The following is a 144,179-nucleotide window of genomic DNA, read 5'->3' as shown; positions in this document are numbered from 1 at the left end:
CTGGAAGCTTCTGGGGTGCTGCAAGCTCTGCCACTGACACTGTTTCTCCCCCTGTTGCCTCTTTTTCCTCTAGTTATGTAGTTGTTCTACCAGCTACCTTCACCATAGCCTCAGGGCATACCTCATCTTTGTCAGGACTGGACACAGCCTCTGGCTGAACTGGACAGAGGCCCCCAGTGTTATAGCTAATGGAAGCTAATGAGAATAACAAACCACAGTGACACGGTGTTGCTCTGCTATTAGAGAGGGCAGAGAGATGAAAGACTGTAAGGTAAATGAGTCCAAAAGCCTGATACATTTAGATCATGGGGATTTAGCTGTGACCTCTCTTGCCCTAGGGTCAGGTAGGGCACGTGAGTTATCCATGAGCTCTGTCCCTGCAAATGGGACTGAACTGGACTGGAAGCCATGTTTAGCTTTGCACCGAAGGCACCCAAATCACAGCCAGGGCTGTGATGCTGTACTCCACCAGGCACCACAGCCAGGCTCTGGCATCTTTAAGGTGTTTCTAAAATTTGGCTGAGTGGCTTAGTTCAGTTGTTGCTTTGACCAGGTTGAAAAGCAAACAAACCCCAGTACGAACACAGGCTCAGGGCAGATCTTAGCTCAACAAGTAGCTTGGATTGAGAAAATCGTTTGTAGTTCCTCATTTTCTTACAATAGAGATCAGCTTGTTCAGAAAATCAACACCACGGTTTACTAGACATTAAAACAATTAAAACACAAATCACATCTTGAATCTGTTAACTTTCAGATAAGTATAATTAGACCCCAAAATGCTTTAAGTAGTGTTTACGCATTTATTTACCAAAAGACAATTATTTAAACAAAGAAACATTTCCAGTTAATTGATAGAAAGATATGAGAAAATGTAATTAATCATCATTAGAGTATTCAGCCCTTTACTGTTCAATGGCACATAGCTGTGGGAACTGCTGGCTGTGCCACCACTCCTCTCTCTATTAGTTGGTCTAGGGAGGACAAAGGAGGTGGTGGCAATGCAGTGCTGTGGATTTATGGTAGGGGTGTTGGATGTTTCCCATCCAGCATGGTCTAAAAAAGGATGGCTGCTGCCCAGGAGAGGCCAGGGAGAAGACTGCTGTTGGGGAGCACGGTTTATCAGCAGAGCTGTGTGCAAGGGAAGGGTCTCCTCTCCTCTGGTCCAGCTCCAGTGGACAACGCAGCGCTGCAGACAGCTCCTGCCTGAAACTGTCAGCTGCACAACCAAGGTATTTTACTCAGCTCCATACTGACAAACAGAAGAAACCAAAATGATGCAGTGCAAATAGATCTGGTGGAAAGCAGAAGAAATTACAGATGTCAACAGAATTACACCAGCAAGGGAAGAAGAAAGAAGCCCTATATCCTTAAGCTATTTGACTCTCCAAAGCACAATACATCACCTTTTGTATGATAAGAGAGATTTTTATTCCAATATGATGTGAAATAGCTTTGCTTGAAAGATTTTTTTTTTTGTGTTTTCAAAAATCCTTCTGGTTTTCCCGAGGGAAAATGGGGATTACACCAATAAACCCTGAGCAAGCATGCCCATTGCTTATTCAGTACAGAATCAACACTGGTGATTTCCTTTATTGCAGCATCTTGGACAATTCCTTTTCTTTTCTCAGAATGCCTTTTGAGGTGGATGATCTGTCTCCTGTAAGACAGGAACCTTTGTAAGGTTGGGCTTTTATCCTTCAAACTACTTGTAAAGGTTCACCACAACTTCCTCCGCTATTCAGAAACGGCTTGCAAGAAAACTCACACTCTGAAATCCAAAGCTATTATGATTTAACTATTATAAACCTACTTTATTCTCAATTGAGTTGAATTCCAAAAGTAGAAAATTCAAAATCTTTACAAATTTCAGCTGTTTTCATCATCGTGGCTAAATTTCATCAACCACAATACCCAAATCTGAAATGCCTTGTTCCTTGTTCACCTGCAGATGTACAGGCCTTGCCAAATACATTAAACTATCCAAAACAAGGCCATGAAACTTCTATATGGATGGTTACAAACCTTTCTACTTCTCTAAACTTCTGTTGGATTAGAACAGGATTCCTCCCCAAACTTAAAGACAATTGTGGTCTCTGAGATACTCTTCTACTTTGTGCAAGGACAAGAATGATATGAATCAGTGATTTCTGGCAAGCTTTTATCCCAAAGGATTACATCTAATTTACTTAGATTTCTGCTTTCACCCCTGCCACCAGTCCCACTCCTCTTTACCATGGGAGTAAATCCTATGTGTTATTGTGCTATGGCTACTACAGATGCTGTTGTGCAGGGGAAAGCTCCAGAATTGATACAGAGAAAAGCAGTTCTCTCCACAAGGGCAGAGAATGCAGAAAGCATTTGAGCTGGTGAGCCCTTCTGGAGGTTATAAGTCTCCAGGACACTTCAGTGGTTTTAGGAAACACAAAGCTCTTCACGATGGTAACAAGAGGTAAGAGAAACGTTTCCCACTAACACTGAAGAATCCATTCTTGCAGGAACCAGCTACTATATATCAGCACAACTGTGCCCAATACTGATGTGTGAAAGCAGCACTCACAGAGTGATCTGCGCATTGCACTAGGGGACCCATATATAGTATTTTATACCTGGAGACACAAAAATGACTGTCATGTTTCAGTAGATTCTAAGTGGTACATGGATAGCTTCATTTCTGGAAATAGATTTCATTTCCTAATTATTTTTTTCTTTCCTTATTTTCTTCTCAAGATCTAGTCTTTAGTCTTACATCTCCTGACACACATCTTAGTGTTAGTCTCGCATCTCCAACAAAAGCCTCCTTATGATATAGATGATACATAAATCACACTTGGGATGCAGCAGCACCCAACAACTGTCAGACAACTGACATAGTTTTATAGAAAGCTTTTTCCTTCAGGAAAACCCCTTTGTGATTCTTTTGTCTGAGAGACAAAATGGATCTCTAAGTCCTTAGTTGAAAAACAGATATCTGGTATGGCAGTAAAAGGTTTACTAATTCTCTGGAAGGAATACAACCAGTTTACCTAGTTGATAAATTGAAACAAAATCTCAGTAACAGAGACAACCACTTGAGCAGCCAGAGCAGGGTACCAGGGTCTGCACAGGATGAAGTTCTCACTGTGATCATTTCCACTCAACACCGATGCTGTAGTAATGACAAAAAGAAACCACAGATAAAAAATTTGACCTGTCCTCCCAACTGAATAGTTAAACAGAAAAGGAGGAGGAACTGAAATGCATTAGTAGTATTTGATGTAAAAAGTTTGATATAATAAAAAAAAATATACTTTTTGTCATACAAATGCAGTTTTCCATAAACAGCCCCAAGAATAGGAAGTACATTGATTGGATGTCCTGCTTTTCCTGGGCTTAGATGATCTGGTTTTGCTTTTTATTAAAGCAAAAGATGATTCTTAGGAGTACAAGCTATTTTCACGCATAAGCAGTAAAGAAAGAGGAGTTGCATTAAAACATGAACTACATTAATTCTAAACACTGCTTCAAAATTATTGATGTTACATTTTGACTTACTTGAACATCTTAGTCACCAAACTGAGGACTTAAGTCCTTCCCGTTTCTTTAGTGCTTTCATCCTCAAGAAGCACATTTCTATTCTGTGGGTCAGTCAGGCCTGAGCTTTTCATTAGCTACATCACTTGTGGAGTCTACGTTTCTTTTATAGTTCATATTCTTCTTTTTCTTTTAAAGTCAGACCATCTCTGCTCGTTTCTCTTTAGGTTTTTTTTAATTTCCTTTTCCTGACTTGGAATAAAAAGCATCCAAAAAAGCCCCTAGACAGTGCTGTAACATCACCATTGCGAAAAACAAAGAAAAGCAAAATATGATATGATCCAAGCAGCGTTTAGAACCTGTAATGAGGGGCATTTGTTAAGTGAGGAGAAAGATACAGAAACACATGATTGAAAATACTTTGAATGTACAGTCCTATATTCTAGCAGACTACACTGTTAAGTTACTAAACATGAATATTTTCCTATCTAGCTCCTGCTTAGTCTTAACGAGACCAGGAGCTATCACTTTCCCCTTTGTTTTATCACACTCGACAACATTATATACATGCAGGGACTACCTACTAAAATTGAGGGAAGTATTTGAATTCTATCATCCTTGAAAACTCATACTGTAGTCCAGTTTGTTCTCTTGTATACCAAAGGGCTCAGCTGACTTCAGATGCTCAAGACAGAGGCCAGTATCAGAACCAGCTTCTACTACACTTGTCTGGAAAACACAAGTTGTTCTTCATGAAAACTCATCAGAAAGATACAGGGAGGGCATTGCCCCTAGGATGACTGCTGTTTGTGAAGGGACTATCAAAAAAGCAAAGTGAACACCTTCAGCACCTTATCCCTCAAAACAGTCTTAGTTCACAGTGTTCTGTGCCATGCCTATATGTATGCATGTAGAGAGAGTCCATGTTTCAAACCTCCCAGGTAAAATCAGATTTTAAAATGGGGAGATGAATTAGGCAACCCTGTTTTTTTTCATTAAAATATGCATAATTTTAACAAAAGGAAAAACAAGGATCATTAAGCTACATTCTAGTTAAAAAGAACATTTCGGTGGAAACGTTTTTGACAATCCTAGTCCCAGGTGGCTATTTAATCAGAGACAAAACAACGAATTGCTCCTTCTCTCTGAAACAGAAAATAGCATTGTAGATTTGTGGCATGTCTCTTACAAGCTAGGTCCAGGACTGTGTAAATCAACACTCACCCTGAGACCCTTAATTTATACCTGCCATAGCATTCACTTACAGACCTAGCACCCAAATAGCTACTCTCATCCCCTACACAATACTTTCTTCCAAAAGATAACTAGCTTTTTCAGTGGTTTGTGTGATATATAATACCCACTGCAATGTGCTAGTGGAGGCAAGAAACTGTTCATTTGATGACTGGGGGCAGAGCTGGATCCGGTCTCCCTTCCAGGCACTGTAATATAACAGGTCATTTCACAAGTGTTAAAGACTCCACATTTACCATCCCAGCACCACCACCCAGGGAACCTGCAGTCTCTCCCTTGTAGCGCGCTGACCAAGTTCTGCCTGCCTGGAGATTTCAGGGACCACACAGCCCCACTCCTCTTCTATAAAGCATTAACCTAAGCAGTTGGGGGAGACAGTTGCATACGGCACTTCTTGCAAAGGAAGAGCTGTTGCAAGTTGTGTAGGGCAGGTTCCTCTGCTGTCAGGACTGGAGCAATGCTGCTCACTGTCACCCACCTCCTAGAAGAGTATGACCTGTTAAGCACAGCTCTCCCTTTACATACCTTGAAGCTTCTAGACAAAATCTGCCTTGCATGAAAACGAAAACCTTTGTACCCATTTTCTTAGCCATGTGATAACCTATCAGTTAACTGAACTCCATGACAGAACTAAAATATACTCAGGCTCCCCCACTATTTGTATTTTTCCTTTCTGTTTTCACTCAGATTTTTTTCCTCCCCTGGTAGAAATAAGATTTCCTCACAATTCTGGGCCTCAGGGCTGCCTGAGCAGAATAGGAGTTGTGACTAAACTGTAGGTACCTGGGGATCTCTATCTAGGCCATGGCACATGTACAGATCTGTTTCCAGCTAACATTCATGTCCACCTCACCCAGGATGCCTGCGCAGGTGGCTGGTGCTCACTATACAGTTCTGCTCTTCCCAGGACACAAAGTACCTTTTCCATCTTCCTACCACAGCTAGTCACATACGCTCAATCAACCCCAATACTAAGGATGGTGCCCCTTACCATCCATGGACCAACCTGTGGGCTGAATGTATTCACTGTTGTCCAAGAAACCTCAAAGAACCATACGGCAATACAAAGCTAGCAGGGGCTCCAGAGGTAACACAGTAGTGGTGACAGGCTTTTCAGAGCACATGTGCACCCTTGCAAAAGCATTCTCCTGCCACATTTCTAGTAGCTTGTCCAGTAGCACAGAAATATTATTGATTTCCATGCATGGGATTTACATCATTTTCCACAGCCTGGTATATTGATACTAGCATGCTTCCTGGCACTCAGCCTGAATTTTTGGCACTGCATCCCAGCTATGTGCTGGTGCGCAGCAGACATGCCCGCAGAATTCCACTGCTGGAGATGCTATTCGTAACCTCCAGCGGGGATATATAAACTGTTATACACGATGAGCTGAGCTTGGACAGAAATGGGGTAAGAATGTAAATAAATAACAGCTAAACACAGAGCTAAACGGAGAGTGAGGCATGTCAGGGAACTGAATTCCAGCCGCTGCTGCAGAGAAGATACCATTCAGCATGAGCATTGAGTCTGAAGCAGTAAGCCTGGCTGATCTCCACTGGCTTTGAATACAAGTACAGTTACAACTGGAAAAGCACCTGAATAGTTGGGCTGTCACACAGAGAGATTTGGAGTACACTCCAGAAAGTAGCCGCTTTAGGATTTTACTGAGATGTCCAGGGTGAGCTGGGAAGAGAGGATTTTTGTCTGGCTAGAGAAAAATACTATCTATAAGCCCTGTTTGGATGAGCAAGTAATTATTATTTCTGTAAAGCTCACCTGACAGCTGGATTCTCTCAGTGCTGGGAACTACACACCAGCGAGCAACACCTGCCTTGAAAGACTCCTTGCAGAAACACACAAGAGAGAATAGTAAGCCTTACTATCTTGTTTACATATGGGAAGCAGAAACATGCCTTCAGCAGTGGGTGAGCCTCTGAATGTACCTACAAGCATATTTGCTAAGATTTCTTATAAAGAGAGACCTCTTACATCCTTCCAGCTGCAGCCCTGAAACCACAACATGATGGACATGCATACAATGAGGCAGTCAGCAGAAATACAGAGGCCATGCAGACATGATGCATTGCCACTGTCAGGAAGACACCTATGTGTGGTACCGGTGCAGCTTCAGACTGACTGCTCATTAGATTTGTGACAGAAGGATGAAAATACATCAGAAAATAAGTTGCCAGATCTACACTGTACACCAGCTACCCTGTCCAGAGGGCAGCCCCAAGCACAAGGTCACCTGAGAGCCAGCAATGGTATCTATGTTGTCTTTGAACATTTATTCCAGGTCAGTCTGCTCTACAAACTGCATCCTGCCCTGCATGGGTGATGCTGATGTCTTCATAAGGAAGAGATGAGCACTTTTGTCTGCCCAGTGTATTTTCTTTGATGTCACGACAAAGGCAGATGAGGCAGACAAATATTTCTGGGATAGACAGAGAATTCTGGAGCTAGTCTGTCCTACATACCACACTTAATATTTGAAAGCACACAAATTATCCACCCCTTGGAAATACTGATTGCTGCCACCAAAGGCAGACCCAAGGATGTTGCAATGAGCAAACATCTGGCAAACGCAGCCTTCAGGCATGGGACTGGTCCTATGATGCACGCAGACACAGAGGGTAACTCCAAGTCAACCTACTTTTACAGGGCAAGAGAAGCACAAGCCTTAATGACTTTCTTAGAATAAGAATATTGCCTGTAAGCCAACCTTCAATTCAGATCACGCTGGAAAGGGAGGAAGAAAACAGCAAAAGTAAAAGCAACCTGCAGGTGCCTATGAGATGAGCTAGGGAACAGGCACTATTTTAATACAATGGACTTCATTCAATAATTCTATTTCTTAGTGAGAAGCAAAAAGCAGCATACTGGCCCTTAGGGCAGGGCTTTCTTTTTGCATTGTTTTTGCCACAGATCATTAACAATATAGCTCTTACCAGGCCATTTTCAAACCCACAACGTATTCTTATGCATCACAACATATCCCTACTCTTTCCTCCCCTCTGTGACAGGTATTTAATTGAGATAAAACTTTGTTTCTACTAAGATGCAAATTTGGAAAAACAACATCACGGTTGCCTCAGGCTGGGTTAGCTGCAGATAAAAAAGCAACACCTGTTTTAGGTATGGCCACATTGAAATGCAGGTATTCCTCGGGCAACATACCCATGGTAACCAACCACTAAACTTGTCCTTCTTGTTTCCTTCTTGGAGACTGCAGCACAGATACGGGTTGAGAAGCCTGTGTGTAACGTGGTCTGGGGTGGTTTTTTTGTAACAATATTGCCTTGTGAAATGTTGCTCATTATCATTTTTAATGTGACATAGAAGACAGCTTTCCATTTACGTTGCCCGTTAGTCTGATTAATAACTTATTTTTATTTTACATTTTGTGGTTTATGCTGCCTGCAAGGCAAATATTATCAGTGTTTTCCTACATGAAGTAAGACAATTCACAGAACATACTTTATGCCCTGAGATCAGAGAAATAAGTTGAGATTTATAATACCCAAGGATGGTGGCTCTTTATGAAGTGTAAAAAGAGGGCATGTTTAATTACGTTTTGTTTATATCAGTGCTTTGTCTGCAAAAATAACATGAATTACCATATTTTCCTATCATTGGCTGTTATTTCTAATGATTGATTAAATTTCTTAAGTGCAGAATGGATTAAATTGCAATTTCTTTCAAATAATTTGGGAGAGAACAGATAGAACTAACCACCCAATTAAAGCTGGAAAGATCAGACTCTGGCCGCTCGAGGCAAAGTCCTGTCCATCTTTTATAGTGACAACAATGAAAAAAAAAGCAAAATGCTTATTTGAAACTGAAGTACTAAGTGTGAGGAGCTACATCTTAAAAGCTGTAGTTTGCAATGTCTACATGCATTCCCAAGGGCAGCCTGACCTGAATCATTCATCATTTTGCCACAGTATCAGGGCTGTCATATTTGTGTTGTCAACCTCTTTTCCATGGGTTCAGGGCTGCACATTCTCCTGCATGCACTCCTCAATCATAGAGTCATAGGGTGCTTTGAGTTGGAAGGGACCTTAAAGCTCACTCAGTTCCGACCCCTGCCATGGGCAGGGACACCTTCTACTAGAGCAGCTTGGTCCAAGCCCCTGTGTCCAACCTGGCCTTGAACACTGCCAGGGATGGGGCAGCCACAGCTTCTCTGGGCACCCTGTGCCAGCGCCTCAGCACCCTCATAGGGAAGAGCTTCTGCCTAAGAGCTCATCTCAGTCTCCCCTCTGGCAGGTTAAAGCCATTCCCCTTGGCCTGTCCCTACAGGCCCTTGTCCAAAGCCCCTCTCTAGAGCTGTTGTAGGCCCTGAGTTATGCTCGCAGCCATAACAGCTTTTTAAAAACTCAAGGCATCGAATATTCAGAAGTGCTGGATGCCTTACACCAGCAGATAGATGGTATGAGTGAGCTTCCCACCTTGAAAAGAAAGGACACTCCGAAGTATCCTGGTGGGAAAATATGGCATAGTACCAGCAATGCTGAGGGGAAGGTGCTTGGTGGAGCGCGTGTTGTCAGCTCACAAGGTCAAGAACTGCAGCATCCGGAACCCTCTGGTTTGTGTTATCAGGTCAGCACAACAGCAGCTTTCTTCACCTGCATGTTATCACTGTAAAAATATAATAAAGAATTATTGAAGGAATTTTGTTAGTAGCAGGGAGAAAGTGTTGGGGGTTCTTTTAGGCAGTAAAAGGCTTTTTAAGGGCAGTGAACAGAAGTGGTTGTCAAATACCATCTAGTGGTGGTGAGGGAAAGTGCATTGCTGGGAGGAAAGTCCAATCTAAAACTGGCAGCCCTAAAGGCTAGGTTGTCTCCTCGCATCCAGCAACTGCCCAGAGTTGCTCCTTTACCAACACGGGTATAAGTGTGGAGAGCTGAACACACAAAGCGCCCGTCCTGCGCACAGGGAAGGACTCACTCCTGAGGGTGGCTGCAGGACGTTCTCGGTGCCAGCATTTTATGCAGAAAGCCCAAGGATTTATTAAGCCAACACTCTTCTTTTGTTTTCCCTGCAAATCTTTTTATATTGGGAAAGAAGGGAGTGACAGGAGAAAGAATGCTAGCCATTAGCTAAATTGCTATTGCAGCTCAGTTTTACTTGATCAACAATTCGACAAAGAGGCTCCCAAATTCTGGCTTACCCTGCCTGTGAATCAACCTTCCTAGAGCCCAAGAACGAGTCAAGATGCACCCATGGGTCCTGTGCAAAAGGGACAGCCTGAGCAAGCTGGGCTGTGTGTTTATGAACAGCCTGTGTCTGATGGCTGATGGCAGCTCTCAGCTTTAATGCACCAGCTCAGAGGAGCGCTGACTTCTGCCAGTCACTGCACTCACATGGACGTCAGGACTCATATACCTGCTGGGAGCACAAGTAGGCCACATTATCAGAATCACTCGATGTATTTTTCAGCCCACTCAGACTCTCTCCTAAACCAACACATTGTTCTCCTGTAGGCTAAGACACATCCAGCCAAGTTCTCAGCTAAACTACATGCCTGAAGCCATCCTCCATCACATTTACTCTCATACATCCTATCCCACTATTCATAAATATAGGTCCTGATCTTGCAGCTAGCTGGACCCCTGTGGACAGACCCCTGAGCCTGAGCAGAACTCCACTGACATTAATGAGGTCTTGCTGTGCAGAGCCGGTAGCAGCATTACATCAATAATCCATAACAAAGTCTAATCAACATTAAAGCTGAGTGGCCATCTGGCCAGAGCAAAGTGTTTGGCCATCCACCTGCATGAAGTGCTGCCGTGCCAAGAATGTTCCAGGGGGAGTATCTTTCCAATGGGAGACATAACCTGGGGATGTGAACAGGGGTTATAAGCTTAGATCAGCAGAACAGACTCTGTCACACACTGAAGTTTCAAAGATCTTAGCTACATACAAATCCTATGTAGTGACAGCAACTGTAGGACTTCAGACTTAGTACTGACACATCAACATCCAGTGTTCAACTTGCCTTTTGCCCTGAGAGTGGTGGTTTCCTGGGTTTAGGCCAGAATTTCTCATTTTAGTTTGTATATTATTTTTACTATGATAATTTTGGTCTAAGAAACCACTTCTGTTCAAAACAAATTAGATAAACCCACTCAGGGCAGAGTGTCCTTGCTGTTTAGCTGCTCTTGTTTTGGCTTCCTATTAAATGCTCCCCCTGGATATTGTGATTCCCACACATCTCAGAAGTGCAAAAGGAATGCAGAAGTCAGGCTGTTTATATGAACTTGAAACACTGATGTGATCACAGACCTTTGCAGGAGCTCAGATACCACAATGACAGGTGCTGTATAAAAACCACCTGTGTAGATTACTTCAGACTCACTCACTGTATGCTGAATTCCTCATGTTTTGCATTCAGAAGGAACTCTTGGGCTGTAATCCAGTATTCAGTTGCAAAGTTGATAATTAGGGCATAGTTAGGGAAAGGAGTTATTCAATATAAGTGCAAGGTCACCACTTCAAATCTGGGTATCTTCAATGCCAACAGAGCAAGATAAGTGGCCTCAGCAATAGGACCAAGCAGTGCACCTGCTAACAGGAGCTGAAGACACACGTAGCGTGGGAGAGCACAGACAAGGTTTTTATGGAGTATTTTGTATTGAATATCTTTTCCACAAATAAGCCAAGATCTCTCTATTTTAGGATCACATTTATGCAAAGGAAATCTGGTGGGAAAATAATCTACAAACAAAAATGGGTATTAAAAACACCTTTAATTTGCTCATTTATGTTCAATTCCTTGCAATACTTTGGTTCGGAATCTCTAAAAGGCACATTAAACCATACCTCACAGTCTGCAAATCGAGTGCTAATTAAAACTGCATTAACCCTAATGGATGGGAAAGAAGAAATCTAATTGCAAAAACTTCTGTTTACCTAAGGCACGCTGGAAGAACAAACCATCCCATATTTCCCTTCAGTCTGTTTTGCATGCACACACAGAATTGCCTCCTCTTACTCTACAATTTACTAGATCAGCCTTTTGGAGGACTCTCTCACAGCACTTTGCAACCAACCCTGTGCTATGACAACTTCAAAATACATGCTGCCACTCTCAAAATCATGCCTGAAATGGGCTTGTGATGCTCAGAGTCACAGGTGCTTAATGCTCTCTATCCAATTACTTCATTATTTTCTTCAACTCCAAAGACCATTCTGTATTTCCTGTACTGGGTATGGCTATTGCTCTCACTTACTGGGACCAGTATGGCCATTCCATAAATTCTTTCTCTAGGTTAGGACTTGTCTTCCCTGATTTCCCACATGGATGCAGCAGAAGCATCACTGTGGAATCTACTTAATGACAAGAGATCCTAGAAGCACTAGTGATAAATGACCTGTTGTTTGGGGTAGGAGGAACCAACCATGTTGTTTTTGGTGCCCTTATTTCTGTGTTTTCCTTCTAGGTCCTCATACCCACCTCCGCGTGATGGAGACATATCTAAAATCAAAATTCTAAAGCTCTGCACCCATCCTTAAAATTAACAGATTCTGGAGTTGCAAAGTGATAGGGAAGGGGGAGCTAAGCTGTAAGTAGCCTTCTGAGGCTTGTTGTCCTAATGAATAGCAGGCCACAAATTAATGAAGGAGGTCTTAGGAAAACATGGTGATTTTTAGTTCTTCAAGCATCAGCAAATCTGCAGAAGTCCAGACAGCTCTTGATAGCTTGTTAAGATGTTGATAGTTTACAAATTAGATTTCTCTTTGAAACCCCTGCACCCATCATCCTGCAAGTGTCACTCATTGATAAAGCAAGGGTGCTTTCCCTGCCAAAGAAGAAAGGCTGATGTTAGGTGGTCTAGTCTGTAGTGAGCTTTTTTGGGTTTACCTCCTACCATCACAAATACTCAGTATTTTTCTAACCTCCCCATTTCAGATGGTTTTTGCCCTGGATTTTCTTTGGCATTCACAAATTCATTTGTTTGCACTTGTTCCTAACTGAAACTGTTTTGATAAGGAGCACAAGTATTGCCTTTGCATTTCGGATATGCAAAATACTTTTTGGCTTTTCTCTAGAAACAAAGGCTGGTGTTTGGGTGAAACAAGAAAGGTGTAGGATATGCAAGAGGAGTTTCTGTATGAGAAGATTTGTTTTCTCACTGACAGCTGTACAGCCCCACAGGCACCACAAATTGGCCAGGGTGTAAAGTCAAGGCCAGTGCCTACAGCATTCGGCAGCTTCCTGTGTCTTAATCTTCTGTTTGGGGAGTGAACTGCAATTTGTTTTCATTGACCCATAGCTTCAGTTGCTGGGTGTAAGATTACCTTAATGGACCAAAACTTGCGAGACATCAACTTTCTCTTTAGTCCTTCCAGTGCTCTATCTTTTCTTGTGCCATTCATCCCCCTGGGTCTCAGCAGAGCATTCTGTGCTTGCGGTCTGCCCTGTGGCTCCAGAGACAGGGGATGCTGTGGGTCAGTCTGCATGCATTCATACAGGGCTGGCCAAAGCCCCCACAATTCTCCTGCACCTCTTGCTCTTGAGCACAGTCCCCCAGGCCCAGTACATCTCAGGAGTCTGTTTCCATAACAGGAATCCTAGCTCAATTAAAGGGCACCATAAATCAAACCATGAGCCCCCAGCAAGACCAATTTCCTGGCTGCATGTGAATGTGCTCCGTAATTTTCTGTGCACCATTTGGAACTGACATTTAGCAAAGGCTGCACATCTTTCTTTTTCATCAGGAAGTGCTACTGTGCATCCCTTTATACCATATCACTGTGTGTTTACTCTGAACATGGGCAACAGATATCCTTGGGGGTTATCCAGCTGACTCTCAAAGCAGTGTTATTCCACAATAAGAAAGATGCTCTTCTAAAATAAAGATAAAACTTTCTTTTTTTTTTCGATTAGATTAGCATCTTCAGGGCATAGATTGTATACTCAGCATCTGCTAAATGGGCCATAATCTCTGGAGGCTCTAAATGCTACAGTATCCCACCAAAAATGATACCTTTTCAAAGACTGGCATGTGTTGCACAGAATAAGGGAAAGAAGTAGAATATGTTTCTCACTTTGGAAGCTCAAAGTAGTATCAGGACCTGTAACATCATGGGGTACAATGACAAACCCTTAATTTTTTTCCTTAGGATACAATTTCTAGCCCTGGATCTCCATTGCGATTAAACAGCAGCTAGACAGACCTGATGCAGCTTCTTGATGTCCTGGCAAGGGGTGCTTAGATTTTCAAAGGGCTTTTGATACCTACAGGTACCAATAGATTCTGTAGAAAAACACGGAGGAATCTGAAATCTTCTGAGTCCTTTCCAGAAGCTTATGAAACTCCAACAAGTCAACAAGCAGACTCAGGGGAAGCTGCTATGCAACACTGAAACTAGGCCTGAAGCTTTTTGAAGGCATCCATGAGTCACTAGACTTGCACTAACTGTTTCATGCTCAATACAAAACAGGAAAGTAATTAACGAGTAAATCAAAGTCTTCATCCAGGCATTTTAAATCACTTTAAGTTTGGAGTCCCTTGTAACTGTGCTTGTCAGTTATACGGGGCTTTTCAAAGAAACACACAAAAATGAACTAACTGTTTCCCAGGTCCTTTACCCATCTGCCATTCAAATGATTGTGGCACTGGTCCAGCAGTCAGTAGGAATTTGTATTGCTTTACTCCAAAAATTCAGGAGCCAAAAGAAACAATAATGAGTTCTTCTGGGAAGTTATCAACTCTTCTCACCTGAAGAGAATTTTCTGTCTTGCATGGGAAGCTCCTCTGGCATAAGGAGAGCCAACTCTTCTGCCATACTGGAGTGGAGTCCAAATGATAAACTGTTTTATTAATGCAATTAGCAGATCAACATGCAAATCCCTATTGAAAAATGCACTGTTGACAAAACAGCTAGAAGGCAGCTCATGACAGTACCAAAAATGGACCAGCGACTTGTATCCAGCCAGTCACTGTGTTGGAGAGAGACCACAGAGGCCAAGATCCACAGGGTTTTGGACATTCCTCAGTCAGAATTGCAAAACAAAAATCAAGGGTGACAGGAACCAGATGATCTTGGATATAAACCATTATAATAGTTCCCAATTTCTGTCCATTTCTTAACATTATCATGTTTAATGGCACATTTAAGCAGCACACATAGCTTAAGCCAATTCACATCTTTCAAACACTTACTTAAACAAAGCCCCTCTCAAGAAATTATGGCAGTGGGCAGTCACTTCAATAAAAGAAACAATAATCAAGATACCCTTGTTTGCTGCCTATATTCAAAACCAGAAATGTTCACACTGGTTTCCAGCTTTTTCTCTTGCTACGCAAGCCAATTCAAGAACCGATGTCACATAGTTAAATAGCTCTGAGATTAGCAGCTGTAAGAGAAACCCAGAAAACCCAGTGCTTGTCAGCAAGAAACATTTATTTCAGATCCACAGTCTGTTATTTACAAAGGGAGAATAGGTTGTTCTTTTGCTTGTTACACAACAGAAGAAAGTGTTCTGTATTTAGTTCCTTCCATTAGGTTGTTCCCATACAGTCAGTATAGTGGAGGAAACAACCTTTCCCAAAGCGGGCAGTGATTTCAGATGTCTCTAACTGCTCCTGCTTGGAAGCACTGGACAGTGAGTCAGAATGAAATACCCACTAAGACTGCTAGCAGACCTCCCCTCATTCAAACTACTTGAATATGCTTTCAGGGAAAGAAAGAGTTAATGGAGTTACCTTACATTTAGTATTCATCTTTTTTTTTTCAGCTTTGACAGGTAGCAGACAACAAGCCCAGACTTGACTTGGAGCATCAGCTCTGTACTGGCACAGTCTTGTGGGTAGCCTAATGTAATATTAATTGAATCAACATCTTTGTTGAGATCAGTTACACATGTAGGATTGAAGTTATTTAACAGTTTGTGCAACTGTATTTGAATTTTGATCATAAAGACACCAGCTGGGCTAACAGGGCCAGAGGCAGAGCCAGGATCATGTAGAGCAGAAGTGACCTGGGAAGCATATTTTTAAGGCATGATTTGTACAGGGGAGAAAAGAGACTATTCCCATACATTCCTGAATGGATAATGCATTATAGTGATAAGCATGTTACATAGTCAACATTTGCTCTTAAACTGACCCTAATTTGAGTCTTTAAAGGCCAGGGAGTGTGAAGAGCAAAGAAGCATATTTGGTGTCTTCTACCAGCTGACCTAACTGTGTCTTCTCCACAGAAAGAGATCTGGACAGCGGACAGATTTGGACAGGTTGGAAGTCTTTGGAAGAGAAAAGAGATGAGGATGACAGTCAAAGTTGTTGTACAGTACAAAGCTCCAGAGCCTGAATCTCTTGAGAATTCACTGGAAAATGGATTTTGTTTCTGTCTGAAATGAGTTGCTTCAAATATTCCCAAATTTTGCCCAATGCACATAGCCAGAATTGAACATTCTTGTCTGAAAGGTGAACAACCATTCCTTTCTTGGTAAAACATAAAATGCAACCCTCCACATTCCTCATGGAAATTTCAGTTTCAATAGGAACCTCCCCCCTCTAATTTCCCTTCGGTTGTATTTTTACCCAAATATGTTGAGAACCATTTTTGGCCCTGGGTTTCACTAGGCCCTCTGCTCTTTACCCCTATAAATTGGTCTCTGGAAGAGGTTTCCACTATCAGCTGAGGTTTAGCACTCCTGAACTGCTCAGAACCCCCATCCTTATTCATAGAGAGAAAACTTACCTCAGAATCTGTTTGTTGTGTAAGTAAAAGTGCATTATGCGAACAAAATTATGAAATTCAGCCTGCAGACTTAGGGAATAGGTCATTTTTACCTATACTGGTTCACCCTGATAAGAAACTTTGCCGTATAGGGTTTGTTTTAAAGGAAATCCTTAAGAAACTCTGAACAAAACTGAATTAAACCCACTTGCTCAAAGTGGGTGCAGTCAAAAAATGTGGCAGAGCAAAACAGAACATGAGCACTAAAAAATTAATTCCCTGTACTGCTTGCTTCCCTGCTTTTTGTGCCTTATGCCAAAACCCCATGCATTTCAAATCCAATCCACTGCAATTACACCAGTCCCCAGTCACACACCATGCATCTGTAGGAGCATAGTGAGCAAGAAATGGATTTCCCTCAGTTAAGGCGTCAAGGGAACGGCCAGCAGGCTGGAATTGTATCCAGCCATTTGCTCAGATATACAGTAGTGAAATTAAAAATGCTTTCTGCCCTTCACCAAGATCCAGCTCACAAAGCTTCTGTGATGTGTTATCCTCATGCCATTAAAACACTTAAAGTTTCAAAGAGATAGTGTGCTGCTACACAAACTCACATTTACTTGTAAGAGTGCCTTTTTGCTGAAGTTAAAAACTCCACACAACCACGTTGCTACACCTTGGTGAGATGTGTCTCATGCTGAGGTGAGCCCTTACAGTGTAGGGAAGCATGAAAGCTTTTGAAGTTGCATCTTCAGGCCACAGGCAAGCAAACCTCTTGGAGACCCCACCAGCAAAGTCATCTCAATAGATTTAGACACAGTGTTTGCTTACAGCTGGCTGGTTCTCACTGAAATCACAGAGTAGGGCCTCCAAACAGTCTGGTATCAAACCAAGATAGTCTAGTGCTGGCCCCCAGGAGTCTGAGCAGCTCAGCCCCCCCAGGCAGAGAGCAGCTGGCAGCAGCAGGTAAATCACTGTCAAACTGCTGCAGCGGATGTTGCAGCCATCATGTCTGCCAATGAGTAAATAATTGTGGGGGAACACCTGGTTTTCATAGCACCTATCATACCTGCCATTGGCGCTCAGGGCACAGAGGCACATATGGAAAGCAGAGCAAAGGTTTATTTAAAATCACTGCAGAAAACATGAACATATCTGGGGACAGGAGAGCCTATGGTGCACAGAGAGCTGAAGGTAGCTATTTATTTTATGAACTAAAATGCCTCTGCACAGGAGAGAATGGAATAGAAGCAGGTGGTCTGGCAAGGCAAGAATCCAAAAGCCTGATTTCTAATCATTAGTTTCAGATTGAAATATAATGATCCATTTCAGTCAGCTGGCTCTAGCTACCCTATGCATGTGCATAAGGGATAAACAACAACCTACTATGTCCAAAATCCCTCATTTAAAAGACTTAGAATCGCAGAATCCTAGAACAGTTTAGGTCGGAAGCTTAAAGCTCATCCAGTTCCAACCCCCTGCCACAGGCAGGGACACCTTCCACTAGAGCAGGTTGCCCCAGGCCCCTGTGTCCAACCTGGCCTTGAACACTGCCAGGGATGGGGCAGCCACAGCTTCTCTGGGCACCCTGTGCCAGCACCTCACCACACTCATTCAAGTCCCAATACCTAAATACTGTGGTTAGGTGTACATTGGGAATGCAGAGTCATGCTACTGAGTCTGTGTTACAGATTTCTGTCATTTGTTTCACAGCATCTCTAGATGTACCAATGAAATCATATCTGTGCCAGCCAACCACACCAGAAAAGTCGGACACACATACACACAGAGGTACAGCACTTGTCATCTTGTCACACCACAGCATGCCTGCACTTTTTGCACAGTGATATCCTTTCTACATTTTACTCTTGCAGTACGCAACTTCTCGTCAGAGAGCTTGGATGCTCAGGCCACTGCTGGCTGAAAGGGCTTGTTAGCCCCACCAGGGAACTGGCATTATCATAGCAGTTCTCAAGTTGAGAATTGTAATTATCCAAACTGTCATCCACTGAAGAAATCTGTAACCTTTTAGAAGAGAAATGTGGCAGGAATATTTCATTTTGTTTGTAGCTAAAAGAAAAGGGAAATATTTCTGGTATTACAAGCCCAAACTGACTTGCATCTGCTGCCAGCACGCATCTCTATAAGCTACGAAGATACTTTTTCCCCGTCAGGATTCAGTGGAAATATATTGATAGACAGCACAGTATTATATTGATACATGGCATAGTATTATATAGCTTTTGTTATTGTAGCCCCTCACAGTAAAAGCGCTAAGGTCATCCTGCAAACATCTTCAGTATTATCTTGATGTACTTTTCTTCTATGGAAACAAGAATGAGAAATTTTGGGCAAACAACTGGCTTCTTTGGTTCACAGTACCACTAAATAAATACCACTAAATGTGGTATCTTTACTGAGAAGCATATTGTCATACAATATACTCATAATGTACTTCAATAAGATCTTGCTACTCAAACAGAGAATGCAACTTGTTTTACAGGTAGCTTGCCACCCCGATCTTCAAGCCCACACAACCTGGTGTAGCTCCACTGACTTCTATGGGCTGACAACCTTTCACATGTGGCAAAAACATAAAGCAGGACCTTTCATTAAAGGGTTTAGGCACTGGTTGAACCCAGGAGTTAAACACTTACGTGCCTTTAAACATATGACCACCAGAACCACTCTTAACATCTTCTGATAAGCAAACCTAACTTGAGACAACAAACTAAATCACAGTTATTTCCAGATACGCAAACTATACCAGCAAAATTGTATATCATCCTTCACCCAACTGACAACTGTTGTTTGGAAGTTATTAGCAGCTCTGCCGCAGGGAAGGTATCTCAGTCAGGGATCATCTTGGGTTACGGACAAATTAGGGAGTAAAGATGCCAAAGCAGTCTGTGGCTTAACTTTTCAAAGAAGGCTATCACAAGAGCAGAGTTGAAGGAAAACTCAACAAGTGAAGGTATAGGCATTAATGTACTTTAATGTGGATGACACATATTCTTTCATATGACCCAGATAAAAATCACACTCAGTTCTCCCTGTATCTCTTTTTCTAGTGCTCACAAACAGGGCTTTTACAGTGCTTTGAATTAGATCTGTGATTTGTGAGCGACATGTATAATAATTAGACTGTGAAGATGTACAGTTAATCCATTTAAAGGTGTAAAGAAGTCCATTTAATGAACATTATAGTCACATTAGACTTGGAAACATCTAACTCTTTTGTTGAATAAAAAGAAGTTCAATGAGATTAACTTCTCTTAGTTGGTTTTAAAGAATACTCAAACATGTCCTAGTCTGATAGTGTACTATTCCTTGGTGCATGGTTTCTGCATACCAATGTCTTCAGTGTAGAAGAGCAAGAATAAGACTGGGAGACATTCTATTTCAGTTAAATAATTACAAATTAAAGAGGATCACTTCTACTTTCTATACTTACAGTAGTATGATAAGAAGCTGAACTCCTTGAACTTGTAATTATATAACAGAAATGTTAATCTGCTGGTTCGGTATTCAGTTCTACTGCATTAAATGTATTCTTACAATTATCAAGTTTACTACATGGCACATAGGCATTTCTATTGGGAAACCTATTATTTGATCATATCAGATTTTGACCATAAATACTGTAATGGAATTCTGTTTTCAAATCTCTCCCTGCCACAAAATGACTAATGAGGGTTAATACACCTGTGTAGCTTGAGAAGCTGAGAAAAACAGTTGTATAATTTCTGATTTTCAATTTGTAATGCTGAGCTTCCCATTAATTTCCACAGCTTTGTGCAATTAAAAAAAGGGAAAGATTTAAGCTAGAGAACATATAAGTCCAAAATACACTGAGTAACTTGTAATAAAGAAATTTAATTCTAAATATATGTACTTTAAGCAGCTGTTCTCCTCTTAGGAGAAACTCATTTAGGCTTAAGAGTTACCGGCCAAAGCTATCTTCTTTTCACAGCATATTATAATGTGTGCTGTTGGCTTTAATAGTTTGGGAGTACAATTTATATCCTCGTTCATTTAAATATATCAAACTATTTCAAGGGGTAGGGTAGCCAGTTAGAAAACTACATCATTCTCTGACTTTCACTTTTTAATGAAGACAAACTTATCTTGCCAGCAAAATTCTGGTTCCCAAAGCTTTAATGAACCTCTCTTAAAAACTGAAAATAAATTCTGTAGATCAGCACTTCAGAGAGATTTTAGCCACTGAAATGCTTGTTACCAGTGGAGATACCTGGCTTGTTGCATACATCAGGCTACATTCTTTTGTAGTTTGCACAGCAAAGCCTGATAAGATCAAGAGACAACATAATCCTGGCTAATGCAGAGTGACTTTTTATGTACTGTATGGGATGCAGCTGAATATTAGAAAGATGATCTTTCCACCTGGGGAGGCTCGGGCAGGAGAAATCCCCTCTTGAGGGCTAACCCTACACTTAAAGGGCATACACAGGTTTTGCCTTCTGAGTGTATTGAGCCTTATAGGCTTTGCCTAAAAAGAGGCATTTTAGCCGTGTGCAGTGGCATCTTACAGCTCCCACCATCATCTGCTACACCAAATTCTCACTGCAGCAATTGCAAAGCTCACTGTAATGAACACAAACACACACACAAATTTTACTTCCCAAATGTGTCAGTTCGAGTTTTATTAGTCAGATACTTCAGCACAGGCTTCTACAGCCAAAAAAGATAGGAGGAAAGAAGCACAAAAGAAAAGCAACCCATTCAAGACAAGATTTTTTGCTACGGATCTCTGAAGTTAATGCTGCTTTTGATGTATCTTGGGTGTTAAATTAGGTCCTCACTCTAAAGGTCAAGCTTAGGGTGCCTGTGCAGTGCCCAGATTCTTAGACTTACTGAGGAACATGCACCCACCAGACACAGGGACGGGGCTCTGCTAACCCTGGCAACCTTTAGACCTCAGGTTTCTCAGCAACTATTCTCTCCTCAGGCATTTGATGCTCACTGGAGCAAACAACTGAGATAAGGATAAAATCAACTTTGATTGTGCTGCATAGAAAATATACTTCCCTTTAAATTTCCTGCCTGCCTAAGTCATTGGATACACACACAATACCAAGTCTAATGACTCAATCATGCAAGCTGAGAGCTACCCAGCCTGACCCGCAGAGCCTCTTGCCACAGCCTGACCTGCCTTCTGATGGAGAGGGGCATGCAATGGTACAGCTCACTGTATCCTCTTAAAGAGAATAACCATCGTCTAAAACATTATATGAGATTCTAAACCACTGTGAGTTTGAAGTTCTCTTATTGTTTTTCCATCCTAGCTAGACACCTTAGTCCAGTAGTCATTATCCTCTCATTATTAGCACGTTTCAACTACTCTTTAAACTAAATTGTCCCAGTTACAGCCAGATGAAACATCTTTGTCACATATACTATGGTCCTGCAGGATACTTAATACCTATCTCTTTACACACACATAACTCTGTATTTCACACTCATGCTCACATAAGGTGCCATGTCTGCCTTCTAACACAGGCTAACGAGAACCTTTCCCTTGTCTTCAGTATTACTCCTTTAGTTGTTTTTCCTGGATCATCCATGCTCCTTCTCTCTCTCCCCTCCTGTTGTAAAGTGTGGTCTTTCTGAACATTCTACTTTAGCTGAGGTTTTATGCCCTTTGCACACACCTGAAGGATTACTTCTTGTGTCCTGCTGCCTCTTTTTCTGATTAGTAAACCAGCAATAGGGGTTGGCATTTCCACAAGGCATTTTTACTTCGTTTTAGCATGTAAGCTGAGGAGCACCAGATCTTTTTCTGAAAGGTATTGAATAATTTTAATAGCTAGTTAAGATCAGTATCCAGTGTCATGAGTTGTAGATTTCAGTCTGTTTCATCACCAAACATACATTTATGATCTACTCCTGTTTGTGGCATCTTCTAGCACCCTCCCTTGTTCTGAATACATTTGAGAAACCCACTGACTTTTATTCCAGGAAAGGTCTTCTCAGTATCCCAGCTGGTCTGAGTCACACCATTGAGCCAGCTTGGGAAACTTGTCCCTTTGCTACTGGGTCTGTCCATTTTACAAGTAGCACACTCAGTTCTTTGCGACAAGTGAATTCACAGGTCTGAGCAGGCCACTGTGAGTCAGAGAGACCACAGGGACAGGAACATGCTGGGGTAGCTGAGACACTGCTGCGGCCATGAGTAAGAATAAAAAGTGTTCTGGCAGTGACTAGGGATGATTCAACTTCACAGTGAAAGTGCAGAGGTTCCCACTGAGTTCCCAAGATGAAGTCAGAGCCTGTCCCGTAAAGAGGTTGCCAAGGGAGAAAGGGCAGGGAGCAGATCCTTCCCTACCTGGTCAACAGGGACACATCAGGAGACAGAGAAAATGTCAGCACTCTAGGTTAGCAGAGTCATGTCTGCCTACAGTGCTGTGAGACTGCGTTCCCTCTGTGACAGCGGAGCCCCACACACTGAACAAAGAGCAGCAAGCAGGCAGGAACAGTGAAGCAGCAGATATTGTTTGTTTTTAAAGTACAGCTAGAAAATACTTGGGAAAAGTATTCCAGTCTTATCATCTTGTAATAGAGTTCATATTTCCCTCATATATAAGGTCTTACTGTAACATCAGTGTATCTAGATTAGGTTATAAAACTGTTCAGATAATTAAGTGGTATACATAAATGTGAATTGGCACATTGGGAAATATACTGCACTGCTGCTTAAATACAGCAGATAAAGCCATGGGAACGAGGCAACAGAATGTAGTGCTGTAAGATTACAGAGATATAAATTCAAGGGCTCTGCCCTGGTGCCACTAGAATGTGGGGAGAAAGTTATTAGAAACAAAATGAATTCAGTAGCGCCTTGAACTCACTATCATAGTCTGGGGCAAGTTAATCACTTCATCCTCATCCACTAACACATTTATCCACCTACTAATTCTCCACCTAATTAGAGAGAAATTCAGAGCTCTACTGGTCAGGGAGGCAGGGATTAGGGTTAAGAAAACACTTGTATTTGAAACCCCCTACCTCTGCTGGTTAGTGTGAAAGATCCTATAAGAAACTCCCACCCTAGCTAATCCATGACCCTCAGCAGGGAGGAGTGTTAACAATTTGGTTTAAAACTCACACTCTCAGACAAATGCATCAAAAACGGCTTTTCTTCTTTGATTTATAGGTATTACTTGTTTTTCCAAGCTCCATTAAGGACTCTTCATCATGTACTGCAAGGGGCATTAAGCGCTGAAAGTTGTTCCCAGCTCTGTATTATTCAAAGGCAATTTACACTAATTATTGGAGTCCATGGTGTTACCCATACTCATAGAATGATCTATCTCAGCAGGCTAAAGTACTTTTGAAATGTTAATTTATTACTGAGTTATAAAAACGTCCTTACATTAAAGCACAATTCTTTCTTAAATGCCAAGGGTTTTCTATTACTGATATATTACATGCTTACTGTTTATCTTCAATACAAGAATAAAGATATAATTTCACTTACTATATAATAGAGCCTGTAAAAGCCACTATTAACACAAATTGCACTGCATTTTAGCACATTGATATTACGCTTGTTTTTCTTGTTTAGTGATTTTCTCAGCACAATGCAAACAGAGCATGCAGAGCTACTTCATGGAGCCAAACAGCTGAGTGGTAAAGTGAGTGAAAAAAGTGTTTCACTGGTAAGTGTTTCATCCCTTCCAAAATAATCTCCTTCACGTTAAGGATATTAGTGCTGCTGATATCACTGCTGATATCACCGGGATCACTGCTCTGAGGACAGACAGGGAAAACGCATTCATAAACTGGCATGAGAGTGTACCTCTGTATCAGACACCACCAAACAAATCTCCACTCAAAGTACCCAGTATTCACTTAAATTCTGGCACCAAAGACACTGATTTTACCAAGAATAGTCTGGCCAGTGCTGAGCACCCCAGCTCTTACAGGTTTTGTTCTTCTTGGTTGCAATGTGTAAAAATAGAGTGATGCCAACAAAAAAGTACTAAATCTATTTGACCTTGTGTTGACAAAAGATTGTGAACAGTCAAGGGGATTATTTCTTACCCAGTTCAACCAACAACTTTTCCTTCCCTTGAGAAGCCACCGGATTGCACTCAGCAATAGGAGGAAACCCTGCCTTGGAAAGAGAGACTCAGGATACATAAGAAGTTTGTGACAAATGAATAAAAGGCCCCTCTGCTTTCCAAGGTCCCATGAAATGTACACTGTTGTGAATTAAGACCATCTGCTTTATAGCTGAAAACTCTAAATATAACATCACATAAACAAAGCTTGCCATGATAGGCTCAAACCTTTTTTTATCCAAAAAATTTTGGCAACTTAGAATTTGTTTGTGTAGCTGAAATACAAAACACAGCTTTGGAATAGCAATACTTATTCCCAAACTCTGTCAAGTTTTCATAGAAAATCATAAACCTTGCCCCAGATTTCATTTACCTCTCCAGGTCTCTCTCTGACCACTGGAGATACCCTTCCTTGCATACAGTAGTTCCTGAAATGAAAGAACTTATGAAATTAAGTGTTATGCCAACATAAAACTTGACTGCCACTCAAAATCCAAATACCAGAGTGATGGTTTGGCTTCCTAAGCTGCCCAGTCCATTGCAGGTACTCAGGAGTCAGACGGTCTGCAGAGGAGTTGGGCAATTACACGTGGGAAGTATTGTGCTCACTCACATGCCTAAATTCCACACACAGGACTCTGATTTGCATGCACAATGGTTTGCATACATTAAGGATGCTTTTTGCATAAAAAGCCTGGTAGGTGCTAAAGCAATGACTTGTGTACAAAACCCTGCTAATCCTACCTGCAAGTCAGACCTTCAGATAAACAAGCTTGACTTACAAAAAGCAACTTTAAACTATGAAAATCTGCTTGAGAGGAGCATATGCTCTCACAAAGCATGTAACTGATCATGACAATCCACATCACAAAACACAATACCCTCCCCAGATTTCTCCTGTAAAAATTTATGGCATGAATTAGAAGTGAGACTTATCATTATTTTGCAGCAATCAGGAAAAAAATGACACTGATCAGTTATATGTGATCTTAAAATGCACAGGCTATGTGTTACCTATGGTACCTCTTTTACTTTAGGAATAGGTGGGCGCTCCAGCTAATCCTGGATTACTGAGGCCTGGTTCACCATAAATTCTTTGGAAAGAAGCTATCCTCATATAAACACCCATTTTACAGAATAATCCCATCCATCCATCACACACCGACTTCTTGGGATGCAAATAAACCCGTAGGGTTTTCAAATTTCTATTTTATTCCCCACTGAAAGCCAGACTTTGACAACTTAGACCAACAGTTGTCTCCATGTAGAAGTTGCTCCCAAATGGGAAAATGACAACCTAATTTCTCTTTTGCCAATCTAGCCAAGTCCCTGATGGCTGGGAGATGCATGGGTGATGCTGATGAGCAGGGACTCGGATGCACAGCAGCAGCACGTGGCAGTTTCAGTTTTAGCTGAAGTCCAACTGAAAAGAAGCACACTAAAGCAGAGAATGTACTCTTCTTGCCTAAAAATCCTACCATATCACAAACTGGTTTGTGTCTGCAGTTTAGTCTGAGCAAATGTAGGAATCCCATGTCTCACAGAAACCTAGTCAATTCTTTTCAACAAAGGAATGGTTTGGGAGATAAATATAGCTCAGGTGTCATCTGGGGCAATGAAGTAAATTCCGCACTGCTCCAGACTCACCTTTATCCAGATGGAAGTCGAGAAAAAGAATCATCTGAAGTTTTGCACTCTTTCAGTAGTCACTGATAGTGGTTACTCAAGCACAAAAGGGCAAATTGATGCAATTTGTGATGAGTTAGATGATTTTAGGATCTACAGATCATGCTGCAGATCTTACTGTGGGAAATATTTTCTACCTTTGAATTAGTGGAAATTCCCTTAGAAAATAGCAAAAATAGCACAGGAACAATGTGCAAACAAATCCTCAGCTTCTCTTCTAAAAACCCTACCTCAAAGGTACTGGGCCTTGGTTACTGGGAACACATCTAGGACATTATACACACCTTGAGATGACTTAACATTCAGCAAATAGGAGCTGGGGAATTTTGATTATCAAAGTATCAAACTAGAAATCAGTATTCTGTTTCCCCCTACAATTCTGCTCCATAATTCAATCCCCCCCTGCCTCTTTTATTTATTTATTTTTTCAATGTCAGCAGTAGCTTAGACTTTTCTAAGAAACACCTTCAGGAAAACAGGTTTTAAGCTAAACATAATGGAAAATTCTCCTTATTTCTCAAGAAAAACAAGCAGCTTTCCCAGACCTCAGGTTTATGCACTTACTAAAAGCAGTGGCCCATCATTTTTCCATGGCTGTGGCGCAGTAAAATAATTTCATTGTAGGGCTATACAAAACATTTTGGGTTGCTGAAGAGAACTGACATAGATAACAATTTCTAACCTAATCAGTCAAATGGCTGACAGACCAACCACATAATGAATACATTTTACCTTATTAGACAAGAATAATTTTTATCAATAAAGTGATGGGGAAAAATCTGTTAGCAAGCTTCTTCGTATTCATTTAATTTTCAGCCATAGCAACATATATTAAAAAAACTGTGTTTGCTTCAGAAAATAGCAACAGGTTTGCCAAATAGCATCAAGGCAGATATTCTGTATTTTGTAAATACATCAGGATATTGCTGTGCTGCCATTCAGATCACACAGCAGCTCTGCATTATATATTCAAGGCTAATGGCACCAGGCAGCTCTTTTTCTAATTAATACAAGTCAGAGCAAATTGTTAGGAGGAGGGAAATAGACCAAAAATGAGAGAAAAGGAGATTTCCGCACAACTGCGCATTGCAACATGAAAACTCAGCTCATCTGCATAATATTAATGATATCAAATATGCAAACAGATGTTTCTCTCATTAAATGCTGTATGCAAATAACAGTAGGAGGAGTGGTAATGTTGTTTCAGGGTTGAGAGATCACGGGGGGTAATTAAAGGTTAATCCAGTTTTCAGTTCACAGACTGTAAGACATGAGTGGTTGTAAAGAAAAATTGTCACTTAACCTTCAATTCATTATCCACAGCACATGCATTTTTCTTCTAAAATAACAAAAAGATATATGTATTTATCTGCACTCTAGTGCCAAGGTATGGTGCATATCATTAGAGAAGAACAGGAATTATTTGTTGCTATGAATGCCGGTAAGTAGGTGCCGGAATGCATTAATTAGGGAAAGCAGAATTTGATCAGAAGTTCTCAGAGCACAATCTAAACGCTGTAATCTGACTAAACATATTTCAGTTGCTGAGATGTTGTCAGATGTTAATAGAAACCCATCTGAAGTACTTGTGGAACAAGTCTCCTAAAATAATTAAAAGCCTAATGTTTGAGATTCTGCGCAAGTTTTGCTGTAAGCACCGTGAGCCGGGTGGTACCATCGGGAGCAGGCTGCCAACCATCACTTTTGCTCAGAGTATCCTGCTGGGCAGATTGAAAGCAGTAAACATTTTAGCACTTAGATCTGAGTTCAACACGCCAGATGAGACGTTCCCACTCCTTGCTCATAGGAGAAAATAAAGTGATAAGTGTCTGCGCTGCAGTCTAGCCATGTTCTTCAGCAGCAAGATTTTGTGCTGAGGGAAAGGCAAGGCCAGTGTGAACTGCAGCAGCCACAGGTGGGAAGAAGTAGAAAGAAGCAAAGAAATATCTTGATTTGTACAACCTGCTCTGTATAATATCTGGTGAAAATCAATAGTGAGAGTGAGAAATCATAATGGAGATGACGGTTGGCTTTGGTTGGCCTTGGGTCCAGGGACCACAGCATTCTCTGTCTCCAAGAGTACATGGAATGTTTGGATATTCTGGTATTTTACTTAAAAAGCTGCTTCCAGAAGTCTTGTAAATTATTTCCTTTAAATATGGGACAAGAGCAAGGGTTTATGTGTCTCTCTCCAGTGTGCCTCTCACCATCTGGCTGTCCCCAGTCTCTCTCACTCCTCCCCCAGCAACACACACCACTAGACCTTCCATCTGTGCCTCACCATTTCTTTGGGTTTGAAAACCAGTTTCCTTCCCTTCCGGCTTCTCAAGTTCCCATTTGTGCAGTAGATCACTTTTGAGGCTCGCACTCGAAGAACCATGGCCACACCAGCATAGCCTTAAAATTTACCTTGGTTTCCTGGCCTGAATATCTCAGATTTGTCCCAACAGCTTTCAGCCAGCAACGAGTATGATATACCCTCAACTTCAGCTATTGTGACTGTTTTAGCTCTAGAATTTCACTGTAGAATTCAGTTTTAAAACTTCTTAATTGAGGGTACCAAAGAAGACATTTAAATTGTATTGGATGATATAAAAACCATCAAACATCTGTATCTTTGCTTTCATGCGGCAATCTGTGGCATAAACTCTGCTTCATAAAAATTCCCCTTCTCAATGATCTTCACAGCTATTAACAGCCTGCTTCCATTTGAAAAAAAAAAAAAAAGGTTTGCTATTCAAGAAAATAAGCTTGTGAAAATAACACTATTTCTGAAATTGAACACTGCAGGAGCATTTTACTGTACTATTATTTTGTCTTGAATGGTTGCAGTGAAATAGAAGTGTTATCTTGCTTGCCCTGAGTGCACAAGAGCTGTACTTTCCCTTGCATAGTACACTTTGCAAGGTGACTATATTCAGCTAGCCACAGATTTTAGGGCAGCACAGGGCTCATCTACAGCACCACAGAAGAGACTTTTAAACACAGAAAGCTCCACTTGCTCCTCGTCCAGCGACACGAGGTTTGTATGAGACTCACCGCAGAAACAGTGCACGCGGGGGGAAACCCACCTTCCAACCTTGCTCAGCTGGAGCCTGGCTGCTTATGGCTACACATCCCTTCCCATGGCCACCACCACCGGCAGCTGCTAACGCCTGAATAAACAGCCGAGGATTACCCTCGTGTGAGAGAACACCCTCTGGCACGGCCGGTCCTGCGTCACCCCAGGGTACAGGCAGCGCAGGGCAGGATGCGGCACAAGCATAAAGGAGCGGTGGCTGGCAGGTGCAGGAGTCCCGCGGGGGCCTGTTAGAGGCTGATAGCATTGAAGCAGACTTCAGCCCCATCCTTTGATCACTTCAGCACAAAGGTGGCTTCCACGCCTTCCCCATCGCCTTCCTTCCTCAGCGTCAGGACCTGGAGGAGCAGTTCGAATCTCCCAGTCGCTTATCTCCAGACCCCATCAGAAAAGGGGCGGCTGGAATCTCATCTCTCACGTATCACCCCCAAGTGCTGTCAGAGCCCTCTGAGTGTGCAGGCAGGTGAAGATTTAAAGTTGTACCCATGAAGGCTGACCCCTCCACAAGCAGGTTACAAGTACCCCCTTGAAACGTCATGATCCATCTACAGGAAAACGATACAAAGAAAATCAGCCAGAAAATGTTTCTTATATATACTTGCAAGGCAAACGAATGCAGGTAATCAGCCAAGCAAATAGAGCTGTTAAGGATTTGGTCTGAAGCGCACAGGACTGTAAGAAAAAGTCTAATGATTATGTATATAATAAATTTACATGGCATGGGGCTGGAACTGGATGATCTGAAAGTCCCTTCCAACCCAAACCTTTCTATGATTCTATGTAAATGGATGCCTGGAAACCTGGATTGTGCCCTCACACACACAGGTCCCAATGGCTGGAACACACCTCCAGTTACCTGCGAGAGCGTTTGGCTGAAGGACGCAAGCGTTTTGGCATACACAAAGAGAATAAATAGGTATTAAAATCTATTTATCACGAGCAGAGTTTTGAACGTCTAATTGCTGCAGTTTGTTAGAGGAACAAAAAGATCTTCCCTGGCTTCAGCCATATCCAAGGGGATTAATTTGTCACTCTTCAAAAACAACTCATTGGAGGAATACCCTCTTTGATTCTTTATTCTCACATTAATTAGGAGAAATAAGTACACTAGATACACTCCGTACTTAAAAAATTAGTCGAAATAAATCTGCCACACATCTCAAGAGGGCAACGAAGATCCGGCTGTGCGGGGTGGGAGCCCCGAGAGTGAATCCCGTTACCGGGACTGCCCTGCCTCGGGAGCCGGCACCGATCAGGGCCAGCTCCGGAGCCCCGGCGCCGCTTGGAAGCAGGGCCCCCGGCCGCAGCCGCCATTACCGGGCACCGCCAGCGCCCCCTCCGGCCTGTGGCTGGAATCGCAATGGCCGCTCCAACGGCCCCCCCTGACGGCCCCCGGGTTGCCGCACAGCCGCTTCCCGCCTCGTCTCACCTCAGCACGGCGTCCCTGCCGGTCCTCAAGAGCCGCCAAAAGGAGCCGTGGTGGTGGGGCTGCGGGAGGCATGCATGGCCATGAGTGGGGCCCGGCTGGTTTCTTCACCCTTTTTCAAGGCACTTATGATGTCCTGCAGTAATGCTACAAGCTCGACATGCTCCGTGTTGTATGTCATGCCCTGGTCTCCTGTGGTGGCTTTGCTATGGTCAGAAAAGTTGCCCTGGTTTACCATAGTGGAGAAGCTGGCTTTGAGAGCACAGAAAAGGTTTCTTCACCCTTTTTCAAGGCACTTATGATGTCCTGCAGTAATGCTACAAGCTCGACATGCTCCGTGTTGTATGTCATGCCCTGGTCTCCTGTGGTGGCTTTGCTATGGTCAGAAAAGTTGCCCTGGTTTACCATAGTGGAGAAGCTGGCTTTGAGAGCACAGGGAAAAAACAAAACCAAACAACAGCAACGAAAGACTATTCTGTGCTAAAATATAAAGCAGAAGTCAGTTTGATCCTTATTTGGAGAAAAACACCAAAGATGAGGTGATTGAAAACTGCTCTAGAGGAGAATTCTAACAGGACTGAACCAAACTGTCTTCTCTGTCGTTGGCTTTCAAATGGACACTGCCTGGATGCTCTGGGTTTCTCTGTGTCCCTCTTACAAGCAGTTTCCCTCACGTGAGGGTGCTTTCCATCGGTGGGACTGTTCACCTGAACACAGCCATCCCCACCCCAGCTCTGGGACCGACTCTGCTTCCCAATCCACTGATCCCAGCCCGCCAGGATCGCTGCCCACCGGAGGAGGCTGAAGGAGCACTGGAACGCCAGATTTCCACCCAGTTATTCTGGGCTATGGGTGCTGACACCTCCACCTTTCATCATGTCCTTAAAACTGCATGGCTCGAGAGGCAGCAGCTTTATTGCCTGCTTGTTTAAGGTAATTACTTACATGTATTTCCTCCCTGCTGGTTCTGCTGAAGCAGAAAAGCCCTTGGCCTTCTCTGCTGTATATAATAAGGAAAAAAAAAGTGGTTTATAAACACACTTTTTCTATACTTTCAAAGGCAGGTTCTAGGGTGAGAATAGGGAGAATGGTCCCTATTTGGCAAGGAAGCTAATAAACAATGAAGTTGCTGGAGGGAAACCTCTTGTTGAGTCTCCCCAAGCTGGAAGGATGCGGAGCACTCTTTGTTCCCTTGGTAGTAGGTCATAATCCTGTCCTGGGTTCAGCACTAGCAGTCATTTTTCTCCTTCTTAGTAGCGGGTGCAGTGCTGTGGTTTTGACTTTCAGCCTGGGAACAGCACTGATAACACCAATGGTTTTAGTTGTTGCTAAGTAATGTTTAGACTGATCAAGGACTTTGTGAGCCTCGTGCTCTGCCAGGGAGGAGGGGAAGCTGGGAGGAAGCAGAGACAGGACACTTGACCCAAACTGACCAAAGAGGTATTCCATACCACAGCACGTCATGCCCACTATATAAATTGGGGCAGTTACCCAGAAGGGCTAGATCACTGATCGGTCAGGCTGGGTATCGGTCGGCTGGTGGTGAGGTGTTGTATTCTCTTCCCTTGTCATCGCCCTTATCATTATTATCATTGGTGGTAGCAGCAGTGGTTTGTGTTACACCTTAGTTACTGGACTGCTCTTATCCCAACCTGTGGGAGTTACATTCTTTTGATTCTCCTCCCCATCCCTTCGGGAGCGGGAAGAGGAAGGGGGGGGGGGGGGAGTGAGCGCAAGGAACTGTCATGGTTTAAGCCCAGCCGGTAATTCAGAACCACACAGCAGCTCGCTGCGTGTATCTTTAAAGATACTCTACTGTCCCCACCAGTCACTCTCCTTTAGGATATAAAAAAACCCACCCCAAAAGCAGGCCAGTTGAGTGTAAAGAGCGCATTTAATTTCAGAGAGAGTGGGAATTTGTGACTTTTTGAAGATACTTGGTGTTAATTAAAATCTGTGCAACCCAAAGAGATATATGGCACTGTATTCCAAAGAGGGATGAAGTCAGTCTGATTAGAAATAGTTTATTACCATGTTAAAATATGCTTTTTCTTTCTTAAAATTCAGTGTTTAGGACTAATAGAAAGCAATTGTTTGTGCACCGTATAACAATGAAGTTTCAAGTGACTAAAATATGAAAAAAATCCCACAATATCCTAAAACCCCACATTTTTTACAGGGAAATCTTTAAAATAAGACTTTTGGAAAAAGTACATTGTGGAGGAAGCACTATGGAAATTCCCCATTTAACATCTACCTCTCAGTCAGCAGTGTGATGATTTGAAATTCCTTGCCTTTCTTATTGTTCCCCTCCTCCTAATAAGCGCTGCATCCAATTTGTATGTTATTCCGATGAAATGGTTTAGGCGAGAGAAAATGAGTAGTTCGAAAAATAAAGGAAAGTTCTACAGAAGAAATGAAGTGCTATCATTGAAATCTTTATTTATGTGGAAAGAAAGGGCTAAAACATTACCTCAGAATTCAAGATTACAACATCAGTAGGATATAAAGTAAATCCATTCTCATAGTGAAACATCAGAAACCATAATCCTTTTTCAAAGACCTTTTGTTATTTTAATGTCTGACAAATTATGCTTTTTTAAAAGAAGAAAAACACTTAGATTTAAGAGGTTTCTTTTACTTCAGCAAAAGTAGTTTCACTATTTAAAAGTTTTAATTTTCTGTAACCAATAGTATTTACTATGCTGGCTAAGTATTAACACAAGAGTAAGGTTATTTTAGTCTCAATAGGACCAAGTACAAAGTTGCCACCAAAGACTTTTGCATCAAGTTGTTATGGCAACTTAGTGTTCTAAAAAGTATTAAGTTTTAGCAAAGGGTTTTGTTTTGTTAGCTTGGATGCCTTTCATTCAGTTTTGAAGTTGTTGGGTGTTATAAAAATGTTACGTTGTTATCATTCAAATGATGGGAGGTCTCAGAACGTATTTAAAACTTGTTTACCCCGCAAGACATCCAGGATGGTGTCCAAAGACTCCCATCACTGCCTTTAAGGGGAACCTCCTGACCTCACAATGAGCACAGGAGTCATTCCACAGCGTTCCTAGCACTAAGAAACAAGCACAAAAAGAAACAAACTACGTATTTGCCTCCAATGTAATGAAGGAGAGGCAGGGTGGAAAAACAGATGGAAGAAGGGATCTTTCTGTTGTGCATTCAGCACCTCACTTTCATGTGTTCACATTGAAAAGCATAAACCTATTTGGTATTCTGGAATCTTGACACCACAAGAATGGGAGGAGTGAAATAAACTCCTGAGAGCTCTGCAACCACAGGGCAGGTTTTGACTGATGCAGACATGGCATGAAATTGTTGCAAAAAGCAATTTTAGGTCCTGTGCTACAGGTAGGGAAAAGACAGAATTATGGTCGTAAAAACCCATAATAGATGAGAGCTCAGGGTCACAGATTGCCACAAGCCATTTGCAACAGCCCTTCTTGAACTGTGCCCAATGCTGCAAGTTCCGTATCTGAAGACCCTTGGTTCCCTAACCCTGATCCTACTTTATGGTGCAGCCTCTCCCATCTCCAAATGCAATGAGCTACAGCTTCATCCTGAATCCAGTGCTTGTCGCACCTTGCCACATTGGGCAGGGGTGCACTGGAGCTCAACCCCAATGAGTAGAACAGTCAGCAATGGAAATGAGCAGTGACTTTGGCTGATGTCAACAGGCAGCCTTGTGGGTATACAGCCAGATACCACTGCTGACTTCATCTCAGTTTGGAAGCTTAAATGTGTATGTTAAAAAGAGGTAAAAATAACAGAGTAAATGAATTGTGTCTCTCATGAAAAGGGGCCCTTTTTTCCATATTGACAAATTTTCTCAGTTTCTAATGAAACTGAGAACTTTGAGGAGATTGTGTTGATTTTGTCATAATTCTGGCTTATTATTTTTTCTCACCATGTCTCTCAACTCCTTCCTCTTCGACTTTTCTTACTAGCCTCTTTTTAAATAGAACGATGGATGGAAATAAATAGAAATGGAAATGAAAACCTACATTTTCAAAACCAAGAAATTGACATCCATGTGCCTATAAAATCTTTAGAAGGTAAAAAAAACCCATAAATTATTTTTAAATCTGAAATTATTTTGACATTTAAAACAATTTCATTTTTCTTTTGTGGCAGGGGACTAAGGTACTAAGTACCTGTAGTCATTTTCCTAGAAGGCAAACAAAACAAGATGCTTTGTCTACCAAAGACTTCTTGTATGAACTTGGGCAAATCATTTAATGTGCCAGTTTCTCAGTGCTGTTTATGCAATGAGAACAGTACCACTTCCTTTTTCTCATCCTTTGTCTTGTTTATTGAGATAGTCACTACTCCAGGGAGTACACAATCTCTAATTATGAACAACTAGCATAATAGCACCCTGATCTCTAGGACCTACCGCAACACAAAGACTGAATAATCATCACAACTCTTCTTTTCTGATGCATGGTCTGTAAGAGCTATGAATACTAACATATGCTGGAAGGTTCTGTTTAATTTTATGTCTTTGAAAGAAAATAAAAGCCTCTTTTTCCCATTGCTGCCATTTAGACAGGCTTATACTTTCCAGGAAGCTTCTGCCTTTACATGTCTTCCTTCTCGTTTTCAAAACAGAAATAAAAGTCTCACTAAATAAAATAAAGATTATGAATGGCCAGTCTTTTCCTTCCTACAAGTTACTGTCACCCAGGAACATGCAGCAAAGGATGTCTATGTTATCATTTAGTTTCACAGAGATCTGCAGACATCTGCCAGCTGCTGGCCATATGCTTAATCCTAAAAGGAATTATCTATGTTCTGTGTTGCCTGTACATGCCTAATTCCCTGTCTATGTATTTTTACTTGATTATGGCATATTATAAATCCATCTAGCTTAACTTTTATGGTTAGAAGCCAAATCCTCCAGTTTTTGAGGGTGTTTTTTTATTCAAATGAAATTTCACTGCCATTGTGGAAAAAACATGCAGCAACAAATGGGATGAAAACTGTAAGATTTCATACAAATGCATTCAACACAAAACAAGTTGTGTATGGAATTTAATTTACAATGACATCCCTTCTTTAGAGTTTGTTTTTTAATGATCCGATAGCATTTCATAGCAGGCAGAACTTCCCATCAGCTTCCACAGCGCTGTCTAGAACCTCTGTCCACCAAGTGACTCAAAGGGTTTTCCCTGTGGAAATCCCTGGCCACCACAGCTATCATGAGGATGGGAATGTATTCCTTCACTCCCCTTGTCAACCGTTATGAGAGGGGACTGTAGAGCAGGGAATGATGAAGTGAATTGCTCACAGGCAGAGGAAACAGCTGACCTGGGAACTGAGTTCCAGTTGCTCAACCCCAGCAGGAGCCAAACCACAGGCTATTGTTTGCTATTGAAGCCTGTGGACATCTCCAGATATTTGAAGTCAGATTTTATGAGTGGTCTCGCTATGCACATACCCATGTTAAAATGATACAGCACTGTACGACACCAAAGCAGCCTTTTATACTTCCAGACCATGGTAAATCTTTACCACAAAAGCATTCTAAAATGCATTTAACGTAGCAGGCTTCTTTTTCAGAACAGAGGAACATATCCCTTGGGGTTGCAGATTGTTTCCTTAGGACTCAACTTAAACATTCCCATGTGGTAAAATGAAGTAGGAGGATCCAGTGAAAGGAGCTCTCACTTCTCATTTAATTTACTACCTAATACTCAGCAGCCGAAGATTTATAAGACACTACAAAACTGTCTACATGTTTCCCCTTGTGGCAGATAGCAGATAACTGTTAATAGACTTGCTTAGAAAGTTTATTTAAAGGAAGAACGTAACTGTATTATTTTTCATGGAGGTGTGAACATTGCTTAAGGAGCTTAAGTCTCCACGTGTAAGTATTATCAGATAGGTTCATGAGGATGCTAATGTACATTAATATGAAATTCCAAAACCAGCTTGCACTGTGGTACATAGTGCCATTCTGCAAGTATTTCCTTCTTATACTGCAGAGTTCTGGGGTTGCTGATACATTATTATTCCCAAGTATAGTAATATAGTCCATAATACACACTCTCTCTATACACTTTCTGCAGCTCCTATAAAATCAAAACACAACCACTCATGCAGAATCCAGTCTTGTCTACAGCTGCATGTGCCTCCTGCCTCAGCAAGATTCTGTCCACCCTTCTAGACAGGACCACACAGCTACTGTGGGAAAGGGGAGCTGATGGAGGGGCTCCAAACCAATTCACATTTTCGACTTGTCCAATGTACCCACATACTTTCAAACTCTGTCCTGGTCCTCACTTAAATCTTTACTACTCCCTTTAAGGGTAACAGCAAGGAGATCACTGGATGGGACTCGGCTCTGTTTCCGTGCACTACAGCATAGCTGTCTGACCCCTTCCCATGCTATTGAGCAAGCCTTCCAAAAGTGAAAGGTGCACACAACATTGCTCAGCACTTTGCAGGATTTAACCCACATTGCACATGCTGTGTGGCAATGAAAACATGATTAAAGGAACATATATTACATTATATCCATCTTTAGAGAAATATTTTAATGGAATAAAGAGCCATACACTTTCATGGTTTTTTTGTTTAGATGTAAGCTTCACCTCCTGGTATTTACAACCTAAAGCCCTCTGATACTGGGTTAGTTAACAGGATCCAGACAATGAAGGTGACTACAGGGAAAAGCAAGAGACAATTTCACCAACCAAGGAGAAGAAAAGACCCAGTTTGATAAATGGTGAGAATTATATTAGATGTGAAAAAAAATATTTCATTTTTAATAATCCTAGGTGTTACTGAAAACCCAGGTAAAAAGCAAAGTTCATTTCTTCAAAATACATTTAATCTGACAGTATCCCTTTAATTAAGTAGCAATTTAGATTTTTCCTCTCCTCCACATACAAAGCTTTAATGAAACATGAAAGCCACAAAAAAAATCTGTGTGTGTTTCATGGCAAGGCATGAGGAATGATTTTCTGTTTAAATTCACAGACAGTCACTATACAAATAACATTTAATATTTGTTGGAAGTATTATCTGCCTTTTTCCCCTCACAGCATTACATTACTAAGGTAATAAGTACATGAGAATACATGATTTCCTGGCTACTGTGTTGAATATGCACCTTTAAACAAAGTTGGACTTGGGAATTTACCCATATCTTAAAATGCTAATCTAACACTAATTAAAAGGCCAGTGAATATGCTTTGATGGATTCTAGTTCATAGAATATGACAAATGAATTCAGATGGCATGCACGACTGCAGCAGAATTACAATACCGGGGGAAGCCAGGCAGGCGGTTCTGTGCACTGGTACAAGGGCAGAGAGGAGGGAGAGCTGGAGCTTACCATAGCTTCTGAGGGTGCTGCCATGCTTTCAAGGTGTGGCCAGCCACAGCCTTTGTTTCTCATTTCACAGCTGCTTTCCAGGCTATGCTGAAGCAAAAATTTAGCTGCCTCTGCATCCCACCCACCCTCCCTGTAACAGATACACATCTGTGCCATTCACTGTGTGACACTGAGTTCTTCAGAAAGGATAACAGCCTCCCTAGGGAGGAAAACCCAAAGTGTAGCATTTCCTTTCTCCCACAAAACCAGGTCATGTCAAAAGCTTCTTCAACCCCTTAAGCCATGATCTAGTGAGGCCTCCCTACCCACAGGAGGAGGGTTGGACTGGATGATCTTAAGGTCCTTTCCAACCCAGCCCAGTCTATGATTCTATGAGTCCCATGCATATCTATTGTTAAAGAGATATAAAGAGGTCAGCTCAATATTTCTAAATGAAATTATATGTCCAGTATCTTCTGCAAATGACTATGTCTTGGTGGTCTTCCTGCCTTAGAACTAGGACAAAATTAAACCCAGCTTGTAATACAGTTTGGAAGCATGCCCTATGAGCTCCCAAGTGCATGCTTCTTTTGAACTGACTGCAGCCCTCTTCAGAGGTACTTACTGTGTGATGATATGCAGGTTAACTGAATTGCTCTTGTACCTTTACCTTCATCCTTCGCACATGAGGAAAGCCCAAATTTAATTCACGCTAATTAAAAAGTTAGGGTAAAAAAAGGCAGACATTTTTTAATTTATTTTTTATAAGTAGTCTTCTTAGAGCTCATTTAAAAAGGATTTGGAAGTTGAGATTTCCACGTACCATTACTTACCTATGTAAAACAGACTCAGTCCTTGCTTCTTATATGGATTTTTATATAAACCATGGCAGAATTCACCATGTTTGCTTAATCCTTTTGGCCTTATGACCCCTTATAGTTGCTTTCAGAATGCTAAATGTAAGTGAGGCTGACCCACCATTTGAGAAACCTGGAAGAAAGTAAATGAAGAATAATTACTGTCCTGGGAAAAGAAAGCAGTAGCAAGCATCAACAAAAAAAAAACCACAAGTTTGCCCCAGATTATAAAACAAGCATGAGAACATCATGGCTGTATCCACTAAAGAATTCAGGAATTGCGATGCAAAGAGTATGAACCTGCAAGCATGAGGTCGCTCTGCACAAGAACACCACCTCCCTGCTGCAGCACCTACCTGCCTACCCCACCATGGCTGAAGAAGGACTTGGACAGCGGAATTATGGAGACAGCATCTTGAGATTATATATATAAGCCTAAAACCAGGTGCTTTCCTTAGACCAGATGGAGATCCTTCCTCACTGGGGTTCTCCCTAGAGGTAGCAGTTAAATTTTGCACATCCCATCTGTGATAGACAGAAAGCAGCCAGCCTCTCACCAGGCTTTTCACCAGAGTAGTCACCAGAGTAGTTAAGATCTTAACCTGATATTTTTTCTATCAAATTTGGAATAGATCTGGAGGACACAGCTGAGGAAATGTCCGAGCCATTGAGGCACTGGGTAGCCCAGCATTGACTGATCCTCCCTTAAAGTGTCATGTGGGTTTGTATAAATAATTAATTTTCCACTGGATCAAAAAGCGAGTGCCTGTACTTAGAGGCTAATGCACAAGTTCATTCAGAGCCTCCCTTTGAGGCACTGTCAAAGTTTTAAGTGGCTTTATATACACCCTCTGGCAAAACCAGAGACTGCAACTGAGCAGGATCTTTTAAAAGATCAGCAGCATTTTAACAGTGGGCTCTGGGATGGTTCTGCATGTGTAAAAGTCTGGCTAGGAGCATTTTTCCAGGGTCTCACAGTGAAACGGTGCTCTTCTGAGGAATGTCTGTCCAGATTTTTGCAAACAAGGCTTAGGGACTCTCTGAAGGTTTAATGGAGTTGACGCAGCACCACACTACTACAGCTGCACAGATTTGAGATTGGAGCTGACTGGTTGCTAGCCAGCTTGGTTTGAGGACAGCACGATCTTCATCTGGCCTGCAAAAACACCAAGGAAAAATATCCAGAGTCCCAATCCATGCCTTAAAAACAAGATAAGACTGTCCTTTTGAGGGAAAGAGAAAGGGTTTTTCCAGATTGTTTCTTTTCCTTTGTGAGAGTGGATCCTATTATGAGCATAGCTGTTGGAACAAGTCCAGAGGAGGGCCGTGAGGATGATCAGGAGACTGGAGCACCTCCTGTATGAAGACAGGCTGAGAAAGCTGGGGCTCTTCAGCCCAAAGAGAAGGCTGCTTGGAGACCTCATAGCAGCCTTCCTGAAGGGGGCCTACAAGGATGCTGGGGAGGGACCCTTTATTAGGGACTGTAGTAATAGGACAAGGGGTAATGGGTTAAAACTTAAAACAGGGGAAATTTGGATTGGATATAAGGAAGAAGTTCTTTACTGTTAGGGTGGCGAGGCACTGGAATGGGTTGCCCAGGGAGGTTGTGAATGCTCCATCCCTGGCAGTGTTCAAGGCCAGGCTGGACAAAGCCTTGGGTGGGATGGTTTAGTGTGAGGTGTCCCTGCCCATGGCGGGGGGGTTGGAACTGGATGATCTTAAGGTCCTTTCCAACTCTAACTACTCTATGAATCTGTGAATTGCTAGATGAAGAAAATTCTCCCTCTCACAAGTTCTGCTTGATCTTACTATCACAAACTGTGTATGCACCCCTAATATGCTCCTTGACTGCCACTTCCATGCTCCTATGCTGTCCAATCAGAGATAAATAAACCAAAGACAGCATGATGCCTGTTATCTAAAAAGATTCAGGTAGAGCAAGTATCATAGCACAATCAGAGTACTTGAAAATTGTATTTTCCTGGAAAGGACTTTTACTTGCCTTCTTGGATCATACACAGAGGAAGTCCAAGGTCTAGAGGGAGAAAATAACTCTTAGTAACAGAATGTTTGAACGTTCATACAGGATTAATTACTTGTTTTATTTTTTCTTTAATTTTCAATGATTGTACTGCTAGCAAGAGTGAAAAGTAAAGACTCTGATCTATGGCAGGCACTTAGTACATGCAAATACTCTGCAAGTTTTTCCTATCTTGAAGAATTTCAGCAGAGACTACAAAGGCAAAGTGGACTGGACGGATCCCTGGAGAAAACATGTGCAACTCTACTTATACAAAAAGACTGCTTGCTTCAATAGATCTGTACCCATTTATCCTCAGGATGAATTCACATATATTTCTCCATTAATAAACAGACATCCTATTTCTAATGGAGTCTATGTGATCTAAGCACTCCCACTTCTTTTTTCTAGAAGTAAAATTCCATGCTTATATCATGAACTACATTGCTGAGCAGTGCTGCGTTTCGACTGAGGTGCAATAACACCTGCAATGCCATTATGTTAAATCTGAAATACTAGGCTATGTAGGAAACGTCAAACAAAGCTTCTGTTCAGTCTTGGTTCAGCAAATCTTTTGTCTGTGGCTTATCACACCAGCAAATTTGTGTAACAAAGATTACACAGCTCTTGAAATATCATCAAAATGGATGAATTTCACAACAAATAAATAATGCAGGAAGAATTGTGACTTTCTAATGATTATTCCCCCAAATGCATTTCAACAAAAATTTGTATCCTAGATGTGATTATGACTCATAAATTTGTAGTTAACATTTACTTATGACAATTAAGTCAATTGAAAATATTCAATCTGTGAGAAAGGCAAAATATGCAAGACCTGAGGGTTATGAGCAGTGGAAAATAGGTGCTTGTAACAGATTACTTGTGAATCACAAGGGTTGCTGCCAGATTCTCACTGTATGAAAGTCAAATGTCAGGTTGCCTGTGCTTGGTCGTGATTAACGTGAGATCAGGTCTCTGTATCCTGTGAGTCATATTCTCCATGGCCTTGGCCAACTTTCCCAACCTGCTTGTGCTCTTACTGGGGAAAGAAGTGCATTTAAACCCTAATCCTTGGGCCCTTGTGAGTCAGCAGTCCTAACTCGGAGCTGTGTGCATGCCCAGTGTGATAGGAATGAACAGTATTTGACTAAGGGGCAACAGATGTAGTAATTTGTTCACAATAGTGCAAGCAGTACGTGTTCAGTCTACACCAGAGGGAGCTCAGACACGACAAGCAGAGGTTATGCTCTAGATTATGCTCATGCTCATGCTCTATTTTCCACATCACATGAACAGAGAGACATTTTCAGAAGGCATTCAGGATTACAGAACCATTCTCCCCAGATTACACTAACTGATAACCTGATCTGTTTGCAGAGTCCATGAACTTCCTCCTAGTAAACTAAGGAACTCTGTTAATGGTGTGCATGCTCCCAGCTGGCACCAAAAATGTGGTGTCGATGGTCTATTTGATAGTTTTTTTCCACTTCTTACCAGTCTGTCTACAACAGCATTAGTAATGGTGATTGGTATACCTCCAGTAGCAGTTATCTGGTTATTTTATGTGATTATAATGAAAGAGACATGCCAGCTGGGATAAGCTCTCATTGAACAGTACAAAAACACTCCTGGGAAGATGGTTTTTGTTGTTACAGCAGCAGTTGCGTTTAGTTTTACAGAGCTCACATGCTGAAATATAAATCACACCCCAGCAGCCTTGAGCGAGTTGTTTAGTGCCTCCTTGTACCTTAATAACAGCAAGTGATGCACTCTCAACTTGCGTAAACCAAGCAGCTGCTTTTTAATAGACAGAAACTATCTCACCATTGACATCAGTGAAGCTGGAAGAGATTCCACCCACCATCTGCCTTCCTTTTATCTCCAGTCCTCCAGCCTTTTTGCTCTCAATTCATTTTCTAAGGGTTTTTTTCTTTTTCTCCCAGATTCAATTTACCCTTTTTCTTGCATCAAAGAAATAGGGTCTGAAGTCTTCACATCTCACAACACTCCCTTTATGGCTATTAGTTGAAAACTCCTCCACAACCCTTTCCACTTCATCTTACTCAAGACTGAGAAAGCCAGTATTCCAGAAACCTCAGGGCTAAGGCCCTGCTCTTTTGATGGGGCCATTAAATCCACTGGCTTTCACATTCTGAGGAGCTGTAAATATCTGATAGAACTCTGGCAACATGCAGGTGCTGGGACTAATGAATATTAATGCAGAACAGAGCTCAGGCACCTGCAAGGCAGTTAACATGTAGGAGAGCACTTTCTATACAGGCTGTGTCAGTATTTAAGTGCTAGATTATGTTTAGGAGCACCAAACACAGCAGTCCCTGCTTCATTTCCCCACCTAACACTTGCCTTCAGACTTTAAAGATTTACCCACCCTTCCCTACACAGCACTGAAATAGGAGCTAATAATCATTCCCCTTCACAAATGCAGGTCCACATCTTCAGTTGCTGGTTTTCGTACAAACAATGTCACCCTTATTTGTTACAGTGCTACCAGTTCTGGAGTAAAGGCTCTTCCTGACTGACAGCATCAGAATATGATCCCCAGAGATTAATCTGTGGCTAAATTGCGCCACACGCATGATGAAAGAGACTGGCAATATATTCCTAGAGCATTGCCTTTTTGAATGAATTTGAAAGAAAATTAATTACATCAAATAATTCTATGCTTTGACTCTATTATTGTATTTAGCATCAACAACATCCAGCATTATCATCAGCCATCAAAATCAATGAGGGTTGATTCCAGTGGGAGTTCACTCAGACTGAAACTGAGCACAGGGCCCTTGAGTACGGGATGACCTGAGGTAACACGAGTGTAAGAGGTTTATTCCCTTCCTTCCTCTTCTATTGGAACTTCATCCTTCCTTTTGCTCCCACCTCCCCACCCCAACTAGTCTTATACAACTATTTGTGGAATGACACTCTAAATTGGATCACTGAAAGGAACTGCTTTAAAAGTAAGACACTTACCTTTACAAAGAAAAGACTGGAAAGAGCAACTGCTCAAACACCCCTTCGAGATGGGCAACCTGAAGCCCTGACCCTGACGGCACGCAGTCCACTCCAACACCTGACATGTGACACAGATCTTTAAAAAGCTTGCTAAAGGTATGACATGGAACAGCAGCCCCATAGCTTGGAAAAACCTGCTGCTGCTGCTTGACAACGTGCACCCAAATCCCTTCCCTGAGCTGTTCTTTAAAAATTAAAGTGACATAAAGCAAAGCCTGCTTTAAACTGTTGTTAGAATACGCAGCCAAAAAAACACCACAGCAAGAGAAGCAAAGGAAATAGTGCTTAACAAAAAGTATTCTGGGATGTCTGTATTTCTATGGGAAAGGCCGCTGGCATTGCTGTGGTGAGAGTGAAGGACATTTTATAAACATATTCCTAAACAGAGAAAAGTATTCAAATTGGAAATGCCTGTCTGGCTGACTCTCCCCCTTTGCAGCTTGTGTACTCCTTCAGCAGATAACAGAGAAGACAGCTCTTGTGAGCAGGCTGCTATCAACATTCTCTTCATTAACTCTGGGAAAAAGAAAAGCTCCATTCTACATTGTTTGATGGTAATTAGAAGCTGAATCATGCAATGCGTCAACCCTCCGATGTTCTCTGGGTGTTTACAGTTTATACTAGCCTATTACACCTGGTTTTATTTAAGGCTTCCTTAGAAACCTATGCTGTTACAGAGAGTGTAGTTTGGAGAGCTGGTGACATACTTGGAATATAATTGTGGAAAAGGTGCTTTTACAAATGATACAGAGAAGGAGCCAATGTAAAAACAAGACAAAACAAAACACAAAACTCATCACCCCCAGTTATGTTGGGATCTTTTCAGTTCCTAAAAGATTGTGATGATTTTTCATCAGAGGTGCAGAAGATGGTGTCATTTCTCACAGAACGATCACAGTGATCAGAGAAGATGCAGATTATTCTTCCTTGTTTCATTGAGCAGTTTGGTAAATTCAGGGGCTAACAGCGTGGAATTAATGGTCTCTACCAGAGGAGGCCAACTAGCATTTCAGCATTAAGGAAAATCTAGCACAGTCTGCAACCAGCTCTTCACATAGAAAGCCTTAAACTAGCTGAGAGATTCCACAGGAAGCATTACACTGTACTCAATACCTAGATTTTCTGTTTGGGGTATATAAGTATACAGGCCATTTCAGATAGGCTGCCAAAAAGAGATGAACAAAACTCCCCCTTCGGCTATCAGAAAGCAGTTGGTTCTCATTTGGGTAAGAATCCTTATTTCCGTATCTATCTTTTCTCTTACGTCACACAAATTGCACTGTTAGAGAAAAAGTTGTGAAAGACTAGTTCACCGAGATACGTAACATAGATACACAAATCCCCATTTCAATCTATGGTCACTTTATGTTGACCTTGTCTCTTCATCTGTATGAGCCAAGCAGACAGCGTAACGGAAACTCCAAGAGAAATAAACGTATTACTTAAGTCAGGATGATGGTTCAGTAACTGACATGCTTCTGTGATTTGGAACTCAACCAACATCTTGGCGTGACGCTGTCTTTGCACTGCAAACAGCCTTCTCCTTTCTCAGATGGTGCCCATCATGTTTAGGAACACAAAGAAAGAATAAGAACTATCACCTGCAAAATGCATACACTTGACACAAAGTTGGCTGTTTGTTTCTTAGTACGTTTAACTCACCAGGAGAAAATGTTATTTGCAGATATGATTCTAAGAAAATAAATAGAAAACTCTCAACTCTGTTACACAGTCTCAAGGAAACCGGGAAGACAAGATTTGATGGCATAATAAACACAGCTGGAGGCAGATCAAAGCAACACAGCCACTTTTCAACAAGATGACAACTTTCAATATCCCAGTTTTTTACCCTCTCAGCAGGATGGATGGTAATGAGATACCTGATTCCCAATGGCTTTCAAAGATTCAGGCACCTGCCCCACATTCATTCAAGACTTCTTTCTCCATGTTATCTCCAGCTATGACAAACTGCAGACAAGCCAGCAGATTCCATTTGCCACTTTGCTGCCAGCTTGCAGTCTACTCTCACATAAGTTGCTCAACCTTTATACTCCTCTTTTTAGCCACCCTATTTGTGAAGTAAAAACCCCGCCCTATTATTAATATATTTAATACTTCTTAAAATGCTTCAAGCTTGCACTAGAGGTACATTATAAATACATACCTAGATTACCAACATGCAAAAGTAACAGGAAAAAGACTTGTTGGTGGATTAGCTATGTATGATCAATGCCAAATCAAAATCTACTCTGGTTTTGCTGAGGTCATTTACTGCTGTACAATTCTCCTGAAGTAAATATTTCTGAAAGTGGGGAATGCTCCGAGATTAAGCAATACATTACATTTTTTGATCAAATGCCAGAAGCCATAGGTGAATAGGAAACAGACATCAGTAATTACAGTTCGTACTTCAGCTATTTCAAAACCCCTTGCTTCGATGAGCAAGTATTAACTGGACAGACACTCCTTCACAAATTAGAGGTTGCAAAGGCTTATTACACACCATATTTATCTTTGAAACCTGTCCAACAGAATTAAACTAAAAAAAAAATAATGATACAGATTATGGTTGCAGGCAAAAAAACTATTAAATCTCTAACAACTATATATATGTTTTTATCTGTCAAACTGTCCCTGCAGCCACTCTTTGGTTTAGGAGCTCAGGAATGCGGTATTAAGAAATACTAGTAATTGTATTAGTATGCTGTTGTCAAACTTCAAACTGGCTGTATTTTACCTAGGAGTTGATAAACTATTTCTTGACTAGACAGTCCTTAGAACGCAATAGAATTGCAAGAACAGGAGTCTACACTATCCCCACATGGAAGTATAAATGGAAGAGTACAAAACCCACGTGAGTGGAAAGTGTCCAGTAAGGAGAGCCCCTATTGCTTAGCATAACTGTGAACAGAGCCAGTAACTTGACATCAACCAAGTCCACTGTAAAACCAAAAGCAATCTAACCACCTCACTGCGTTTTTGCACCCAAGCAAACTAAGTTTGTTAACGTAGTTAAGAGACCTCACTGGCAAAGTTCAGCACATAACCAAGCTACCTCTGGGCAGGCCAGGCACTGGGTCAGCACTGGTTCAAGGAATGACGGGTAGCTGTGAGAAGACACTCCCCTTCTCAAAGTTAGTTCTTCTGTTTACTGCAAGAACCTCAATTAGGAAGCTGCATGATTTTTCCTCAAATGACCCAAGACTACTCAGGATACCCAAGGGAGTACCATGACTACAGTTGGAAAAGGTATGAAATTGTGGAGGAAAAACTGGGCAAAACCAGTGCAGGCATTCAAGTCTTCCAAGACTTCTGAGGGTAGGAAGCTGCTTAGGTAAGGCTGCCTTTCAACTGTTGCCCAACTCAAGATATCATCAAGTGAACTCCTAATAAATATTTGGCTTCACAACAGATTTGTACTGAAATTAATAATTCAAGTACATTCCTCTAGATACATAATTTCAGACAGACAAGGAAGACAGTGCAAACCTTTCATTTGCTGAAAGAATTATTATTAGATCTCAAATTTAGTTCAGTGTAAGAGATTATATATTTAAGCTGATTAAAAAGGTTTCCGTTAACTGCAACGAGCATTTGGATTGTTTTAACAGTCTTAAACAGGAAAAGTTAAGCCTCAGAGCAGAGTTTTAGTTGCTTGGCAAAATTCATAGCACAGAGCAAAACTACAAGAGTCAGGAATGCAAGACATGTTAGAATCAGACCTGCAGCTTGCGATGTCTTTTAAAGTGTTCATGTTTTTATTAGGCTTTTGTATTTTCCCTGTTGATCAGGTTTTTCTAAATATAGTATAATTCTAGGAATTTACTAATATCCTAAGTGAATACTTAAGGTCAATCAAAATACTTACATATGATCATTTTTTTAATTCACCAATCAAGTAACTCACTGCAATCCCAGACTGGTTTGGGTTGGAAGGGACCTTAGAGCTCATCCAGTTCCAGCCCCCTGCCACAGGCAGGGACACCTTCCACTAGAGCAGCTTGCTCCAAGCCCCTGTGTCCAACCTGGCCTTGAACACTGCCAGGGATGGGGCAGCCACAGCTTCTCTGGGCACCCTGTGCCAGCGCCTCAGGACCCTCATAGGGAAGAACTTCTGCCTAAGAGCTCATTTCAATCTCCCCTTTGGCAGGTTAAAGCCATTCCCTGCTTGTCCTATCACTACTCACTCTTACAAAATGCCCCTCTCCAGCTTTCTTGTAGGCCCCCTACATTCTGCATGATTTCTAAACGGTTGCATTATTAATGGCCTAACATAAAACTAATGGGGTAAGTGAAAAATATGACAGGTGGCTGTGTAGGCACTGCTGTGACAAATACAACACAGCAAGTTCTCATGCAGTAGGTGTTTTCTCAGGGCTTAGATTTCTTTTAAAGCACATTTTCATACCAAGCAGCACTGATCCTTACAATAAGATCTTCAATTTGACTAATAGTTATTATTAAGAGCAACTACTATGAAAAACATAGAGCATCTCTTTAATATACACTACTTTTAAATGTTTAATGGAATACTGCTGCTGTTTTCAGCACAAAATTATCAGCACCATTCTGCTTTTCAGTATGTAACAAGCAGAAAGGTCAACTTTAACACTCGCCTGACAGGTGCTTAAAATAACAGGAATTATGGACAGAGTGCTTGGAAGTTTTGGACAGGAATATTTGGAACTGAGAAAAAACCTGATGAAGTTCATGGTATAATCTGTTTCTGCAAGCAAACATGCAATTTGCCTTTATAATCATTTTACTATGAGATACCACTTGCTTCCTTCCACACCAGTTACTAAGGCTGATGTAGTTTGTAAACCATAGTGTGAGATTTATGACTTTATATTGCAGTAACCTGTTTAGCCCCTGATTTACAATCCTGGCAATTGTATTCAACTCTGTCACTGTAACTGCTTACAGCTAACTGCAGATTACCATATTGCAAACTCTCATCTTTGTGAAAGAAATATGACATTCTGCTAAAAGAGAAAAAGAATCAAACATCCTGAGGGGTAATGAACAAAAATGTACTATTCCGTGTTGGACTGCAAACCCAAACTCTTCGAATTGGTGCCATAAAACTTCAAACTGCTATTTGTTGGCACGTTGTTTTAGCCTCAAGTACTTCTGTAGTAAATCACCATTACACTAATACCATACCTTTGGCCTGAAACATATTAATCTTGGTTAACAATAACTGACATTTACATTACCAATTCAATTCAGGCATTGTGGTGACTAAACACACACGCAAGAGCTTCAGGGAGAAAAGTTATTAGTTCTGAATATGTTCTTACTATTCACTCAGAACAATTTGAAAGAAACATCATCAATTCTAGTTATAAGATTATACCATAAACATTCAAATCCTAACTGATCTGTAGAATTTGGACTTGGAATAAAACCTGCCTTTGTTTCTTGAGTGCAGTTAGCTGCACAACATACTTCAGATATTTCTCAAGGTAAGTATTTATGTTATTTATCTGCTAAAAGAAACTGGGACTTTGAAAACTTGATTTCTTGGGAAGGAAAGGAAAACGAGAATTTGAAATATACTGAAGAACATGGCACCAGCACATGACAAATAGCAGATCTTTCCAGGAGAGAGGATGGACTTCTGAGGCCATTTTTTTTCCTGATGGTATTTACTATGCCTATAAATGCATAAATAATAATGGTTTTACACAGGTAGGGTGGTTTTGCTTTTCTATATTTAGTGGCACAAACACACACTTTCAAGCAATCAGAAAAGTAGCACTTACTGCATTAAGTTTGTATAATCTCAGCAGGAAAGCTTATTCCACTCCCTACACCCAAGCACTACAACTGCAGTGCAGCACAGACCACATAAAATACTTGGACCAAGTATTTTACTCCATCTTCAGAGTTCTCTATGAGACTCTAAATGCACTCTGCAATGCCTAATCTTAAATTTTCATATTTTGAAGAAAAATGCTTTATTTAACATAGCACTGGTGTCTAGATAGTATTTTTACAGCATTATAAGACAAAATAAAAAAAAGATGCTGCGGTCTAACAGTACTAAGAGAAACACAAGGAATCTGATATGTTTGGGTTTGTTTTGGGGTTTCTTTTGTGTTTAGATTTAAGAAGTTGCCCACAAAGATTCTTCAAGTAAAAACAAGTATTTAAGTCCTGAGGAGAACAGGATGGATTACATGTATCCCATGTTGCTCTTTGTCTCCCATCTTTTCTTGGCTTCAAATCTGAAATACAGCACAAAACCCACATTAGGAATCTTGAGTATGCACATTTCGGGTACTCACCCTAACAACAACAAAAACAAAACCTTATTTTTAATACCGTTACAAAGACATGAAGGCAAATGTAGCCATATAACCAACACATTAAGAATAGAGGCTTTACCAGAATTAAGTCTGATATACTGCTAAAAAAGACACAAACCCAACATAAAAACCCCCAGCAAGGTTAAACTAAACAAATAAGATTAGCACAAGCCTATTTCAACTAAGAAAACATTTAACTGAGATTGTATTGTATACACTTAGTGCCAATGAAACCGCACATGTTTAATTCCATACTCAAATGACTTACCCCCAAGCAAGCTTCTTTTTCTTTTGAGCTTCTTGGGCAGCCTCTGCTTCTTGCTTGGCTTTTACAAAGTTGCGGCAAGCAACAGCTTTGGCAATTTTCACACCAAGCTAAGGCATAAAAAGGGAACAAAGGAAAATTGAATAGATCCAAACGGCTCGTGTGAAATTTAAGCCTCACAAATTACTTGGTCTGATACTGTTCCTCAAAAGTCAATAGATACTTTAATATCTTTCAAACATTAGGCTGATGGTGTGCTACTAGATCAGATGAGCAAGAATGTCTCTGGAAAGAAATACAAAGGAACGGGATCCTAGAGCAAGCAATCCTTTTCACCAAATCCTTCATTTTCAAGAATAAAAGCAAAGGGCAATAGCCGACTAGATCCTTTTGTTTGTGTTGTGGTTTAAACCCAGTCAGGTAATTCGTTCACTCACTTCCCCCCCTTTCTTGCCCTCCCCCTGCTCTCGGAGGGACGGAGAGGAGAATCGAAAAGAATGCAACTCCCACGGGTTGAGATAAGAACAGTTTAGTAACTAAGGTATAACACAAATCACTACTGCTACCACCAATGATAACGATGATAAAGGAAATAACAAGGGAAGAGAATACATCATCTCACCACCAGCCGACCGATAACTCGCCCCCCAAGCCCGACCAAGCTCTGACCGATACCTCCTCCAACCCTGCAGTCCCCCAGCCCTTCCGGCTAACTCCCAGTTACATCCTGGGCATGACGTGCTGTGGTATGGAATACCTCTTTGGTCAGTTTGGGTCAGGTGTCCTGTCTCTGCTTCCTCCTGGCTTCCCTTCCTCCCTGGCAGAGCATGAGCCTCACAAAGTCCTTGGCCAAACCAAAACATCGCTTGTTATCAGCTCTGTTCCCGAGCTGAAAGTCAAAACACTGCACTACACCAGCTACCAAGAAGGAGAAAAATGACTGCTACTGCTGAACCCAGGACATTATCCACCCCTTATTCCATACCATTCACGTCATGCTCAGATTCCACATTTTCAATATACCATCACTCTTATCTCGGTGCACTCTTAACTTAGTGCATGGACCAGTCCCTATAAAGCTGCTGCATCCATCTGGTCCATGTCAGGCTCCATCTCTTGTAATAGTCTTCCAGAGCAGGAGAGACTGTGTGCAGTGTTCACACTCGTGAATAACCTGGGCAATAGTGTCCATTGCTAAGTCCACCCCTCGATCATGAGTCCATCTCTTTTGCATCTCTGCTCTGATGGCCTGAAGTGCCATGGGCCCACCAGGCTTAAAATAATTCACTGTCCCCTTCAGCAGTTTCTGCAGCTTGTTGCTGGGGACTCCATACAGCTGTCTTCCATCTCCGACGCTTCCAAAGCACTGGAGGGGCCCAGTGGACTAGATACTTGCCCATACTGTCCCACACACCCTGCCACTCATGACTGTCCAGCCTTGGGGAAAACCTCTTGGTCCCCCCATATCCTCGTCTAACCCCAGACAAGACCCAAACCTGACTCTGCTTAACTTTTGAGATCAGACAAAATGGTTGTGGGTAGAACACAGTCTGTGTGTGTGCCAACATGCTGATCCCCATCACAATCAGCAGGCAGGTCCCAAGGATACCCAAAGGCCATTCAAAACCTTCAGAACTCTCACACGATGCTGCTGTACTTGTCACTGGGGCTGGTGTAGCTGCTGTGCTTGCCGGCTCTCCCACCGCCAGCTTCTCTTTTCCTGAGTCCAGCTCTTCCTCCTCTGCCTTGCTGGGAAATGCTGCGTGGTCTCCTGCATCCTCCTGGGGCTCGGCGGGCGGCTTCCGGGAAATGCTCTCGGCCGTCGCGGGGCTGGGCTCGGCCGCGGGGCTCGGCTCCTCCGCGGGGCTCGGCTCCTCCGCGAGGCTCGGCTCGGCCGCGGGGCTCGGCTCCTCCGCCGCCTTCTCCCGCTGCTCGGCAGCCGCTTCCTTCCTCTCCTCGACCGCCCCGGCCTCCTCCACCGGCAGCCGTCCCCTCGCAGCCTCCGGCCCCGCTCCCGCCGCCGCTTGGTGCCCGGGGCCGCTCTCCCGGGCCGGTTCAGCTGCCGCCGGCTCCCGGGGCCGCTCCCCCTCGGCTCCCCGCAGCCTCACGAAGATGGAGAGTAGGGCGAGGGCCAGGACGGTGAAGAGCAGCCGGACGGCCAGGTACAAGTCCACGGCCACGTCCGTCCCGCCCTGCTGCTGGAGCCCGCCCGTATTACAAGCCATTGCCATAAAGCACAGTGAGACAAGAACCTTAGCCCAAGCCCCATACTTGATAAACACTAACACAGCAAATACCGGCTCTACGTAACTTACAACATTCTGAAGCTGTGAGATCAAGCGAAACAACTCTGAGAGCCAATAAATCAGCATTGTGACGAGTGACTATTAATCCAGTCAGATCTGTCGTTATCTCAACCCTTCGTGCCCCACGTTGGGCGCCAAAAAAAACTGTTGTGGTTTAAACCCAGTCAGGTAATTCGTTCACTCACTTCCCCCCCTTTCTTGCCCTCCCCCTGCTCTCGGAGGGACGGAGAGGAGAATCGAAAAGAATGCAACTCCCACGGGTTGAGATAAGAACAGTTTAGTAACTAAGGTATAACACAAATCACTACTGCTACCACCAATGATAACGATGATAAAGGAAATAACAAGGGAAGAGAATACATCATCTCACCACCAGCCGACCGATAACTCGCCCCCCAAGCCCGACCAAGCTCTGACCGATACCTCCTCCAACCCTGCAGTCCCCCAGCCCTTCCGGCTAACTCCCAGTTACATCCTGGGCATGACGTGCTGTGGTATGGAATACCTCTTTGGTCAGTTTGGGTCAGGTGTCCTGTCTCTGCTTCCTCCTGGCTTCCCTTCCTCCCTGGCAGAGCATGAGCCTCACAAAGTCCTTGGCCAAACCAAAACATCGCTTGTTATCAGCTCTGTTCCCGAGCTGAAAGTCAAAACACTGCACTACACCAGCTACCAAGAAGGAGAAAAATGACTGCTACTGCTGAACCCAGGACAGTTTGTTTTTAAATAAATACATACACATACACACACAATCTCCATTATTAAGACCAGTCTGTGACCTCAGCTGTGCCAACAACAAAAGCATCAGGTCATACCAATATGAAAAACACCCAAAAAGACAGTTTTATACAGAAGAACTGCTACTACCATACATTTTCCAGTAGTGCCAGTGGTCATGTTTTAATCAGTCTGTCCAGCAACTAAATGCAGCACTGTCCTTAGAGTCCATCTGGCACTTCGTCTTCATGTTACCAGCTTTCAGATTATTAGTGTGATAATATGCATACTTTTCAATTAAGGTCCTAACAGGCTGTAGGTGAATACTACTTTGCTTTCATAAACTTATCACACTGTGATGATTTAAGTTCACTTAAGTGAATGTCATGGAGGAAAAAACAGAACAAAGCAAAGAGATCAAGAAGATACTGTGAACTGCGACCGGATCATTTTCTTTAAGCAGCATTCATAACTTGTTCATTGTTGTTATGTTTTGTGATTTCTGCCATGACTTGACATTATCTGCCACTAAATTATGAATTACAGAAGAATTTGTCTCAAAAGTTACCGCTTTTCTCCAAGACAAACAAGCAATTCACTTAGCCAGAGGTGCTACGAACTGATGTGGACAAATAGGTTTTTCTTCCTATCCACTCCAAAGCCTCCTGGAGTTAGCTCATAGCTTCTGACTGGATCTTCTCAATTTCTCCAAAACCTCAGAGAAGCATCAAACAAGAAAGGCATGGCAGAGTGAAAGGACGGTCCTTAACGCTTTGGCGAGAGTTCCACTATTAACAGTAATATACTTCAAATAGTCTGTAGGCATCTATGCAAGCAATTCTTATTTACTGAGAGACATTTTATTCAGGTAAGATGAGCGAGAACTCAGAAGACATCTTTGCTTGTAGATGCACTGGCACATCTGTTACAGGTCTCCCATCAAACACCTACCATGTAGGGAGGAGATTATTTTGTAAACAAAGCAAAACAAACCAGCACCACTACAAGCTATTCTACCTTACAGCCCTTATGGTCCAAAGTAGCCTTTCCGCAGAAAGCTTTGAGAGCCTACCTGTGCACCTGCACTAAGCACGTCAGTCTGTGCGTTGTTTGAGGCTCCAAACACTGGCAACACAGGCATAATATTTTAAAAGCAAAATGTGCAAAATACGGAAAGCTAAAGGTTTTCATCTATGTAAGGTCATAAATATGTACCTATGGAATCACCTCAATGCACAAAATAATTCATGTAACCAGACATTTCAAAACTTCCATATTGTTAGCTACATCATTTGTCCTCTGAGTATTAACATTTTATATAATCAGTAATTCAATGCCAACATCTGAACTGCAAATCTCAAGTCAGAGACCAGAAGATGTAACATTCTCCTATTTGCATTGTCACTTAATATTTAAGGGCAGCTATTAACTTTAATGCTTGCAGTATAAAAATGCTGAAGAAAACTCACCTAGAAAAGAAATTCAAGGAATGCTTACTTGTTAATTGAAACAGGACAATTATTGCCTTAAAAACCAGTGCAATCTAATGGCTGAAGTCAGTCAATCAGCACAGCCATGACCATTCCTGAACGGTATCTTACCTCCTAACACACTTGACTATTAACTCTTACTATATAATGAATAACAGCAGCTCCTTAAAATATATTTTAATGGCATATTGAACCTTAGAAACATACAAATATACATGTGAGGTGCACACAAGTGCTGCAGAAAAATACTTTGATCTGTATTTCTTGGAAGACAGAATGAATTCTTCTGTCTTTGAAAAGGGGAAAAAAAAAGGGATAGTAAGATCCTCTGTAGTGTATATGGAAATAAAAAGAAGTATTTTGCAGCATTAACATTGTAATTTCTAGGCTACACAGAGTCAAATATGTTGCATATAAACACACACAAACATTCTAGTCAGATTAAACGTCTTCTGCTCCCACCCACACCCAGACATACATCCTGCCTTCCCACCCTCTCCACAAAGAAAACCATAAAAGCTTGGTCAATGGGTTTTACATTAAAAAAAAACCCAAACATTTCAGGTCATCAGATAACTCAATAAAATACAGTCTTAAAAGAAGCAAGAAAGCATGAATAAAAATATATACAACAATTTCTTGTGTAGTCAAAGTATCAGCATTTTCCATATAGAACATCCAATATTTTGCTGCATTTTAATTAAGGTGTCTAAACATTATCACAAAGAACTGCAAATTGGTCAGAGCACGCAGTAAGGAAAATTAAGCTCTAAAGGCTTTTTATCACCATATTTCAGGAACCAAGGGTGTAAAATGTTCTAATTTGGGATATATTAAAAGCCATAAAAGGTCTTTCAAAAAGATTAATGGTACTTTGCTTGGATTTAAGATAAGGGCTTTAGCTGGTTGGAAAAGCAGGGCCCTGGCTAGACCCTTGAGGCATTCATCTTTACAGCCACTTGGAAGATTTGTAAAAGCGTCTGCATAACCTCAAGCAAACGCACTGCGACATTTTTTTTTCCTCTAAATTCCTTTCAATTTTACAGGTTTAAAGTGTGTAAATCATATTGGGTAGTAAAGCTGATAGAATGGTTCATCCCTGTAACATAATATATATGTACATCTATGTATTTTTTAAGCAAACTTAACAAAAACAACTCAGTTCCTACAGGGCAAAGACCCTTCCATTCTGAAGTTGATCAATAATCATGTCAAATATCTTCCTCTAGATGTTTAATGTAGCATAAAGGAGAATTTTCTCCTCATCTGAAATTGTTACCTTGTAACGCATTTCTGAAGCTTGGCTTCTTTTTGAAGAGTTTCAAGGCATTTATTTTAGAATACCAATTATCATACTTTAACTTTTTATGGAATAACAGGTCTCGATGAAAAATATTTATGCCGTTCTCTTTTGTTCTTTAATTAAATGAAAACAGATGTTTTCTGAAGTAAAGCAGAACCATTACTGGAGTACTTAAAGTGTTAAGGTCTTTAATTTTTATATCAGTTTGGTCTACAATTCCTGATTGTCTTTACTCAAGCTCAACATTAATGTCAAGCAAGTTACCTAGGAGACGAAAGAGATCAAAGAGACAAAAAACCCTCAAATGTCTGATTAATCAAGCCTGCAAACAGCTTATTTCTTTTAGCCTGCATGCAAGTATGAAAATGAGATTCTGGGAGCCGTACATTGTGCAGATTTGTTCATTCTTATCAGAACAAAGCCAGCGGCAGCTTATTTCATGGATCATTGGCACTGTCATCAGTGCTACACAGAACGGGTGACAGCTCCTCATTTTGAGGCTTGAACAAAATTAGCAAAAAGTCGGCACAAATTAGCCTCTCATCTTTTTAGTAATATGACATTATTCATTTACTTTTTATCCAATTTTTAATTTTTTCCTTGTCAGCTATCCCTTTCTAGTGTTTCTTGCACAGCATCATAAAACACTTTTAAAACAACCAAAGAAATGGCTGAAGTTGAAATAGGATGTAAAGTTCAGCAAAAGAGTAAACATTTTTATTAAGCTGCAACAGAACCTACTGGAACTTCCAGAAAACTTCCCTGAAAATCAAGACATTTCACACTAAATAGCATCAAGCAAGGAATTCTCATTAAGATAAACTGTGCAAGTAAATGTTGTATGATACAAGCAATGAGACAACAGATTCAAGAACTGCTCCAGAAATATTTAGGTAAAAGGCACAAAATGCTAAACCTACAGAAGCTCCAACAAAACATCTATATTGAAACAGCTCCTGAAATATCCTATGATCATACCAGAGAAGCCAAACAGCCTTTTAATACAGTGTTACACTTTCTCATCAAATATGAATCTGGCTATTTCAGGCTTGCCTCTAGCAATGATTTTCTCCTTTTATGTTATGGAATGTTATCCATTGCTGACGTATATAAAATATATAAAGCAAACAAGAATACCAAGTGGATTTTGCAGTGAAAATTGTCCCCTTTCAATGGCATGCTCAACTTCCACTGTAAAATACTCTGTAATATCTTTGTTGTATTTTTATGCTGTGTATTACACCACAAAATGATATTTGGATGCCACAGTAATGGAGCAAGGACAGAGCACTGGTCTAATAGTAAACCCTTTGCTAGATTTAAACATTCAAATGCAAGTAACTTCTTCCATTCATGAGAAAACCCAGCATTAAAAAATTAACTATAAGCTGTTAGATGCTTTACACAGCCCCCTTATAACAAAGGCAGTTTCAAAAAAAGAACTGTAGTACTGTTTTCAGCAATTTCTTTATCTCTGTTCTTCTAAGTAAGAAAGCTTATTAACAAGCTTTGAACTTAAAATCACATTTACAATAATGTGCCATCAACAGTTTTATAAGCTAATTAGAAAAAAAGATTAATTAATGACTGGCTGCTAATAAAATGGCAATCATGAAGAAAGAAACCAAGGGTGCTAAGCTTCAACTACCACCAATTAAGAGCTAATTACAAACAAATTATATATGTGTTTTGCTGTGGGCTTTAATTTACTAAAATGGTTTTAATTAAAAGAGAAAACATGCTGATTAATTGAACTGCAGAAAAAATCTACAGTATAAACTGTGCTTTGTCTGTCTCTTTAATTAGACTTGTAACATCTGAAATCTTTTTTTAAGGTTTGTTAAGGCAAAGATATACATAATTAAGGGAGCGGAAGAATGGAATTCTAGGTGATAACCCTGCCATGTTCCAAAGGTTAAAAGAAAACCACCTCAATGAAGAGAGAGATTTGGAAGCACCTCCACTAAATGTTAGAAGGAAAATCCCTCAGAGATAAAAAGGAGAAACTCTTCTTTTTTTACCCCAGGTCCCTCAACAGCAAGACTTCCAAGTTAATGGGTGTTTGGTTACAATCCCTATAAAACTGCATCAATCTCTTCAGGTACCTCAAAGCACTACAATGAACTGTGAACACCACACAGAATTCAGAAGATCTATTTTACCACTAGAAGAGCATCAAGCACTATAATCCGCCCATCTGAAACAGTAACGTGCGTACACCCTCATGATCTACCATATCCTATCCAGATTTTCTAATGGAAAACAGCTTCCAGAACGGTTCTCAATGGTCACGACACACAACCTTGCTCGTGTACTTCCCATTCTAAATTATATGGCTGGAAGTTACTCACAGACATCAGATACTAACTCGATCATGAGAAAATGGTCAAAACTGATGAAACAAATTTTGAAGACAGCAGGGGGACTGATCTTGCTGTAACATGAGAATGATACCCTAGTAAATAGCCAATTCATTCCATCAATTACAATGCAGATCTTTCATTTACACTTGATCACAATACCAATGTTTCCCCATAAATTGCAGCTTTTTAAGAAGTCTTTCACCAAAATGCCAGAAGCCACGAAGCTAAGCACTTAGGAACAGTGCTGTCAAGAAGTCTGCGCTATTTAGAGCCTGACAACTACTCCGGTAATTTAGCACACTAAATTACAGAATATTTCAGAAGTTCTTTTTGACAGCAAGTCGAATATGGTCAAGATTATTTTGTCACGTTCAAGTTACAGTCCTCGGGCTAATGTGCTCTTAGACAATGTGGCACCTACCTACCAGGCAGTCCACACAACCCACAAGCAAGTGCAAAGTTTGAGGTTTAGCCAGATTAGTTCTCAGAATATTAGAGACATCAGAAATCTGCGTTCTGCTTCTTGAGACATCACAAAGTGATTCAAGTACAAAAGCACTATGAAAAATTATTTCTCTAGGGGGAAGATAAGCTTGGAAAATATTTTGTAGGTTTATACACTGGGGAGGAAGATCGTTAAAATAATATTGTTTGATTAGGAAAAGAACCTTTAGAAATTTTACTCCAAATGGAAACCGAGTTATAGCAAAGTGAAATTACCGACTATCTCCTCATACAGCCCTTATTCAAAAGGATAAACACTTCCACTATGCACACATTGCTCCAATTTTATCACCAAAGGTCTAAGCAGATTCCCACAAGCACAGCAGGAAAAATTAAAGTCCATTTCAAGATGTTATTCCAAAAAAAGGTTTTTCAAAAGCATTAGAAAAGTTGGTATAATTCCAAGTGTCTGTTCCCAGCTACATATCCAAGTACCTGCTGCCATTAAATATCAACTACCTCACTCTAGATCATGACCAAATTAACCATTTTATCTCGGCCCAGCTAAGTGTCCACATAAACTTCATTCTCTTAACAACGCTCGTTGTAACTCCTACATTAATATCAACACTTCTACTGGCATCTCTCAGGTTAAACAAGTCATCATTAAACGAAATACAGTGTTCCAACACTAGCTTGATGTATGCCATTCTACACTTGAACGGCAGAACTTTAAAACATGAAGGAGACTGCCTTGCTGAAAGCCCTGGAATGTTATAACAAAAACAGCAACTCAGTTACAATAATAAACCTTAACTGTTCATATAATACCATGCGCATTGCAACTAATTGCTACTTATTTAATACTAACAGTATTATGTTGTAGGTATTAATGAAATAATCCAGTCTAAGTGTGTTTAAAAACCCACAGTGAATTCAGATTAAGCAGTGTAACCCACCTGCATTATGTGGATGCTCCACACAAATTCAAAGCAGTGCTGGCCTCATACACTGTAACTGCATCACAGCACCCAGATCCTCAAGCCAGACAGAGTTCTAGAAGCAGTCTGGGTACAGAAGCAGAGGTACTGAGGGCCTAAATTACCCTAGACAATATAATGTAGACCTGACCCTATTCTTTCAGGAAGAATTTCACCCATATATAAAATAATGCAAACAAGAATTTCAGGACCACTAGAACGCTGAGTGCAACACAACACCCCACAAGAGAACAGGCTAGGGGGATATCCAAGGATGCTATGGTTAGAGATCTGCTACCCTGGTAACTCCCAAACAACTGCAATCACTCTTCTAGCCCAGAAACCAGGATGGCAACAGGAGACAAGGAAGAAGCAATACTTCGTAGTGAGATCTGCCAAGAGATCAGACCCTTCATCATCACATAAGAACAATTAATTTTAACAAAAATTAAAATGCCAATAAAAGAGTGGTAACACATTTTTAGCTAGTCTCAAAAGCTACATATGAAACCACACATGCAGTCACGAGTAAATGAAGACCTTCATGCATAAGGTATCCAAGTTCCAATTCCTCTCAGTCTAAAAACTTGAACACTACTAGATTAAGTATCGATCTAAATTTGTGATCATTCACCAAACCAGAAGCAAGCCAACAAATAACATATTGCCCAAAGCCTCATTTACAGCAGTAGTACAACATTTTCCTTAAAGAACCTGCAACAAGTACCACATGGAAACAAAAATACCCCAAACCCTGAGGCAGTATCATTTAGGTTTTTAGGATGTAAATTTCAGTCATCCACTCACAGCTGGCAGATTATGCATATTGCCTAAATCATCACTGATTTTCAAGGAATCTGATTTCTGAAAACCTTTTCTCACTGTGTCATAGTGATAGCACATTGACAGCATCATTTTGGCCTTCCTTTGCTTTTTAGGACATGTTTTTACTGCCTAGTCTCATCATCTGTTTATTTTTGGTTGGTTTTTTTTCTAAATACTGAAGCTGCCCTATCAGTTTCACAGGCTTATAAATGTTATACATCAAAAATTAGTTTCACTTATTAAGGCAGGAAACGGCTTTAAGAACTCTGGGATCTGTGCCTCAAAGCAAAAGCTTTATCAGCAGGTTCCAGTCACTGCTTCTTGCAAAAGAAAATGGTGCCGACTAAAACCCCATACACCTGATTTCAAAAAGAACACCTACCCACTGAACATTCTTCACATGGCTGCGAGGGGGGCTGCACCCCAAACAGAAGGCAGCTCCTTCTCACACACTTCCTGCCCCCGAACCCTGCAACACTGCTCAAGAAAACTGAAAACTATACATAGAAAGATGATGGTGAGATAAAGGAACAATAATTCATCCACTTATTTCTCTAGACTTCAGAAGTGGTGTACTTCAATAGTCATAGTGTGGCTCCACGCCTGACCTGCTCTCAGCGTTGTGTTGCATTTGGAAGTTAGAGGCATACAAATAGCCACATACTTTAAAAATAAACTCACTTCTTAGAAGTATTGCGTAAAATGAGTTTTAAAAGGGACATTTAACTTGCATAGTATTTATATAATCCCTACTTTCCTCCTCAATATGAAAGGAGTATTTCATTAATTGCACTCATATACAAACACAGTGATTTTTGAACCAACATCTAGCATAATGAAATCCTTTGCTATAGCACTGCACTGAACCAGAACTAGCCACTGTTAGAATGAGTTCCACAGAACAAAAAGTATTTTAAAGGGTCAGTTAAAAGAAAATACAGCTTCGTAAAAACCACAAAGGAAAATGAATCTTCCCGTGGTTAATGCTGCACATCTTTACAACAGTAGAGAACTCCAGTGAATCCACATGGATTCTGCCTCAACAGAGCTCCTCATGAGATCAAGCCAGAGTCATTTGAGTTTTCCTTCCTTCAACATACTATTTATTCAGATAAACCCACTTAACCAAAACCAAGTGAAGGCTGTGAATACTACTAATGTTTCAAGCATTTTGATTTCAGAATTACAACATGCTAATATTTGAAAGTCAACAATTTGGAGCTAATGTCCCATAAATAGTAATACATTGCAGTAGCACCTGGGATATGCTAGATGTTGTACAATCCCATGGCTACAAAAACCAGATTAACAGTTTATCATAAATATTACAAAACCTTAAAACTTCTTACATTAATTTGTTTTTATAGTCAAACAATTTGCACTAGAACCTCAGTATGTTTTATTGATTATGATACTCTAACCACTTTAGATGGGATAATGACATTTGTGAAGGAGAACTGCAAGGGTTTTTCATGTTGTATGCATGAAAAGTAATACAGCAGTATCACAGTGAGAAGCTGGTCTGAATTAAAGGGAAAATTAGGACACATTCCTATCACTGTCAATAGCTGTTATCTTTGAGGACTGAAGTTTTGTAATCACTGGTGAAAGGCAGGTAAAAGTCTAGTCATTGGAGACTGACCGGTGTGACTAAATACAGGAGTTTAATGATTGTGAAAGAACACTACCAAGGAACAGTTAGTTTTAGCTAACCTTAGTTAGGGAACCTTAAGAACTGTATTTCTGATTTCATAATACATTCGTTTTTAAAGCCATCACAATATCGTGTTGTATTGTATTAAAAGAGTTAAATCTGCAATCTTACATTAAAGCTTAGCTTAAAATGTTTCCTAATCACAGGGTTTTAAGTATTTGTGCGAGAATGAAAAGTGTTCAGAATTTGTCTTTCCTTTCTTAATCCTTTTCCAATACCTTTGAATTTTGGTAGTATATATAGTGGACAAAAACTTCCATTACCTCTGTGTGAAAGAAAATGCAAGATAGAGGAATGAAAGCAAGTACTACATAATTAATTTCTAATAGAAATCTAGAATATTTATGATTTAAATTATATCAGATGACTTAAATATTATAGCTTCTCCACTCCTCTCAAATAGCTCTTACTTACTTACTATTTTCTCAGCTGGCTTCAAAACTATTCCAACCATCTTTTTACCCTAATTTTCTTCCTTTGCATTTTCTCCCCTGTGTACAAATAGAACAGCAACGAGCAGCAAGGCTTTCATAGAACTACTCAGATACACCAACCAACAAGACATTGTGAAAAAACAGAGTTTCTCACTTGTTTCTTTTTTTAGATAGGCATTTACATTACTAAAAATGATGACAAGGAGAAAAAAAATATCCATTCATTCTATAAGCATTGTTCTAAGGCTACAGCAATGTTTGACATCCATCTATTCCCATTCTTCAGAATTATTCCAGACATCAACTCCCAAGCGCATGAACATAATGGAAAAAAAGCACTGGTGTACAAGTTTGGGTGTATTCGTCCTTATTTGGGCACATCTTGCTCTACGCTACATCTCTACCTTTCTTCAGGCTTCCCAAGCTTATTGAAGAGGGAATGTGAACTGAAAACTAAGACACAACAAACAGACAGGACAAGAACATCCTACTGCTGTTTTCTTGGCTTGCAACATGCAGAAAAATCTAAAGTTCCATATAGATGACTAGTGACTGACTCCTCTGACTCACAGAGTCAGCATGAAGGCTTTAAAGCAAGGTTACTTAGGATTGTTCATGGTTGTATTTTCAGTTCTAATTCATAACTACAGGGTATCCAAGCATTACTAGATCAGCAGCAAAATCCTTCAATCACTGACAAAAATCTGCTTAAGAAACAGGAAAGATGCCCCAAACCATCTTCAGAGCTATTTTAGTTATGACATTTTCTGCACAAAACTAAATGTTTTCTCAGAGCTTTTGTTAATCGCCCACTTACCTCACGAGCAGCTAATCTATCACTCAGCTCCTCAGCCTTATCAATGTCACCTTCAGCCACAGACTTCTCTATGCTAAGTTCAAGGCCAGACTAGAAAAAGAAAAGTAAATCTTTTTAGGACAAAAAGAAATAACACATTTAAAGGGAGCATCTTTCTTTCATAAGATTCTTTAAGACGCTGCATAAACCTGTAATTTCTATGTAACACAAATCACTTTGTCTATGTATTGTAATGGACAGTATAATTAAGAATTCACTGAAAGGCCGCCTGAGCACAAATCATTGCATTAGTTCCACCTTATGTGCAGGATAATACTGTAGGTTAAAAAAATTACACGGACTAGTTTATGCCTGTCACAATAAAATTTCATCTGAAGATCTGGCTTATCTCTTCCATCCCTGGAGCTTTCTAAACATAATGTGAAGTATATGTGTCAGGTAACACGAAGAATGGCAATTACCACTGTATCGTTACAGTTCTCAGATCTTATCTTGATCCAAAAACTGAGTTCTGGCACGGTGCCACTCTGCTGTGCTAATAAATTAAGAATTCTAGTAGTTCTATGGAAAACAATGAAAAAGCTTCAGAATTTAACCTCTGAGAATGACAAAATAACCTTTGTGATCAATAGAACTTGTTTACCAACAATATTTACAAGTAATGTAACAATAAAAAGTAAATATTTACTGGAAATTATAGTTGGAAACTTCTGAAGGGTAGCATAGAAGGAGGCACCAGCTTCAGAACGTCACAGAGAACTCTCATAACAGACTTTACAGCCTCGCTGGTTTTAAATCTTAGAGATGCTGAAGCAAACACTTTTGACGGTTTTGTAACATACACTGTTTTTAAAAGATGAAAGCAAAAAAGCAATTCTTAAGAAACAGCAATCTGCAAACACTGCACTTGAATTACCCAGGTGGTAAAGTGCCCAACTGGAACTTGCAGTGACAGCCAATTCTGTTAGGTATCTTTCTGAAATTAAGGACACATACGCTCCACTAGTGATTAAATCTCTGGACTTGCATGAAGAACATCTGCTTTTTAACAGTTTGGGCCTCATTCTAGGTCTATCCTGCGCAGTGTAAGGACAACTAAATATCCACTAACAGCAAGAACTCAGGCAGAAGCAAACAATGTCTCCTGACTTGCATGCAGAAACTGACTTCAGGCAAATGAAAGTAAAAGAAATATCACAAAGGAGACTCACTGAACATTTCATGTCATAGAACTTACACAGGCCTTTACTAGAAGTACAGAACAGAGCTACAATGAACTCACAATGTGATGCATTTCTTAACTTGCTCATTGTGTTGCACCATTTATTTCAAATTATGCCTGGTTACACAATAGTATTCATGAACATAATGGGTTATAAATCCAGTAAAATTGTACAGTGGGTTTGGCCCTCTAATTCCTATAGCCCATGTTGTCAACCAAAGGATTTAGGTGACAAATTTTAAAGTTAAAATATGATTAAAACCAAAGAAAACAAAAATTCAAACAACGCATGTGAAGTGTTTTGTGTCTTATGATACAGAACCAGACAGGAAGTGTGGATACTGTCACAAAAGAAAGCACAGCAGCTACTCTATGGAACTACAATTGATTAAATATATAAAAGGAAATTAACTTTAAAATGTACACAAAATTATCCTTCCTCAGTGTAACTTTATCATTTACTCACTTTTAAAGAGTCTCAGTTTTCCTCCTAACTCTATTAAGGCCAAGTTCTTTAACTGTGAAGTACAAGCTGACATTGCTTTTGTATCAACAGTCACCTTTTGGGGAGCCCTGCTATCCACAGGCGTTTCAAATCTATCATTGATTCCAAAGTATTGTGTAAGTTCTTTCCATTTCTCTTCATTTGCCAACTGCTGGCTACTAAAAACAAAGACACAAGAAGTCATTAATATAATCAGCTTCCTTTCCACAATTTGTAATATTCTTTTAAATGCTAAAAGAAACTCTTCCACCTGGCAGACATGCTCTTTTCATCCATTCAGTTTCTAACAGAAGTGAAATTAATTATTCCTTCCCTTCTTAATTCCAGAATCTTAAAAGCAAGCTTATAGACTCAAGAATCATTTGGGTTGGAAAAGACCCTTAAGATAACTGAGTCCAACCATAAGCCTAACCCTGCCAAGGAGGAAAAAGAAGAGCAGATGGAACAGGTTGAAGAGGAGCTTGTATGTTATCACATGCAAAACATATTTAGGAATAACATTAAGTCTATTTTAAGTTACATTCAGCACATTCGTGTTGATTTTTCAAATCAAGCAATCACTGGTATCGCATTCAGCCTGCCCAACAAAGACACTGAACAACTGCAGCTGACATTTCACACCATGTTCAAAGCTATGGTCATGCATGTGGACAAGCTTTTTTATAAGCTCTGCCCAATATTAAAACCAGACCTCAAATAATCACACTGATCAGTTTTACCTCTCAGTTGCTTCATCACTCTGTTTCTGTTTTCCTAGGAGGCGAAAGAATAAAATCCAACATTACACAGTAATACACTACAGCATCCAATGAACTTACAGAACTCTACCTGGTCACATTTTATTTGAAAGACTGACACATGAGGATTTTTACCCAATGACCATGTGGTTTTAAACCACTTACTGCAAGACTTTTCATACAAAGAAACTCCTACAGTAAATGTGAAGACATTTTAACCAGAATACACAAAGTATGTTCTATAGAATTACTGAAATACACTTAACCATTATAAATCAGTATTAACTGAGCAAGTTTTATCTCCTTGTTAAGAAGGAGACAAGTACATGACTTGAACTTTAAGCAGCAACTCACAACCTAGTCCTACAAGTGATTCATACAACTGAAAAACAAAATCCTGGATAACAACTATAAAACATGAACTCGAGCATTCAAATCTTGATAAGAATCAAAAAAACAACATACAAGAAAAACCCAAAACCCCACAACTCCCCCCCCCGGCAAAGAAAAAGCCAAACAGATCAAAAACCCAACAACAGAACACCCAAACAAAACCAACATCCCTCCTCAAGCCTGCGAATCCCACTTCTGAAGTATTTATTACTAATTCTACTGTGAGGAAATAAATCCTGCTACTATATAAAACACCTTTTCTGCGGCGCTTTCTTTTCCGGCCTTTGCTTTCCTGTTTCAACTGGGTTTTCATTTCATGGCTTTTCTTCTGGAGCTCCAGAAATTTCTACAAGATTAAGAAAGGCAAATAAGTATTTTTTAATTTATTTTCCTTTTTTAAAAAAGGAAATATTATATGACATGCTGAGAAATGTTGTCCTAATACCTTATTTATCCACAGGTCTTTGTTACACCTATGCATATAAATTACATACCTACTTATATATATACACACACTATATATGTGTATAACATCATACCATTACATTAAACTTATCAATGAGAACATCCAACTCTGATGGTATTAAACAAGAATTGGCTCTTTCCTCACCTCTTTCTACATCCCAGGATTATTCAAACTTGACAGCTTTCTCCTGGGACACTGAATACACTTATGCTGGTTGTAAGCTCCTGAGCTATTCCATGCATTGTTATTGCTTAGGTGGCAGCTGGATTCCAAGCACTGCTGACAGCCTAGTCCTTGCACAGCTACCTATCTACATGGACTGAAATTCTGTGTACATATTTCCTCCTACATGGAGGATAGAGGAGAGTAACTAGTTTTTCCTAATTCTCATTTTGACTCAAAAAGCCTAAAACACAGATCACTTTGTTTATACTCACTTTTTCAGTCTCTACATGCAACAGGAAAATCGAGGGATTATAAGCAACTATGAGTCTGAATGCCTGCAACTAACCCCTACAGAAAGCTGGGGGGCACATCTGTACTTCAGATACATATCACCAGTGCAGTGGCTGACATACTGAGCTCCAAATCCTTCCAATTGATGTAGAAAGCAGCTACAAAGAAGCTCTGAGCCCATCTGCTACCAAAACACTAGTCTTTACACAGTTATCCAAACATCTTCCTGCTGTGCCACCAATCACCACTGCACTAGGGGAGGGGAAAACAAAGTCACTTCCTATGTAAATACCTGCTCACCTTGCTTGAAACAAACTAAGATATATTATGGCAAATGCATTTTGATCACCCTCTATATTATTTCAGGTTTGGATATTGAATATTCAACAGGGAGTTATCTGGATTTAAAAATTAGCCATTCATCTTTGAGTATGGTGCATTCATGCTCTGGATAACTGGAGACCTGTAACAATACCCACGTTCCATGTATGTAAAGAAATTCCAGAAGGGCATGGCCGAGATTCATTTTCTTCAGGTATTGCAGATATCACAACGGGCTCCCTGGTGGCATTACTTTCAGGTCTGTTCTCCTGCAATTCAGGAACCTGAGCTCCTTCAACATCTTTCACATCTTCCTTTGAGAAGGAACTGTCTCCATCATCAGAACTTAAGTCAACATCGCTTTCATTCAGTCCTGGAGGCAACAGTCCACTCCACATCTCCCAGTTTAAACAAGCCCAAGCCACTTCAGGTCACTGCAAAGACATCAGAGGTACATCAGGTAACCCTTTCCAAGACAGAAACATCATCAGCCTGTAGAATAAAGAAACAGCAAAACACATAACCACAAATATTTCAGCATCTCTTGAGAGAACTAACATCAGACGTTTGAGACAGACACCTATAAAGCTTCTATACTTACTATTTCAGACAGAAGCGGGGGATTTCTTGCTCTTTAGTTTTACCACCTCGCACTTGCTTACAGCTGCTTTCTGCTTAAGGGCGCTATGGCAGCAAACGCCTCCCGCCTCTCCCCACGGGCGGCTGAGAGCACGTCCCAGCCTTCCCCGCACATAACCACCGCCTCCCCTCGCCTGGCCGGGTACGGGTGCGCTCCGCCGGCCCCGAGGGAAGGACGAAGAGCAGAGTCCGCTGTGGAAGGCAGCGAGCCGAGGGCAGCAAACACAGACAAACAGCGCTGTAAACGGCGACAGGAGAGCACAGACGGCACCTCCGGACCCCCACCGCCCAGCAGCACCAACACCGACCTTCCCCTATCGTGTTTACCTGGCCGCCATCTTGACACAGCCCAGCACCACACCCGCCGGTTGGACTCTGCCCCGCAGCCAATCAGCGGGCGCGTTGCTGCCGTGGGCCCGGCCTCTCACAGCGCCATGGCAACGAGGGAGGGCAGGCGGCTGCGGGGCGGAAGGGTTGGGTCGGCCGGAGCGGTGGTGGGGGCGTCCTGGACAAGGAGGGTGCTCCCTGCGGGCAGGGGGTGCTGCTTTCCTGGGAGGGTGGAGGGGGGCTCCCCTTGGGGGTACAGACACCCCACCCACCACCCCTCCCAGTGGGGCCGCTCTGGGGAAACAGCAACTTACTGGCACCCAGGAGGGCTGCAGAAGGTTCCGATGGCCCAACGCCTGTGAGGTGGTTCTGTCAGAATTAAAAGCAGTGCTCTGGAAAGAAAGGTGACGGGTTTACTGCAGTCTTAACTTGCCATAAAGGAGTATGGTGTCTGTTCCAAAAGTAAACCTTGGCATTTGTACTATGCCTAAGTGTTTATGCAGGGACAGAGTGGCTAGGGTCAGCCTTACTCTGCAAGGGTGGAAAAATCCTTTCAAAGTACCCACTAGTGTCTTGGATTAATGTGGTAAAGAGAAAACTTCAAAAACACTGGTCCCACACCTTGTGGGGTTGTTTGCTGTGGGTTGTCCTCCAGCGTAAGAGTTCTCATTCTCCTTAAAGTTCTCCAAGAATGTGGGAAAGCTCTTAGAAACTCGTCAGGAATTCTGAGCCAGATAGCACTGTGCTAAGGTGCTTCAAAGGTGAACAGTAATGCAGAGGGTGTAGTAAAGGACTTGCTTATTTGGGGATTCTCTTACACATTCTCCTTTCAGCTTTCACAGATGAGGCAGACAAAACGAGTACTGTGGAGCAGCCTGAATATGATTCAGCAAGAACATCTTGCCTATAAGCATCAATAGGAAGGGAGGCACAGAGAAACTGCAAGATGATGATGAAGGGATAAGGCTGACAACAGATGAACACTGAAACATGTCTGAAACGTGGGAGGTCTCATGGTGGAAATAATTTGTGAGAAGATGCATTTTTAAGTGATGATTCAGCAGGTTGAAAACTGAATCTCAGTATCAAGACTTCTGACAAAGGAGTTGCTGACACCAAATCAGGACACAACCCAGCTGTGGACAAACAGTGCAGCCATGAGGGGAATAAGAAAGGGGCAAGAGTTTAAGCGTTACAGAGATGGATAATGGGGAATATTGCGGTTTTGAGTAGGGACTTCTTGGTGGGCCACAGCTTCTGGGGTTGGCCGTACATGGAAGGAAAAAATAAGCATGTTTCTCATGGACATAAAATAGATCTTCAGCTCCATTTCCTTTTAATGCCATAATGTAACATCCTCAGATTCATTTCTAAAATCAATTAATTCCATAAGTAATCACTTCTTCATGAGCTACATGTAAATTTCACACTCGGCTTGCTAACTACAGTCTCCTCTCATCTGGTAAATCGATTTTTAAGAGGTCTGTTTTTGTTTACATTTAATAATTGATTGCATTTGATATACAGATAGGTGGCAATTGATAAATGTATTGATATTAGATGCTCATTGCCATTTGTTCTAGCAAGATGTTACACCATTAGGCTGCATATTTTCTTAATGTGAGCAAATCTGAGAATGCTCCAAATATTGAAAGATATGTGACATTTTTGTGACCTGTAAAAGCATATGTTTGATAGGAATACATTTTCAGAAGGCAAGTTTAATTTCATGACAGAATGTGTATCCAAACGTGCTTCTTATTTAGTATCTACAAGACGATTTGTGGCACACACGAGCAGTGGTAGCACACACGAAGTACTCAGATGTTCACCTGCATTTTATTTTACAATTACAAATTCATTGCATTTGTAATATAAAAAGCCAAATTTCAGGGTAATCTCAGGTTCTCCTGCAACAAATTCTGACTTCTCACTGGTTCTTCTGTGAGAAAAAAGGCGAAAAGAGCTTCTCCCTGGCTTTAAGCAACCCAGAAGCATTTGGATTCGAAAGGTCAGTGCTACAAAAGAGGTTGTTGGCTACTTACTGCTTTTTGTTGAAATGATTTGTGGCGTCTTTTTATCTGGGGAAGAAAGAAGGTAGCACACCCTTGTGACCAACACTGATGCTCCTACGTCAAATTGGAAGGGCTGCTATTGTTAGAATCATAGAATAATTAGGGTTGGAAAGGACCTTAAGAATCATCAAGTTCTAACCCCCCTGCCAGGGGCAAGGACACCTCACACCAAACCATGCCACCCAAGGCTCAGTCCAGCTTGGCCTTGAACACTGCCAGGGATGGAGCATTCACAGCTTCCTTGGGAACCCATTCCAGTGCCTCACCACCCTTACAGTAAAGAACTTCCTCCTTATGTCTAACCTGAACCTCCCCTGTTTGAGTTTTAACCCATTACCCCTTGTCCTGTCACTACAGTCCCTAATGAAGAGTCCCTCCCCAGCATCCCTATAGCCCCCCTTCAGATACTGGAAGGCTGCTATGAGGTCTCCACGCAGCCTTCTCTTCTCCAGGCTGAACAGCCCCAACTTTCTCAGCCTGTCTTCATACAGGAGGTGCTCCAGTCCCCTGATCACCCTCGTGGCCCTCCTCTGGACTTGTTCCAACAGTTCCATGTCCTTTTTATGTTGAGGACACCAGAACTGCACACAATACTCCAGGTGAGGTCTCATGAGAGCAGAGTAGAGGGGCAGGATCACCTCCTTCGACCTGCTGGTCACACTCCTTTTGATGCAGCCCAGGATACAGTTGGCTTTCTGGGCTGCGAGTGCACACTGAAGCCGGCTCATGTTCATTTTCTCATGGACCAACACCCCCAAGTCCTTCTCCGCAGGGCTGCTCTGAATCTCTTCTCTGCTCAACCTGTAGCTGTGCCTGGGATTGCTCTGACCCAGGTGTAGGACCTTGCACTTGGCATGGTTAAACCTCATGAGGTTGGCATCAGCCCACCTCACAAATGTGTCGAGGTCCCTCTGGATGGCATTCCTTCCCTCCAGGGTATCAACCGAACCACACAGCTTGGTGTCATCAGCAAGCTTGCTGAGGGCGCACTCAATCCCACTGTCCATGTCAGCGACGAAGATGTTGAACAAGACCGGTCCCAACACCGATCCCTGAGGGACACCACTCGTTACTGGTCTCCAGCCGGACATTGAGCCTTTGACCACAACCCTTTGCCTGCAGCCATCCAGCCAGTTCTTTATCTACTGAGTGGTCCATCTAAAGTTTTGTTCCAAAACTTGATTCAGTGTCAAATTCTTCTCATGCCAATTTTCTGTTCCCCATTGAGCAAGTATTCAAATAGTCTGATTTATTTCCTTTTGGTCAACTGATCTAACTTCCTTTCTCGCTTGAGCTCCTGTCCTGGAGGCCTGCCAAACAATGACTCCTGTGAATGAATTGAGTCATACCTCTGAGATTCCAATGGAACATCAAACTAGTGCAACATTGTAGTTGCAGGTTAGGTATTTGTGATGCTATTATTAAAAAATACTTGACATTTAGAAGGAAAACCTATTGTAATTAGATGTAAAATCAAGTTTAATTTGGATTCCAGGATCTCTCTGAATTTTCAGGTTCTAGGTGATTATATCTCTATTGCCTATCTGTACTATCTGGTGTTGGATATTTACAGACACTACTTTGAGGCCCAGTAGTTAGTTTGCCTTGTCAGATGTATGGTAGCAATAGGAATATGAGTCTCCTGACTTGGGAATCCCTGTAGAGCAAAGCATATGCTCTCAGGAATTGAAAAGAGCAGCTTTGGTGGTTTGGTCTTTCTGTGTTACTGTAGAGTAACAGTATTAGTGTATAGCACTGTGGTACTTCTAGTTCATGCTATCCTGAGGTAGTCTTAAGCAAGTTTGCTTTAGAAGGGGATATCTTGTATTCATTTGGGTAACCAGGCTGTGCTTTTGGTGCAGTTTTTACTTCTGGTACTGTTTAGGATAGACTGTACCACCACATTCAGCAGTGTGCTTGAAGCCATTTAGCTAATCTTAAATAATCATATGCATGCTTATTTCCAAACAATATATGCAGTTTCCTACTACAGAAATGGAGTCTACTACAACATAAATTATGCATTATTTGTTGTTTCTTTTTGTTTAGGAGTAAATGAGGACATGAGGTACTTCTTACACATGGAAATATGCTACATTTTATCCTTTTGAGACAGTATTTTGGAAATATGTCAAAATCATCAAGAACTGAATTCTTGTTTAAACATAATGGGGAGGCCGTATTGTATTAGCAGATTACAGTCATTGTGTTAGTATAGTATCTACCTTGTATTCATTTTTGCTAACACAATGAGAAATTTTTCTGGCATGATTATATTTTAATACAATCAAATAGTGTTGGAAAGGAAAATAAATATGATTTTAAGAGAGATGTAAAGAAAATGAAATAACCTCTATTTTTTCCTAAACTTCCCATTTGTTGCTAACTTAAATACTTTTTATTAATCCTTTCAAATAATTATAATCAGGTGAGCCTTTAAAGTCAGTTAAAAGGATTACAGAGGGTTTTTTCCTCCAGGTAAGATCTAAGATCTAAGCAGGTGTGGTCAGATGCTTCTAAATTTGCTTGTTTGAGCTCACTACATAACTGAGCAATGTAGGATCAAGCCCTGAGCTTTTACAGAAAGGATTGTCATAGCATCATATAGTTTTCCTCTGAGGTTTGCATTTGATGAAACTTCTGTCCATAGATACAGAAAACAACTGTCTGTGGTTATAAGCATCAGCAGCACATGAGAAAGTTGCTTTGTCTACTGTTTCAAAACAGGCACCTCTAAAGTATTAACACACAGTTAATATTCAAGGAAGAAGTAAGCCCTTTTGTTCAAGATTCCTGGTTGAAACTTGGGAGGTCTGCACTCAGTTGTCATCCTTACCACAGGCTTCCTGTGAGGAATGAGCAAGATATTTTAGTACAGCTTTAGTACCTCACAGGTAGAAAGAGTTTTCATCACCCTTGTCTACTGCAAGCATAAACTCTTCAGGTTTCGATCCTGCTTAGACTGTTGAGGGCACTGACAGACACTGTCAGGTGCTGCATTAGAAGGCTGAAACTGTCAGGCCAGTTTTCAAAGGGTCAGCCTTCATAACACGTTACCTTCTACTCAACTGAGGATGTCCGGTCAAGTGATGACACCACCACAGCTTTCAGTTGTGTAAATTGTGTGGATTAATTCTCATTATGACCATTGAATAGTTTAGCATTTTAGCACCTGATTCAAAATCAGATCAGATTTTGCTTCAGGAGTGGTGAGACTGCGGGTATGGATAAGGAAGAGGGGAATGAGCACAAACAGGGAAGTTTCAGCCAACTACTTTTAAATTGCCACTGAAGGACTGTGACATGTCTTAGATACTATTTCAATCCAAGCAGCAAATGACAAATAGACTAATTTTGTGTGTACCCATACCAACCTTAACCTAACTTGCTTGGATCCCAGCAATGGTAGGGCAACAAGGGAGTGAAAGTTCACTTCTCATTAAGCGCCATAGCACTTACTCAGCTGCTTGTGCTTGCCAGCCTACCCCATGTTGCTACAACTACATTTGTTACTTTGAGATATATTTTAGGGAACCTGCAGCCATATGGTTCATTGCAATGTAGACATCACCCCTATCTGAGGGTCTTCACCTAGCATAGGATAAATTTCAGTAATTCAAACATCAATCTCAATTTCGTCGTGATGAACACAAAGTCCATCTGGTAGATTGGGCTCTTGGGTACATTTCCTCTGCTCTAGCAATAGACCTCTCTGCCATATCAGTAAATGATATACCATCTGCCTGTTTTTCAAGAGAGTCAAAAAGCCATTTTCTCAACCTCTCAGGTTTTTTTTGTACTAGTTGGTGCTATTTAGAAGCGCAATAGTGAGCCTTGCAGCTAGGAGTTCCTTCTTTGGCACTTGGATATGGAGCTAGGGCAAGTCATCTAACCTTTCCTTCGTTTAGTTTGTGAAAGAAATAACACTGTTTCAACTTTTCATGGTTATTAGTGTTTGTGCTGCAACACAATAGGTAATTGCAAAGTCTCATAAGAATCTCGATCTTTTTAGCTTTATTTTGTGTTGATTTACCTTTGAAGTTTTGATACTGCATCCCGTATTTGAAATGTGCTATTGTTTCATTTATATATAAATAACAGCTGATGTTTCACGCTACTGTAATGAACCTATTTAGTCTCTATGTGTACCAATGCCCTCTACTGGTTTTAAACACAATTGCTCAGCAGTGGGTACTGCCGTTCTCCTGTATGGGGAAACTAATGTTTAAGTAATTTTTCCTTTGAGAGTGGTGGGATTTTGGTTGTGTGTCCAGGCTGTCTGTGAAGTGCAAGTAGCTTCACCAAGGGCAAGCTGACAGCCGGGGGAGTGTTGTTGTGCTACAGCTATAGTACCATGCCAGCTTTTTTGTTGCCTCCGTGTTTTTGTTTCTCCAGGTTTGCTATTCTTGCCGTGAATGACAGGCTCATAGGTAGCTGTTTTGAGAGGGAAGAATACTCTTACCTGGGACTCGTTCAGTACAAAGCTGCTGTGTAGGTGTTCACCCAACCCAATCCACCTCTCTAAAGAGCCTCTCTGCTCTTCAGCTTGGTCCAGGCCCTACCTTAGAAGGCAAGGGGCAGTTGTGTTGACAGGCTGTGGTATAAATAACCCTTGAGGCACAGGAGCCACAGAGGTAATGAAGTGCCTTGAGAAAAAAGTCTGAACTATCAAGGGATGAATCCACTCCCCCCCTGCCACAAACCAGAGGTCATGTGGCTGAGGAATGTGTATCCAAAGATAGTGCTACCTTCAGAGAACTCTACTTACAGGTAAGTAACTCTTCTTTAAAGGAGGTATCTTTGTGTGGCAGACTGTTTATGGGAGCAATTTGAATTGAACTTTAAATGAAAAAGGCATATCTCTGTAAGTGGTAATAATTTTAGTCATCTCGCTGTGGCTAGGGGTTGTGGAATTCATTAGCACAGATTAACATATAAAGTGGGTGAGATATCTAATAGCAAACGTAGAGGTTTAGGGACCTTAATTCATCACTGAATGAACAGCGTGTACAGTATTAGGGACTATGAAATTTTTAATTTACACAAAGTGTCCAAGAATATAGGGAATAAATTTAAACCCAAAACAGATAATGGAGCTGTGCCCTGCCTAGCTGGCAAGTTGAATTGTTTTTACACTGAGTGAAGAAAGCTAATTATCCCAAGCACAAGGAGACTGCTAAAAATAATAAGATTATAAAGAATAATTTGCTGATATAATTACAACAAAATTGGGTACACACAATCGTCAGATACATGTATTGCTTGACCTGGGCGAGAAAGTGAAATAAATCCTTCCTCTATAGCCTTCGTAAATTTGTTTTTATCATCTCCAAGTGGTGTTTGCACAGGCAGCACAATTTGCATGTGTAATGTGGCTGTACAAATTGACAACAAGTAAATTATTCAAGGAAATAGGCTGGTCGTGGGTCTGAACTATCTCGCAAAGCCTATTCATTTTGAAGAATCACTGAGACGTGAAGCTCATACATCAACCATTTTCTGACAATCCTCAGACTTATTGTCTCCTAAAATGTCATTATGGCTATTATTTATGAAGCTAATTCATTTATTAATATATATTTAACTCTGACTTGTCATGCACCTTAGCAGGCATTCTGTGCACTGCATATTTTTGAATAGATGAAAGAGTTTTGCATGCTTTAATGATTACTGTAAGCTGCTATAGATTTATAGAATGCAGCTTTATTATCTACTTGCATTAATACCTTTTTGTAACTTTTTTTTTCCTTAAGGCCATCAAATATAAATGGCAAATGACATATCCAAAAAGATGGTATAAAAAGAGATTTTTCTCTGAATTTGTTGAAATTTTGAACTGTTAAGGCCTCATTCATTTTTAAGAGTCTATCACAATTATGTTGATTTTTTTGTATATTTTTTCTAGAAGTTTGGGATGCAATGTATAAATATAGATGTTTATTATACTTTTCTCTTTGAGGACAAGTGGCCATCTTGTACTCTTGAGGGAGTACAGTTTAGAGAGGGGGAAACACAGCAGATGGAAGATAGATCAGTCCTGCTACAGTATACATATAGATAATTTCCCTCCTATAGAACAGTCTTTGGGAAATGAACAACACAGAAAGTATGGATAATGAGGTTGCCTGTGGTTCATGGATTTTTTCATCTTAACTTATCTTTAGGGCATATTAAAAGACATAAGGATCACAGTAACCCTTCTATGACATCTGCTAAGTGTCAGGAAGTTAAAAATTGCAATCTAGTACGAGAAGCATATTTGGGGTAGTTCTAAATTTTATTACAGACAGAATTCAGATTACACTGGTAATTATAATAACAAATTGACTAATTTAAATGTGTAGTTATTATGCCTGTATGGTCAGTTTGACTATTTGCAAGGGCCAATGGTCGCAGTTTGAGGCTACTGGCCCGTAGTCTAAGAACTGCTTTGGAAGTTATGAGCTCCTACTCTCAGTATGTGCTAGGAAGTAATAGATACAGGATTATATTATGCCATTGAAAGAAGAGTCTATGAATAAGGAGGTATTTCATATTTTATCTTTACCTTAAAATCTTGCAAAGCTGTGTTGTTCTTTGTGGTCAGAGCCATTTCACTTTAAGAAGGAGAACACAAGGAAGTCTTCAATATTCAGAAGCCTGTAAAAGAAAGAATTACTGAGTCCTTACATAGCATGAAAGTCTTTTGAAGCTAATGTTATAATGGTAAATACTATAGATAGTCGTATTGGAAAACTTATTATTTTGAATTCTTCAACTTTTTTAGAATATTAATAACATATAAGAGCAAACTCAAATGACAGAAATAAAGAGGCTGTGAGAACTAACTCGATCCGGGCAAGAGCAAAGAAACTAGATGTGGTTCTGAATATGAGGTGAATAAATAAAGCTTTTTTGTGTCTGAAAGTCAGTAAGAATAGTAGCATTCTGTGCTTTGGAAATAGAAGCTTATGTTTTCCAAACTGTGCTATCACTTTTGGTACTTGCAATTTCAGGTGCCTGCCTGGAGACCTCTGAGAAGGTAAACCCAGACTTGCAGAATATTTGTTTTTAACTGAACCTAGTAAAGTGATATAAATTTGCCCAACCGTAACTCAGAATATTTTAAGATTGACAAAGCACATTATTGAACTTGTGCAACTTAAATTTAAATACCTTTTGCCACTCGAAAAACTTTATAGTGTAAGTATGGATTGGTCTTCTGTATTTCTTGAAGAAAAAATGGTATTTCATGCAGTAATGAATGCCTTCATAATTTGTGAGCTTGACAGCCAGTTTCAACTAAGGAAAGTAGATAGGCTCCCTGTAGGTCTGTTGGCTATAGCCAGTTAAAGATTGAAACTGAAATTACTACTGCCACTGAATCAATGTGGAAGACTGATTTCCAGTCTATTTTGTTTTAGTTTACAGTTACTGAGAGTATTTAGGTAATCTCAAAATGACATGTTAAAGAAGGAAATTCATTGAGTGTTTCCTTGTTATATAGAATAACAAGGGGAGGCTGCTCCAAGTAGGTAGGAGTAGGGTGTTATCATCTTCACCTTGCTCCCTCTAAAATGATGGAATCATAGAATCATAAAATAGTTAGGGTTGGAAAGGACCTTAAGATCATCCAGTTCCAACCCCCCTGCCATGGGCAGGGACATCTCACACTAAACCATGTCACCCGAGGTTCTGTCCATACTGGCCTTGAACACCGCCAGGGATGGAGCATTCACAACTTCCTTGGGCAACCCGTTCCAGTGCCTCACCACCCTTACAGTAAAGAACTTCCTCCTTATGTCTAACCTGAACCTCCCCTGTTTAAGTTTGAACCCGTTACCCCTTGTCCTATCACTACAGTCACTAAAGAAAGGTCCCTCCCCAGCATCCCTATAGTCCCCCTTCAGATACTGGAAGGCTGCTATGAGGTCACCACGCAGCCTTCTCTTCTCCAGGCTGAACAGCGCCAACTTCCTCAGCCTGTCTTCATACAGGAGGTGCTCCAGTCCCCTGATCACCCTCGTGGCCTCCTCTGGACTTGTTCCAACAGCTCCATGTCCTTTTTATGTTGAGGACACCAGAACTGCACACAGTACTCCAGGTGAGGTCTCACAAGAGCAGAGTAGAGGGGCAGGGTCACCTCCTTCGACCTGCTGGTCCCGCTCCTTTTGATGCAGCCCAGGATACGGTTGGCTTTCTGGGCTGCGAGCGCACACTGAAGCCGGCTCAAGTTCATTTTCTCATTGACCAACAGCTCCAAGTCCTTCTCCTTGGGCTGCTCTGAATCTCTTCTCTGCCCAACCTGTAGCTGTGCCTGGGATTGCTCCGACCCAGGTGTAGGACCTTGCACTTGTCATGGTTAAACTTCATGAGGTTGGCATCAGCCCACCTCACAAGCGTGTCAAGGTCCCTCTGGATGGCATTCCTTCCCTCCAGGGTATCAACCGAACCACACAGCTTGGTGTCATCAGCAAGCTTGCTGAGGGTGCACTCAATCCCACTGTCCATGTCAGCAACGAAGATGTTGAACAAGACCGGTCCCAACACCGATCCCTGAGGGACACCACTCGTTACTGGTCTCCAGCTGGACATATCAGAATGTGTTCCCAGCTACATTTTTCACAAATAAAGCAGAATTTGAGGAAGAGCTTGACTGAATTGTTTAAAAAGAGCTTTTTATTTCCTCATCCAACCGGAGATTACAGACTCCTGCAACGATACTGTGTGGCACATCAAACTCTAGCTCATACCATTACTGTTTGCAGTAGTGGAGCTACTTTATCCTTTGCCAGAGATCAAAATTACACCTGCTGCATAAGATATTCATTCATCTTTATTCAGTAAGCTGTAAAATGCAGAGCGTAGAGAAGGTGCAAATCTGCTTGATAGTTCTGGACAAAATTTTTCAGCTGTGATTTTCAGAGTGGCTCAGCTGTACAGCTGCAGAATGATGTGCGAGGGAAGTGCCCCATCAGAGTGCCTGTGCAGCTCTTGCTGCTGCTCCTGATGACACTAATCCATATTCCACTTCTAAGTTGGCTGCTTCTCAGGGAAACGCTGCTGCTTCAACATCCTTTACTGCTGATCCTGCTTTACATTTTTGGAGCAACCCAGGAATTCTCACATCCTCTTTTATAACCAAGGAAAGAAAACACAATTTATTCTGTCATAAAACAATCTTTGTTAACCATAAAATCATTATGTATTCTAGCAGCAATGCCTTGTGCTGTGTTTAAGAGCATTAGTGCATCCTGTCATAGCCTTTGTTGGGCTACCATGGTGTATGGATACCCTAAGTGACCAGCTTGAGATCCTTCCAATGTGTTGGGTCTCTGTAAGTTACAATAATCAACTCATTTTACTGTAGGCAGTATGTCAGACACCCAGAGGACTGCCTGTAGCTAGCTGCTTGGTAATGCCTTGAAAGGGGGAGACATCCTGAATGGACGTAGTGTGAGCAGCTTCTAAATACTATAGTTGCTGCAACCAGCTTAGCTACCTCTACCCTGAAACTGCTGTCCTCTTAACTATACCAAATGTGTATTTTGGAGAAGAAGGCTTGATCTTTCTTATTAAGAAAAAACAAATAAAAAACCAGGCTTAATCATTCTGTAGAACCCCTCTCATGCTACCCAATCAAGCATTATCGTCCACTGCACAGCTAAAAGATGGTAACCATCAAGATACCAAGGGAATGCAATAAAAGCTGGGTTGTAAACCCCAGTACTTAATCGCAATCAAATTCCAAGTTAAATGGTTCTGTTTGCCCCCTAAACATATGACACTTTCTTCCCTTTTGTTTTAAACACTTACACTGTACTGTCATGTGCTGATGGTTTCAGAAGCAGAGGTTGTGTATCAGCAGTGGAAGTTGACATGCCATGTTGTTAACTGTAGACCCACGTTGCGATAGCATGGTCTGTAAAGAAGGTAAGGTAACTGGTGTGTGTATTTTGGAGGATGAGAGCCTACTGAGCACACATTGTTAAGTGGGTGCTATTTATTTTATTCTTAAATATCCCAAATAGCCTTTGATTAGAAATAAACACTTCAGGGGCAATTATTTGTTTAAATAAAAGATGAATTAATGGTTGTAAATCAACAAGCATTTTGGACAATATGTCTTCGTAATTCTACATAGATAGTGTCAGGCAGATCATAATAATCTAGCACATTTAAACCATAGTTTTATTGTTTCTCATTATTTTTCAAGACTGATTTTCCCAAAGCTTTGGGTTTGGGATGGTTTGAAAAAATTATACTTACAGTAGACAGAATCCTATTCTTTTCTCATTAAATGTTGTCTTGCCTATTTTTAGTTTACAGAGAGCTGGTTTCCAATAGATGAATGTAGTTTAAGAGATGAAGACATCATCTGTATCATCCCTTATCTCGTAACAGCTCATCATTTGTAAGTACCCAATATATTTTCTTCATCTTTTCTTTTTTTTTTCCTCTTCAAAACTGCACAGCTTTGGTCTGTTTCTTTTTTTGCTGAGGAAATGAATGTTTTGATAAGGGCCCAGTAAATCAGTGTTGAGTACTCTGAATTCTAAATTTAGTGTTCTCTACATTCTTAGTATATCTAGTTACATATATTTCAAAGTGTCAGAAAACCCCAATCACATATTTTCTATATATTGGACTGTGTGTACACAACAGAAGTCTGTCTGATGTGGATTTCTGTTTTGTTTTGGGTTTTTTTTAAGGTTTGCACCTTTCTTGCTGCCCGCTGTTTTATTATGGATAACTATGAGTGAAATTGTTTCTTCTAGCCTGACTGTTTTGGTATATGAATCAAAACCAGTCTGGTTTGCATCAGGCTCTTGATGAAACTCAGAAATACTAAAACTGGTTGGCCTGTCCATTTAGGGTCCCAAATTGAATCCAGTGCTGTAGATAAGAATCCCAAAGAATGGATGCCTCTTTTAAGTTGCAGGCAGTACTTGGCAAATGAAGTATTATTTCCTGAGAGTGCTATGGATTTCTTCATTACCTGGCTGCTGCATTTTGCAGATGGTTGGATCAGCAGCAAGATCTATGCAGCTGTGTGTAGCTGGCATATGTGAATGTGTAATTTTTGCATTTGTGAGTTAACCATCAGCAAGAAATAGATTTTAGCAGCAATGGGATAGGGAGGATTCAAGTATAAAGTTAACCTTGTGGTTCACACTTCTTTTTCTACACATCCAGTGTCAAGTTCTGTTTCGTGTTGGAAAGCTGGATTGCCTCTGCTATGGTCCTATCATACACTCAAATTGCCACCTTCTTCATAATAATTCTTGAAATAATGTTTATGAGAATGCAGAGGGATACAGTATGTCTTCTAAGTAACTGAAACATGCAGTAAATGAGTCAGAAGTGGAAAGAGTGAGATGACAGTGGTGCTGAGACAGTGAACTCCTATGTAATTTGTTTAAATTGTGTTGGGTAGTGACAGGTTTCTGTTTAAACATGACTCAATCTGACTTTCTCCAAAACTCAAATGAGATTGTACAGAGAATTTTAGTTTTTTTTTTTTTATGATCTTTAAATTCCTTTTATTTTTCCAGCTTGAGACTCTGATGAATAAAGCAAATCAAAAGCACAAATTGCCAGCGCCTGGAATTTTCTGCTTTGTTGTATAGCAACATGCTATGTGATGAAGAAGTAAGATCTAGATATACAGCAGCCCTCCTGGTAAGTATGCACTTAAAACTATTTGTATGTCTGAGATGCTCTGAAAGACATAAATTCTCCCTTTAAGGTAGTGTCACTTTGACTATGTCTTAAAAGACAAAATTCAAAAGCTGAAATAATTTTGGAAAGGGATTTGAATGCCTGAGGAATAAGGACAAAATTTTCCTGCAAGGTTCAGTTCCCAAGAATGGTGTGTCTAATAAATAGGATACTTCATAAGGCTTGCAGACTGTTAACCCATGATTAGCCAAAAATGTTGATCAGTTGTAGGAGCTCATAGAACAGAAAAATGGTTTGCCTTTACAGCAGTGGTATTCATACTGATGTTTATTCATCTGAACACTCTATAGATATTTCATATTTAAAATGGGCAAAATATAAGCAAAAAGGAATGGTAGAGAAAAAAAAACAATTACCTGTGCAAAAGCCCATGTGTTGGAATAAAAAGAATTATCCACAGTGGTTACTTTTGTAACTACTGTATTTTATCTTCCTGAAAGATACAAACGTACTTGAGATTGAAATATTTAAAAACATGCTAGAACCAAGATGGATTAGGGAGAAATGATATCTTTAACAGTCCTCTTTACTGAATAATCCACTCCCCTTTACCATATACTTGGCTTCCACTAATTCACATAGGAAATGTTTGGAGATGGTTGTTAAACTCAATCCTGCCCTGTACATTATTATTGCAGGACTGTACTATTTGGTATACTAATCTCAGTAATGTGTACGTATATATTTTCTTAAACTTCCAGAGTCATGTTTCTAGGCATTTGAAGCAGAGATCCCATAGGATTATCTAAATCTGACGTTTATCTGGGTAAAAGCTAACACATAAAGTGTCATAGCTAATCACATGTTTTTTATACTTTTGCTTGGAAAAGAAAGAGTACTGGAAGTGACACACTAACAAATAATACATAATCTGTACACGTGAAGTAATCTTTACTGCTTTGTTACTTCTTACATACACGATGTGCACCGTGCACAAATACAGCTTGTTATCCTTGTAGTTAAGAATCATGATGTTTACTGTAAGTAGCCCAGTAAGTAAATCATCACTGAAAACTTGACTTGGAAGAAACTACCTGTTTAAGATACCAAGGCATGCTGTTCTATTTTTAGTCATGTGATTTTGAAGTACAAATCTGTGGCGAAGCTCTTTCCTTAGTCACATAAAATATGGAAGATTAGTAGTTACTCTGCTATGCTAAACATACTAAAATAATAATTTTCTTTCCATTTCTTTTATTTCACTGCATTTTTGAAAAATCTGAATCATGAGATTACATGTGAGATCAAACCACCAAAAGCCTTATTTTCCACACCTTTATAAAATCGGAAGTGTGAAAGGAACTTCGGGAGTTCATCTAGTCCATTTTCTTTGATGCAAAGGAAGCTTTACTTATGTCTTCACCTTAATGTATCTTCTTACTGTCCTCAATAGTCAGAAGATTTCCCTAAATGCTAAACTGAAATCATTTGGGCTGACAGTTGAAGCTATTCCCCTCTCTACCCAAACTAGCGCCAGAAAGCATTCTCCAACATTCTTGTTACTGAGACAAAATCCAAACATGAGTGTATTGGAAAATATGTTTGCTTTTTTAGTTATTATAAAAATCAGATTCTGACATGAAAAACCCCATGCAAATTTTGGCTGGAAAAAATACAAACCATAAACAGAGGTGATAAATATCGAGATCTATTTCTTCCCCTATTTCTGTGCAAGATACATGAGACTATAGAATAATAAATACAACATGGTGTCAGACACAGTTCAGTAGGTATTCTAGTCAGATATTCATCAAGTGCTGCAAGATAACCAAAACGAGTGTTAAAATAACCCTTACCTTGCTTGTGCCTAGAGAATCCCAACTGCATGTGCTATTAGTGTATAGCTATCATAAAAATAAATGAGCCAGTCTACATTTTCAGGTTAATCTTCAATTTCGTAATTGAATCAGTAATTACTATAAGTTAATATAATTAGGTGCTAACACTTAATTGAGAATTATTTATTCAGGAATCTTCACTATTGTAACCTTTTTTTATAGCTCTAAATCATTCTGAGTAATATACTGCATCAAATAAGCTTAGCCGGAAATTGAATGGACATTACTTGGGATCTTGCAGTTTAAGATTTTTAAGCTACTTTTTATCACTAAGTTTCTGGCTAAAAAAAAAGAGAAGAAACAGGGGGTTTTGGCAGTCTTCCTAATTCTGGCCATGGCTGAAGTGCCACCTGAGCATTTTCAAATGGCTCAGACAAATTATATTGGATAAACTACTCTTTCCAGTGGTTGTTGATGAAGGTCCCAAGAAGAGACTGGGTCTCTCTCAGACTAACTAAAATGAGCAAACTGTGATCAGTATCTGTGTATTTATACCTTTAGCCTCATATCCAAACATGAATTCATAATGTGTTTGTTTCAGAAAAAAATGAAACTTTATATCATAGTGCATAGGTGCTATGGCTAATACACCTGAAAACAGTGAGGTTTTCATCTCTCTTGCTAGGATTAAATTAATCCCTGCTAGTAATTTCCTAAAGATGCACAAGTTAGTCTCTGTGGCTTTCTCTTTGTTATCTGTGCCTGAGTATAGGCTCACTTTTTCTGTATCAGATGGTTTGAACAAGTTGCATTTCTTCTACACACTTGGATTTTCTTGAGTTTGCATCATCCCTCTCTCTGTGTGCTTCGCTGGTTGGCTCACCAGAGCATAAATCAACACGTAGCCTGTGAGGTCACTTAGGGGAGTTGGGGTTTGAGTGTGAGCAGGAGTCTAGAGCTAACATGACAATATATGAAGACAATATGTCTAACTCTTTTAGCTAATACTCAATGTGCAGAAGTAAAGGAAATATGGAATACTCACCTTTTGACCTCAGTCCTACTATAAATCAGGTCAATTTGGTAGAAGGAAGTATGATAGAACTTAGAAGGCAACTTGTGTGTTAGATCTGTATTTTGCCTTGCTGATTCAGTGTATTCCAGACCAAGGTGTGTCTTGGTGAGCAGTTTTCAAAATGGTGTGAGAGTGTTAAGCTGTCTGACTCCAAGGAAAGTCAATATTAGTTGTGCTGTTAGATGTCTGCTTCCCACTTTATAAAGTAACAATGAAGTGCAGTAGGTTCAACAGAAGTTCAGGATTACTTTGATAAATCTATCAGAGGAAAGAAATATTAAAATCTGTGTACTGTCTGTTTGCCTTTTTTCTTGAAATATAAATTAATTATGACTATATAAAAACCTTTTACCATAGCTAATTAATCAGAATCTCTTCATAAACTATGTGTCGACAGCACTGTATGTCTAATTATCTTTTTCACTTCAGAATTGTGCAGCTGAATAATGAAGAAAACATTACCTGATGAATTCTTTTATTTTATGATGATATCTCCAGAGACAGAAAAGACAGAGCAGCTTAAATGCCATCTTAAATTACATCTTGGCCTTGGCAAGCTTTCAGCTGGTTTTGATTTGCATGGAAACCATTTTTATAAGACTCATATTCTCCAAGAAACAGAACTTAAAGCTATAACTAGAATAAATTATCTATAGCTATTTAGGGCTCTATTAAATCTAGATGCTAGACACCCTTTTCACATGCAGAATGCAATGGAACAGCTTTTAATACCCTGTCAACCTGTTCTGTGAGAAGTCGATTGGGCAGGGAAGGTTTGATTTGGCTGGTTTTATTAAAATATCTTTCTCCTCCTTACACCATCATGAACCACTCAGCCTAATTTAAAGCAGGCAAATTCACCAATCTGTCTTGCATGTCTATAGAAACAGCTTTTATTTCTCAAAGTGATGACATCTACCCATAACTGTTGGCATGCAAGCTCAAGACACAGTTACTCATGCGCTGCTGATAGGGGATTGTTCTTTATGTGATATACCGATATAGGGAGCACGTTTGTGGATTAGGTGCATCCGTGCCTCCTTCCTTTGATTGCACCATCCTCTCTATAGCTAGTTAAGACTTTCCCCTAGGACACAGGGAGAGGTCGAATCAACTACAGCTAGACTGCGTATCTCATTAGTCTACCTTTTGTTATGCCTTTATAATTCAGATTATGTCCACCTCCAGCACCACTGTGGAATGTAAGTATCGTCACACCACATAGGGGTTCATAAGAATGCCTTAGTACAGAAAAAATATGGTCTCTTCTAGTCATATTAATTATTTATGTCAGAGCTTAATTTGATCTAATGTCTGAATTCAGTGCTTGTTTACTGTGGTGCACACCAGCTGGAACCAGGGGAGCTTCTTTGAGTGTGTACTGGTGAGAAAAAGAAAGACATAAATATCTTAAAAGCAAATACTCATCATATTTGAATGAAAGACTTCAAAAAACTTAAAAAGAGCGTTGCTCTCCATTTCGCCTGCTGTGCTTCCTGGAAATATTGATCTAGATCATGTTGTCAGACGTGCTTTAAAAATAGGAATGTCTTGTCTAAGCATTGGATTCCATCTGCCAAGTCTCTGGGGATCCCTGCAAAGTTATTGGGAAAAGTTGCTATAATACAGAGTGCTTTTATCTTGAAGTGCATAGAGGAAAAATAATGAGACAAGACTAATTCTAGCTCTGATGTACTGGCACTCATGGGTATGTACGCATGTGAAAAGACTATAGACACTGAATAGAGACAATCATATAACTTCTGTACATCCTAATGAACAATCTGAAAATGCATACCATAAGTTCAGATTTCGAGCGTGTTAGAGAGTCAGCTAGTCTGACCTCCGTGGTTAATGAATTCCATGAGGAGCGAGCAAACACTAAAAATGCCCTGTAGCTCAATGTCTTCAGCCAAAAAGAACTAATCCAATTGACTGAGACCAAAGAAAACGACTGGGGATGTATGGTTCCAGAATGTCTCTGAGGTATTCAAACCCAAGTCAATTTAAGGACTTGTAAGTTAATAACTAGGACTTTACACATAATCCTGTACTTTACAGGTAGCCAGAGAAGGTTTTTTACAACCAGGGTAATGTGATTTTCATGCATGGTGTCAGTCAAAATTTCAGCAGCTGAGTTCCAGACTAACTGAAGTTTCTTCATCAGTGTGATAGTAAGACCTACAGAATACTGACATGGAATTGCATTAGCTAGTTCTGGAGTGGACACTGGCATGCAAACTTGCATCAGCAAGAGCCATGTTTTTTTCTCTGTGTTTTAAAACAGGAAGAAATAAACCACTCAGTAACTAACTGAATTGAATACTACAGTATATGACGGCCTCAATTACTACTTGCAATTTTATCATAAAATCTCACCAATCAGTTATGGGAAACCAGTATATTTTGGCTCTTGAAACTATAAAGGTTGAGAGTCTGTATTAGAACAAACTAACTGCATTTTTCAGCATGCGTTTTAGCTGTAGTAGACATGTATTGATGGAGAGGGTGGAAAATGGTTTTCTGACAGAAAAATGTCTGTGATAAAGGTTTCTTTTTTTTTCCTTTTCATGTTCAAATAAGTTTAACTGGTATTTCCAGACACTGGATTCCTGCCTTAGAACTGACGGAGCAAAGGATACCGTTTTCGTCTTCAGTGGCTGCTGTTGTAATGATGAGCTGTTTGTACCTTAGCAGATGATAAATAGATACATAGACATTTAAGCATAGAGCCACCTGAGTTCATCTTTATACTTGCCTTAGCAGATGAAACTTGCTTTTCAATAGCTATCCTCAGATATATTGCTGAAAGTTAAGATACGAGAATCAATCATTAGGGATGAAAGCGCTGGGTATTTATAGGAGAAAGGGTTATTAAAAGAAGATCAGCAATGGTTTTACCAAGAATAAATCCTGTCAGACAGAATACGACTGAGTTCTTTGAAGGAATGACAAAAGAAATAAATGATGGGAACGTGGTGGACATAATTTATGTAGACTTCAGTCAGGGGTGTAGCCAGCAATTTGAAGTTTGTACACATCCTGGCTGATCCCTTGCCCCCTGCCTGCAGTATCCCCATAATCTCGCACAGCAGACAGGCCATTGCGTATGATCACTAATGCAGCAGGCACACATAGATGTAGATTTGTATCACAGCTATGCTTTCAGAGCCCAGAAAAAAAAAAATAAAACGCTGGCCCCAGGAAAAAACAGATTGTATTTTGTGTGTGCTGCTTCAACTGAGAGGTTTAGAAAATGTCTTTGGTAAGGCGAAGTCAGCAATGCAGGTATCTGCCTTATAAAGGCAGAATGGCCTCAGTCAATTAGACATGCATTTCTGTTGGATGTTTCGTAATATGTCTTCTGATGTCTTCCCTCTTGTTATTTGCAGGCTGAAAATCAAATCTTAATTTGGGGAATTTATAATTTATTTCTGAGTTTTGAAGGGTTTAGGAACATTTCCCCCTCTAGCTCCTCTTTCCAGCACCAAGTCCATAGTATGGTTCCCTGTTTCCAAAAGTTTCCTCCGTTATGATTGCATCATCCTATGTCAAATGCAGATGTTTTCACTGTGTTTTGCAAGTATTGCTGATTCAGTGATTCAGAAAACCTTCTGTCAGCTTTTGTCCTGCCTTCCCTGAAAAACTGAGTGGTCATTAGACAGGATTTCAACTACCATCCCAGTGCTGTTTCCTAAAGCACAGCCAGTTTTCATATCACATCCATTGATGGTAGACTGTATGGTGGTCACTTAACTGTAGCCTTTTCTGATTGTACCTGTAAAGATTCTACTCTTCTTCAACTTATCTCATATAATCTATAATATAATACTGGGTGTTAGTACCTTCAATAATATCATGCTCCTAACTCATATTATTTCTATTCTCCTGCATGTAATTAACTAGACATAATTCTTCCATGTTTACCTACGTCTTAAAATTATGCTTTGCCTTACATCTTTCCCAATTTCTCTGGCTAACTTAGTCTTTTAATCATTATTTCTTCATAATAATAATGTTGCAGCTAAGCTTGAATTAAATCTGTGGCTTTGAAGAACCACACACAATTTGAATTAAGTTTCAGATCTGAACTTTGCAGATGAACTACAATAGGATACTGAGTCCTGAAACTTTGCATCTGTATTTCTGTATTAAAGCTCATGTGAATTTCTGACCAATATCTGCATTAGGCACATACTGTTTCTCTAGAGAATTATTTGCAACTGAAGCAAAGGAGAATAGATTTGTTTAAAGCTAGATGTAGATTTTTAAAGTCCGGGTCTTTACTACTCATCTTATGCTTCTAAGATTCTGTCACTTGGAATATGATTGAATATAAATAGAGAGTACACTGGTTGGTTTGGTAATATATAATACGCACAAGATGAACGAAGCCTTGGGTGATATGGTTCAGTGTGAGGTGTCCCTGCCCATGGCAGGGGGGTTGGAACTGGATGATCTTAAGGTCCTTTTCAACCCTAACTATTCTATGATTCTATGAAGATCTAGTAATTCTGCCCTCAGGTGCCCAAACGCATGTGCTTTTGACCACAAAGGATCTGTATTCTTTGGGGTCAATTTGAACCTAGCCTAAGAAATACTTTACTTACAAGACCTTGGTCTGTCCTCTAACATTTGCTTGACTTTCACCTTTTGTCTAGAACTTCAGGTTTTGCAAAGAATTCTTTCTTTTTTCCTCACAGGATTTTGAGATATGAAAGTTTGGAACAATGCGAGGAAAGCCTGGCATAAAAATCGTTGCTTTTTCTTATTGTAGCATCGTTATCTGTTTGTCTCTTCCCATTGCTACTGATGCTCACCACTAGGCAGACAGGGAGATTTGTTCAAGTAAGAATGTATTCACGTCCTCTAAGAAGTGGTGAACCAGATTACGACAAGGAATGCAAATATTTGACAGATTATTACTAGCTGTATGCTTGCTTACAAGAGTCAGACCAATCTGTTTTCTTCTCTGCCCTATGTAGGTTCAAATAGCAGCTGAATTGTTCTTTGTATCTTATTATGTAGTCTTCCCTGAATGGCATTGTGATGATATATGGTGGTCTCTCCACCTGAATTCAAGCATCGACATGTAGTGCATGTCTGAACTGAATAACAGCAGCTAGGATTTTGTTGTATGTTTGTTCATCTTTCTACCAGTGCTATCCTTCAGGGTGTCATTATCAAAGTAGAGCATACTTCCCAACCTCAAACAGTGTGAGTCTTGTGGAAAAAAAAATCTCAAGCAGCAAGATATGTGAAATTCTCCTTGAATTAATGGCTCTCTTTGATTTTTTGCCCAGGAGAATACAAAAATCAAGAAATTTTTAAGCCAAAAAAATCTGGCATCCCCTGGGTAAAATATGAGAGTTGAGAAGTATGACATAAGCATTAGTAGCCTTTGTGCCTCTTGATAGCTCTGCTGAATCTCCCAAGACTCTAAAAGTTGATTTGTCAGCTTAACATTAGCTTCATCCTTAGCTGCAGCAGTAGCTGTTGTTTTCACCTTTATCAGCAGAAATGGTACAGCTGCTGGAGGGACTGATGTGGTAAATCTTTTTGTGACACCATTTTGTTTTTGCCACTATCTCTAATTGGTTTGCTTGTGCGTTCTGCATCCCAAGCTAGATAGGCTTCATCACACTTTAATTAGAAAAGAGCTATTTTAAAGTTACAGAGTTGACTAATTTTATTCATCAAGTCTCTAAGGGTCACGTTTTCAAACTGGACCACTTAAAAATGCCATTGGTGATATTTGCACTGGCTGTATTCACAATGCTACATTATAAGCATCTTAATTTGACACATTCACAAAAATGAATTAAGTCTGCAACCTCAAGCAAAACACTATTGGGTTTTGTGTCAAAAGTTAACTGGGGCTGGTTAATATTTGCTCCTATCTTTTGCTGTGTATAGCTTCCATCTATTTGATCAAGTGTGGATCCCCAGTATTGAGTGGTTAGATAGAAAATCATTCTTTGGCATGATTCCTTCTTTCTCCTTTTTTATTTCCTAATCACATTGACTGAAATAAATATATTGGTTTGCAAAATAAGGCCAGGCATGTATCTCAACACACTGTAGAAATAAGGGTGGCCACACAAGGATCATGAAGAATTCTAGGGCAAACTAGGGCTGTATCAAATGCCAAACAGTAAAGCTGGTGGTACTGAACTTCCTGGACATCCACATCCTCATTTGTGAGCCAGTGTGTACGGGAGGGAAAGAGGGGCAAGATCAGAGGGATCACCTGAAGTGAACCACACACTTTGCTCAGGGGACTCTTGCAATGCCCATGCAGTGTCTTGTGGGACTGCAGGACAGTCACTGTTACCTCTCACCTGCAAATCACTTTCTGGCTTCGTTGTAGTCAGAAATACTTCTTGCTACAGTGTGATCCAGTTGATCATTGGCTTCCCCAGGCATATGCAGTGTTGCAGCTTCAGACATTTCCCCAGGCAGCCTCTGTGTGAGAAGTGATTTTCAGTTTGGTCAAGTGTATCAGGATTTTTATTGCTCTGGGTCCTGATTCAGAGTTCTCTGATGTAGACTGTTCATTCTGTATTTAGCTTAATTTCTCTGCCAGATAAAATCCATTTCCATTATACAATCGAGGACCACTGTAGTCTGGGAGGGAGCTCTGGCTCGCTATTCCAGATAGCTGGAAACCCAAAGAGCCACATCACATATGAAAAACAGACCTTGCATATTCAGGTGTGTTGAATGCTTTCTTCCCAGAAGCATAACTGCCTTGCATTTCGCTTGTCTCAGGTGCAATAATAGAGCTAGCACAGGCAGCCTATAATCTAGTTTGGAAGATAAAGCTAGCCAGCCAAGTATTCCCAGGGCTGGTATAAGGTGGTGGTGGTAGGAAACCACTGCTGACATGCTCGAAACAGTGAGAGTTCTGTGATCTACCTGCAACAAGAGGAGGCAGCTCTTTATTAGTCCTTCTGTGTTCATGCAGAACTGCAACGTTAAATTGCCCTTTGATTTTTAAAGCCTTCGATTTGTTTGTTTCTTTGGTACAAAGAAACTTCTTAAGCAACAGTTAACATAATCTCTTTTTCTTATTACAGTTTTAGATGTTATCAATCACAGTATCTTCATGTATAAGGATAGAGAGTGGAGCAGGAAATTTATCCTCACTTGATAATCAGCAAAGAGGGATTCACCTTGATTAAGTGCAGAGTTATGCCACATCATATTTCCCATCTCTCTTTGTAAGGCTTAGTGTTAACAGAATCTGGAGCATCATGATGTATTCAAGCAATTTGGATGGCATTTAAGGCATTTGTTTGTTTGTTTGTTTGTTCTAAGGGTGTTTATGCAGTATAGCTGAAGGTGCATCTTTACTACATCCTGTTATGCTTTACAACATCCTGTTGTGTGCATCTAGCACACAAAAAATCTGCAGTTTATAGTAAGATACAGTTTTGGTACACTTGGCATTCTGTATTGCCAACAGCAATATGCTGCAGCATAGGAGACAGTGAAATTTTGTGATGGCATTTTAATTATATTTCATCTATTAATCTCATTTCAAGTGTGCAATCCACGCAGACCTCTACTGTTGCTTCACTAGTTTTCTTTCATACTGTTATATTTATGGTGAACAGCAAAACAAAAACTAGGTATTCATTGCAGGGCTATTGAGAGCACTGCCAGGCTGACCTTGGATTTCGCCTTCTCACCATACAGTCAACTGTAAGCCAATTTTAAAGCTAGATCTAAGATTGTGTGCATGTGTGGAAGAATTGGCTAAAATGAGAACTATCTACTGTGCTGAAATTTTGATGTTTCTAGATCCATTTTATCAGACTGATTTTGTTACAGAAACAATTAGAAAATCAATTTTTAGACCAAACAGGTGTTTTCTGTGGTGTAGTTTAACACTGAACTGGTCTTTCCTTCATAATATACTGCAGTCATTCATAAGTGTAATTCAGTTTCAAATTCATCCAAAAACCCCAACAAGCCTTTTCCAGTTATTTCAGAGGGATTTTCCACCTGCTAGATATATTTCATTCTGGTTTTATAAGAAAATGATAATGTTTCGATTCTCAGGAAAAGAGTACTTTTTTTTCCCCATGGAAATAGCATTTTGTAAAACATTCTTGTGTAACTGTAGTGCAATACTTCCAGGATTACAGCCTGGGAGAAAGAGTGAGACATGAATGCCTGTTGTTTTTCCTGGGTTCTTTTCCGGTGTTGCCTACATCTGTATCCTGCTGTGTATTGAGCTGCACATTTTCTTCTGAGCTCTTCCTTTGCTTCCTTGTTCTTTCAGGAAGTTGCATGCAATGTGGAAGGATAGGCTGCCAGGAAAGTTAGATTAGAGAATGCTAATATGTCATGCAGATATCTGGATTAATATACATGTGGATAAAGTGATTCAGTTTCGGACCTGTTTGGAAGAGGCAGAAAGTCTGTGACAGGACGTTTCCGTCTGCCAAAAAGCCAGCGGTAGTGAAGGCTTGGATGATGCTCAAAGGAAAATCAAACCCAAAACAGGATTACACAGACCTTCCCAGCCTCTGAACTAGGTTTGATCTATGCATCGCATGCATGTTTCTCTTGTTTCTTCTGTTGAGACTTCTATGTGACACCTTCACTAGTGATTTTGGAATCTGAGTAGTATTCGGTCATGGCAACATACTACTTAAACCTGGTTAGCTTTTGAAGAAGATCTGTTTTATTGTCAGAATTGCTCAATAAACAAAAGCAGTCAGATTAACTTCTTGTTTATTCTGCGTATGTATTGCTTCTATTTTATTCTCTGAGATCTAATTGTAGCAGGTGATTGAGGTGTATTTAAAAGGTTATAAGAAAGTTATGGCTAATGTGCTGGGCTTGAGGGCTGGCTAGGTTGAATTGAAGCACAAATTGTTTATGGTTTTATGCACAGTAATGACAGATTACAAAGTAGGTTATTTTTTCAGCCTCTTTGGATCAAGAGATTGATGTAGAGGAACAGAAGACAGCCACCCAAATTTTCATTTTTACCCAGTGGCAAAGTATTTCATTCAGTAATCAATCCTGTACATTGTGCATTGGATGTCTTGAGTTCTCCCTACGGCATGTCCTAACGTCCTCAGATATAAATCTGAATAATCAAAGGTAGTAAAGCAGTTTAAAAACCTACACATCTTTCAAAATCTAGGTCCTGAAGTCTTAAACAAGTATGGTTTATAAATGTAAATTCCAAATATTACGCATAAAGTTTGTATTCTGAGATACATGTGCTTCCAGGAATATACGTCACCATGGTCAGCATAGCAATAGTAATTGGTCTGGGACTGCTGTCATCTGTCATTTCTAAACCAACAAGGATTCAGGGCTCTTGAACCTTCATTAGCTGAGCAATGATAGGTGTATGGGCAGACATGCAGTACACTGCTGAGAAGCTCTTCCCAACGTACAGCTTTCCCATGGAGAAAGGGAGGGGAAGAGTACACCAATGGTGCTGGAAGAAGAATAAAAATGAACTTTAAATATTTTATTATGCTAGATGTTTATGTTTGTCATAAGCTTTTGATACAATATTATACTTACATATGTGTGTAGGTGTGCTTACATGAACAGATACATATTTATCTTGCATATATTAATTACTTGTGACTTGTCTGATATGGAAATAATGGCAATGTGTATTAAACAAACACTGATATTTCTGAAGAGTAAACTTAATAGATTATAACAGAAGTCTCTGAGAAATAGCAAGTCCCCTGTCTTGCATTTCTTGCAGGCACCTATGCTGCCCTGGGTTATACTTATGGGATGGGAGTTGAAGCCTCCACCCTAGCATTTCTAAACAATATTTTGTATTTTCCCTTTCAACTACAGCCTTTCTTACACACCCTGAAGAAATAATATATATATATGATGTAAATTGAAAAAAGCCACCTTTAAAAAATTCTTCCTAATTAAATTTAGTCTGAGCAAAAGCCCGAGCCAGCCCAAAAGCACATATCAACAGCACATCTTGAACTGGTTCTAATTTCCACTGAAATTATCATCTGGAGGTATAGAAATACTCTGTCTGAATCTGGCCACATACTGATGCTGTGGTTTCCTATATTAGAACATTCCATTCTTACTCTCCTTTCAGCCATGCAGTGTAGCGCCTTGTATTCAGATGGAAGCTACATGATCAGAAAGCAATCCATATTGTGGGTGACATGTGAAATACAGCTCTACGTAATGTATTTGAATAACCATTGATTTCTGAGTTTTGGAGATAATTCTTCACTAAAATTCTTTAATCTGAAAGAAAGATTCTCCTGCTACCTGATAAAAAGTATTTTGTAGCAGAAAAAGAATCTTTATTAAAATCTGATTTGTGTATTTTGGAAATACAACTGCATCTGCTTAAGAGAGGAATCTTAGCAATTTTTATCCATAATCAAAATGCTAAAAAATATTTTTTCTCATCCTGTCTTTTAGCTTTCTTTGAAGTCACAATATTAAACCTCCTTAAAAATATTTATGTGTATTTAGTTAACAAAAGCTCCTGTAAGTTGAATCCATGCTGGCAAAAGGTTCAGGTAAGCTCTCTATATAAGCTTACAGACAATTGTGTAAATCTTCAGCCATTAAAGAGAAAGGAGAAAAAAGCCATCCTCATTACACTGCTGTCATTTACTCTTCATCTCCTGTCCTCTTTAGCAGCATTAAGATGGGATGTAAATTTCCCAGTTAATGCTGTTAGAAAATGGATGGTTCAAGAAGGGCAGGAATTAGAGATCAGTATTAGGTGCAGATAAGCTCCTTTTCCTCCGCAGTGGCGGCTGTTTAACATTCATGGGAAAATCATCATCAAACAGCGTTATCACAGCTCTGTTGATGGCTGAGGAACTTCATCACTATGATAATTTTTTTTTTTATAGCTGTGAGCCAAAAAGCTCCCTTTTATTTCTGCTGTCTATAACTGCGATAGAAGCTTGTTTGTATGGGTAGGGTATTGCAAACTCATAGCTCTTCAGCCAGGTTTGATTTCTTTCCACCATCGCTTCCCCCCTCAACCCCTTGTGTACGTTGCACTAAACACTAATGCTGATAAAAAAACAGAGTGCTCAAACGATCCTTCAAAGAATAACTGATATTTTTATGATCAGTAATTCAAAGTTTGACGGGTGATGCCATTCTGTAATGAAACTGTCATCCATTTTGTTGTGAGTAAAGGGTAGAGACTATAAAGCAAACAGGCAGGGAAGAAGTGAGTATCTAGTGTCACATTAACTTCACAAGGAGATGGTTTAAGCATCACAACACAACAGTTCTATTTTTGTGGTGCAGGCCACTTTCTTTTGCCTTTTGCATCATTAGATGAAGAGGTTCACAGCCTGTGACATCTTTTTATCACCTCCAACCCCAAAGGAGAACTGTTCTTTTCTGTATCTCCTTGAATCTCTTCTAACTTAAAGATATGTTAGTTCCTCTGTAGGTATTTTGCCACAACATACGATGTCCAGTTTTAAACTCATCAAATTTGTGTCAGGACCCATCTCTAAATGATATTTCTACCACATGCTTGGCCATCTTCAAATATATCTGAGATGCAGATCATGGTCGTTCTTTGCCTTGTACCTGGGAGGGGAGCAGATACACGGTTCCAGACTGTATGCGTTCTTCCAAGGGAGATAAGGTGCTATTCAAGGGAATTTTTAAATTTATTAAGGTTCTCAGCTTATGCTTCTCTGCAGCTTTGACCTCATTTTTTGTAGTTTATCTCCTCTAAATGACATTTCTCATTTTGAATATAGCTGGAAAACATTGTACTAAACAGCAATTTCTTAGCCTCCGCAGCACCGCCTGATAATTTAGATATTTCCACTTTGAATTCAGTATTGATTTGATTACTTAGGTAATTTACTTTTGACACAAGCTCATTCCTTGTCTTTTCCTGAGCAGGGACTTCCAATCATGCCATGTTGGGCTGAACTATGTTTGGAGTTTAGAGATAAGGACTTTTGTCTACTCGGGACTCAGCTTAGGCCACCAAACTCATTTCCCATAGGAGGAAGGTCTGAATACAGTCAAGAACCTAAGGTGAAAGGCTGGTGCTTTGTAATTTAAATATTACCATATAAACATAGGTTTAAAGCAGATACTGTGTGGTTGGGGGAATATAGAGTTATTTTGAGTGGAATTTCCAGGAACGTTTCCCTGAAGAAGAAAGGGACCCAAGAAGCCCCCAGAGCTGCTGGTTTCCAAAGATCTCAGTTGTCCCCAAGGTGATTCCTTGCTTCTGGACCAGGCTGTCCAGCTCCTTCTCAGCCTCACTGTCACCATCAGGAATGGTGACAGGAGAGCCTTCCCTCGCTGTCCTCAGTGTCACTAGGCTGCTGATGGAGCAGGGATTTAAGGAGACCACACAACAACACATGCCTTCCTTTGCTGAGCTTCAGATCAAGGGAGCTCTCAACCATGGTCACAGTGGGGTAGTGATCCCGGGAATTATTATACTCTTGCATGAAATCATTGTACTTCTTCATGACAAAATGAGGGTGTAATAAAATAAAAAGGCATTCTAATCCAGATTGCCACTAGGATGAGAATTTTATAGCTACTGCAGGAATCCAGCTATGGCAACTGTACTCTGCATAACAGGCTCACAGACTGGAGGCAACTTAATTTTTCTTCAGAGGGAAAATCTGCTTCCTCTTCTAAGTTTCTGAGCGCTGTGGTCACAGTAATATCAAAAGTCTTTTTTAGAAACCATCACAGGTTTTGCAAAGGTGGAGTTGTGCTGTTTGGATTTGAGGGGATTTATTTGTTTTAGCAGGAAAGTAAAAAATACTGTGGGAACTTATTGTCAAGGTCTGTTTTGGAGCTGTTTTGCCACTATTACATGCTTCTCCTCCCTATTCCTTGCTTTTCTGAGTAGGTAAACACATCTAGTTTCATCAGCAAGGAGTAGAGAAGACTAGATCTTTTAATTCTTGTACTGCTGAACTGGATGGGATTTTATCTTGCAGTAGCCATACAATTTTGTTTCTGTGATGAAAGGGGGGAAGCTTATGTTACCATAACATTGACCTTAAGATATTGTAGTGGTGTTAAAAAGATGCATGTCCTCTAGCCCTTTTCAGGCTCTGTAAAGCCTGTGAAATGGGCAGATATATTGGGGTGTTTCAGTATTGCTTCAGGGGGGCTTCCTGACCCATTTAAATGTCCGGGGTTATATTCAGTTTTTCCTAGGACATCACAGTTTCTTGTATGGTTCATTTTAAAATAACTTGACTAAAAAAAAAAATGCCTTGGGTTCCCAAGAACAAAAGACAATGATTGTAATTTGCCTCTGCCCTTTAGCAAAGCAATCAGCAATTTTCTAGTATTTTACAGTCATCCATCTAGCTATCTATTCATCTTGTAATACCCTTACTTTTTCTTGGAAATATTCAAATTTATTAACTTTTTCGTAGCCGGTAACCATTAAAATGCTTTTATTGTATTAACAAAGAGGAAACTTGCATCTGTAAGTCTTTGTGTGCTAATGTAATGGTTTTCTTCCTTTTCTGTAGAGAAAAGTTGCCAAATTATTGCCAGTTTCTAGCTGTAATGCCTTGGCTTCAACATTGGCAGGATGGTAGGTATTACCTGGTTTACAGTATAGTTAATACTGAGGTAACTGTAGATCTATTAACCTGCAGCAAAATTGCCTCTTTGTTTGAAATCACATTAGTCTCATTCAGAAGGGTCTGGAATTCAGAAGTGAGATTGTTCAGCTGCCCGAGCCTGTTATGGCAGTGCAAGGAGACACAAGGCCATTGGTGGTGCCTCACTGAGGTCCACTAAAATGGTAAAAAAGATCACAGAATCCTAGAATGTTTTCAGTTGGAAGGGATCTTAAAGTCTTGTTCCAACCCCCCCTGCCATGGGCAGGGACACCTTCCCCTAGACCAGGTTGCTCAAAGCCCCTTCTAACCTGGCCTTGGATGGGAGGATCTTTGGTTGTGCGAAGGCTAAGGGCTGAGGTAGGCAGTCCATGCCTCATCATGTACTGGTTTTGTCTTGGTTACTTAAGAAGTCTTGAGCAATAATAGAGTACATACAGAAATGGACTCTGTATATGCCTTGTAAGCAAGGAATTTCTTAATATTCAAATTCATCATTCCGTATTTTATGAAGTATCATGCAAAGATACACGAGCAAAGTCTGCACAACCTAACTTGGATACCGACAGCAATATACCTACATCAATAAATTACTTTGCTGCCTAATTAGCCCTGGGCTAGCTCAGTATGGCAACCTCATGTAGACATAACCAACAGTCTTACCTTGGTGGTTGGTAAAATCTAGCACTTCTGTTTTGAAAAGGAAGATGCTTTGCCTCAGCTGTTTGTTGCACACATACTACAAACCCATTGGCTGCTCTTGGCCAAGTTGAGTGGGCCAGACTGTATCTGAAAGAGTGATTTAAATATGAATGGGCTCCTGGTTGTATAAGCTATAAAACTAGACACCAATCAGAGTTTTGTAGAGGGCAGAACCACAAGAAGTTGGGTTGTGATGGCTGCTGTGAATATGGACCAGTCTTAGATGGAAACAGTAGGACTGTTTTGAGTAAGTAGATGCTAAGATCTATCATGACTGGCAACAGCTCATGTGAGTTCCAGGAAGGCATCAAAGTTTAATCTTAACTCATTTACTGACTGTTTGATTCCCTGTGAAAGTTTCTGACTCCATCAAGACAATTTTCTGGGCAGAATTTTCTAGGACTTGGGCTCACCTGAGCTGACATTGCCCAATGAGGGTATTTAGGGATTCTGCAGTGTCACAGCACCCTGAGACTCTTCTTGCTCTGGTCCTTTTGCAGGCATAAATTCCCCTTTTGCTAAATGTGATTATTTATCAGAGGAGTTTACGTTTGCTAATCTTTGTGGCTAGAATCTGTGCTGCAGCCTGTGGACGTCTATGTGTTTGTTCATGCTTTATTTGTGCAGTAGGGCTGTAAAGGTGCAGCACTGCTGAGCTTTGCACTCTAACACCTCTGACAGTCCTCAGCCACTGTATTCTGCAGGGGCAGGGACTGTATGGCATCTTGTCTCAGTGCCTTCTGTATATACTGGGATAACCAGAAACTAAGCAACTTTCGGACATTTATCTGTAACCTTTAATAATTTGCTATGCATATCCATTCATTCCTTTGTTATATTATCAATATTCTGCAGTGCTACTGCTTTTAATAAGAAGCCTTTTCACTGGTTTTCTTTGTTCTCGTCATCTAATCTCCTAATGGAAGTTTCTAATTAAATTCCTACAGCCATTTTCAAACTGTGTTTTGAATAACAAAGTCTTGCAAATGCTCAAAGTGTATCTCTCCCCTCTGACTTGGATGCCCTACCTTCCATGTAGCTGATGCAGGTCACTGTGGAGAAGTGCTGTTTAGAACCTATCTCAGCTGAATGAGAGGTATGTAAAGGGCATGTTCCCTATACAGGAAATAATGCAGCAAGTTTAAGTCTTCCAGGATCTCACTCATAGTCTTAATGAACACTGGACTGATGAGGAAGGAATATCATGTGTTCATCATGGAGGAAGGAGCATTTTCCTGGTGGAGCTGGTGCTCCAGAGAAGCAGAGAAACCAGGCTCACCAGTGAAATTTATTGCTTCTCTATCCAAACCCCTCTCATTTGGGTTTGAACTTTACCCACTGGGAGCAGCTAAGGGTTGAATTACTGTAATTAGTATCTCATCAGCATTCTTCAGCAACTGCTGAAGCAGAGAGACAAAAAGTGGAAAGAAAATGTCAGAATCAGCTCATAAATATGACGAATATGAAAGGCTGTTTGTCTGACTGATCCTTTTATTAATCCCAGGAAATAATATAACTGGCATGTGCCATCACTTCCAGATGGATCAGAGGAATCTTGCTAGCAAAAGGTATTTCTCAATCTCCATGCCTGCAGGTGGTTCCCAGAAATCTCTGCAGACAGACCTGGTCATCCTCTGGCATGCAGCTAAACGTTCTTTGACTGCAGACTTCATGCGAAAGCCTCAGCCAAAGCTGCCACTTTCTCCCCTTACTCTCTAGCACTGTTATGTTTCTACTTCTGCACACCTGCAGAGGATATTGTTTTGGCCAGAATAAGATGAGCACAGGTGGTAACATAATGCATATTGCAGCTAGTTTTAACACCTGTTGCACATCGGGCTTAGGAGTTTTAATCTGGTTTATTCAAGTTTTTGGCACTTTGGTTTTCTGCTTTCTTTTATATTAAAAGAAAAGCAGTTTAATAAGTGGACAAAGCAGCAGCAGATTTATGCAGAGGAGGTGCAGGTTTGTCGTCGGGGGCCTGCTCACAGAGGGGCTGTGTTTCTGAAGCGGTTGTTTTCTTTTTGCAAAAGTATATATACTTTTTGTACATTTTACAGATGTATAAATTCAGGTTTTTACTTTAGAGCTAATACCCAAATCAGCTATGGACATCTTACCTGGCAGTCACAATCCAGGATGGATTCCAAGTGGAGTTGATTTTAGGGGTTAGATAGGTTCGATTTTAAACACTTCTGCCTTTCCCCTGTCTATGGGATGACAAAGTAGAAGTTGCAATGACTGATATCCATGGTGTAGGCAGCACAAGTTTATGTATTTGGATTTCATGTCATCTACTGACTGGTTCCAGGTTTGCTACTCCTGGCAATGGGTTAAAACTTAAACAGGGGAAGCTTAGATTGGATATAAGAAGGAAGTTCTTTCCTATTAGGGTGGTGAGGCACTGGAATGGGTTGCCCAGGGAGGTTGTGAATGCTCCGTCCCTGGCGGTGTTCAAGGCCAGGTTGGACAGAGCCTTGGGTGACATGGTTTAGTGTGAGGTGTCCCTGCCCATGGCAGGGGGGTTGGAACTTGATGATCTTAAGGTCCTTTCCAACCCTAACTGTTTTATGATTCTATGATTATTGCAAGCATAGAACAATTTCTGTGTTGAAATTAGATCCCATGAAAAAAGAGGAAAGGCTTTCACTATATGAACAGTGCTCAGTACATAGAAATGCCAAGATTTCTGCTCCCTCAACACTGACCACAGAGATGTCTGTCCAGCACAGCACTTTAGCAGCTATGTTTTTAATTTTTCTATTTAACAGTACAATAGAGCCTTTAAACATGAGGTTTATGAGCTACCAGGGAAAAAAAACCTTATGGGAAAAGTAGTTGGAAAGGCTGTCAATCTAATGGTCTTTTTAATTCCATTTAACTCCATTCACAGCACTCTTTCACAGTCATCTGAAACAAACTCTGTTTAGTCACAAACATTTTATTCTGGACTTGGAAATTGTATTCCCAGGCTGTTCTAGGCTAAAACTTTGCAAATGTGGTGGTTTTTTTTAAAAAGTAAAGACAGACAGAAAAGCTTTCAGTTTTCCAGAATGTTTGTGAATAAATTCCCTTACCTTTTTCCCCAAATAAAAAGAGCTGTTATCTCCGTGGAGGAGTCTCTCCACTACAGAAAACTGAGTGCCTTATCGGCGATGTAGATTTCAGGACAGACAGTGCATTGCCTGTAAACTTGGAGCTCAGATGACCGATGGAAACCAGATAGAGTGTGCCGATCACTGCAGAGAGATTAGACTCTCTAATTTGCATCTCGTCTCGCAGTGATGTTTGCTCCGTTTTTACCTTCACGTTTACCTGAGCTTTAGACACAGGCATTTAAGGCCTGAACTGACATGAACTTTATTGTTTCAAGTGGAATATTTCTGTTTAGTTGGATTTTAGTTCTGCATCTAACAAAATACAAACACTTCAGGGGAAGTGTGTCAACATTCCTGCTCCCTCAGAATTCACCATAGAGCTTTCTCTCCGGTGCAGAACCCTAGCAGTTATGCTTTTAAGTTTCTGTATTTGACAATCTCAAGTATCAATTTGAGGATTCTAAACCATGTTTCTGGTTTAGAAATAGAATTACTTCCTCTTTCCCAAAGTCTTAGGACATTTTCTAGCTGGGTAAGCCTGTTCCCCTTGAGAGACAGGCAGGAGGGGGTTTAGGGCCCTTCTTAAGGGGCCACACACCCCAGGCACTGCAAAGGCAGGTTGACATTAGCTAGCCTGCTCAAATATTTGCTTGCATCTTTGCCATTTTCCAATTCTGTCTCTCTTGTTGACTCTCCTTTGTCCCTGCCTATCATGTTTCTCTCCTGGCTGTTGCTATTAGTATGTAATCTTTCTGTTCTGTGTTCTCAACTAAAGCACGTTTATTGTTCATTATCTGAAAGACACTTTATTAATAGACATAAATAACATTGCTAATGCCTTACACATAACTATACTATCAGTACTGTTCAGATGAGGTGGCCACCATGCAATATAGCACATTCTGTCTGTAGCCAGCGGCTGTTATTGCTGAACATTACAAGGCCAGTGTGCAGATGGCCTCACTCAGGTTGAAGACTTCATTTGATAAGTTCTATGTGTAAAGATTGTTAGGAGTGGAAGAGGAGGATGTCGAAGGAGGGACAGCAATGGAACACTGGCTTTCCTTACTTTCCCATAGTTCTCACCAGAGTATTGTGAAATTCCATTGGATAGGAGATGATGTCTTTTAGCCTGTGCAAATGGTACTGGGTGTTTGTGGCATTGCACATTTCAACCGAATATTGCTTGAAATGCTTAAAAAACTCAGGGATGGCAGAAGTAGGATGCTTACAAGCGTATGCTGTATACACAGGTTTCTGAAAATTTGACTAAGATCATGTTGAGCAGTTTGCATATTTTTCCATTGATCTTCTACAGAAGAGGTTTTATCTCAAACAGTTCTGTTTGTAACTTGAAGGCATTCACCGTTACTGGGACTTAAACCTTGTCCTACTAAGGAGGATACCAGAGGAAACTGGTTTCAGCTAAATGGCCGTATGATCTTGTGATGGATCTTGGAATCCATTTCTAACTGTGTCTTTAGAGGAAGGTGCAAAAATCCTCATGAGCAACTGGTTAGAAAGGAAGTAATTTTATCACCCTTGTCTTGGGGTTCTGTGTAGTCCAGAGCTGAGCCATTGAGTACTTTCCCATACACTGTGGAAAGAATCCATCCGAATGCTCCTATAAGCTCTCCGGCACTACAAACAGCTCAAACCTTAAGCCTTTTTTTTTTAGTAGCAATTAATGAGAATTGTGATCTAGAAATTAAAATGGTAATGAGCTTTTAGCATAATGAAAAGAGCTTGTAAATGGAAGAAAAAGCATTTGTGGGTCTCCAAGTCACATTACTCCCCAGATACAAAAGCAGATGTTAGCTTTGCCTGGAAAGAGCCATATTGACTCATTTCATTTTGCACAAATCTGTTTAAGCACCCATAACCCTTATGTCGTACAGAAAGATGATGCAGTCATGTTTCCAGCCTCGTAATCTAGTGTTCTCCTTATCAATAGCTTTGCTAATTTGGGGCTGATAAATCTGTATACTCATTTTGGCTTGGTTATTTTTTTCCTTTGTTTGCACGTGCTTAATATCTTTTAAAATGTACCAGTATGCAGTGATGTACAGTGACTGATTTAGGAGCCAAATAAACAGCTAATGCAGTTTGTAAATACCTAATGCAGTTTAAACCTGTACAAAATAATGGGGTTTCTTTATATGACTCAAATGGTACTTTGAGCAATTTACGTGAAATTCAACATAATTGCTCTAAATTAAAAGTAAGTGCAAGTATATTGTTTTGATCTTTGCCTCTCTCAGTGAAGGCTAACACAAGCAATACCATTTTGAGCAAAGAATGAAACTCACTTTTTATGAGTAACCCAGTTGCTTCTTTTTGATGACTGTGACACTTTGCAACTCTTGCAAGTATCCACGTATAACAATGAAGCTTCTTTCTGTGTTAAAGACACCTAAGAACATACAAGAGTTTGGAAGGCTTTTGAGCTTGGCCTGATAAGCAATTCATGAATATTGTAGCTAAAGTATGCTCCTCACTGTTAACTGAATTGATAAGTTGAATAGATGTCCAGTTTTTGCATCTGAATTGAAAGTAAATTTCATTTGTGGGGGAAGAGGGAAGAAAGCATCACTCAGAAAAAGAGGCTTTGGTTTTGAAATAAATTTTCTTTTAACGTGTTCAGAACATTCATCTATTTGAAGTCTGTCTCTCAAATATAACAGGTTTTATCTCAGAGGCAAGAAAAAACATGGTATTTTAAGAAAACATAAAAACTGAACAACCAAAACAAAATGTATTTTAAACTGTTTCCAAGTGTTTTGAGTTGTTTGGGTGTAGGCGGTACCTACATTTGGGGTCTAATGCAGAGTCAGGGATATTTACTGTATATCTTTTCTTTCTGATTTTGTTTTATGGGCATAATTTGGACCTACCTCATTAAACAAACATATATTCTCACAAACGTTCCTTTTGCATTTCATGGCTGTAGCTTATCACTATTCATATTCATTGGCTCACTACTCTGTTGGCTTCTTCAAAAGTTGGCAAAGTTTGGATAAAACAAAAGCTCTTGCTCTTACCAAACAACTTTGAGTAACTCAGTGAGAGGTGTCAGAGGTGTTGGTATAAGGAAAATGCCCAATCTGCATTATATAGAATCACAGAATAGTTTGGGTTGGAGAGGACCTTAAGATCATCAAGTTCCAACCCCCCTGCCATGGGCAGGGACACCTCACACTAAACCATGTCACCCAAGGCTCTGTCCAACCTGGCCTTGAACACCACCAGGAATGGAGCATTCACAACTTTCCTGGGCAACCCATTCCAGTGCCTCACCACCCTTACAGTAAAGAACTTCTTCCTTATATCCAATCTAAACTTCCCCTGTTTAAGTTTTAACCCATTACCCCTTGTCTTATTACTTCAGTCCCTAATGAAAAGTCCCTCCCCAGCATCCCTATAGCCCTGTTCAGGTACTGGAAGGCTGCTATGAGGTCTAAGGGATTTGTGGAATTAATTTCCTTTTTCAGCTTTGAAAATCCTGCCTTGAAGACTCAGTCTCACAATTCAGTATGAGAAAGAGGAAGAAGGTCACAAATTGCCATGTCCAGGGTATGGGTGGTACTTATAGCATCAGAGTGGTCAATGGATGTTGGAACATAGCTCTCAAAATTGCCTTGTTCCTGAAGCCACTGAAACAAATGCTTAGCAGGCACCTGGGAGACTTAACAGCACAGCAGGGTATTGTGTTCCTAAACCCTTGACTCAGACCAGTCACCTAATGAATGTGGGGCTTTATCCTTCCTATCTAATGCAATTCTGGATGTGCTCATAAATAGCTACTTCTTAAATGTACTGGACATGGAGCTCTCCTGCCAACCTATACATGCAAGTTATCTCTGTAACTTGAAGTTATGTATTTTGTGATCTACCTAATGAGTAAAAGTGACCCTTAGGCCCTTACCTGTACTGCAGTCCTGCCAATGAGAAGCTACTTGTGAGAATAAGGTTTTCAGGAGGGGAAGGGGGGGATAAAGATTAACTCTTCCAAACGGCTTTACAAAAGAGATACAGTGCACCATATTATCTAACAGCGCTCTGCCTTTTCACTCAGGGAGACAGACATTAAGGTGCATTAGTCCTATCGTTTGTATGTCTGTAAATATCAATAAAGTATGTTATTTGGCTTTCACATTTACACAATGAAGGACGAGGACTATCTTTTTCAGGAAATTTCACAGAGCCATTCACAAACAAAAGCTCAGTAATTTAATCTTTCAAAAGCTCAATAATGCTAAGTTCAAAATTGCAGGTTTTAAACTAATGTACCTGATAAGTAATGATGACAGAATTTAAAAGGTCCATTATTTGGTAATCTAATATTCCCAATCCCAGTTATCTGTCAAAGAGAATACTCTCCCTTAAACAGTGCTAATGTGTTCACATCTACATTAATCTCTTCGGGAGAAAAGAAGCATTCTTTACGGGCTTTATCTGTTTCCAAATGTCTGACTCCACAAGGAGCCATTTCGCACTGCTGATGAGGCTATGTAAATGACTCAAATGTCTTTGTATGATAGGTGCGATTTCGTACGGATACACGTGATACCGTATTACTGAGAGGCACTCCCTGGCCAGCCAGCTCTCAGTGTTCATTTACATGCTGTGCCTGGTGCTTTTGAACCCTCCTCTGCTTCTCCACTCCAAAACAAACATCGTGCTTACAGGTTTGCTCCTCACCTGCTTTTCTGGCATGATATGCTGCTTTTCTGGGCAGCACAACTCCCTTCTGTTGTGTCATCTCCCATCGGTACTCCAAAGAGTGTGATATCGAGATGACAAGATTCACAACGCAAGAGCTTGAATGATTTGTGCCTCTTCTTTCTAGGAAGTTCTATAGGATAATATACAAAGAGTTAGGATGAGGTATACCACAACTGCCCATGGACTCCAAATTCATGCAAGGGTGAAACGAGTGGCATAGGAAAATGGAGTCACTGTGTGCTTTCTTGCGGGCAAGGCTCCTTCCTTTCAGTTTACTTGCTGTATTAGTTTCTCAGTTTGCATTTCAGCTCTTTAAATCTCATTACTAGAGAAAGTTTTGGCCTCAAGTAAGCCTGAGTCCATCCTGCTCCATTCTATGTTCAGGCTGATATGGGATTTAAAGTGTGTGTGCAATAGGATAAAGGCAGTCACTACTGCAGGAATATTGTACTTTCTCCTAGCTGAATTTTCAAACACTCACCCAAGTAAAACATACATATGTACATACAGAGTTCTTTACATTACTTGTGTCTTACTCTATCTGGATTTTCAGAACTTAATAACAGATACCACAAAGTGACCCAGAAAGGAACTTTCCTGCATCATTAAGTATATCAGTATAAAAGCTTCATTTGCAGTGCTGCCCAGAGCAATGAAACAATGCAATTGCTCTCTGGATCCTATGGAGCAACATGTAAATACACTTGGAATAGTGCTGTAAAAGAGTTCTGAAGGTGATGTCGACTCAGGGTCTTTTTGTTCAATTCAAAGAAAAGGATGAACGGTCAAAATAGCAGTATTGTTGAGAAAATGTAGCTGTTTACAATATCTGCAGGGTGTGGGTTGGGGAAAGTAGTTGAGTGGAAATAGCTTTTGGGAAAAAAAAAGATGCTATCCTGAGCCAGGAAAGAAACCCTCATGTTCACATGTGAAAGCAGCTCTGTTTCTATTTAAAGAGTGAAACGAAAGGTCTAGTTCAAGGTATAGAAGCTATCTGTGCTTAATGGAGTCAGCTATGAATCAAGAAAGAGTATATTAAAAAGTATTGCATATTATTAAAAGAATATGTTGCATTCAGTATAATTAGATATTATGATGTATGATTAGATATTATTTTCAGTGTCTGAAATAAATAGATATACTTCTGTATATAAACCCCACAAAACCATTGATTTCGAGGTGTGCTTTTGCATCTGTGGGGACTTTTCTTCATATCCTTGGAGAAAAGGAAAAAAATCTGCTAAGATTTTCACAACAGCATAAACTTAGGAGAATGTCACATAAAATAAATCACTGGGAAAGCTGAGAGCTGTTTGTAGCTGAATCACAGACAGAGAACAGCTATTGAAGGCACATCTATAGTGGGACAGCAACAAAACTGATCCCTTAAAGCAGATGGATGGCAATAGCTAGTCATACCTGGCTGGTTCAAAACAATGTACCACCACTGCTCAAAGAGCAGAATGTCTTAACTAGCACCTGCTGAAAGCTGGGAGCTGCAGTTGCTGCCGATGTGGGTGCTGCCTATGCAAACTGGGTCTGGGAATCCAGTAAATGCCAATTGGTCAAAGGACGGGATTTATTTCAATTAGGAAAATCATCACCATGGAGGAATTAACACGGCTGTTCCTGTGGCACGTATGTGACCCTCTGGAAACTAAATTTACTGTGGAAAACATGCCTCCATGTACTAAGCCATACATTCAGTACCTGGCTTGAGACTCACACGCAGTTATCAGCCAGCTTCAGGGAAGCTCTTAAGCAAGTATTTAAATCTGCATCCATATTTTAGTGTTTTGTTGAATCTTGGCGAAGGCAGCATGATATTAGCATGACACGTGTAACCCTTGTGGGAACATTCAAATTCTGCATATACATGCTCATCCCAGATGCAGTGCCCTGCCTGCCTGCCAGCCTCAGTGTCTGCTGCAACTGAGTGTGCAAAAGGCACGCACAGAAACTTAAATGCTCTATAGTAGCGTTTTGCTCCTGTTTTCCCTCTATGGAAGTCTACAGGGAAAGGTGACCCTTTTCATCCCATTTGGCACACTAGGCATTCATCTGGTGATGTTTTCAAAGGTTTGGAAAGATTGCAATACATTTTACTTGCAGCTGTGTGCATCAGAGTGATGGCCATTTTCACCTACATGGAAAGATCGAATCCTGGGTATGTGCCACTGAACTAGGAGAATGTGCAGAATATTCTTTGTGTTTCTCAGGTTTACTTTGACCCTTCAAAACCAGGGAGTGCTCAGTTCCCACCTGATGTATTGTATCTGATTGCTGCAGATAAATTGGTCTTTATCTACAAGAAGTGATCTTTTTGCAGCTCGCATGAAAGCATCTTCCCAGATGATGTTTGAACAACTGCCTATTGAAGAGCATTTGCAATATCAGTAATTAAAAGGAAATGGGTCAGAGGGTTTGTTAGGTGCTTTCTGTATTTCTAGGGAATTCACTTTCAATTCCAAACACTACCTAACAATTAATTTCTGCCTTTAATGACTTCTTTAATATCTCAGCTTTTCCTTCCTTTCATTGTTTCACTGCTCCTTTGAGTGCTTTTAAAAAGCTCTTTTCAATCTGCTTGTTTTGATTCATTCTGCTGTTAAATATCAGGCATTGCTCCAGTTTAGTTCAGCTAGCCATCAACTCAAGCATATGGGTACCTTCATTTTTTAGGCTGATCTTTCTGTCCTTCTAACAGATGACAGCCAGTATCCACAACTCAGTCAAAAACCTGTTCCAAGCCTGCCTTAAAAAAGTCTGATTTCTCCTCAGGCTTGTGGGTTTCCCCCCTTCCTTTCTTTTTCCCTTTGAATTTGCTCTACAGGTCTTTAGCTCCAGCTAGTGGCTTCCTCCAAAATGCAAATGATGGCTGATGCCCTAAAAGCAAGGAGAAAGGTGGGGTAAAGTTGTAATTCTTAGTGTTCTGAAACGTGTGTTGAGGGGGAGAATCATTCAGAGGCATTAGTCCTTCCTGGCTAATTTGAGTTAACCCACAAATTCTTTAAAATGTAATGAATACACTTCTTTTTCAAATTACAAGCTTTATCCCATTGCATTATCACATTGGGCCAAATTCTGCCCTCAAGTGTAGCTCTTCTGGACTTCAAAGGGAGCTGCAGATATGTGTCTTGAAGCAAAAACACAGATGTTTTATCAAATAAAAAGCTTTACCTTAGCTCCTGCTTCGGCTCTCTTACTGAGGGTTGGTGTAGCCTTTCTGCAATGTGCGAAAACAAACCTAGAAAACCTTTATTTTAAGTAGGGTTTGAGATTTGCATCTACCTTTGGTGGGATCCCTTTTCTCTCAGGACTTCATAGTGCATGTGGATCTCTTCTGGGTCTGGGAGCCCTCTGCTCAGGCCTTACACCACTGGTGATAGAAGATGGCTCCTGGAGGGAGCTTTTGGAAGTTCCACTGGGCAGAGGGATGAGTGCCTCTGCTGAAAACCTCTCTTAGGTGAATTTGGGCTATGGTTCTGCAGCCACAGCATGTCCTGCACTGGTAAAATCTGCAGTCACCAGCAGGGAGGTTTTGAGAGATTCTGAATACTGGAGTGGAGAGAAGCAGGTTGTTTCCCTATGAGGAGGGAAGTAAGTTTTTCCAGTGACAAATGATTGTGTTTTCATTCAGTTGATTCACACAGGCTGCCCTAAGCTTCAGCGTGTTAATTTTAAATGGTAAAAACAAAATGCAGTTTAGATTCGTATAATCCTACACATCGTTTTCTCCTCAGTTTTCAACTTCATTGACAGTGTAGCTAAAATAGGTATAGCTTAAAACTCTCTTCTGTCCCTCAGCTCCCCCCCAGTCCGGGAAGCAGTACCTATATGCACTGGGGGATTAAAGCACACAGGTAGACACAAGTCGAGCTTTGTTGTGTGACTCTCAGGGTTGGCACCAATACAGGTATGGCTGCCTTGGCAGCACTAGGGGAAACCCATTTGAATTCTACAATCCTCTTGTTTAAACCCACAGACTCAAATGTCTGTTGTTTGTTCAAAGACTTTTATTGTTTCCATTTCATTTCTTGGTGAACTGGGTACTGGGACAGGTGTGTCTGCAGTCTGTTCATATTGACTGTCCATCTAAGATACCAGATAACATGATAATGCATTCCTGGGTTTCACAAACTTTGTCACTTCTGCCATAAAACCCTGGCACCTAGTGTAAATAAATCTATCTGGAATATAGTAAATTTAATCCAGGTCTCTCTCCAAGGGAAATAATCCTTCCTGAAGGCCTAACCTTCCTCATCAGGCAGAAATTGTGCTAGTCCTGCACTATTGATTCAATCCTTTCCTGAAGGTGAGAAAAGCACCAGAGTCCATTAAGAGATTTTATGTCAACATCTCAAATATAGCTTTTGCCATAGCTGAAGCCTGCGAACTAAACAACATATATATTGTGGAACACAGAGAATATCTGTACTTGTTCTGCCATGATACAGACTCAGCTGTATCTCTGCTTTGTCTGTCTGTATACCTATGTACAAACTCACATATGCACGCTATTTATGTGTGTGTATAAAAGCATGCGTCTGCACAGTCTGCCACCAGTTTCTTGGTTTCCTTATCTCTAGCAAACACTTTCATTTATTTCCAACATAAACGTTCAGAGAGAGGCAGAACAAGCAGAATTGTTCAGTGCTTCCCAAGGTTCTGTTGTCAGCGAGTGCAATGTTGTATAGCAAGGCAAAAAAAAGAACCTATTAGTGCTGTAACTTCTCTACCGAGTGCACCAACAACACACTTGGGCCACACGCAGGAGTCTGTTGATCCATTGGGTCAGGGACCTGAAAATATTTGAAATTGTTCTTTAGAGAAATAAAAGAACCCACACTTTTCTTGAATCTCTGGGGTCTTTCGAAGTCCGTAGAAAGTCTTACGCAAGGAGACAAAGCTATTTTACCAGGCAGGCAGATATTCCAAATTACTGGTTCTTAACAAGCATGGTAATACATCAGTCAAAAGCAATAAATTTAAACTTAATGAAATCTCAATTTGCCTACAGTGCATTTCACTTTGACATTTTCTGCATTGCCACGGTGCTTTGATAAAGTTTTTTAAAATGCAAAGAAAGTGTCTGTAAGGCTAAAGAGCAGACTTGGTGCCATTGTGCCCAATGGAACATTACAGTACTTAAGTTCCATCACTATATGCCCTGTGGCAGACTAAGCCTGAGTGCTAACATAGGTTCAGTTTTCATTATCATCATGTGATTATCCATTTTACTGCATTTAACTGATAATACAACTACCAGCTCACCTTAAAAGAATTAGCTTGGAGGTTTCATTGCTTTCCAAATGGAATTCATTTGACAAACAAATGACAATTAGCCCAGTCTCCCTGTTCTGTGTCAGGATGGTTTTTGATTGAACCTAGACCAATTTACAATTTTTAAATGAGTTTAGACATTTACATTTAAAATGTCTAGAGGAAATTAGCCTTGGGACATCTAACAGCCAAAATGCTTTTTGAAGTTGATTATTATTTGATCTAGTACCCTCTACCTGTACATTTTGTTCTGACTTCAAAGTTTTGGAATGAAAATGCCACCTACACCTCAAAGCACAGGGAAAAACTTAAAAGCAGTTTTACTCATTATGTTATGCAAAGAAACCTATATTTTAATATTCGTTTAATATGGTTAGTTAGCTTTAATGACACCAGTTTGACAGTGTCATAGTTTTCGAATATAAGACATTGATTGAAGTTTCCTGTGCTTGCCGGCGTTTTTGTGTAGAACGAAAGAATATCTTTTGAAGGTGAGATTCGTATGCCCCACACTACCATTCTGCCACAGATAGAAATGTAATCATTTACAGATGAATGCATGCCTTTGTACGGAGTCGAAAATATGTTGTCATTTCTATATTATTCTGTGTATCAAAATCTTTATTGATGTTTGTTTTCCTGCATATCAAATTTGTCCGACTATGTTTGTACTGGGCTTTAAAGCAGGAGGGTCTCCTTAGGAAAAAAGGCTTGTCAGTAATTCCATTATAAATATGCAGGCTCAGATAACACAGCCATGAAAATTGGGCTGGAATTAGGCACATGGTGTCTCAGCCTTGAGGTAATTTGGATCATACTATTTTTATTTTGTGTTATTAATTTATTCATTTTGGTAAAGTTAGAAAACTGTACATTTGGCCACTGTAAAATTGTGAGCAGAAAAAGAAGTGCTACTGCTTTTCTGGGTTCTGGATCCTTAAAGCTCCACTCGACGCCTATGGGAGAGTTTCAGAAATAGGTTTGTTCTTTTTTTAACAAAATCACTATTTGGCTTTCAAGCTTTTCAATGCTTGGAAAGTATTTTTAAAAACCATTCCATGGTTTTCTGATATATGTGCTTTGTATGAGCATATACTGTTATCCACAAAATATGCTCAATATGCTCTTACAGAATTTTCTTAGAACAATTCATACAAACCCTGCTCAACGGGGTTTTAGGCTTCTGATGCCTTAAGTGTCCAAATGCAGCTGAAAGCAAATGAGATTTTGGGACAGTTTCTGTTGCAAACCTAGGTCTGAACTATCAGCACTGGTGTTTTCTTGTCCCATGGTCACGTTTGCAGAATCAAAGGAACCAGATTTTCATAAGGAAGTGGAACAATCTTGTGTCATTATACCACTATTGCCTAACTTTAATGTAATGTCAACTCCAGTGGGTGCCTATATGGTATCAGTTGCTGGTGTTCAAAAAATGCTGCTTTGCTACATGAACAGAACACTGACTTTTGTCAGTCCTCAGCTAATGTCCAGGCCCAACTGGGATCCTTAGATAGGTGCTTCTCCACATTTGTCATCTGAGAGAATTGACCCAGTAGACTTAATTATCAAGCCAAATCCGTACATTGTAGTGGGGGATGTTGATTTTAGAGGGAGCAAGGTGATGATGATAAAACCCTACTCTTGCCTACTTAGAGCAGCCTCCCCAAAATACAGTGATGATGGGATCACTTCTTTGACAGTGGTAGCAAAGTGTTCTTCCCACTTGGCACAGGGAAGGTTTTAGGATAAACTCATGCTTCTTTTGCCTACTCTGGAGACTCATCACTTGCCTTACTGGATTTATGCATTCCTTCCACAAGGCATGTAATTCTGCTCCTGCTCTGGATGTGAAGCCTAAATGCCTAGCTTAGATTTCTGAATTTTGCTGTGAGGGCTCAGTGATTAAAAAGTAAGCGTGTGAGTCTGTCGTGGTTTAAGCCCAGCCGGCAAACCGGAACCACGCAGTCGCTCGCTCGCTCCCCCCACTTCCTCGCCCCTCTCCCAGAGGGATGGGGAGGAGAATCGAAAGAATGTAACTCCCATGGGTTGAGATAAGAGCAGTCCAGTAACTAAGGTGTAACACAAACCACTGCTGCTACCACCAATGATAATAATAATAAGGGCAATAACAAGGGAAGAGAATACAACCGCTCACCACCCGCCGACCGATACCCAGCCCAACCCAAGCAGTGATCCAGCCCTTCCTTGTAACTGCCCCCAGTTTATATAGTGGGCATGACATGCTGTGGTATGGAATACCTCTTTGGTCAGTTTGGGTCAGGTGTCCTGTCTCTTCTTCCTCCCGGCTTCCCCTTCTCCCTGGCAGAGCACGAGGCTCACAAAGTCCTTGGTCAGAATAAACATTACTGAGCAAGAACTGAAAAACATCGGTGTTATCAGCACTGTTCCCAAGCTGAAAGTCAACAACACAGTACTGCACCAGCTACTAAGAAAGAGAAAAAATGACTGCTACTGCTGAACCCAGGACAATTTAGTAACTAAGGATGCTTTTGGACTTGAATCTTAGCCTCCTATAAGTTAGTCCTTGCAGAGGGCAAAATCTTTGGCCTGAAACATTTCCTTGAGGGAAGATGTATTAGAAATAGAGAAAATGTAAATCAAATAATGACCTGGGAAGAAACCTTGAGTAGACTGTCAGGCCTGCAATGACAGGATCTTGAAAATGTGGGCAAATATCATCAGATCCAGGTCTGTCTCAAACTGGATCATTGCAATCAGTTCAAAGTGATGATGCCAGAGTCTTTCAGAAATAGTTATTTATATGTTTTCTGTTTGTGCTATATTGTAAAATATGTGCAAGTGTGATAAATACACTTCAGGTTTGCTTGTCAGGCAAACAAACGCCCCAGGGATGGAGGTCAGAGACCAGCTCTCCCAGGAAATCTTTAACTATTAAATTCAAAATCTGTGATTTCCTACAGCCTAAAAGGCACATCTTTCAAAGTATATACTAAAATCCTCAAGTATGCAAGTGCGAGTCTCTATAAGCAAGGGAAGTGCAGTGGGTGGACTGAAGGCACTGGAAAATCAGAGTGACTAATCCCTCCAGTATCATCAGTTAGAAAAACACTGGCTTTGCATTCCAACTAAGAGAACAGTTGGGTTTCTCTCTTGGGAAACTCTTTTGCTTGTAGCACATGCAATGAATTCTGATTAATTTTAACAGTTTCTTGGAGAATTTACGTCTGATTTGTGGTTTGGTTTTAGTTTGCATGAAAATTTGGATGTGGAGAAATGGCACATGCAGTGGTGTTCCTTTTCTGGCAGCTATAGGTTGTAGCCACATGAGCATGAAATACTCTGTGTCTTCAGGGGTTCCTGCTCTCATCGCTCACCCATTGGTACTCATATTTGGAGCATGAAGGAATGAGGGGGCAGAGGTTGAAGATATTTAGATGTAAACAATGTGCTGAAGAAAGAAAAGGCAGTGTTTTTAGAGGAAAAAATGTGGTGGATTCCCAAAGCATGGAGCTCGTCAACTTCCATGCTCAAAGGCACTTTTCTCCAACTCCCTGTATCAGCCCAACCTCACACAAGAGCACAGCACTCTCAGAGAGGGAAAGAGCCAGATGACTTAGTGTTTCTAGAAAAAGTTGGGATTCATTTATTATTTATAGATTTCATTTTGTACATATCTTTAGGGACATTAAGAGATTAGTAGTCATGCAGTTTGTTCTGAGCATTAATGCTAATCCTCAAAGATAGGTGAAGGGTAATTTCATTAGTTGTTACAAAGGTTTGGAATAAAACTAACCGTTCACTCAACAGTTTGAAAGGAAACGTTTAGTGCCGTGCTCTCTGCTCTCCCAGCAGGCTCTGCCTCTCACAGGAATGTGTCAGCACAGACTGGCATCTCGGCAATAAGGGCATATTCCTCAGATGTTCTTTTATGTAAAATAGGTGGGTCCCTCTTTCCTAAATATGTCATATAAAAACATTGTCTCTGGCATGGCAGACAGTGGTTCAGGAAGGGAAGCTAATCTAGGAAATAAAGGGATACAGACTATTGATGCCAAAATCAGCAATTACATTGTATGAGATCTCATGAATAATTCCTGAGCTCTGATTTAACATTAATCTGAGTGTTTAGTACAAAGCTGGGCCGACACCAATAAAATGCTGACTGATTTGTTTTAAAATAGTGCTCCTTCAGGCTTCACTACACTGCTCTGAAAGGAATGCTTTTAGGTAACACCTCAACCTTGCCTCTGTAAAACACAGACAGATGCACTCATGTGACTGCATGCTCGAACTCTACCGTTATTTTTTCCCCTTCATTTTGGGCTGAAACCTTTTCCAAGTGCAGTATTTAATATTAGCCATGATTTAGGCAAGTGGGCTTCGTAACACAGAGCTTTTCCTCCCAGGGAAAATCTTACGAAAACAATACTCCTTAGTACTGGATGCTGATATTTGCTACATATGTGTATTTCAGGTACAAACAGGAAGAGACTTTGTGGGATGAATCAAGCAGGAAGCTATCCAACCAAACCTTAGGAGAGTTCAGTGTGTTACAGCTGCTTCTTCATCATTACATAATGTCATTTTTCAGTGAATGTCAAAGGATGATAAACAAATAGGTGAGTGCAGAAGTGATGACCATCTCAGGAGACACCATACACATGTTCTGAAGCACTGCCAGCTGTGCCCAGGGAATGCTGTACTTGGAAGCATCTCCCATCTTGTTCACAGCTTCTGCTTCTGTAATAACAGTTTTGCCACTTAATAAGGATAAAGCACTAACTGGATACATTCATCTCATCCATTGGCACAGCGTGTCTATTCAATAGAAGCCCTCAGCCTGGGTGCTCACACGTATCCCCTCTATGATCTGTTTAGGAGATATAGGAAAAAGGTGGTACTGTATAGAGAGCCACAGTTTGAGCCAGGATGGTCATTCTGCAATGGTACAAGTCTGAGAATGGTTTGAGTATGAGAAGAAATCACTGGTGTATGTCTTTCCTAACATCACAGTGAAAAACCGTTTCTTCTAAACACCCATTTCAAAACAGGACAAGTCAGCATTCTCAATAATAAGTGACACTAACTCACTGTTACCTTTTGTATACCTACTTGCTATCAAGTACAGCAAAAGGAATTAAGTTGTATAAGGAGCATATGTTTTCCATGGCTATGTTGGATTGTTCCAGACATAGTGGATTTAATGGGTAGCTGTATGTCCTATATATCTATATGCATCAGGAAAACAACAGCAATAGATTAGGTTGCTTGGGAAGTTGTCGAATCTTCATAATAGAAGATTTGAGAGAGTTTTGAACTTTTTTGTTACTGCTTTTTTGGTTGGTTTGAGGTTTTGTTTGTTTTTAAAAAGCAAAAAAGCAAAATAAGCACTTAAATATCTTGTTTCTTCTTCATATATTTGTCTATAGAACTGCCCGGACATGACTGAGTACCCTGGAACTAATAGTGTGTGGAGTATCCCCATTCCTAATATCAATATTTACGTATTATGCACAGTGGTTTGCATTTCTATTGATATACTAACCTATTCTGTCTTGTCTGATCATCACAGCGGGAGGGAAGGACAATAAAATGAAGCAGGAATATAAAGCAATCTGCTATCTTAAGAGCTTTCTAAAGGGGTAAGAAAGGGACCGTTTCTACTCAGTAGCTATTGATTAACATGGAGTGTAAGTGATGTACTGTGAGGGAGGAGAAGGGTAATACTGTAAGCTAGTATGCTGTCTAGGGTGCTGCCCTTCACCTTCAGTATTCATTCACTGTTCACACTTTCCTCACTGCCTGCACAGAAATCATGGCGTAACAACTGAGGATAAAGCTCCACCTGCAAAAAGAGATGGTTTTCTTGCTTAACTTCTTTGAAGCTTTGTTTCCAGTTTTGCAAACGGAAACTGTGCTTTAGTGGAGCATCCCTGCCTTTTTTGAGACTTAGGAAGGAATGAGCATGGTGCTGAAGTGAGCTGACAGGTACATACTGCGCTTGGTACTTGCACATCCATTTCCAGCTGGCCTGACTTGCTCAGAGTGTTTCCTGCCCAGGAGGTGTTTCAGGGCTCTCAAGAGCTCCAGCATATGATGTTCACTCACACCAGCAGAAATGAGTCTCCTCTGGGGCACATGAGAGTATTTTTTATTGGCAAATGACAGCTTGGGAGGAGGTAGCTTAGCAATGGTAGGAATGGGATTGAAAATAACTACCGTTCTTGGGGATAATCCAACTGTAGGGCAGGGACTGCAGTTCATGGGGCTTTTAACATCTTTCCAGAGCTGTTTGATGGTCTAGCTCTCCCTCTCTTTTTATATAAATGATTCTTACTATTATTTTCCCCATTCTTGACTTGATAAAGCAGCTTCTGGACTGATCCAAGTTTTATCTCTTGATAAAATTCCCTGTAGTTCTGTTACATTAGAAGTTCCATAATAAAGAGTATCCCAAATATCATCTATAAATAGTGGCATACCCTGGCATTTGGGAAAATCCCAGCACTAATAATTACCCCATGCGATCATCACAGGTATGCAAGAACAAGCTGCGTAATCCAGGAGAAGAAGGAGAAAAGCCTACAGTTGCCAACAATTATACTTAAAATTCTTTATGCATTTCAAGTGTATAGTTGGAATAAAGGTAGTTGAGTAAATGCAGTGACTGTTACCCAGGGAAAAGTTTAGACATTAAAATTAATGAACAAATGTATGTTTGTAGTTTGCAAAATGGAAGAATATATGGTGTCAGAAGAGGTTTTATCTTCTGTATAGGTGGTTTTTTTTTTAAATGTAATAAATACAAAACAAATAGCACTGTCTTATCCAAGGGAATATTGAAATCCATTAGGAATGCACATGGAATAATCCGATTCAACAAGTCAGTGTATTTCTCTCAAAAACATAGTATCGGCACTACATTGCGCGAGATGAAGGTTAGATTACATTTCTTGCCAGTGCAATAATTCCCACATCATAAATTCTGATGAAATTATATCAATATATAAAGCAAATGGATGTCTGACCCACCATCGTTTTCTAGTTCTCAGATGTAAAGCTGACATACAAGTAAATCCCCAGCTGCTTTGTGCAATACTATTACAACTGTGCCATTGCCTGGGAACTGTTATTAGCTATCTTGACCAGAAGCGGCTGTTAGAGTTTGTGGTTTCTGCTCTGAATATTAAACTTTGGCATACAAGAGTCCTTATTGTGGGGAGCACTTGGAAATGCTAATACTAAATTGCTCTATATTTGCAGGATTTGATTGCTTCAGATGATACAGGTCTAGCTGGTGGGCCTCTCTTACTGCTTGTATTTCCACATTATAAATCATTCCTTTGACAGGATATCTGCCATAACCAGTTCTCAGTTTCCATAGTATCCTTCTTTATATTACAACTGGCAAGTAGTCTTTTGGGCTATGCAGGTTTTGCATAACTTTCAAGAATAAAAGTAAAATCGAAGCTTATATATATATATATACACACACATATATATCCTAATTTTTATATCAAATGCCAGTGAATATGTGAAGCTAAGATATGGGGTACAGGTTTGGAAAGAATGCATGCTATCTTCTCAGTAATGTTACATTTTAGCAGCCATGGTATGATCAAGCTCCAGCATGAATGACTGAACTTGAAGGACCCTGCAAATGGCCAAAAATGCTTAGGGTAAAGCAAACCCAACATATTATTATTAGTTCTTGACATCGTAAAGCCTTTTAGAGGAATAAAAGGCTTACAGTTGATCTTGCAGGTCAGTTTGGAGTAAAAGGCTTGGGCAGTCTGTGACAGAAGGAGTTATGTTCATTTAGGATATTCTGTTAAAGCAGCATAATATTCTCAGAAATAGAGAGGAAAATCATTAGAGTTATGCTCCTCTGGTCCTTGAAGGATAGTACTGTTAAATTGGGAAAAAAATAATCAAAAAGAATTATTGTCCATGATCTTAGAGTTAAAACTTAGACTATAAACTATTAAATACAATTTCACAGTTTTTAATCGTTGTTAATGCAGAGTCTTGGATAACTCTTTGCAGCTCATTATGCCTTTGTGATATTAAGACCTCAATGATGTTTAACCCACTATCATATAAAAATGCCTCAATAGGTCTTTAAGAATTTATATGAGATATTGAAACTTCCCAAGTTTGCTTTCTTTTAAACTTCCAAATGCTTCCCATTAACATGGGATTTCAGACCACTTCAGGAAGTTCCTGAATACTGAATTATTGACTATATCAGAAATACCCCCTTTGCTTTCCAGGAAGTCACAGTAGCAATAATATGCTCCATCCCTGACAGTGTTCAAGGCCAGGTTGGACAGAGCTTTGGGCGACATGGTCTAGGGTGAGGGGTTAGAACTGGATGATCTTAATGTCCTTTCCCACCCTAACTGTTCTATGATTCTATGAAGTATCTGGATGTACAATCAACAAGTGATGTTAAACGCAAAGATTTTAATAAAATTTTCAAAAGGGAAGGTTTTTCCCATACATTTCCAGGGAGAATGGAGGGGATTTTTTCCATGGAAGAATGCTTCAGAGAATATTTCTGCTTTTTGAGAGTTGTGTATGAAATTAGGAAAAAAGTTTTAAATTATAAACAGAACTTTTGTACAAGAAAATCCTCAGGGTTTTTTTTTTGGTTAATTGCACTAGAATTGTTTATGACAAAGTTTGCTTTTAAGAAGAACACTGACTAAAGTAAAAATTGCATTTTTAAGAAAATGAAACATTATGAAATAAAACATCAGTGTTTTCTAATTGCAAATAATCATTTACTTTCAAAGAAAGATTAAAATCTATTGGGAGTACACGGGGTCCTAGAGCATTCAAATACCGACACAGTAGGAATCTGACTCATCAGAGATTTTCTCTCTGTGCTTATTCAATGATGGAAAAAGCAAAGGGGAACAAAATCATCCATCAGCACACCCCATAATTCAGCACGCAAACCCAGGTCTTCCCAAATCTCAGCAAAGACTTAACAGTGAAATACTGTAGCAAGGTCTCATGTTACCAGGATTTATTGTTTTCCAAAATATATTAGGGAGCATTGACCAGAATGCCAAGAAGTTCAATTAGAAATAAGAGAAAGAAAAGGACACCTGTTAGTTTTGAGGAATAGCATTTGGGGACTCAGCTGGCTTTTCAGTGGGCTTATGTCTCAGGGGATTCTGCTCTTTAATAGGTAAGGTTGACCCAAGGCAAGTTAATGTTATATTGATATCAGAAAGCTCAAGCTGGGGCTGATTTTGACAATGTGATAAAGGGCTCGCTAAGCATAAGTGGTCTGTAGAGGACGCAGGTTTTCTCATGTGTCAGGGCTATGCTTGTCTGTCTTCTACATCTGGGAGGCATATCTTAGTATGTCACCTACTTCTTTTCACAAAATAATATGTGCCTGGTCTTGCAGCCATTACTGGTGTAAGTTTGTACACATGCCTAATGCAGCACCATTCAATCAGTAAATGCTATTTGCCTGAAGCCCAGTAGTGGCCAGCAAGGCTAAAGTTGCATCCTAAAACTCATCCCTGTACAGCAGGTCAGCATTAGGCCTGGTGCTAATTCCTACGTCATGCTGGAGTCATACAATGCTAGCCCTCAGCACAGACATTAGCATAAGCTGTGTCTAAAGCAGGGCCACTCTCCTTCTTATCTTAATTCTGACACATTACACTGACCAACACAAGTTAGGATATTATGTACCTACATTTCAAGTGCCCAGCATAAAATTCCTTGCTGGTATGGATGGACACTCCAGTTAAGCCCAATGCTGCTATGTTGCTCTCTGACAGAGTCTGATGATAAGCAAAGTTGCATCTGGTCCTCACTTTTATTTGGGGGAAAGCTGGAATTTGCCTGTATCATCTACCTGAGAATTTACACACTGCAGCATCACTAACAGCTGTAAATAGAGACACAAAATTTCTTGCGGTATGAGCATCATTACGTATCCTATGAGATGTGAATGCCATGCTATATTAGATGAAGATTGCCTCATTCATGAAAGAATAAGGGACTGTGGCAGTGCAGGGCTAAAATTACTTGTGGCAATTTCTTATCCAAATTGAGATTTTCCCTGGACTCCATGACCCAGCTGTTTGCTTATTCCATCACTGCTAAAGATGTTAACTGCACGGCAGAGCAGCCTGCCTTGTATAAATGCTGCTGATTTTCCAAAAGCAATGAACAATGTCCAGGGGCAGCGAGGTAGACTCCACTACTGCAGAAAATTCGCTGAATCAATTTCTGCTGAGGCAGATTTATGCACATGGCTGGTGTATCAATTTACTTTGGATCCTTTCTGCACTCACAAAGCAATAATAACAGCTACAGAGAGAGAATCTAGGCTATCTCAACAGTCAGGAATAATGACTCTGGGTGTGATACTACAGCTACATGTGACTGTAGCAGCTCCCTCTTTTTCAGCAATTGCCCCAAAAACTTTGCACATACATATGTGGGCTGGGGAAAAGACACATAAAGAATATGTGTAGCCCCGTTACATGTTTATTGGAGACCTTCAAATCCGTAAGTGGTGAGAAATCCCAAATCCCATCCCAGCTGGCTAGGAAGCATGGGAAAACATGAATGATGTCCTGGGAAAAATTCCTTGGACACTTGGGAAAACATGAATGATGTCCTCAAGGAAAGCCAAAGTAAAAATGGACCGCAACTGTGCTGCAAACAAAAGCTTAAGTCCTTCTGGAGCTGGTTATCAGTTTCAATCAGTTTCTTGTTACCAGTTTCTTCATCTGAAAACCAGAGCTACAGGGTTTCCTGAAACTGGTTCATGGTTCTACATTCCTAACTGGAGGCTTCTCGCAGGGACCGGATTTCCAGAGAGAGGGACATTCGGCATTTTCTCTGTCTCCTTATGGAACACCCTCAAATCACCAGTGACTAAACAGAAATTGCTGTTTATATATATTTCATGTTTATACATTTTCCTGGGGCTGGCCTGATAAAAGACCGCTATGTGTTGAAGGTTTTACTCCCTTTCTTCATCGGCTGTCACTGGAGGTACGCATGCCAGGAAGCGAAATACACCCGCTAAAAAGCCTTTTGATTTTTCAATAGTAAATCCTGTGCATTTCACTTGTAATTGAGTTGTTCCACCCCTGGATCCAAAGCACTTATTCCCCAGAGCTTTGACCCTGCCGTGCTCTTGTTTTGATACTCTAGGAGCATACCAGCAGCTTTGGCAGGCAGTGGAGAGCACAAAGAGAGCGGCCTGCCTAAGACTCACATACACTTGGATCCTTTATTTCTGTCAGTCACCATCCATAGCTGGGGTGAGCTGTCATTGGAAAGCCTGCATGGGATGCTGCTTTTCCAGAGATTTGGTGGTTTAGAAGAGCAGCAGGTTTTGTCCTTTACATCTGGTTAAGTGGAAATAAAAGCTGGTGCTTGTTCTCAACAAATATAGGACATGAAAATGTTCCTGCACCGCATGACTTCCAGTAATCTAACAATGAACCTTGTGGAAGATGTTAATATTGCAGGAATTTAATTTTGTTTATCCGGGGCAGAATATGCATTAATTGCCTATTTAATCATGTTTATAATTAAACTTGTTATAACAATGATTCACGCGTCAGCTTCTCTAATTGCATAGGCAGGACAGTATTATTTCCTCCTTACGGTTCTCTCATTTAGGCTGGAGATGCTTATACTGCAGGCTTATACTTCATATGAACCGGTAAGTGCGGACAGTGTGAAAGCTGTTCTCCTTGGTGAAAGGCTCTGCTATGACTGATCCACCTATTTGTTTCTTTAATTGGATTCTGCTTATGGTGTGAAAAAAAGTACAATTATTGTATTTACTCTTCCTGTTCCTAGAAAGATTTCAGCCTAATGTGAAATACTTGCAAAATACTGGCCACCAGCATAGAATCACAGAATGGTTTGTGTTAGAAGGGACCTTCAAAGGTCATCTGGTTCCAACCTCCCTGCAGTGAGCAGGGACATCTTCAACTAGATGAGGCTGCCCAAAGCCACATCCAGCCTGGCTTTGGTGTAACTGCGTTTGACACAGCTCCTGACCTCAAACTGTTGCTGTGGCCCCTACTCTGTGTGCAGAATGATTGGTTTGGGATTCAAGTCGTGGAAAGGGGCTGAGGACTAAGGATATCTGAGCATCATCACTGACCTCTGTGGAGACCAAGGTGAGCTTTTGGTAGAGGGTATGAGAATGGTGTCATGTTGGTGGCAGGCGCTTCTTGGCAATAGGGCTGCAGCTGAGTACTGAATGGGCTGAGTACCTGAGAGGGTCCAACACAGCCTTGTTTCTTGCTGGATAAGATTACACGATTCATATCAAATAAGAGCATTTGGTCTTATTCTGGCTCCACTTTCAAGCATTTTGCAAATGAATTCAGCATCATTATCCCCAGTTTGCAACCTGGGAGGGTAAAGTTGAGTCAGGAAATACGCCTAGTCCAGAGTCAAACAATGAGATGGCATTGAAAGCAAATTCTCTGAGATGCACCAGGTCCCTTATTCACTGAACAACACACTTCAAACAAGGATATCATCTTTATTTATTGTTTTACTTTTCATTTTTAAACAGATAAAACAGCAAAGAGCTGGGCAGTGCACTGCAGTTCATCCTTTCACTGAGCACAAAAGACTCAGTTCTTGCAAGAGACAGCGTAACATTCCCGAGGATGTATATCCATGTGCATATACAGCTACAGATACATCATTAGCGCTCCTGCAATGTTGCTTGCATATCATAGTTCAAATTCTGCCAGATAAGGTAGGAAACCGTATTTTCAGCAGCCTAACAACACTGTCATGAAAATTCACAGCAGGCTGAAAATATCTCAGCCTAGGAGCTAATTACTTTAAAACGTCTCCTTCTTTTTCCCTGGAAAAATCTTGTTTTCCCCTTGAGGCGCTGAGTTAGAAAGTGTATCCTTGTTTAAGTCTCCACCCTCCCCTTCCCTCATCTGCTATAACCGAAAATCAGCTCTGTTATTTAGTGAAAACAATTGCAGACAAATTGAATCTGTAATGAGGATCAATTACTATTGGTATCTCGGAATGTTTTTACATAATTAAGTTCCAGACTTTCCCAAGCAGGTCTCACTGCATAGGAATTAAGAGACGAGGGTGAGAGTCATTACATGAGGCTGCCACGGTGTGGTACAAACCGTGGAGCACTGTAGCTGCTCTGAACACCTTTTTCCTGCTCTGACTTACAGAAGTGCTCCAGCCTCCTCCTGGAGATCTAAATCCTTGTTGTGGGAACTGGATGAGTCCCTCTATCAGTGCTCCAAGGCTTTTTGCTCTATAAAAGAGACTTGTAATTTAGGCCTTGCAAACGTATGGCCACAAAACTTCAAACTCAGCAAGGTCACGGATGAAACTTTCACAGCAAGATTGAGAGATATCTATACCCATGCAATGCTACTGCAGCTTTTTACTGCTTCATCAGAGGTGCATCTAGGTGGGAACCCACTTAAATTCTCCTCACCCAACTGTATGAAGATGCATTCTCTCTAAGTTTGAATACAGGAGACCATTACTCTTTGGGGGTTGGTTCAGACCATATCCTATGAACAACACAATTAGCCTTTTGAAAACATTGTCATTGCCAAACTGAACTGGAGCATAAACCTAGAGTGCCAGGTAAGGGGTTTTACTAATTCTGATTGATCAATATGACACTCAGGTAATACGGGCTATAGAAGCTGCATTTGGCAGGACGCTGGGCTGATAGATGCACAGAGAAGGGTTGCTCAAGAGCAGCTTGGGCCAGCAATAAAAGAACCACATGAAGTCTGATTGTGGTGAACTACCCCTTACCTTAAAGCTGTGACCCTTGGTGGCTTCCTCAGGTGTCTCCTGGAGCCAAGCCCAGCAGAGATCTGATCAATCCAATACTTGGGCATTAACTAATCAATACTGGGGAAAAGGAACTTTGACACTGTGTTGCAAGGGGTCCTTGTGAGGGTCACAGGTTGCCTCCCTGTAGCTTCTGAAGGGGACCAACTGCAGTGGGGTGCAGGGGGAAAAAGGGGTGCAGAAAGGGGTTTCCTCAGTTTATCACTTGTCCAGGGGATCAGCACCTCTTTCAGCATGCTGGGAGAAAATGCAGAGAGTCAGATCAGAGCAGCAGGAAGGAACGTGTGGAATAGCATCTTAAAACCCCCTCGCTTTTGTGATACCAGCTGAACACTGTTACACACACTGTATTTGCTGGGACAGGTTTGGTTTGTCTTGCGTTTGGCCCAACACAGCAGCAGAGCATCATGCCTGTTCTGCTATCTAGTGGCTGTTCTCGTATAATACATCCAGTGCCACTCAGTCTTAAAAAATGCAATTCCTGCTTTTCCCCTCCTTCTTTATCGTATAACTTGTTCAATTATATTGTCTTCTTTCAATTCCCATCTACAATTATACCTCCCCAAAGCAGCTATTGTATAACCTATGGGTCTTGGATTAAGTTCACTAGTCTAGTTGACCCTCGTCCTGACCTTCACTTAATTAAATACAGGATTAAGCCCAAGACGAATGCAACTCAAATCTCAGGTTAAAGGAGAGGGAGTTCAGAGCGCTGGCAATGAACTGACTGATGTTCATGAATGAGCTCACCTGGCCTTGTAAAACAGCATCAAGTGCCTGATCAAGCCTGTTGCGTTTGAAAAGGCAATCGGCTTTAACTCTTTCATGGTGAACCTTTTGGTCCCTGTGAATGGAGTCGTCCCTGTCAAATGGGAGGGTAAAGGTTCACTCCTCACCCAGACAAAAGCAGTGGCCTCCACTGAATCCTGGTAACAGTAGGGAAGACTGTTAGTCTCATCAGTGGCTATGGGAGTTCAATGTCAGAGGTGCTGTTCGGAGTCTGAGTGACACCGCAGTTACCTGGGGAGGCTTTCAACGGTGTTAGTCATAGAATCATAGAACCCCAGACCAGTTTGGGTTGAAGGGACCTTAAAGCTCACCCAGTTCCAACCCCTGCCACGGGCAGGGACACCTTCCACTAGAGCAGCTTGCTCCAAGCCCCTGTGTCCAACCTGGCCTTGAACACTGCCAGGGATGGGGCAGCCACAGCTTCTCTGGGCACCCTGTGCCAGCGCCTCAGCACCCTCCCAGGGAAGAGCTTCTGCCTAAGAGCTCATCTCAGTCTCCCCTCTGGCAGGTTAAAGCCATTCCCCTTGGCCTGTCCCTACAGGCCCTTGTCCCAAGCCCCTCTCCAGCTTTCCTGCAGCCCCTTTAGGCACTGGAGCTGCTCTCAGGTCTCCCCTTCAGGAGCCTTCTCTTCTCCAGGCTGCCCCAGCCCAGCTCTCTCAGGCTGGCTCCAGAGCAGAGCTGCTTCAGCCCTCGCAGCATCATACTCAACACATTGTTTTCTCCTCCAGATTTCTGCTGCCAGGTCTCAGGATCAAGCACAGTGGATTATCAGCAGTTCTTTGAAGTTTACATGGGAGTATGGATTATCATTTTTTGCCATCAGAAACACAGACCAGTTAAAGCTAAAATAATTCATAAATCAGCATAAGGTGGCACCTAATTATAAAAGCGAGGTATATGAAACGTTTCTCTCTAACCAAGAGAACAAGTATTCTTCTAAAAGTTTAACCTTGGAAAAAGCATTCCTGTTTAACTGAAATAAACCAGAAGCAGCAGAAGGAGAGCCCCTGCGTGCCAGAACTCCCTGCATTTATTTCGGAACCTCACACCATCCTGTGTCATCTCTGGCTGTATTAGGATGCAGTAAGTTGTAAGAGTTAGAGCTGTTGGTACAGTGACATGAGTTCAGGACAGTTGACCTTTCCTAGAGCAGCTTGTGTGCTGCTGTCCTCCAGAACCTGAGTTACCAGAATGAGTCACGTTTGCTGTATGCATATATTAAAGGGAAAAGAAACAACCCAGTGCTGGGACAAATCTTCAGATGGTGGAAATCAAAGGAGAAATGGACCAACCCTGATCTCCACTAGCTGGTCTTCTCATCTGAGGCACTTGAAAACTGCCTCTTAAATTTCACAGAGCAAATCTAAAACCTCATCCTTAATGGGGATGATACAGAAGTAACACACCGTACATTTCTCATCCTGTCTGGCCATAAATGGAGATTCTGAGAAACATCCTGCTGTTACTGTTAAAGGGACTCTTTTGAGAGTAGGCTATATATGATGTCAAATTTAATTGAGCTTTAAGGCGTACACAGGAGATCCTGCTGTGTTCCAATAGTCAGAGCATGGCAGTGAAATCTGGGTAGGGTCAGGACACAAGGTCCCAGCCAGTGAACACTTTTGGTTTAAGCAAGTGGATAATTGTTAGTGAAAATTGAATGTTCTTTGCACCCTGAATGGTGAAACTTCTCTCTGTTCACTACCCCAAACAGAAATAAATGGAAAAACCCTCCAAAACCTGGAGGGTGATTGGATAGAAGTTGTGTGCATCACCCAATACCTGGCTGCAGAGATGAAGAGTGAAGACCGGCTTCAGGTTGCCCATAGAAGCTGTGGCTGCCCCATCCCTGGCAGTGTTCAAGGCCAGGTTGGACACAGGGGCTTAGTGGAAGGTGTCCCTGCTCATGGCAGGGATTGGAACTGGATGAACCTTAAATTCCCTTCCAATCCAAACCATTCCAGGATTCTATGATTCTAACTTTACGCTTCTGTTTCTTTCCCCAGACACAGTGTGAGGCAAACACTGAGCTGGTGAATTACAAATTCCCCTAAAAATTGCCCAGTGCTTTTCAGAGTATCTTGCTATGATCTATTCATCCACGAACCAAACCCATCAGGCTCAAGCCCCCAGGTGGTTGGCAGCATCTCTGAAGAGGACTCAGTGAATGCTCTGGCCAGTGTAAGAACAATTGCAAACACATTATTCAGGGTGTCTTGTATCATATCTATACCCTGTATTGACATTTTCTCGATGCTGTCTGCTTTGCAAATGTCATGTCACACAGGATAAAATGAAGAGCGGTACCAGGAAAACCATGTAATCTGTCTGGGTCAGAAACTGAGCTCTCATGAAACCCACAGGAGAACTCTCAGCCTGAACTTTGGCAGGTCATTAGCATTCAGGTACTTGAGGCTGCTAAACCCATTGCATTAGTTGAAGAGCATTTGTCTAAGATGTCCGTTACTGGCGAGAAAGAGTTTGTTTGTTTTTCAAATCTGCTTTAAATCTAATGGGCCGCTGAATCTCCCCAACTCCATTCGGCAGTATTATTTTTCCAGATTGATTTTTTTAAGAACAAAAGAGCTTGACACCCCATGCAATGTGGAATAAAAACTTTGAAAATGAATAAAAAGCAACCCCGTGACTAATACATTCACTATGTGAAGGAGCAATGGCTTAGTGGATCTGCTATTTCATAGGCAAAAATGCAGAGATTGCCTCTTTTGTCAGTTCATAGATAAAATCCTATTCTTTGTAATCCCTGAAGAAACAAATCAAATAAGCTCTGGCTGAGCTAACCATTTTCAATCCATCAAAGCAATCAAATTCTGTTTACCTGAATCAGAATGATTTCTAAAATGTTATTAAAAAGTAAAATGGAGTTTAACTATTCCAAAAAACTGAAAATGATGTGCAAACACAAAAGGGATAAGATTTCAGTAATTATGTAGACACAAAGTCGGTGCCATCATTTGTACCACAATACAATGTAGCTATGGCATATAAAGATAAAGCTCCCTTTGTCTAACATTACTGCTGCAAGTGATGCATAAACATAATTAATGTAAGAAGTCTTCAAAGGGGCGAATATTCATTTAGTCAGTTTTATTGCTCTTTCAAGCAAACAAAAGTTTTATAATTTAATAAACCAATTAACTGATTATATATTTCACCCAAAATATTTGTGTATCCCACATTACTATCATTTCACCGATCACCATCGTTGTTCACGAAGCAGAGCCAGCATGTGGGGCTGCAGTTAAAGCACTGCATTTCATATTCATTTACTCTGCCCATTACTTTGGAGTGAATGTCATGAGAGGCTTGTGCCTAAATACATCCCCTAAATACAGCACCACGGGCCATCCAAATCGTATCCTGTAGTGGCTTTGATATGAAATCATTATGTTGGTCCTCTGTCATCATTCTTGAACTCATCTACATGATGACTTACATCACCTTCAGGACAGGGCTTGGTGCATTTTGTCACCTCTGCAGAACTGCTTTCCATCTGGAGCGCAGCATCAGGCAGCTGATACCAGTGGTGGTGTAGAGCACTGCAGTGCATTCCAGAAGAAGGGCTCGCTTCCTAGGTGACAGCTGATGGGCCTTTCCTTTGTATACATTACAATATATGGAAAGATACACCTTGTAAAAATCCTCATGACATCTTAGGGAGCCAGTCAAAGTTGGAAGCAGCATTTTTTAATGTAGCCTACAGAAACAAACAAGAACCTGCACAGGGAAAACAAAGCCAAACAAAATTCAAGGTCTCAAACACTTCAGTCTGGGGTTTTTGGTTGCTTTTAGTTTGTTGGGTTTGAGGGGAATTATGTATACATTTAGGAGCCTTCATAGTTAGATTTTGCATTCACTCTACAGTTTAGGAATAGCCTTGCTTCTTTCATTGCTGAGGTTCAATACTGTCTTGTGACAATTACCATTGCACTTCTGTTCCCTGTCAAAATAGAGTCCTAAATTTGTCAAAGCTATGACACAAAAGCAACCTGAAACAAAAACCTCAACTGTTAGTTGTTTCACTGCATAATAAGAGGCAACATAAACCAGTGGTTAGGCATGAGGCTGGAAGTGGGAACTCAGCCATCTGCTCCCAGCTCAGCCATCCCACTTATGCCTCTGTTTCTCAGGCAAAATTAGGAATAACAATGTTCTGCATCTTTTTGGAACCCAAGAGGCATTCATACTGCACTAATATGGCCAGTGAGGAGCAGAAAGGGCTCATGCACTAGATTTATGTAAATAGGGTCACTTGTTTGACCAAAGGATATTATACGATCTCATGATACAGCCCAACTATCAGTTTCATATAATGCTGGAGCTGATGGAAAATCAGTGGGCAAAATATTTAGGCAGTGAAACTGTCCTAGAGGTGATTATTTCATCAGTTATTCTAGACTGAAAATTAGCAGAGTTTTATTTGAAAACCTTGCACTTTCATCCTGTGATACAAACCAAAAACTTGGGAATCTGCAAGGCATCCCTAGACCCCCCTCGTGTGAGTCAGAACCCATCACTGCCTCTGGTTCTCCTCAAGCTTTCATTGTGTTTCAGTATATCCCAAGGAAGCAAAAAGCACTCAGTCCAGCTGCACATTTTTTCTCTCTCCTTCTTTGTGTGTGTGTTATTTTGCAAAGATATAAATACTATTTCTGCAATTGTTGGCACTAAAAGCATAAAATAGTTATTTCCGTTAAAAGTAGCACAACTCTTTACGCTTTGTCTTTGCAACTGAGAGTCTAACTTTTACATTTCACTTTCCCATACAGCAAGATGCTCATCTGCATTGATAAATACTAAGTAATGGGGAACACACCATGTGCAGTGCTGTCCCTCTCGTATACGCATGCACAACCACACACACACACCAAATACTCGGAACATTAAAGAAAGCTGTTAAGCTAATCTGGTGCATCTAAATGGGCAATATATATTGAATCCATGCTCCATTGATCATAATTATTGTGGTGCCCTTTATCAAGTAACCATCTTAAACCATTATTTAGAGATCATTTTGCTTTCCATTACTGTCACTATATTGCAGAATTCGCTAGGAATTGGCGGCTGTGTGATAGAGGGGCTGTGCAGCTGTATTAGTCTGGAATCTGCTCCTGTTATCCAGCAATGTTTCTAAATTGAGAGATTTAGCACAGTATTCACACAACTTCTGGACAGCCTTTAACTTCATTCTGGAGTGACAAGTCATTCACACAAGCGTTGTTTTCCGTGCAACTCATTCCTACCTCGGAGTCTTTGTGGGTCCTTAAACAGTGTGAAAGTATAACCTATATACATAGAAACGTATTTCTCAAGATGTAACCGAGAGTCACTAAATGGCTACACTGCTAGTGCCAGAGGGTGTTTGAAATGACTTATTAGCTTCATAAATCCCTTTGGGGTATGTGAAAGAGCAACAGGGAAGCATTTTGTTCTCAGCTGGCCCTCTTACACTATGCCTCATACAAACAATACAATGACTGCCCAAAACTCAGTCTGTAAACATTTGAAGCTGGATTCAAAGTCTGGTATCCTCACAAGTACTTGGAAAACACCTGGCTTGTTTGCTTTGTAAGAAGATTAGAGGAACACAGTGAGAAAGAGGAAAACATGGTTCTTAATGAGACCAGCATCATTTTAGACTGAATCCTTGCCCCAAGCCTCTCAAAGTAATGCACCTGGCATGTGCTTCTTGCTGGGATATTAATAGATGTACCAGGAACGCAAGTGCTTAAGCTGATATTTGCCAGTTTAACCAGGTGGTAAGGAGATTTTAATGTCTCCCAAAAGTAAGAGGATGGAAAAACAGGAGTTTCAGACACTCGTCTTCTGTATTAGACTATGAAATGATACTAAACATGCTGGATATAGCTAAGTCAACATTAATCTTCTGATTTATGGCTAGGTGCACAGCATATTAAAAATGCAGTTCAGCTCTTGATTGGAGTTTCTCAACATTGAAGCAGAGGAGTCCTTATGAAGAACGTTTATACTGGGGACCCCTTTGTGTATCACAACATAAAGGACCCCTGGGAAAAATAGTGTAACCTTTCAAAGCCTTTCTTTTCTTATCTGTAAAATGACAATAATAACACTTCCTAATCCCATAACTTGTGAGACTTTAACTGATTATTAGGATTTGTATAATAATTTTGAACTCAAGAGAATGCATATGCAGTGCATATGTAATATAACAGGTAAACATCCTGCTTAGCCATGGAGCCAGTCATCAAATCTTATCTCACTGGGGCTTTAGGTCAAAGGCAGAGAGAAGGCAGCTGAATCTGATAAGGTCTTAAGTGCTACAGGAGAACTATTTATGTCCTGAAGAAGTCAAATGTATCACTTTCTCTTTGACTCTAATCGGCTCTCAGGTACTGTCTCCGTTACTATCAGGCTGAAATCTGTATCTTTCTCCATGCCTGGGGAAAAAAGCATATTGACTAAAATGGGATAGGCAAGCCAAGTGAGAAAATTAGTGTCTTCATAGGCAAGAATGGCTGCAAGTTTGCTTACTTGTCTCTGTAAACCTCTTCTAGCCTTTTTAACCCATTTGAAGTCCAATCTGTAGTGGAAGAAAGAGAAAAAATCTGACCAATTTGACTGGTTAAACTCTAATGTTCTTCAGAGAGCAGGTAAGCAGTTTCCATGCTCAGACCACACGTAGATATAGACGTGCAACTAAATTGTCAATATAACTTGAAAGGTTTGTTACTCTGCAGCCATACCGAGTGTGCATTACACAATAGAGTAATGGCATAACTGGGAGTAGGACAAAGTACCTTCTATTTGTGCAGGGTGCTAGCAGAAGTATTTGCAGCATGGGATGCTCCTCAACTGACAGACACCTTTAGATCTGAAAAGCTTTTCCAATTGCTCTGCATGTGGAAATCAGTAGTGCAACCCCTAAGGACCTACTAAGGATAATACTGCAAGGTCCAGGATCAGATGTGATTGACCATTTAGGTCAAGTACAACAGAGCCCATGTCAGTTCAGGTCTCGCATGCATTTGGTCATTGCTTTCACGTACTTTATTTTTAACTCCATCTGAAACTGCACTGTCTAAATATTTCTCAGCTACAGCAGACAGGGAAGTACCAATCACTCATTAGGAGATTGTACAGAGAAAAGGAAATAGGGGCCATTCAGAATGAACTGTTTCCTGTGTGAGATGTGTCAAAATGAAGTTTGCTGTCACCTGAACAAGTCTAAAGACCAATGCTCATAGGCATGGAAGAGTACCTTTGATAGATTGTTGATCTCCTCTGTGATGCTGCTCAATTTGCATGGCTTTTAACACAGAACTTTGCATTCATTGGATGGTGAGGTGAAGTGCCTTCCACAATAATTCCCCCATAGGGACTGTGTCTGAAGCATTTGTGTCTTTTTATAATAAAATATATCTTTTCCATGTGATCAGATGTTTTATTTGTTTAGGGATGCCCCTTCCCTTCTGCCCCTCAAAGAGGAACAAGAAACATTGCTGCCTCACATTTTCTACTCACCCAAAATCTCTTTTCAGTCTCTTTCCTGCACACCAATCCATGCACTCCCTCTCGTTTACCCACTGATGCTGCTGGAAACAGGCTTGAGAAGATGTAACCGCCTGCTTTAGTTAGTATTTTGAAAAGGGTGATGAGGCTGTTAAATCATGTTGTTACACCTCACTACCAAGAACTATTATGAGAACTCTGCTTATCCATTCATTTTCTCCCAGATGATTGCATGTTTTTCCGTTCTGACTTGAATAGCTTCGCAATGGCTGAATTAAGCAGTACGACTTACCTCCGGATGGTGTGTGAGTTACCATCAGTCTTTCTTCTGCAAAGTTTGCTGATGGAATATGATTCAGAGGGATGTTTTGTGCACACTGACATTTTTCTCCACCAAAATAAGAGATGCTGAAGCAGGAAACAGGATTAATTAATTAGGGACTTCTCTAAGGCACTGTGCATGGTTCTGCAGCATAGTGCTGTCTTCAATGGCTTGTACCTCCCTACGTTAGACTAAGCCCTGCTAATTTCTATTTTCCACTGGATGTTACATAAAGTAGCTCCCAATTTTGCAGTTCAAAACCTTTTAGTTAATTTGAGCTTAATTGTCTTTAGCGGTGTAAAGGGTGCCTTCCTTCACCCATCCTTTAGAAAGATATTGTCATTTGCAAGTATCAAGGAGACAGAAAAGGCAAACCTGGCTCTACCGTGGTGTGAATCCGCTGTTGTGCTCTCTAAGAGCACAGCTGTAACTCTTCAGTACAGCTGGATTCTCTCAAGCTGTTAGAAGTGGGGGTTTTTGGACTTTGAGCAAATCTTTGGTACTGTTTCTCACAGTATCCTTCTGGACAAAACGTCCAGCATGCAGCTAGACAAGTCCATTGTATAATGTGTGAGCAATTGCCTGATGTGCTGGGCTCAAACAGTCATGTTTGGGGTTACTTCAGGCTGGTGGCCGCCCACCAGTGGGTTTCCCCAAGGCTCCATTTTAGGGCTGGTGCTCTTTAATGTCATTATAAATGATCTGGATGCAGGAGTCAAATGTACATAAAGTAAGTTTGCCAGTGACACTAAACCAGGAGGAGCTGTGGGCTCCCTAGAGAGCGGAGAGGCCTTACAGAGAAATCTGGATAGGCCAGAGAGCTGGGTTAAAGGAATGCAGTCAGTATCACATGTAAAGCAAAGGGGAAAACCAAAGTGACTATATACTTTCCAGCAAATACATAGCTTGGGTTTTTAACTTTTTGATTTTTTTCTCCAAAGCTAAGCTGTTTCTTCTTGTCAGAGTATAAGTCAATTATACTGTAGCACAAAAAGGAATCGGCTGTATTTTACTGTCATTGTTGGTAATTTGTCCCTTAGGGTGTTAGCATTCATACATAATTGCATATTGTCTCTCCCTGTAACATTTTCTACTTTCTTTCTCTGTTAGAACAACATAAGAATTACTGCATCCATGGGTTTTAGCAAATTATCCAGCTAACTTGATTTACATTCAATTCACAAACAGAATTACAGAAGGGAAAAATACATTGGCTTTGGTTGGTTTTCCTGAGCTATCTTTTGGCCCTGAAAGATTGGTTTGTTCTTTTTTTTTTTTTTTTCCCCCATTTGTGTGTGTGAGCTTTCTTTAGAAGCATACATAAAAATAAGGGAACACAATTGTATATGATGATACTGAAATCACCAAGGGAATCTCTTCTGAAAGATCACATGTGGTCTGCAGGCAATTGCATTGTTACTTGCGTAAGAAATACTTGCAGTTTATAAAAGCAATAACCCAACATCCTCATTACACAAGTAAAGGCTATGTCTTGACGTATTTAAATCTTCAAAATACTGGGAGTTGCAGCACCATGCAAAGTTCCCATCCTATTAAATATGATACCCTAGTGAATGTGCTGTCCTAAGCATTGGCACACATATGGACAACCTTCAGGACTGATGGAGCCACATGTGTCTTCAGGGCTGCTGAATCATAATCCAGGGGCCTCCTTGGTTCCCACAGCATCCAGAAGTGACCCTGCCATCATCATTAGCTACAAATAATCAATTCTGTCTTGGTGAAATCTGCTGAGGGTACTTAGGTTATTTGGGATGCTGAAGATGCAAGTTGATTCTGAAAAGCTGCAGAAGGACCTTATCAATGAAAAAGTGAGAGGGCAAGAAAATGTTGAGATTCAATGTTGGTAAACGCAATGTGATGAAATGGAAAAATCCTTCATTTTGTGTATACTTAAATGAAGTCTGGGTTGTCTGCAGGCATGAGAAGCAGTGTTAGTGTTATAATGAGTAGTTTGTGGAAATATCAGCTTAATGCCAGACCGCTGTCAAAACAAATAGAAAGTTGTGTATTATGAGGAAAGAAATAGAGAGCAACACAGGAAATGCAATCTAGGTTCAGGATGTACACAGATCTTGAGAACGGTGTAAAGGTAGAGTCCCCTTATGTCAAGGGATGTGTAGATCTAGAGAAGGCATGAGAACGGTGGCATGGATGGTCACAACTTGTCAGTAATGAGCGAGTGGTGAGTTCAGCCCGGAGACGATGCTCTGTTGTGTGGCCATGTGTTGGTGACTTTGGCAGGTCTTCTACCTGTCCAGGAGTCAGAAGAGCACCTGGGTATCTCAGACAGCTGAGATCTTTATGTGAACACAAGCTACTGATGCAGAACGGGTGGAGAGCCATTTGGCACCAGTGCTGCTGCTGAACTGACGGGCAGGAAAAAGAGGAGCCTGGCTGTAATTAACAAAGCAGCTTAAGTACTAATACCTTAGTAATGTCCCTCATATTTTAGATGAAAGGCTCAATTGGTAATTTGAAATGAGAACAAACACACTGAAGGGACAGCTACTGTGAGAAAAAGGAGTACATGAAAACAGCAAATTATCCAAAATAGCAAGTTTTCTGGGTGTGCTTACAGGGTCATGTGTGGATGCTGGAAGCTGCTTCTGCAACTGCTTTTCCCAGCTAAAGTGGGTGAATTGAAGTTTCATGCATGTCTTGGGTAACAGCTCCCAGAGCAGTTCAGGCTGTGTTTTACCATTATGCAAACACACACAAAAGACACCCCCCCCCCCAAAAAAAAACCTATCTGAAGGATTTTCAGAGCACGCAATGTTAATAAAAGAGTACAAGTCTTTCATGTACATGAAATGGGGGGGGGGGGGGGGGGGGATGCTTTTGCCAAACAGAAACCTCACAAAATTCAAGGTGGGAAATGGTGGGGCTTTTTCAGACACAGAGGATGTCAATACAGAGCCACTTTGCTTTACCTTCCTGATCCATCAGCACCCCGAATAAAGACCCATCAGTATTTTAGACAGCAGGTCCCCACTGCTTCTTACAGCAACAATTACTGTTGGTATCACTGATAAATAGCAAACCAGCTTGAGGAGGAGAGCAGCCAAGTAGGCTTAAGCATAAAGGCGATAGGATCCCTTAGCAGTTGACTTCCCTCATCTCCCAGTTGATCTGCTATTCCATGGGGCCAATCGATCCCAGCTGCATGAAGTCTATGTGATGCATAGATCCCAGCTTGCTTCCTCACCCTGAGCCTTGTTGATTTAGCTGCATACAACTTAACCTTTCCAGCAAATGTACTGACAGCTCCACGGGATCTCATCGAATTAGGTGAAGCAAAGCTGATGATTACCAACTGATGACATGGTGTTTTTCCATTTTCAGTCTGGTTATCATTCTTTGAACATGATAACACTAGGGAATAGCCCTTTACAAAGAATTGTATTATACATAGGAAAAGAGATGATTTCAAGCCTCACGGATACCTGTGTACCTTCTGGGTGCAATATGAGAACCTTCTAATAACTGTAGTATAGTAACTGTGAATCCCACCTTATGGATGCTTTTGGCTAACATAGCTAAACGATAGTTACCACAGGTAAACTGGTGAAGTGTTTCCTAAGGTAGAAAAGTAATGAATCTGGATCTAACAGATACTTCCTTCCCAGATACTAATCCAGAAACCTGGGGTTTTTTTTAAGATTTTTTTTTTCTTTTTATTCCATTTTTAAATCCAGATGATGAATTTTCTGACATTCCTGTTCTGTTTGATACAGTTCCTACTCTCTTGGCTTGGTGACTCTTTGTATTCACTGCCCATACAGCATGAGCTGTGTTTGCTTTGCTTTCCTCCTCCTCCTCCATCTCTCATGAATAACAAAAGCATAGGGTCAGGCTGAATGTATCTGGAAACATTCAGGTAGTGGATGAACTTTGAGTGTTGACTTTTTCACCCTCACAGGCATTGTCCATTTACTTTCTTCTTATATCCCTGCTTTAATTTGTACAAAGCTACTTGTGATTAGCTGACATTTACAAACAGGTATTGATTTTTTTATTAATTTATAAAGAGTTCAAACAAACAGTGGTAGTCAATTCTAGCAATAATCCCCCAGGAGGCTAGGGAAGATAGATACAGACCAAACTGCACAGTCTGTAGGCAGTCACAGTGCATTAATGGGGTAAGATTTCACATGTCTGTGCATACTCTCACAATATCCCTTTGTGTACGTATCGAAGGTAGTAAATATGAATGTCAAGAGAATATTTCCAGCAAAGGAATAAGTTAAAATGATTCCAGGTCATATAAAAAAGCAGCATGGTTATTAGTTAAATATGTGGTGGCAGGTGCTTAAGGACTCCTTTCCAACTTAGGCATCTTCTGAGGAAAAAGAGGCTTGCCAAAATCACACTAAATGCTAGAGGCAAAACCAGAACAGTTAATGCAGTGTCTTAGCTCAGAAGCAAGGAAGGTGCCTGCTGAGGATCCCCTGACTTGATTCAAGGCTGCTCAGGGACAGAGGGGATCCACTGTTTCACAGGGTGGAGGTACTGAATGGTTTCTGTTGGAGACACACTGTGTGTGACTAGGCAGGCTTCAGTGCAGAAAACCTCTGCAGAGGACCTGTGAGGGCAATGTGTATGGGTGTTTCTATAAATCACTTTGCTTTACTCTAGAGGTAGGACAAGATTTCTTTCTTCACGTGTGTCTAGTTTCTCTTTGTTTGTAAGTACTCCCTGGATAAGCATTCCCTATAGCAGAAGAGTGGTATGACATACGTATGTGTCAGCTTGAGCAATTGTTTTCCAGCAGAACTCAGTTTACTGAGTCAATTTTCCATTGACTAAATGGATGTTTCAAAGGGAAAATACTCCATTTTCCTTAAAAACACATCTATTTTTTAACATACTGGTGGCATGTTAGCCTGGCTGCTCTTTGGAGACCTCATAGCAAGGTTCTGACTTGAAGTGAGGATCATCTTGTGCCTCTCTAAAAGACTGACTGCGTGGGGGATCCTTCAGCGCAGCAGTTAGTTGAATTCAGGGATTCCAACTAGCTGTTAGAGGAAAACACCTCGTTATTCATAACCTCTGCCTCCTGCCCTCGTCTGAAGGCTTGATAAATTAAGTGCATTGATAAAAAGAAGGGATGTCTTGCGCATTGAAATATCCTGCAAATAGAGGAGCAGAATGCTTGCAAATGATTGTGAGAGTCATCTAAATAAAACCATCAGATAGCCTTTGATGACATGTCATTAGCCAGAGTCCAACAGTTCCATGGCATTTAGAATCCTCTGACATTTCAGTGACCTTTCACAAGGCATATTGCATTGAACAATTAATTTATTTCATGACCATCCCCTTGTATCCAAGGGGAAAAAAAAGAGTTAGTCAAAACCAGGTGTCCTGCTCAGAGCCATGTATTGCATTTCAAAACCCATTGAGTGGAAGCTAATTTCAACAATTTGCATGAGAGCCTTTGCTATCACTTCTACCATAGTATCAGTGTCAGCTCAATTTTCAGAGTAGCTGTAGCTCAAACACTGACCTGCTGCCTATTACAGTAGTGTAATGAAGTGCAATGGACTAGTAATTATTCTACATTACCGTAGATCAAGTAACATGCAGCCTTCAGTTATCACAATGGAATCCCAGTTCTTGCTCAAAATGAGAAAACTGACCATGAAGTTGATTTAAGGGTGTCATCAAAAATTGCTTTCAGAGCCAGAAAACGTACTACTTATTTTGCAGATAGCATCTGACATTGCTGTGCAAATGTCCCAGAGTCACTGCATACTTGAATAAACTAGTTTCAAATAACTAAATGAAGGGTTGTATCTGAGAGGCAGGAGTAAATTGAGATGTGATGTTCGTAAATTTACTAGTAATGAAATTGCATTAGGCAAATGATTTCAATGTCTTCTTTCTAAGGCCATCTGTGAAACATCCTAACAACTTATTCAGGAAATCATATGGTCTTTTTTCCTGTTGCTGCGTATGAAACGTTGAACATTATGAATCTGACTTAAATTGCTCACTACCTGCCTGTACAATAGCAACTTCAGCCTGTCCAGATCATATTGCTTCCAAAGAATGAGCCAAGATTGTCATCAGCTGTACATTAAGATCTACTCCTTCCCCAACCCTCTTGATGCAACCGTCTCAAACCTCCATTTAACCCTGTCTACTTGAGGGTGGAAAACTTGAAAGCGACTCAAAACATAACAACCCAAGATATGGTGGGAGACAAGTGCTTCACAGTAATCAGGTTTTCTCACCCATTATTAACACATTGACTTGGAGTGGAAGGAAGACAGAGCTCCTCATAAGAAATCTGCATTTTTCTGGGTAGAGAAGGGCAGGCAGTGTATGGTAGTGGCCTGTATATTTTGATATTCCAATGTTTTTCTTAGCTAGCTACTACTCGTTGCTTAGTAAGTTGTGTTGCTGCTGATAGAGGTGGTTATTTCTATTTTTTAAGTGAATTAAAAGAAAACAACCTCTTTCCACATCAGTATCTGGCATGAAATTTTAGCTCTTCTCTACCAGAGGTAACAGGATATTGAAATATATGGAACAAGCCAACTGGAAAGTTTCACTGTCAAAACCAGTAACATTTTGTCAAGGGTAAAATGAAATTAAGTTCTAAAAAGGTAAAATAATCCCTGCAGAGCAATTTGTAAGAATCTGCCTGGGTTTGGGTTTTTTTTTTCCTAGATTGAGGTGAAAGGGAATATGGCTTAGATTTTCTCTTTCAGCCCACACAGAATTCGCACATAGTAATTCACTTCAGGTAAGGCGTGTGGGGATGCACAGGCTGTATGGATGAATACAGACTCCCAGAAGCATGGTCAGGAGGCTAACCCTTTTTGGGGACAGAGTGCTGGGATGGAGGGGATGACAGGGTTTAGGGGAAGGCAGAAAATTCAGCAGCGAGTCTAGGTAGTGATGTATCAGAAATATGGCTTTCTCTTTTGGCTACAGAAAACGGACAACAGGGTGATTGACCTTCAGGATAACAGGCACACATGACATTTAGTTTCAGACTGCCAACAGCACTCCCATTTCTAAGGGATCATAGAATCCCAGACTGGTTTGGGTTGGAAGGGACCTTAAAGCTCATCCGGTTCCAACCCCCTGCCACAGGCAGGGACACCTTCCACTGGAGCAGCTTGCTCCAAGCCCCTGTGTCCAACCTGGCCTTGAACACTGCCAGGGATGGGGCAGCCACAGCCTCTCATGCAACTTGCAAATAGTAATGGAGGTAAATACTTGGGCAGTGCTGGAAAAGAGCATCTCAGATAGTTTTTTCCTCCTTTTATACTCATCTTGTATAAATTATCACAAACAGAACAAGTAGATTTTAGGCCAGGTTTTAAAGGAAGAGTTGATTTCAATGAAATACCTTCCTGCTTTCTTAGGAAGCAATTGAACGGGGGGGGTGTGTGCTTGTATCTACTGGTTCAAAAAACCTGAAACCTAATTCTAGATGTGACAATATTCCAGTCAGAGCCCTATCAATATGACAAGGCTAATGTGTCCAACCAAAAGAATATACATATTGAGACAACTGTTTTCAGTAAATGTCTCATTAATGAGCCATCAAGACTTGATTGTAGCAACTATTGCGCAGCTAGTCACAATAATAATAATCAGAAGAGAGCAGCTAATTTAGCATACTTCAGATAAAAAATAATCATCATGCAAATTTTGTTGCAAACATATTCACCACCATTTAATACATATTGTTCACTGGCACTGAATTATGATTCCAAATCAGAAGGGTAACAAGGTGTTTTCCTGTATAAGATTTAGCTAAACCTCTGGAGTTTTTAATCTGTTTTCCTAATAAAGTTTACTCAGCAACATTGGCTCTGCTCTGAGTGTCAGGAGACCCCAAGTCTCTCTGTGTAAATTGAAAGAGGCTCCCCGTGCTGGCTTATGCTTTTATTATGGGAATCACACTAAATGTGATAATTTTAGTGAAGTGTATGTTTGCTGTTGCATCAAATTCTAATTGTGCATCCTTGGCATCAGCAGAATATGAATGAAGAGCATCAGTCTAAATTTGAGGCTAGTCATCACATGCAGGACTGGCCTCACCAGGCCCCCAGCAGAAGAGTTACCTAAAATACAGCAGATTGCAATGCATAGTTTTCAATTGACTTTACTGGGAGAAACATCTGAAACTTCTGCTTTGATCTCCCCACAAAATGTTCTCTAAATGTAAAAGCTGTGGGTCCAAAGTCAAACACCGACCTTTATTTACATGGCAAAGTTTGTTAGGACAGAGGTGTCACTGGTCAAAATAAGCCAGGTCTCTTCAGCATCATGTCCACAGCAACTTGGCTGAAGGAGTTGGTGGCTGTCACAGGTGATACTTGGGTCTCTGTCTAGGAGGGCTGTAGGTAGGAGTCAACTCCAGCAACACATGGAAGCTCCACATCTTCTGGAGGATATTCATGAGGATATTCAGAGATTGGAGAGAGAGGAGTGAAGGGGTAGTATGACCTTCTAGTGTCCTGATGAAAGCCTCTTTGCAGAACAGGTACTTTTATTCGGCATCCATCTATATGCTATCAGGAGAGGGCATTTGAAAATGTAGAGATGCATTTTCCTTTTTGTTTTGTCAATCTCT

At 40.6% G+C, this 144,179-nt stretch overlaps 1 protein-coding gene and 2 long non-coding RNA genes across 5 annotated transcripts; 2 read left to right on the top strand and 1 right to left on the bottom strand.

Moving 5' to 3' along the window:
- Positions 1–49,680: 49,680 nt before the first annotated feature.
- FAM204A (family with sequence similarity 204 member A) lies at positions 49,681–69,105 on the bottom strand. 3 transcript variants are annotated; one of them, XM_062635332.1, is made up of 8 exons: positions 69,016–69,105; positions 68,208–68,483; positions 67,062–67,152; positions 66,396–66,429; positions 65,732–65,834; positions 63,950–64,039; positions 50,563–50,669; positions 49,681–50,213 (listed from the first exon to the last, which is right to left on the bottom strand). In XM_062635332.1, exons 2-8 carry the CDS (start codon positions 68,445–68,447, stop codon positions 50,162–50,164), a joined length of 717 nt encoding a protein of 238 aa, XP_062491316.1. In that variant the 5' UTR covers positions 68,448–68,483; positions 69,016–69,105; the 3' UTR covers positions 49,681–50,161. The 3 variants fall into 3 exon arrangements, with proteins under 3 accessions (XP_062491316.1, XP_062491315.1, XP_062491317.1); XM_062635331.1 differs by lacking the exon at positions 69,016–69,105 and adding an exon at positions 68,651–68,892; XM_062635333.1 differs by lacking the exons at positions 49,681–50,213; positions 50,563–50,669; positions 69,016–69,105 and adding exons at positions 63,102–63,189; positions 68,651–68,900.
- A 217-nt stretch (positions 69,106–69,322) lies between these two features.
- Positions 69,323–70,328, top strand: LOC134172196 (uncharacterized). The gene is made up of 2 exons (XR_009967866.1): positions 69,323–69,426; positions 69,697–70,328. It is a non-coding gene; the product is annotated as an uncharacterized LOC134172196 (long non-coding RNA).
- An 11,040-nt stretch (positions 70,329–81,368) lies between these two features.
- On the top strand, positions 81,369–118,704 carry LOC134172195 (uncharacterized). Its single transcript, XR_009967865.1, has 4 exons — positions 81,369–81,483; positions 82,625–82,751; positions 117,548–117,692; positions 118,646–118,704. It is a non-coding gene; the product is annotated as an uncharacterized LOC134172195 (long non-coding RNA).
- Positions 118,705–144,179: the final 25,475 nt, after the last annotated feature.

This window comes from Pezoporus occidentalis, unplaced genomic scaffold (genome assembly GCF_034315485.1).
Source record: "Pezoporus occidentalis ecotype Australia unplaced genomic scaffold, CSIRO_AGI_Poc_V1 ctg45, whole genome shotgun sequence".
Lineage (NCBI taxonomy): Eukaryota > Metazoa > Chordata > Aves > Psittaciformes > Psittacidae > Pezoporus > Pezoporus occidentalis.
This window is presented reverse-complemented; position numbering and strand designations above follow the sequence as displayed.

Excerpts from the sequence above, each read along its gene's own strand:
- FAM204A (XM_062635332.1), bottom strand. The coding sequence starts at position 68,447 with ATGTGGAGTGGACTGTTGCCTCCAGGACTGAATGAAAGCGATGTTGAC. Across the intron at positions 64,040-65,731 it reads ATAGCAGGGCTCCCCAAAAG|TCTGGCCTTGAACTTAGCAT; the intron begins GTGACTGTTGAT and ends TTCTTTTTCTAG. Across the intron at positions 50,670-63,949 it reads ATAGATTAGCTGCTCGTGAG|CTTGGTGTGAAAATTGCCAA; the intron begins GTAAGTGGGCGA and ends TTTATGCCTTAG.